The sequence below is a fragment of the Panthera tigris genome, chromosome E3, assembly GCF_018350195.1.
Source record: "Panthera tigris isolate Pti1 chromosome E3, P.tigris_Pti1_mat1.1, whole genome shotgun sequence".
In the NCBI taxonomy this organism is placed as follows: Eukaryota; Metazoa; Chordata; class Mammalia; order Carnivora; family Felidae; genus Panthera; species Panthera tigris.
Window position 1 is genome coordinate 21,716,008 of NC_056675.1, and position 142,316 is coordinate 21,858,323.

Below are 142,316 nucleotides of genomic sequence, written 5' to 3' on the forward strand. Positions count from 1 at the left end.
TAACCCACTAAGCCACCCAGGTACCCCAGGCTTTGGGTTTCTTATTGCTGGTCAGAAAATTTTATAACTGTGATTCACGCAGGGCGGGAGAGCTAGCAGGATGCTCAGCTTTGGGTCGAAGGGCAGAGAGTCCAGCTGCAGGAAACAAGTGTTCGTGTTGCAGTTAGTCGGGGCTCAGTCTCATTCGACAATTGAACAAATGTTCACCGAGTGCTGACTCTGCGCCAGGAGCTGTGCTAAGTAAGGGCTTTGCGCACATAATCGCCTTTCAAATGTGGAGGAAGGAACGTGTGGGGAAACTGGTACAATGGAAAACTATGTTGCAGTGTAAATGCACCAGAGCTGCCAGTTACAAGCATCACTGGCTGAATTTAAGGACATAATATTCAGTGAAAGAAGGGATGTAACACTTTTATAAAGTCCCAACCAAGCAAAACGGATGTTAAGAGATACACACATATATATGATAAAACACTCTACAGAAAAATAAAGGAATGGCGGGGGGAGGGAGGGAGACAGGAATCACCACACTTGTGACCTTTAGAGAGTGGAGAGGATACAACACTGGAAGGGAAGGGTTACTTAGGCCCTTCAATAATTTCTCAAGTTGGGGTGGTTCACCTGTGTTTCATTATTACACATAGCGAAGACATTCGTTACATATATTTTATACTGGCCTTCTAAAACATTTTCTAGGTAAGTAGTGTGTTTGTATGTTCCATTTCTGTATCTGTCAGGAGCACTGAACGGACATACTCAAACTGTAAGAACCATGGACCACGCAAACACACACACACGCGCGCGCGTGCGCGCAAAATAACAACAGAACCTCAGTGCACATATCTTGGGGCAAAATCATATATCAAAAGCTTGCTTAGTAGTCATTGGAGGGATAAGAGCTCATTGGTACCCAAGGTAGAAATGACAGTGGGGAAGGCCGAGGTTAGGAAGGCTTGCCAGGGGGAGTTATAATGAGATGGATTACACCACTTTCTCTGAGTCGTGCTCTGCCAAGAGGGTAAATGCAAAACACTGAATAAGCATAGTCTCCCAGCTTGGCCGTGTACACATTCCACGGGTGTCATAAGTAGAAAGTGTCATTGGCGAGTAGTACAAGGTGTCAATCCCGTAGGTGCGGACGGTAAGGCTCAGGGTAAGGGGAAGAGGGTGGAGACAGATATCCTGGTACACCTGTGTCGTTTGACAAGCAAAGAGTGTTCTTTGCTGAGCCTTTGATTCAGAAAAAGCTCGCGATTCAGAGGACTTTGTCATTTTTCACCGAGGACCTCCGCTGGGGTTCCTGCAGGCAGGGCCAGTTCATTTCATTCAAGTTCCCGGTTGAAGAGCTAGACCTTTACGACTGAGGAGTGGAGGCTAGAAGCGGCAAGCTTAGCCATCTCAGGCTGTGTGGTGCCTCCAAATATGAGGCTACACCGCGGTTGTCATGAACAACGTCATGGGACAATATCAGAGAAAGTTCACCACCTAGTCTGCATCTTCTGACAATGACGAACTGACATTTAAAACCCCTGTGGACATTAATATTGGGAGCAAAAAGCAGGCATTAATCATGAATCTTCCCCGAGAGAGGCTGAAGAAGACATTTGTGGTTGTGTCTCTCCAGTATTTTTTTCTTCTATAACAGCCTGAGTTTATTATGGGGAGTTTTCAGTCCACGGGGATCAGGTGAGGGGTGCCGGGGTGGCTCAGTCGGTTGAGCGTCTGACTCTTGATTTGGGCTCAGGTCATGATTCCAGGGTCCTGGGATTGAGCCCTGTGCTGAGGGTGGAGCCTGCTTAAGATTCAGTCTCCCTCCCTCTGCCCCCTTCCCCCGCTTGCACTCTCTCTTAGAAAAAAAAAATCAGTATAAACCCTGGTAGCCTTAAAACACCTGGGATCCCAACAAATTTAAAAACGGTAAATATTTTGCTCTTTCTTATAGATTTGGCTAATAGGTTCTGTTCAGCGCCCATTTCAATGTCCTCTCAGCCACCTTTCCCTTGACCTTGAAGGGGACATGTTTTACCTTGTTATGCACAGGGCACCCAAACCCTTCTGCTATCACGTGTCATCTTTGCAGGCGGGATGTTAACTTAACCCATCTTTCTCTGGGAGCACAGGTATGACATCGCATGTCTGACATCCTACCGTGAGGACATTTGTTGGACACGTTTGTTGAGGACATACAAGTCTCAAATCTTTCCGTATTTTTTGGGTTCTGGAGGCAACATATTCCTTGTTGATAAATTTTACTTCAGCCCATTTATGCTGTTACTTGTAAATCAGACCACATGGAGTGGGCCTCCACCCAAACAAAGCAGTTGGAGAATACTCTCCTCCCATGTAGACAAATATACGTATGTGTCTTCCTTTGGCCACAGCCTCCAAACCCACCAGTGTCTACCCTGGTCAGAAGTAACCACTGTTTTGGGGTGCCTCGGTGGCTCGGTCAGTGTAAGCATCTGACTTTGGCTCAGGTTGTGGTCTCGTGCCTTGTGATCTTGTGGCTCGTGACGTCTCAGCTCTGGAGTTCAAGTCCCGCCTGTGTCAGCGCAGAACCTGCTTCAGGTCCTCTTTCTCCCTCTCTCTCTCTCTCTCTCTCTGCCCGTCCCCCATTTTCACTCTCAAACAAGAAAAATAAACATAAAAAAATTATTGAAAAACAAAGAAGTAGCCACTGTTTTTTTAAATTAAAAAAATTTTTTTTTAATGTTTACTCATTTTTGAGAGACAGAGACAGAGCATGAGCGGGGAAGGGACAGAGAGAGAGAGGGAGACACAGGATCTGAAGCAGGCTCCAGGCTTCCAGCTGTCTGCACAGAGCCCGACGCGGGGCTCAAACTCACAAACTGCGAGGTCATGACCTGAGCCCAAGTTGGATGCTCAACCGACGGAGCCACCCAGGCGCCCCTAAATTTTTTTTTATGTTTATTCATTTTTGAAAGACAGAGAGAGAGCACAAGCAGGGGTGGGGTGGAGAGAGAGGGGGACACAGAATCCCAAGCACCTCCAGGCTCCGAGCCGTCAGCACAGAGCCCGCCGTGGGGCTCAAACTCACGGACCGCGAGATCATGACCTGAGCCGAAGCCGGATGCTCAACTGACTGAGCCACCCAGGTGGCCCATACGTAGCCACTGTTTTCAGTTTAGTGAATACCTCTGCAGTCATTAAAAGACAGTCTTTTCAAATATTAAGAAATTTTTATTTAACTTAAACCAAAACTATAAATATATTGCATTTCGCAAAAGGCCATTTTGTGATAAGGTACACACACATAGTGACTTGGTTTCTTTCAAGTAGTGTCTCCTCTCTGGCTTAAGAATCCTGTATTGCTTTGAAAGGTCTTTTGCCAGGTCAGTCCTCTTCCCAGGTGACAGTATTAATGGTGTTGTACGTGGGTAAAGTGTCAGTCACAGCATTTAGAAGATGATGCCCACACCCATCCGTTTCCGGTCCAGGTGGGTTAATAAGAGACACAGCAGTGGCCGTGGCTTGGGAAATCCCATCTGTTTTTCTGGGTGTGGATCCAAGGGTAGTTTTAAGACATGGTGGTACTTTTTGTAAAGCCAGTGCTTTCCTTCCTGCTGAATCTGGAGGCTTCATGTCATGAGCAGGGAGCTTGGGTGGTGGAAAAGCTAACTGAGGTTCGGTTTTTAGAAATTTTACAAAAAGTCCTGGAAAAGAATTATCGGGCATGGATTGGTGATTCGGTTTCACAGGTGTGTTGGGGGCACCTTTGGGTCCAAACCACCCAGTCATCCATCCGGTGACACCACCTTGTTCCTCATTTCTTCCTCTTTGATACCCAGGGTGCATCCCATCAGCCATAAAGCTTCACGACGTTCGTGTTCCTGTGCTTGAACATATCCAGTTAAGAGTTTCCTTATCAGGATTCTATCCACCTTTCGGCGTCAGTGAGTTCATTAATTTCTTCTGCGCATCATCCGGTATTTCCTGTTGGATCTCATTTTGCGTTTTGAATTCTTCAATTTGGTCTTCCTTCAGATCCAAGACAGCATCCACTTCGTTTAATCGTCCCTGCAATGACATCAGTTTTCCTTGTAGGGTGTCCGCTTTTTCCATCCATTGGGCTGCTTCCAGCTTTAGCTTAGCTAGTGCTCCAGCGTGCTGCTTTTCTTGTTCCTGGGAGGCAGAAAGCCAGAATACGCTTTCATCTTTTTGCCTGGTGACCCCGTGTAATTGCTCCTGCGGTGACGCTGTCTGCAGACTGGCTCGATGGCTCGCATCGTCCATTGCGTTGGAAGACAAAACTAGCTTCTCCTCCAATACCATGGTCTTCTTTCTTAGTTTAGCCGCTCTGTATTCTGCGGCCAAAGCACCACGCTTACAAGAATCTTCGGATCCCAAAGCGTGGCGCTGTGATCTCTCCAGCTCCTGCTTTAGGTGTCATTCTTTTTCACGTGGATGTTGGATCTCATTCTGGAGGGCACAGGTTTCCATTTCTTTGTTTCGGGGCCCACGTGACTTCATCTCTCTTCCCGCTGGAACGTCGCTGTCTTGTCCTGAATTGATGTAACTGCATTTACAAGCTGATGTAATTGCCCCGTCTTGCCCTGTTCTTTGTCTTTCAATAGCCCTTTCAAAGCAAGCACCTTCTCTTTCGTTGGAGCACGCTAGGATTCTTCCTCTCTCTGCACCATTAAAAGCTGCGTATTTGTCTCTGGTAGTGCTTGATTTTGTGTCTCCCGTTCTCTAGATGTTTCCACTCTTGTTTCATTGTCCTGTTTTCGTTTACACACGTCCGTTTCAAAATTTGATATTCTCTCTTTCAGATTGGTTACTGCCTGCCTCAAAAGTTCCTTTTCACCCACTTCGCCGGTGAAATTCTCGTTCAGGGGAAGCAATTCATCACTTTTTCTGCTTTGGGAAAACAGGAGCTGTTTTTCCTGAAGTAAGTTTGGTAAAACATCTCGCTTCTCCTTGAGCTGCTTGATCTCTGAATCGGGGTGTTCGTGTTGTTTTCTTTCCAGTTCTGAAGGGGCAGCTGTCGAATCGGACAATCTCTGGTTATCGTCCTGGAGGGTTCTCACTGTGGCATCTTTTTTCCTGCATTGATTTTCTTAGCTCTTCTCCCTCTTAATGGAGCAATGGAGAAGACTCACTCGATACGTCAGACTTAATTGCCTTAAGAGAGCCTGCCTGCTGACTCGGATGATTCGGTGGAGGGCTGGAACGAAATGATGGCGAATTTCCCTAAAAGCAGATCCTTGCCATTGCAAAGCTCTGCGATGCTAAGCTGAATTTGTGTCAGTCCTGTCTCTGAATTTTTTTAGTTTGATTTCGTTTCCTTCGTGACTCTGGACCAGCCCAATACAGGTCATCTGTAGTTTAGGATTATTGTCACTGTGAGTTAGAACCCTCGGCTGAAGTTGTTGAAGATGTTTCTGAAGCTGGGGTGACTCCCGCTTCGTATTTCGTACCGAAGTCATCAGGTGCTCTTTCCATTCTTCCATGATCTTAACCTGCTGTTTTAATCTGTCCCGTTCCTGTAGAAGCTCCTTGACCCCATCGATATTAACACCTGTAACCTCATCAGCAGTGCCGGATGTTTGCAAAATTGCCAATAAAGCCTGACATTTCTGCCTTAATGCATCCACTTCAGTGTCTTTTTCTTGAATAATGTGCGATAAATTCTGAATCGTTTCTCTAAACACGTCCTGGTCGCTAGACTCAATTCTAGTGAATCTTTTCATCTTACAGCTTCATGAGATATGCTTCTTTGGCAACAATTCTATCTGGCATTTTGTGATACTCTCTGTTCAGATTGCTGTTTTCCCTAGTTCTCCTGGAAGGCAGCTAATACTTGTTCTCTTTCCAAAGCATACCTTGCAATTGCTGCTGAAGGTTTGCCACATTCTGGTTGTAGGAAGCCACAGATGTCCTGCTGGGGCGGTCCTCTATCTCCAAATCTTTTTGCCGGATAATCTGAGTGAGTTTACCAGTCTCATCTTTGGATAGGTGATCAATCTGTTCAGTTAATGAGATGTTCTTTTCAGTGAGGAGTTTAATCTCCAATTCTTTTTTTGTTATGTTTTTTTTTTTTATTTTTAGTCTCCAATTCTTGTCCTTTTGTTCCTTTTACTTAATCTTTCAGTTTCAGCTTTAGATGAATCATGCTTTTCACTTCCGTGTTTCTACAGGAAGATGCTGAATCGTTGTTACTTGAAAAAAGTCAGAATGTTTTGTAGGAATGTGCTGGGTTTTTTAAGGATCTGGGTTTTCATTTCCTCTATTGTGTCCTGCAAAATCTTAATCTCCTCATCTTTCGCTGAAAGGAGCTGAGCGTGTTTAATGTTCATTTGCTCATGCTGGCGTGTGAGATCATCTACCTTCTGTTTCTGGTCTTGTAAAGCACGAAGCCGTTGCAGCTTACCCTGGCGTTGATCCTCAATGATCTTTTGTTGTTGTTTGATTTCGTCTTCCAGACGAACTCTTTCTGCTTTCAGCTCATACACCTCGCATTCCAGTTCCATGATACGGTCTTGCGTTTGCGGGTCGACCACAGGTACAGTTTGGCTGTCTTCTCGCAGACACTCCAGTTCGTCTTGCAGAAATTCATTCTCTTCTCTCGTGGATGCAAGACGAACGTCTTGCTCCTCCACGGTTTGCTGTAAAATTTCGTTTTCTCTTAAGACTTGGCCGTACTTCTCTAATAGCTCCTGGAGCTCTGGCCTTCTTTCAAGTTTTTCGATACAGATTTCTTTCTCTTTAATAAGTCGTGTCAATCGCTTATGCTCCTCCAGAGCAGAGGAGAGCATTTCCTTAGTTTCTCTATGGTCGGCATCCATCTGCTCAACACTCTTTTTGGGTTGTAGTATTTCATCGTCTTTCTCTTGACTGCGTTGAATTAAACACTCCTGCTCTAACTGGGAGGACGACTTAGACAAGTTATACGTGTTGGTCAGTTCTTTAATAGCTTGCTCGTACCTGGCTGTTTTCTCCAACAGCTTCTTTTCAGCCCGGCACAATTTTACTATTAACTGTCCTTTTTCTATTTTTAAGGCCCGCGTAATACATTTTTTTTCCAGAGAATTCTTACGGTTACAGACGGTAGTTTCTTCCAGCCGACGTCTTACGTCTTCAAGCTCCAAAACCAACTTTCCATTTTCCACCTTGAGGTTGCAAGCAGCTTTCTTTAAATTGCCATTCAGCTCTTCCATTTCTGAAAGGCTTTGCTGCAACTTTCTAACCGTCGTTTCCCTCCCCTTAAGTGAGTCATCTTCAACAGTATTGTCAGAGTCTTCTGGCTCCTTCTCAGCTCTAGCAGATTCCTCCTCCTCTTGTTTAATGTGTTCCTTAAGTTCAGCGTTCTCCTTCGGGATGTTTAAATTACGTATTTGTGACGGATCTGACCGATGCAAATCATTAACAGCCGATTGACTCTGAGGTGATTCTTCGTTTTGCGCATCTAACTCTTTAGCTGTGTCCATTTGCTCCTCTTCAAATGGACAAGCTCTCTTTTCGTCATTGAGATCGTGTTCCACTTTGCCGTTGATGCCGTTGCCTTCATTTTGTTGTTCTGATAGCTGGCCTCTCATCAAAACCCTGGGCCGTGTAGTTTGTTTCTGTCCGTCGAACTGCCCCAGCTCTGCTGTTGGGAGTTCCTTCTCGGTCCTACCCTGAGTGGATTTTTGTCCGTCGGCCTCCAAGTCACATCTGAAATGCTCTACTTCTGAATCCAAATTCACACCTCCTGGAGCCGTACCTTCAATCACTTCCGGCTCATGGCTCACTTTCCAAAGTGCCAGTTGAAGTGCTTCCCGTCCTTGACCTGATGAGTTTTCTTGTTCTAAAACGTAGACTCGCCCTTCAAGTTTCAGATCGTCTCCAATGAGATTGTCACCCTGGGTTAAGCTACACCGTGGCGTCATCTCCTTTTCCGCATCGGACAGCACTTGCCGCGGTCCAGACACTTCTTCCACTGCTGTACTCTCGGAAAGAACTCTTTCCTTTTCCGTCACTGTATCACTTGGCCTCAACGCGGAAGGCTGCGATTCACGTTCTTCAGTCCTTTCTTTCTTTTCCTCATTTACCCGGTCCCATTCTCTCCTTAAAGCGTCTCTCTCACTTTCTACCGAAGATAATTTGTTATTGATGTATTTTACGGTGTCCTCAAGTTCTTCAATTGTCCTGGTAGACTCCACTTTTTCAGTCTGTAGCACTTGAATGGTGTTTTGCATATCCTCAATGACAGACTCATCAGCTGCTCTGAGTCCAGAGTCGTCCTTCTCTAACAGATTTTCCAGTTCTTTGATTCTTTTTTCATAGCCTTTTGCCTTTTGATGGTACCTGCGATGTATTTCTGCCAGTGTCTGTTGATAGACGTTCTGCAGTACTGCCTTTTCAAGTTGATGGTCATCGATGGCCTCATTTCGATTCTGTTCAAGTTCCCTGATGGTAACCTGCAGTTTGTAGATTTCATTTTGCTCGTCGCTATTCGCTCCCGGTGCTGAAGTCTGGGAAAAATGCTTCCAGTGGCTAACTTCAGCCTCCAGTCTTAAGACTTCATTTGACAGTCTGCTTATTTCTTGTTATGACCAAATGAGGTCAGCAAACTCCAGGTCATCCCCCGGGGAAGCTGAAGCAAAGTAGTTGATACCGTAACCCAGGGAAGGGGACGCTGTGGTTGATCGAAGGGCTGATTGGAGCTTCAGCAACTGGTTCTTGAGCCCTATCTGTCTCGCTTTAAGAAGTTTCATTTCTGCCTCTTTCTGTTGTAGCTGATGTCGGTAGCTAAGAGTCTGCCGCTTTATTTGAAGCTCCGAGGCTTCATACTTCTCTTCCAGATGACTACAAAGACGTTTAAGTCTCTGATTCTCCCATCTTAAGGTTTCCCGACTCCCTTCACTCTCTTTTCGGTCAGAGTCAGGCCCTTCTCCCACCTTTTCGGTTCCCTCCATCCGCACATCTTTGATGACCTCAGAGATGCGGTCAGTGAAGGAAGCCACACTGCCACCCACTTGCTCTAGGGAATGGCCCAGGCCACCAAACGAAAAGGATATCGCTGCGGGTCACGGAACTGACCTGGTCCGCTCTGCAAAAAGCGTCCAGCGCAGTCGGACAATCCCACTAAGTTTCTCTCAAGGAAGGCCTGCGCCAGGCTAATAATCAAAACAGAATCAGGCATTTCTAGGCAACGCCACACCGCACACGGGGCTGCTAGGGTCCACATCAGCCCTCCCACGACCTCCCACCCCTTACCCTCCCCCCAATGCCCCAGGGGCCATCCCTGGCGGTCCCCAGGTGCCTGTGAGCACCTGCGGTCAGAAAATGAGCCTCGCCCTCGACTTTCCCACGAAGTCAGATCACAGTACACAGGGCTCTGTAGTTTGTGGTTTCCACGCAATGATTTCTTTTAATTGACATAAAACGTACACAGTGACAGGCACCCATCCACCTAGGGGCTTAGAGAAATGTCTACAGCCACGCCTAGGCACAACCTAAGGGGGGCATCCAGAGGCTCCTGCGTACCCCCACCTCCCTCCCGTCTTCCTCCCCCCTCCTCGTCCCCCCCCCTCCCGGAACGCCCTGGGCCAGCCCTGCGGGGACAGCGCGTCCCACGCCCTGGTGTGGCTGTTCCCTGCCTCCAAGACCGAGGGGTCACGCCGCTGGCGCCTGCCGCCCCCTCCCACCGGTGCGCGGCCTAGCCGGCCTGGGAGTCAAGAACGCGGGGGCACTGTGACGCGGGGCTCTGCACGCTCAGCGGGGCGCCGGGGGTGAGGGGCGCAGAGGGCCGGGCGGCGGGGGCCAGGCCGCGCGCCGCGCCCTAGCCTGGCGCTCGTCTGCCAGCCCGGCCCCGCGCGCCCCAGGCGGGCGGCGCCGCTGGAAGTGACGCGGCGAGGGCGGAGCTCCGGCCCAGAGCCGCCGCCGCCGCCGCCACCGCCGCCGCCGCCGCCGCCGCCGCCTCCTCCACCTCGGGGGGAAGCGATGTAGCCAGGCCAGGCCGTACCCCGAGCTGCCCGGCCGGAGCCCTGCAGGCCGTCGCTGTCGCCGCCATGAAGAAGCAGTTCAACCGCATGAAGCAGCTGGCCAACCAGACCGTCGGCAGGTGAGTGAGCCGCGCTGGGCCGGCCCTGAGCGCGCGGGCCAGGGACCAGGGGTCGGGGTCGTGGCCCGGGCCGGGACGGCCGGCTCCCCCGCGGGGCCCCGCGCTCCGGCCCAGCCGCCCGCCCGCTCGCTCCGCGCCGGGTCCGCTGCGGGCCAGGGACGAGGGCTGCGCCACGCCGCGGCCTGGCGCCCAGCTCGGGCCGCCGCCCGAGCCCCCGGGAACAGCGGGGCGGCCCGGCCTCCCGGGACGCCCCCCGCGCGGGTCCCCGCCGCCCATTGTCCCGGACCCGCTGAGCATCGTCCTCTGGGGTCTGGACCCAAGCTTTCCCCGGGCCTCCCCCCCTCTCCCGGGGCTTTGCCTTGGGCGAAAACTCGGTAACCGGTGTGCCCGAGGCCGGGCGGGCGCGGTGCTCTGGGGGGCGGCATTCTCAGCCTTTCCGGGTCGCCCGGCCGCTGCCGACCGAACGTCCACCTCCAAGTGCCTGAGGGCAGTCAATAAGTAAGGGGCGATCAGAGCCCATCGGAGCCGCTTAGTGAGACTCAGGACTCCCTTGGAGGGACTTTGGAGGGTGTGCCCTCTCCCAACCGTGGCCCCTATGGACCGGACTGCTCAAGTTCTTGACCTGTAGACATTCGGAACCGGGAGGAAAGAATTGTGGAAACGCCTTGGGCAAATGGAAAAACAAAAAGAGGGGGGGCTTTCAAAACAGCTTTTCTCACTTTGGATTGGGGAGCAAATCCTTCTCCAGGTTTGTCTGGTATCGCTTTAATGCTTGACAGGAAACGATCGACTATGAAATGACAGAAGAGACCAGAGTTTGTAGTGGTTTTGAGAGCCTCTGGAGGTTCATTATCGTGTGCTGTGTTATCTAGGGTAAGTTTTTCAAGGTCTTTCAGGGCAGTGAGCTGTCCTGTCCCCGCTGACTGTTTATTCTGAGAAGGGGTATGAAAGTGTGACTTTTACATCGCTTTTTCTTCTTCTTTGTTTTCAACAGTTGAGTAAAAGGGGGAGTTTGGTTTGGCCAAAGCACGTGGGGACACTTCTTTTCTGTGTGTGTCTGAAAATACTTTTACTTCCCCTTGAGCTTTCTATATTTGCTTTTTACAGTTTCATTTCCCCACCTAACCTTTTTGCTTAGTTTTGTTCAATTTCGTTGCTACTCCCACCCTATTATCTTCGTGTGCACTTATCCTGTTTCCAGAGTGGATCCCTGTCCCTAGAGCCTAGCAGTGCCTACTTTTCTGTCGTTTGTAGGAAAATGATAGAAATAACGAGTGCCAAGGGGAAGGCAGACGGAATAGTCATGGGGCCCAAAGCTTCAAGCAGGCATCTGTGAATGAGTTACAAGATAACTCCTTAGGAGTTTTGTCCCCCCCCCCTGCCCCCCCCCATTAGCATTCTCAGTAACATGCATTGTGAAATCAGTATTTAGTGACTATGAAGAGACATCTGTCACATTGTCGTTCTGGCCAGTTTGTACATCTCATGAGGAAAGGGGTGTTTGCTCTGTTTGCACAAAGTTCTGAGACTTTTCAAGCTATCAAGCCATTCAGGGTCTCTTTGGCTCCGGCTTCCTCTGTAGCAGGTTCTCCCTTCACGCTGCTGAATTACAGCCATATGTGCCTCCTTTCGGTTGCCAGAGGCCGCCGAGCCTTCTTCCCTGTTAGCCTCTACCTGGAATTCTCCAAAGCTCCTTTCACCTCACCTGCCCTAGACCTGCCTCCTACTCATTCTTTAGGTGTCCAGGCAAAGGTCACTGCCTCTAAAAGACCTTCTCTGATGCTCCATTGTGGATTGGAAGTCCCTCTCCTGGCCACTTACATACGTCCGCATAGCACCTGTTTTTCTATAATGCAAGGCCTGTTTACTTGTTAGTATTCTCCATTAGACTGAACGCCTTGAGAGTCCTTGCCGTCTTTCTGTTTCCTTGGCCAGCTCTGCTGTGGCTCCTGTCATAAGGTCGATTCTCCAGAAACATTTGTCAGTCTAGCACACATCTAGATCTTACCAGATCGCTCCGGTGGTGTGAGCCCAAGAATGGGAAAATGAAAGCTGGATAGAGTAAATGGTGATTCGTGCTAGCATTGTAATTCTGGCCCTGACCTTTGACTCTGTTTGAAAATCTTTATTGCTAGATGCCAGTGGAAGCAGCAGCTGTTACAGAGCTATTAGGGGTGTGGCCATTTCTGCTCCCAAAGCCAAACTGTTTACTGGGGAAGCTTTGGCTTTACTGCTGTTGATTCCCTCGACAAGTTTGTATTATTTCCACGTCAATAATTACGAAGGACTAGGGAGGAAAAAGGGAGGCGAGAGAGAGCCTAGAATTGTAATTGTGTGTTATTGGCGTAGGCATCGGGATTGGGATTTGAGGGGTATTGGGGTCCAGAGGAAAGCTAGAAAGCAGAGAAGTTACCTCCCACCCCCCCCCCCGCCCCCCGCCGCAGCCAGGAGTGATATTCTGTGTGTGAGTGGCTCGCCCATTGTGTCTGTTACGGATGCATAGAGTTCTGAATGGTGTCTTGCGAGGAAATATTCTCTTCCGAACAATGAGGACCTCGTGAGTCACCCCACAGTGAGGTTCTGTGGGATGGACGTGTGGGAGAATTCGTAATGGGTAGAAGTGAGTTCTCATGATGCAGTTTGTGGACAATGGGTGCATGAGTCTGTTTCGGAAGATGGTTTGTGTATCACAGGCGCAAGGACGATGCAGTGGTCTCTTGAGTGGGGTATCCCAAAGAAGAGAATTACGATGGTTGACTCATGCGTTCAAGAGACCCTTATCGAGCCCAAATTATGTGCCGTTGTGGAAAGTAGAAAAGAATCCAAGTGAATACAAACGCGGCTTCTGCCCTGAAGGGGCTCCACAGACTTGTGGAAGAGATAGGCAAGCAAAAATGATTATACACCATGAGGTAAGTCCTTACAGAGGGATGGCGAACGCACTAAGGGAAACTCTACTCTTACTGGAAGGAGAGAGGTAACACAACACAACAAAGCAAAAAAAACAGGAGAAAATTTGACCAGAGCCTTTCCCCTCTATCTTTCAACACTTCTTTCAAACTTCTGTTGTATTGAGTAGGTCCCTTTTTTTTTTATTAAAAAAAAATTTTTTTTTTTTAATATTTATTTTTGAGAGAAAGGGTAGACAGAACATGAGCGGGGGAGAGGCAGAGAGAGAGGGAAACACAGAATCCGAAGCAGGCTCCAGGCTCCGAGCTGTCAGCACAGAGCCTGACGCGGGCCTCAAACCCACGAACCGAGAGATCCTGACCTGAGCCGAAGTCAGACACCTGACCCAGTGAGCCACCCAGGTGCCCCGTAGGTCTCTTTTGATTGTCAGTAAACCCACCTCGAGGGGCGCCTGGGTGGCTCAGTTGGCTGAATATCCGGCTCTTGATTTCAGCTCAGGTCATGATCTCACAGTTCCTGGGATCAAGCCCCGCCCACGTCAAGCTCTGTGCCAATGGTGCGGAGCCTGCTTGGGATTTTCTCTCTCTGCCCCTTGCCCGCTCTCTGTCTCAATGACGAAAAAAGAAAAAAACACACAAAACCAAACCAACTGGCATTGTTATGAGCCAAGCTGCAAATTTGATTGGCTCCTATGTGAGGAAAAGAGTCCAAAAGCAATATAGTTGCAGCCAGGGCTGGATCCAGGGGTTCCACTCTTTAGGTAAGCTGTGTCTTTAAGCAGGAATCGCTCCCCCCATCCCTACCCCTCCACCCCCTGGCTTCCAACATCTTCAGTTCAAGTCCCAGAGGGACAAAGAATACCTTTCACTGTGGCCAGAGCCCCAGGATTGACTCTGAAGGTATCTGATGGGGTCAGTGGCCTTCGCCTGGACATGGAAATGGAGTCAGCCCCACCCAAGCCACAGGGGCCTAGAATGGGAGAGTGCTGAGCCCCCTCCCCCGCAAGATAACCGGGGTGTTCTTCCCAGCAGGAGGCAGGAAGTGTGGTCTTTTCTAGTCCTGCTAAAAGGAAAGAAAGAGCTTTTTGGAAATCCGTGACGCAGAGAATCCAGTAGCTGCGGATGGCAGTTGGCGTGGAGGGTGTGGAGGAAAGGGTGCACCGAGGTGAGGAACCTGAACGTTTGGTTGTGAGGTCGATGAGTCCAGGAGGACAGGAATCTGGGGGCCTAATAGCAGAGTCGAGTACACGGGTGAGGCTCTGGAAGGGAGTGTCTCTTTGGATGTGGGATTCTGCCAAGATCGAAGCTCTCCCTGGAGGCCTGAATGTTCTCCTAGATAGTAGCCTTTAGATAAGTCAGGGTTGCAAACTCCAAGCCTCAGGGGGCCAGGCTAATAATAATAAAAAAATAAGAGCGACTTAGACCAGGTGAGGGCCGTGGGGGACCCGACGGTGCCTGTCTTACCAAAGGGCCGCATGAGAATCTGGGCCCGCTGTCGGGCCCGACCTTTGGAGTTGTTGAGAAAGGCCCAAATCCTTCTGGATTTTCATGCAGATTAGGTGGCATTTAATGCCAATTGAAAACAACCACCAGGACCCTGAATGGGACTAAACAAAATACATCTGTGGCCAGAGTTGGTCTGTGGGTCACCAGTGGGCAGTTGCTTGTGTAAAAGGTTGGGGAGGTGGAGACTCCTGTGGTGATTTTTCTCTTTTTCCTCCTGCACCCCACCCTCCTTTTACTACCTTCTGAGTTCTTGGGTTTGTCGACGAGCTCGTCCTTTCCTTTACAGAAACGTTTCAGAGATCCGAGAGTAGCAATCATCACTACTTCTCTCCTGGTTTGGTTTACCAAGCGCTGTACCGAACCACCTGGCCTGGTCTCACCTACTGACGCTTGTTATCATTTCTGGTTTAGAGAGAAGAAAAATGACCTGCCGTTGTCTGCCTGGCCAGCGAGTGGCCGAGGCAGGACTTGGGGCCAGGGTGTGACTCTGGACCCTGTGTGTTTCCGACTGTAGACACTGGGCCAGCTGCCCGCCAGGGAAGGTTTCTTGTGGATGAAATGTCTTTGGTGCTTGCTGACTTGCTGGGCTAGATGCTTTTGAGTCAAGTCTCTCACTGCCTTCTCCACAGCAACTCCCAGAGGTGATGTTATTTATTCCTGGTTTAATGATGAGGAAGCGAGGACTCAGAGAGGTCATCGGGCTAGTTAATAAGAGTGCTGCTGTTCATCAGAAACCAGGGTTCTGCTTCCAAAGCAGATAGGAGTCCTTCCTTCACGCAGGCAACTCTTTGTTTCAGAAACCCCGTGTTAGAATTCTGTGTGACGACGTTTCCACAAAATCCTGGAAGCTAGGGGTTGGATGTTGCTCTTGTCCAGGGGCTCCTGCCAGGGATGGCCCCCTGGGGGACATTTGGCAATGGCCGGAGACATTTTTGTTTTTGTCATGACTTGGCTCGGGCGTGGGGTGCTCCTGGCATCTGGCGACACAGGCCGGGGATGCTGCTGACCAGCCTACACCGCCCAGGACAGCCTCGCTGCACAGAATTATCTGGTCCCAAATGTCAAGAGTGGTGAGGTTGGGAAAGCCTGGTGGAGTCCTTTGAGGTTCTGGATACGTGAATCGTGAAAACCAAAGGTCCGTGATGTTTGCCTGCAGGGTGAAGATGCGTTCTGTTTGGTCTATTTCTTATGTGTGGAAGTATTAATGACAATCATTGGCCCACATTGAACACTTGGGAGTTTTCATATGGAAACCTGGGCTTCCTGCTGCTTCTCAAATCTTGCAAGACCTAGTGAAGCCTGGCATCGCGCCCTTGTGCAAGGACACGTCGTCGTAGCTGCAGCTGCGTAGGTGCTGTCCCGTCCGGGTGGGGCATCGACCGTCCAGTGTGCCCGGGTCCCTACCTGGCTTGTCCTGCTGTGGTATGTTCCTTGTGGACCCCTCCCTGCTCACAGGTCTGTAACGACCTTCTCCAGGAGCAGCGGAGTCTCTGCCTCGCGAGGTAGCCCGTTGCGTTAGGGGCAACGCGAGTCAAAGGCATCTCTGCCCGTGAGTCCCAGGGGAGTCCTCTGGTGCCACGACGCCTGCGTCTCTCTTCCGCGAGACGGCCCTTTCTGTATTCGGCGTCGCAAACCGCACACCGTGTCCTCGCTCTATCAGCGGTAACATTCTCCACCCCTCACCTATTCTACACCCTGACTTCCTCCGCCTTTTCCAGGGGAGGTGGCTGTGCTTGGTTCGCTTCAGTCTGGGTGGATCCCGTCCAGCCTCTGCATAGAGCAGAGGAGGAGAGGAATGTGTTCTCCCCGCGACTTCTGAATCCGAGCTTCCGTGGCCTGGTCATCCACTTTACCTCCTGTGAAATCAAACAGGGTTGTTTATAGGTGCGTGAAGAAAGTGCATGGTTCACTGAACCAAAATGAACCCTAAACAGATGTGGTCATGTGTGGCCTTATGGCGTGGGTTTTACACGTGAAGGCAGCATGTTATTCTAATAGGAAATGATGTCTGTGGTCGTGGTTCCCAGTGTGTCCACGGCAGCCCCCTGCCCCTGAGATTGACATGGGTATATGGTATAGGGTCCCAGAGTCAGTATGCACACCACGCAGTCTTGTCGGACTGGCGATGTCTGGCCTTTATCATTCTGTTTCTTTTTCTCAAATGTAGGCAGGTGCCATCGTTATCAATCAAGTATAGATCCATGTACAAATATTGTTACACTCCTATCTGCTGTGTGTGTCTATTTTCTTAAACGTGGGTGTTAAAAGTACAACAGGCCCACGGTCCTTTTTCCAAAACCCTGGGAGCCAGATGAGTTTTGGAATTCAGACGTTTTCAGATTTTATTTTATTTAAAAAAAATATTTTTTTTTAACGTTTATTGATTTTTGAGACAGAGACAGAGCATGAACGGGGGAGGGTCAGAGAGAGGGAGACACAGAATCTGAAACAGGCTCCAGGCTCTGAGCTGTCACCACAGGGCCTGACACAGGGCTCGGACTCACGGACCGCGAGATCATGACCCGAGCCGAAGTCGGACGCTCAACTGACGGAGCCACCCAGGCGCCCCTTTTTCAGATTTTAGAAAAGTAAAAATGTACATATGCTGTTACTGTATAATCCATGGTGTGGGTCAGCAGCCCTTCGTTGAATATGTTAATATTTCTAGAGTGAAAATATAAAGGTACTTCATGCTAAATGGAACACTTAAAGATTGTAAATGGCTTCATATTAGTTCAGGTCAAGTTTTGTTACCAAATAAGTTACCAAAAAACCTTGTTTTTTAGATTTCAAAATGATGGATAAGGGGTTATGGAGCTGGTTTACTCAGTAGTAATGCTCCTATTGAGAGAGTCTGAGATGGTTTTTTGTTGTTTTGGTTTTTTGCCTTTTACTCTACGTAATGCCCCCTTACTCCAAAAAGTTAGAAACCTCACAATGATGTTCTGTAACTAGGAGTCACAGACTCAAGTGCCAGGCAGGTAAAATTAATAAGCGAAGGGAAGGTAGATGTAAGGCAGTAGAGAGAGGCGAGGAATAGCAAAACTAGCTCATTGCAGGGGCTTGCTTGCTCTTGGCAAGTCTAGCTACCTGTGGACATGGTGAATGTGGGTGCAGGAACACCCACCTTCCCACTTTTAAGGATACTCCAGAACGCTGATTTTTTCGTGAAGTTTATTGATACTTAAGTATCAGCAATGAAAAAGGAAAAGAAAAGAAACCGCTGGACGTAGGCCAGAGGAAATATATCTGCAAGCTTTATCTGGCCTTGGGCTGCCTGCTCTGACCTCTGGTTGCGAGACTGATTCTTACCGAATGAAAAGTTGGACCGTGGTGTTTTGGTAGTGAACGCTTTCTTGAGATGGGGATGGGACGTTTGCTTTATCATCATTCGTTGTGCTTTACGTATATGTCACATAATTTTGCAGTCAGATGCTCTACCCCTGAGCTATACCCCCTAGTATATAATTTTGGAGCGTAAAATATTTCAAAAGAAAAAAACACTGGAGCACTGCCTTATTTTCTAGCCACTGGGAAGTTTTCTTTCTCATCTATGAATTTGAAAGTTTAATGTTGTTTATTTTGGAAAAGGGAATGAGAACCCGAAGTTAAGATAGGGCCCTCTTTTTTAAAAAGTTTGAGTTAAGGGGGGTTAGATTATAATGTCCCTGCCTTTCCAGGGCCACAGTGATCTGAAGTGCCATTGCATGTCCGCCCCTGTATTTGGACTGGGAGGTGTGCCTCATCTTCTGTCCTCTCAGACCATATCCCTGGTCCTATCCCCATACCTACCGCCCCACGGCTGATGACTTTCAACTTGATGTCTTTTTTTTTTTTAAGTTTATTTATTTATTTTGGGAGAGAGAGAGAGAGCGAGAGAGAGAGGGAGCGCACACAAGCAGGGAAAGGGCAGAGAGAGAGGAAAAGAGAATCCCAAGCAGGCTCCATGCTGTGAGGGCAGAGCCTGACTCGAGGCTCAAACTCACGAACCGGGAGATCGTGACCTGAGCCGAGATCAAGAGTCTTGGCTTAAGATCAAGATGCTTGATCAAGACTGACCCCCCTCTGGGTGCTCCTTAATTTTATGTCTCTAGTCCTGGCATCTCTTCATCTCCAGATTGATCTTTGTCTTGAACTTCTCTATTTAAATGTCCTGCTGAAATTCAGCTCATGAACTGCATCCTCAAATTGGCCTTCTTTCCCTGTATTCCTTAGGCCGTGGGTCAGCAACCTCTGGCCTGTAGGCCAAATCCTGCCCACTGCCTGTTTTGTGAAAAAGGTTTATTGGATCACAGCCACGCACTGCAGCAGCACAGTCAAGCAGATCTCACGGTGACTGTATGGCCCACGGAGCCCATGCTATTTACCGCCTGGCCCTTTGCAGGAAGAGTTTGTGGACACCCGCCCTGGCGCACTGAATGCCGGAAACCGCATCTCCTCTGTCACCTGCGATCTCCCTCTTTCTCCTCCATCTTCTTTATACCCAGGCTCTCCCTGCCATCTGGCAGCTCTGCCTCTGGACCATCTCTGACTTGGTCTCTGCCTCTCGGTGGCCTTAGTTAGTTCAAGCTTGCAGGGTTTTTTCTTTCTTTCTTCTTTTTTTTTTTTAATGAAATGTACTGTCAAATTGGTTTCCATACAACACCCAGTGTTCATCCCAACAGGTGCCCTCCTCAAGGCCCATCACCCGCTTTCCTCTCCGCCCCCCCACCCCCCATCAACTCTCAGTTTGTTCTCCGTATTTAAGAGTCTCTTACGGTTTGAACTGTTTTTTGTTTTTTTTTTTAACCTGGACTCACAATTGTCTTCCAACCGGCTTAGCTAGCTTGAGCTGGATTTTATCCATACGTGGGACATCTGGGCCTCCACTTTGGTCTGACATGGCCAATCCAGATTTTAATGGTCACAGCTATTCCTCTCTAAATTATTTTCTTCTGATGAGATCATGACGTTCGTAGGACATTTTATGTCGTCCTAGTATTGCTAAATTGTCTTCGAAACGATAGTGTTATCATTGAGTTACGGTGCGGCAAATAATTTACACTGGATCGTATGTCACCGTGCGTGATATGACGAATGTCGTGTTTCACCATAAGGCTGGTAACATTAGATGCTGTCTTGTAAAAAATCTACCTATTTTAATGTTTTCTGCTAAGGCTGAAATGAATGTGTCCCATATTTGTATTTCTTGATGAGTTTTCTATATGTGTTATTGGTCATTTAATTGCCAGTTGTCAATTTCGTTTTTTAATCACCAGTTTTGGTTCAACACCTGTCTGCTGAGAACCTGTCAAATGCTGGGGTGAAAAAGATAACGGATTCCTAGGAATTTGAGTGGGGAGAGAGACCTACAAGCAGATAATTTGAATACAGCCGGTTGTACTTATTCTAGCAGGCCTTAGGAAGTATGAATGCCACATCTTGATTTATTTATACATGACAAGGTAAACAAGTTCACGTTCTTATCCTCAGGTACATTATGTAATGAGTGCAGGGACAGAATCTTGAGGGAACGCATTCACGACTAGGTACAGGTTTGATACAAGATTCAGAAAATAAAGCGGATTCTGTTGAAAATCCGACCGACCCTGTGGTTTATAGAAGAAACTGCTTTTGAATAGGAGGAGCCTCTTTGTAGCCAGTGACACGAAAACAACCTTAAGTTCATCTCAGCTCTCCAGGTTTCAAGACTCGTTCTGAAGTCTTGCTATTCCCTGTGAATTACAGCTTATTCATTACTTGCCTAGACTCCTTCCTTTTGATTGGTCCCAGCATGGTTCTCTCTGTCCTTTCTCACAGTTCTTTTTTTTAAAGTGTCTTCCTTATCAGAGATACTTCGGCCTGTTGTCCACTTGATCTCTCCATTCATGTTTCATTAGCAGTTTTTCTATCATTTCTGAATGGGTTCGTTAAATTTCTGCCTCCTAAAGAGTTTATAGTAGAAATGGTAGACTGAGTGACCAGGTACTCAAATGAAAATAAATGTTCAGAACTGCACAGAAATTCTTCTAAGCAATGACCAGCTCCCTGTCAGTGTGAACATTTAGAAGTCTACCAGCTTGGTACCTGCCACATGGTCGCTGGATACTTTGATGCATAGACAGGACTGGCCACTTGAACCCATGCCCGTCTGTACCTTGGGGAAATACACGAAAGTACTTCTACTTCACTAGGTACGGTGGGTGCAGGATAGATGTAGTGTGGGCGCTGGCATGGGGTCGCTGAGACATGCCCAGGGGTCCGTGAAGCCTTCTCGGACATGGGACACTTGAATAATCTTGAGAACAGGAAGGTAGGGGTGATGGGTGGTAGAGAATTCCCAGGGAGAATAAAAATTCTCGGGGGAAACCTAACCCACTGACCATTTTGTCCTTTAACTTCATGTTTTGTTTGTTTGCTTTAAATTGGAAAAAGGCAACACTATCTGATTGCTAGCAGTGGAAAAAGTCTGTCCAGCTCTTATTTTCCAATTAGGTAGTGAACTAATGGCTGTTTGTAGATCCATATGTTCTTAAGTCCAGAGCAGTTGTGGTGTTTAAATTCACAAGCCTCTGGATGCATTTCCATCCAATAGATAGAGTAAGTGGGTTCTTAAAAGCTTTGAAGCTCTAAAATCAGGGGGCTTAGGTGGCTCATAGTTAAGTAACCAGCTCTTGATTTCGGCTCAGGTCATGATCCCACGGTTCATGGGTTCGAGCCCCGTCCCGTGTCAGGCTCTGTGCTGATAGCTTGAAGCCTGCTTAGGATTCTCTCTCTCCCTCTCTCAACCCCTCCCCAACTTGTTCTCTCTCTCTTCGCTCAAAATAAATCAACATTAATAAGCAAGGTTTAAAACCAGTGTACCCTTATTTTCTTTGCTTAATAAAAACTGACAGCCATCTTTCCCCAAAATAGACAATTTTTAATTTTTTCTGCTAAGGTTGAAATGAATGTGTCCCATATTTGTATGGGAAAATCTGTGGAGGCATCATTTCTCACGGTGAAGCTTCTCATTTCCTTAATTTGCATCATGCTTGTTCATCTCCCCTTAGAACCTTTTCACTACTCTCACGGCTTTTACCTTCTTGGACACGCTAGGATGTGTAACGTTCCTCAGACAACCCCAAGATGGCAGGACTAAAACACACGAACACCTGTGGCCGTGGACGTCAACTCTTAGAGATGGGCAGTATCGATCGGCCTTTGTGCTCATCGGTGGAGGACCATTGTTCGAAAAGCTTCCGGGCCAGTTTTGGGGGATCGTGGTTTGAGGACCACTGCAGTAGAATTGGGGGAGCCCATATGTGCAGAAGGTTGAGGAAGCCAAGCTGGTGATTGAGGAGGTGTCCTGTGGTGGCAGGTGAGCCAGGACTGTGGAGGAAGGGGAAGGGACACGAGTGAAAGTCGAGTCAGGAAGCAGGAAGCGATGGCAGCAGCCTAAGGGAGAGGTGATGGCCCCCAGACCAGGACAATGGCATGGGACTGACGTGAGAAATTATTTAGCACCATGGCTTTAGGGGCGAAGAAGGGAGGGGTTGGCGTGATTCGGGTTACGTCTGGATGTTATTTACTGAAGTCGGTGACGCAGTGATTATTCGCTTTTCCATTCGTTTCAAATGCTTCTCTTTTTTGAACCATAGAATTCTCACACCTGCCTCGACTTTCTGTTGACTTTGTTTTCATTGACACGTGGCTTCGGGTGGGTGTGTTTGTGCGCACCGACACCACACTGTGCTAATAATAACTGTGGATGTGTAATGTGTTCTCAATCTGGCAGAGCTGGGCTCCTTTGGCTTTCCTTTTTCAGTTGCTGTCTCCCATTTCTGTGTAGAAGTGAATTTTGGTATCGTTTCTAGTTCCTAGAAAAATTCTATGATTGTGATTGGTCGAGAGCACATTAATCCATATATTTAGTGGGTCCCTGCTATGGGATGGGTCCTGAGAACACAAAAATAAGTAAATCCCAGGCATTGATGGCCTGGCATATCTGTGAACTAAACTTTGGGGAGGATTGATGTCCTTTCCCATGAGCCTGGCACGTCTCTTTCTACACACAAAGGTTTTCTGTGCTTCCTGAGGGCTTTGTTGTCGTTGGAAGAGTGCCTAATTAGTTCAGTTGGCAAACGTGAGTGATGTTAATGTCTGTTTATATCTTTATGTACTAAATAAAGATGTGCTAAATTAGTCACAGCTGATCATTTTTGTTACTTCTTTGAATTTCTACGTATGTATTATCTATGTTTTTATTTCTCCTTTTCCTTTTCTTTCAGCAATTTCTTTTTCATCCCTCATTTAATTGGTTGGACTCGAAAATAATGTGTAGCTGTATAATTGTTTCTAGCAATATTGTCTAAAGGGCGTGTGATTTCACCCTAATTAGGCGTTCCAGAAATGTGGTAAGGTGAAGTCGTGTTTAAGTGCGAATGTCCTAATCTGAGTGGTTCTCAGTGGAAATCTACAAGCATTTTCCCTCTCCTTTTGGAGCCACACACCTTGTAGTGTGTCTGATATTTGAGCCTTTGTTCCAAGGCTCAGTCATAAGATTGGCAGGCGTGTGGCTTAAAGGCAGAATACTGAATTGAGGTAGCCTAACCGTATGGAGAAAACAATCACAGTGCACTTGGACTGAGGAAGGAACTGGAAGAGAAATTTGAAATGGAGCCTATGTGGCAATAGGTTTTTATTTGTTTCGTTAGTTTTAATTTTTAAAAGGTTTTTATTTTTGAGAGAGAGAAGGGGAGAGAGAGAGAGAGAGAGAGAGAAAATGTGAGCAGGGGAGGGGCAGAGAGAGAGGGAGACACAGAATCCGAAGCAGGCTCCGGGCTCTGAGCTGTCAGCACAGAGCCCAACACGGAGCTCAAACCTACAGATCGCGAGATGGTGACAGGAGCTGACGTCGGATGCTTAAGTCACTGAGCCACCCGGGCGCCCCGGCAATATATGTTAACATAACTTCTAAAGAAGTGATCAGCAGGTCACAGGGCAGTGGACTTAACTGCAGCCTTTGACTCTTAGAACAGTCTTTAGGAATAGAAACCTTGCTCCCTGTAGATGTTACAGGGAGGTTCTGACGGCCTCTTCCCCCCCAAAAAATCATCCACACACACAAATTGGCAGAGAATTTCACGGACTCCACAGACCTCTTCAAGCCCATGGCCAAGAACCCCGGGCTAGTTCCTGGAGAGATGTGTAGTCACGGCCCCCACGCTAGAAACACATCTGTGGAGAAGCGCTGTTTACAGGTGTCTACCTCCCGTGTAGGTGGGTGGTGTTCCGCTGTTCTCCAGAACACACACTTGACGTCTGTGAGAGCCTTGCCCAGAAAAGCTGAGATGGGATATTCTCCATGATGAGCTCTGGCGATCCCATGAAATTACTTTCCCTGAATAATCGGCTTCTTTTGATAGTCAGTCCGTTCCATAATGTTTTCAAAGCTTTTAGGTGAGGGCTTAAGAAAACGAAGACTCCTGTGGGGCAGCTGGAGTCTAGTAAAGAGTAACTGGACTCGAGTCCGTGTGGTCCCCCAGCTCTCTGTCTGACCTTGGCCGCCCGAGCCTCCCGGCTGCGCTCCCACGCTGGTGAGACGGGGCTCCTGCTACCACCTGGGAACCGGCCCTGGGAGATTTAAGAAGGCGGCATGAGGTAAGGAGGCGTCAGAAGACAGGGAGGAAACGGTATGAAACAACAGGTTAGCACTGGAAAAAGCAGGCGGGTTAGATTTTCCCTCACCATTAGGGGCCAAAGTCGATTCCAAACGGATGAAGAGTTTCAAGTGAAAACCCAGAACCACAGAATGGAGGAAGAGATGGAAAGTTCTTCATGCTCTGGCATAAAAGTACAGAGAATGAACAATAAAAGATAACCACGCAAATAAAACCACCATTGTAAACTTAAGCACACAAGAATTAAACTTCTGTCTGCCTATCTCGTAATTAAAATCATGGCCAATGATTAGGTGGAAACAGGAGCAGCCACCACGGAGCATTAATATCTTCAATGTATAAAGCTGTGTTATCGATCAGTTGAAAGAAGTGCACGACAGGGGCACCCGGGTGGCTCAGTTGGTCGAGTGTCTGACTCTTGATTTCAGCTCAGGTCATGATCCCAAGGTCATGGGATCAAGTCCCATGTTGGGCCCCACACTGAGCTTGGAACCTGCTTAAGGTTTTCTCTCTCTCTCTCTCTCTCTCTCTCTCTCTCTCCCTCTCTCTCCCTCTCTCCCTCTCTCTCTCCCTCTCTCTCTCTCTCTCTCTCTCTCTCTTCATCCCTCCCTCCCTCCCTCCCTTCCTCTGTCCCTCCCTCCTTCCTGCTCTCTATCTCCTTCCCTCTGCCCCTCTCCTACACTAACCTGTCTCTCTCTCTCTCTGTCTCCCAAAAAAGCACACTATAGTGAGCAAATGCCATGAACAGAATGCTCACAGATGAAATACAGATGACCAGTAAGTACATAAAACTCATTTCAAAATTATAGCTAACCGAAGAAACCCAAAGCTCTGAGACTGCATTTTTCACTTACTAAACTGGCACAGCTCAAAATGATGATATGTTGCTGTCTTGGGAGCACTGACGAAGGCCGTCATACAGCCATGCACAGGTGGGAATGTAAACTGGCATTCCTTTCCAGAAAGAAATCTGCCTTGGCGTTTTAAGAACCACTTCTAAAATTGGAACCCAAATCGTCCACCTCATCCTCCAGTCTCTTGTCTTTCTGGATTCTTTTCCTGAACAGCCCCCCTCTGTGCTTTGCTGGGTCCCTTTCCTTCTCTGACCTCAGTCAGTCACAGAGGGTGTCTTTCACATCCTTTCCAGCCGTCTGTCCAGCCGGCCTCTTTCCTTCACCTGTTGCGCAGAGCCACAGCCAGGCTCGTTCATCTGGGGCTTCTTCGCGCCTGCGTGTTGTATGTTTGTAATAGCTCTCTGTCGCCTCCCCTCCTTATCCGCTGCTTTTGGGCGGCGGTGGGGGGGGGTGCTCCTTATTCTCACTTGGATCTCCCATTCTCCCTCCGGTCTCTTCATTCTCAAGTCCTCAGTTTCCCTGCGCACTGGTGTGTCTTCCCTCCCCAGCCCTCCACGCACCTTCCACACTGTTGCCAGAAAGATCCTTCCAAAGAAAATGATTGTAACACTGCTAGCTTACGTGTGTTTGGGTGCTTACCATCTGCCAGGCCTTTTCCCAAGTGCTAGTCTTGTGTTGACTCATTTAATACCAAAATCAGTGCTGTATTATCCCCTTTTACAGGTGAGAAAACAGAGGCCCAGAGAGCTTCAGTTAAGATGTCCCAGGTCACAGGACCAGCAAGTCTGTCTGCAGAGTCTACACTCTCAGCCACTTACGTCATCACAACAAAAACCACATTTTGAGCTTTCTAGGAATTAGCTCGTTGCGTATATCATCTCTTTTAATCCACTCAGTTCTGGAAGTTGGAAATTCTTAATATCTCCACTTTTCGGACGAGGAAACGGGCACAGAGACATGAAGTAACCCGCTCATACTCACACGGCTTTTAGGTGGTGGACGGGGCTTTGACCCGCAGCAGATGTGCTCTGGGCTGTCAGTCTTAGCCACCTCACCCGTCCACAAGGGGCCAGCACCTTCTGAACTCACACTTTCATGAGTATTTTTCTGTTCTTCTGGGTTGTGGGTGGCAAAGGAGGTATACTTGTGTGAGATGTTCATGCTGCTAAGAGTGTGATGAGAAAAGACCAGCGCCTGATCAAGTGATATCCAGATGGAATGGAACGCTTTGCCCAGTAATGCCATTGAATTTCCTGTGCCAGTTGAACATGCTTCATTCTGTTTTCCCTCCTGCCTTTGTAGGCGTTGATCGTATAATTGGGGATTTTTCATAAATCCTTAGGAGCACAACTACCATAGTAATATGTTATAGCACAACAGCTTGTCTCCACCAGTAGGTTCCTGAAATTATCCAGGGTAGGAAAATTCTCTCGTGAACTTAAGACGTTATGGGAGACATTTTCGTTTCAGGTGACCAGGTGAACACGTGTGTATTTCTTCTCTCTCATTACAGTCCACTGAAACGTTAGGTATTAAAAAAAAAAAAATCTGGGAATTAGAAAAGATGGTACTAAAAGCCATTCAGAAAAAGTCCCAGATGACTGATTAAGAAGCAGCTCTGGGGCTGTTTTATTTGTTCGCTCATTGTCCAAGGCAGGACAATAGGATGTAAGAAAATCCTCAGAAAGGCTAGTACATCCATTAAAAAAAAAAAAAAACAAAAAAAAACAAAACAAGCTACTGAGAAAAAGGTACAGAGTTCTTGGCAATTAAAAAATCTGTCACCAGTTCATAAAAAGTCTTAGGACACTAAGGAAAGAAACGGTCTTTGGAAAAGCAGTGAAGCAAGTTTCTGTGTTCTTTGATTTCTCAGGATGTAGGACTCCCCCAAAAGTACATCGTCAGGAATAGCACTCATAAAACAGGCCATTACACAGTCAGAGGAGCGTCCCTCCTCTTCCTGCAAGCCTCCCGTCCTATTAATGTGACTAAGTCACGTTGACATTCACACGAAAAGACTGCTGTCTTTTAGCCTTCCTGGCAGCCCTAAAGATTTTTTTTTTTTTAATCCCAGTGGTTCTTAACCAGAAGCAGTTTTGCCGTCCTCCTCACCCCCTGATCTGGCAGTGTCTCCAGATGGTTTTGCTTGTCCCTGCTGGGGAGAGGGGCACATGTTGCCACTGGCTTTTAACATTCTGCAGTGATCTGGACAGCCCACAGGAAGGAATTATTTAGACCAAAATGTCAAAAGTGCCAAGGCTGGGAAATAGTTAACTGTAAATTGCCAAGCCGACTTGCAACCAGAACTTTTCCTTAATCTCCCAAGATGTCAGAGACCTAAGAAGTTAAAAGCCGCAAGCTGAAAGTTGGCAGTCTTCTCTTTATGCTAAACTATCCTAATACTTTACTAGAAAGTAGATAAATCTCTAACAAACACTTCTTGTGCCTGATGTGCCCGCACAGTGAAGCTTAAGGCGTGACATCAAGAATAACATTTAGCCTGGGGGAAAAAAAAACATCCGTAGTTGGACGGTTTGGTACATCTTTCCGTCGTCACTGTCAGTCTGTCTGGTTCTCTTTCCCAGGGTGCCCGGGTGCAGTCTCACAGCCCTCCTTTGACCGGGACTGCAGACAGCCATGACAAGTCAGTGCTGGCATCATCCTTCCCTAAGAGCTGTCCCCACCCAGACTGGTCCGGTATAGATGGCAGATGCCTAAATTCTTTCCTTCTCCGCCTCCCTCTCCCTCCCCTCTGCACGACCGTGCCGTGGTGAGGTCTTCAGGAGATGAGATCTCTTTAACCTTTGTCTCTTTGATAAATGTCATTATTTTAGGGTTGCCTGGCTGGCTCAGTTGGCAGAGCACGCAACTCTTGATCTTGGGGTCGTGAGTTCGAGCCCCACATCGGGTGTAGAGATTACTTACAAAAACGTTACTAGTTTTGTCTTCATCTTTGAAATATTGGCATTTGGTGTGCAATTGCAGGTTGACTGGTTTGTTCGTTTTTTCTTCCTTTAGCACTTTAAAATGCCACTCTATTGTCCCTTGGTCCTAGTGTTTCTGATGATGAGTCAGCCGTCATTCCTGTGTCGCTCCCCTGCACGTTAAGTGCCTTTTTTTTTTTTTTTTTTTTTTCTGTCTGCCTTCAAGATTTTCTCTTTCTCTTTCTCAACACTTCAACCTTGATCCTTTTAGGTGTGTTGTTCTCTGTGTTTATCCTGCTTGGAGTTCTTGGAGTTCTGAATAAGTGGATTGGTATTGTTCATTAAATTTGGAGACTTCCCAGCCATTGTGTATTGAGTAGTTCTCTGCCCAACTGTTGTTGGATATTGTTCCAATTTTCTTCCTCTCTGTATTTTCATGTGGATCATTTTTAAAAATTTTTTTCATGTTTTTATTTTCGAGAGAGAGCACGAGTGGGGAAGCGGCAGAGAGAGACAGAGACAGAGACAGAGACAGAGAGACAGAGGGAAACACAGAATCCAAAGCAGGCTCCAGGCTCCGAGCTGTCAGCACAGAGCCCGATGCGGGGCTCAAACCCACAAAATGTGAGATCATGACCTGAGCCGAAGTCAGACGCTTAATGGACTTGAGACGCCCGGGTGCCCCTCGTTTGGATAATTTCTTTCAACTTCCAAACCTCCGATGAAACCCCTCATCTACTCATTCATTCGGTCCGCCTTTTCACTAGATGCTTTAAGGTACTTACTGTAATTAAGTTCCTGCAAAATAATTCCAACATCTTGGCCGTCTTTGGATCTAGTTCTGTTGACTGTGTGTCCTGATAACGCCTAGTTTCTATTTTTCTCCTGTGGTGAGTTTTGATAGGATGCCAGCCACGTGTAGACACTGAGAGTGCCACACCTCTGGTGTCAGGCTGTTCGCGCAGGCACTCAGCTCTGCTAGTCTGTTGTTGCAGGAGTCTGGGCTTTGCTGTGGCTCTGGGCGCATTCAGTTCGCCACAGGCTTCCGCTTATTTGAGGGTCGGATGAAAATGTCTCCTTTGGCAGCTCTTGTTTATCTCAGTTGTCCCGTCTTACCCCCTAACTTAGTAGGACCTGTGTGCCTGCCTCAGGAGAGCTAGAACTCTCCTCAGCTCTCGTGCCCTCCCTACGGTAGTGGACCAGTGCCCGATACTCATTTTGAGGTGCAGAGGCCGGCAGGGACCGCTCCTCCTCTCGGTCGTTCCCAGCGCTCTTCAGCAGGCTCTGCCTGTCTGAGCCTCGGATGGTCCCAGGGTCGGGGGTGTCGTCAGCTGTTCCTTGCCCTCCTTCAGTGGTGGGCGGCCATGACCTCCCGCTCCCCCTCAGACTCCAGCAGGCCCCACACACCCAAGCCTTAAGAGGGGTTCCGGGGCCCGGGTTCTCCCACCCCTGTCATCGCCTTGCGTGTGTTCTTCCCTCACTCTCTTTCCCACCTCCGTCCTCACTGCCTTCACGTACCCTTCCTCAGCACCCAAGCTTCTAAATCCAGCTCACGGAGTAGGTCTCAAGAGCCATCACCAGTTTCAGAAAACCTTCCTGCTCTCTCAGGCCTGCATCAGATGCCCTCCCATCACTTCTAACCTTTGGTAAGTTATCATCATCTCTGCGTCTAGGTTTCTCATCTCCAGAATGGGTATGGTGATAGCATCGATGGCTTAGTTATCTTGAGGATTCAGTGAGTCCACACACGCAAAGCACTCGGAACACAGAGGCGAAGAGAGGGATCTCGGGAGCAAAATTGCCCAGACTCAGCGCCCTCCCGTGAAACCTGGAGCAGGTCACATCACTTTTCAGTGCCTCCGTTTCCTCCTACCTAACGTGGAGGTAACGATACTTACCCCCTGGATGTTACCGCCAGTGTCAAGGGGATTAACTCTTACGAAGCACCTGGACCAGTGCCAAGCACGTAGTATGAGCTCAGTAAACGTTAGTTAGCTGTGATGGTGGTGACGACAGCCCTCTCCTCTCGGAGGCCCTGTGCCTCACTCACTGTGCTGGAGCATGATCGCTTACTTTCCTTGACAGCCCTTGCGCCCAGTCAGCGCAGGGGCCGTGACTCTTACTCGCGATGGCTCATGGAAGGGACTCCAACAGATATTTGCTCAGTGACTCACTGAGTGAAAAGGTTAGTGGCCAAGTATGCATGACACCCTGTGGGGTCGAATGCAGCGATGGGCCATACTGTTCCACTCAGGGACCATTTCATCATTCTGAATATCCTTTGGAGGAAAAGCCTCTTTTTAAGGGTAAAAGAAAAAATTCACGTTCTGTTTTGAGTCATCAATAGCGTCCTTCCCTCCGTCAAGCCACGGTGTTGGAACGCTCTTTTCTTTGACCTTTAAAAAAGGGCAAGTGAAGATTTATGGTGTTCTCCACCCAGAATCTCGCCGTCATCCAGCAAAAGAGCCTCACCCCAGTTTTCCAGGTGAACATTTTTTCCCTTCATTTTCTGCACCATGCTGATCATGGAACTTTCTGGGCTACATCTGCAATGTGTTCTCCTCCTAGACACTTAGAGGATCCACAGTTACTGCAAATTCTCTGCCTTGCATGCCTTGAAAAATATGTAGCATTTATTGTTGTTTATAGAGATACGACCGTACATTTGCAAAGCACAGCTTCGAAGGTTTCAAATATTCTCTTTTCTCACAAATATTCTGTTTTGTTGCAATCTCTTAAAAGTTGCATGAGATGGTTGATGCAAATGTAAATAAAGTGAGGCACAGGAATGTCACCAGTTGTATTTTTAGAGCATAAGGTTAGTTTGTGGTGGAGCTGGGACCAGAATCTGGTGTGAAAACAAATGAGGAGAGAGTCCGCTTTGGTCAGGGACCTTAAAACTGCTCTTCCTGAGGGTCCGAAGGCTTCGGTTCCCATGTCATTTATTTAACGGGTGGCTGCCCCAGTTTCCACACCCATGAGATAGGGATAAAAATTGCCCCATACGGGTACGTGTAAGAGAATAAAATGAAATAATTATGCAAAAGTGCTTTCATAACAGAGAGGAATGTACGAATGCAAGCTTAATCTAGTATTGGAAAGCTGGTTGATTACCTGAGTTATGGTCCATGAATTCTAGTTTCTATTCTGATTTATTTCCTGATCAGAGAGACCTCCACATTTTATAGGTTTTTCTTGAACTTTTTAAAGCGTTTTTCAAGCTGATGGTTTATAGTCAGTGAGTCAGTCCTACCATTTCTTTTAAAATAGCATGGCATCGGCCCAGATCGGACTGGGAGGGCTTCCTGCCTGTGTTCTTGTTCACTCCCTGAATAACTGCAGAGGCCCTCAAATGCTCTCCTACCTTTGGCCTGTCCTCCAGTGTCAGAATGTTCATTCTGAAACTCAAATCTGATGCCACTCCAGGACAGAGAAACCATCAATGGCTCCCTGTTGCCCCTTAGTTCCTGGTTCTTGGTTCTTTTCAGCCAGGCCCCCCTCTCCTCTTCTTCTGTGCCCTAGTATAGGACCCTTTGCGCATTCCCTCTCCCGTACTGTTGGGGTCTGCTTAGGCTGCTTCCCTGTAAAGCCTTTCCTGGCCACACAATCCATTCTGCTTCTCTCTCTGCTCCCAGAAACTCAGCACAAAGTTGGTTCTTTACATTTCTGTCTTTCCTTTTAGCTCCCAAGGGTGGGGACTGCGGCTCATTTCTCTCCTTTTAGCCTCCCCAGTTCTTGACATTTAGAGAGGGCTCCACGAATACCGGCTGAATGAATGAAGATCTACACATCTCCTAGCAAGGTCATCCTAAGATGGTTTCTGTCCAGAGAGTTCTTTGGCCCTCTGGGAAGGCACACCTGAGAACCACCAGGGCTGGCGTTTTTATAGCCTCATTCCCAGCGGCGTCGGGCACAGAGGACTGAGACGTTGATCCTTTGATGAAGGGTGTTTGCTAACTCACCACATACTAGGTCTCTGAGTTTCTGTGCGTTACGTGCCTGTGATTCTCTTTGGGGGCCTCCAGCCCACGCAGTGTGTCCACAACCACCTCTTTGTTGTAGTTGAACGGGCTGCCCGCTTCTGTTGTAGTTTTATCTTTGTGTGGCCTGCACTCGGCTGTAACTTCTGGGAGAAGCTAGAACGCTTGGTCACTGCAGAAGCCTTCCACAGATAAGACTTCGCTTGGGAGTTATCTGAAGGTGGCGGTCATCTGTCGTACTGCTCCGGACAGCTGACTCTCCGTGAACCCTCACCCGGGACCACATTAATGAGCTGAAGGAGATGAGTGGCGTCGCTAAACGATCACTGTGGTGGTGGCATTATTATGACCATAATTCCCATTTGACTGTGGAAGGCATGGGCACTCATATTTGCAGCGACCAAGCAACAGCACTGGGACTCTCAAGTCAGATCTGTCTGACCCCAGAGCCCTGACTCAGCTCGTACCGCATTCCGTCTCCTTCTTTGCCTGCGGTGAACCTTAGAGTCCGCCAGCCCTCGGGTTCTTATCATTCAGCCTGCAAAGGCAGGAGCGTGAGCTCGGTTGTGAGTCACACACATCAGACCCCGTTCCAGGCAGTACTGACCCAGCAAGGGTGCGGCCGCGGCCCGTTCTATGGGAGCACCTCTGTTTTTGCTACTGCCAGCCATTTACTGCTGGACCTTCTTTCTGTCGTGTCCTGGTGGTTACCGCGCCACCTGCCAGCTTCGGTCCTCTGACCCTCCTCCCTCAGAGGTTCTCAACCCTCGCTGTACTTTGGAATGGCCGGGGAAGCTTTACAACAGAATGCCCGGCCCTACCCCCAGAGGTTCCATTCGGTCATTCCGGCTTGGGGTCCGGGTATTAATCTTTCTGAAACCACCTTGGTATGTCATAGAATTCGCACGTTTTAAGTGCAACACTCGGTGATTTCTTTCTTTCTTTTCCTTTTTTAATGTTTATGTTTATTTTTGAGAGAGAGAGAGAGACAGACAGACAGACAGACAGCGTGCAAGCAGGGGAGGAACAGAGAGAGAGGAAGACACAGAATCCGAAGCAGGCTCCAGGCTCTGAGCTGTCGGCATGGAGCCTGATGTGGGGCTTGGGCTCACGAACTGCAAGATCATGACCTGAGCCGAACGCAGTCAGACCTTTAACTGACTGAGCCACCCAGGAGCCCCCAAAACTCAGTGATTTCTTAGCAAACCGACAGCATCGTGTGACCGTCACCACAGTCTGATTTTACAAAAGTTCTCTCACCCCGATGAGATCCCTTAGGCCATTTTAGAGTCAGTGCTCAGTTCCACCCCTGCCCTCGGTTAACACGAATCTGCTTTCTGCCTCTGTAGATTTGCTTTTTCTGGCCATTTCATAAAAATGGAATCATCTGGGGGTGGCTGGTGGCTCAGTCAGTTAAACTCCAACTTTGGCTCGGGTCACACTCTCACCGTTAGTGAGATCGAGCCCCACGTCGGGCTCTGTGCTGACAGATCGGAGCCTGGAGCCTGCGTCGGATCCTGTGTCTCCCTCTCTCTCTGCCCCTCCCCTGCTCGTGTTCTGTCTCTCTGTCTCTCAAAAATAAATATTAAAAAAAAAAAAATGGAATCACCTGTAGTATTTTTAAAGCCCCCAGGATTATAATGTGTAGCTATGGTTGAGAATCGCTGTTACCTCTTGGGTTTTTCTTTTTTTTTTTTTTTACTACTGTTGCCTAGATTCACAGTGGCTCAGAGAAATCAATAGGCGCCTACAAGGGCTGCCTTTTAGATAAGCTGTAAGCTTAATGGGCACTTCAGATAAGCCGTAAGCACAATGGGTCCTGGACTGAGAACTTAATGATCATTTATAACCCGCTTTTTATGGGAACGTGCTTTTCAAAGTCCAAATGTGCTGACTTAGGGAGAAACATTTGGAAAAGAGCTTGCACAACCTGTCTTAAGATGCGGAGTGCCTCCCTGCCGGTGGCCACGGCACTGAGTCAGAGCCGAGCCCTGAATTTGTGTGGCCTTGCCTTTGGCACTTCTGCTCTACATTTTTTTGTGTATGGCCTTTCGCCTCCGCCTGACTTCTTGCCCGGCTGTGGCAGTAAACTGAATCCCCCATCCCAGAACCCCCCCCTCACCGATAGGATTTAACTCCACATGCTTTGTCCGCATTGAGATCCTTTACAAAATATTTCTCACATATTTCTGCCTGCTTCAGTACATTTTGAAATCTCAAACTGAGCTGCCCTCAGGCCCAAGCAGGTTTACTATAAATGACTCGCCTGGGGAGACCACTGCAGGGACTTGCACAGCGAGCTTCCTTCCGACTTTGCCACGAGCAGAAATTGTTGGTGGAGAACATGGTTACAGCAGGGACAGCAAATAGATTCCATTTCGTGTGCCAGAGGGGAAAAAGGCCAACTGACCAAACAAAAAGCTGTGGGTGAAGCTTCCGTGCCTAGGAAGACAATAAAACTCAATTCCGTTTATCTGAGAATATAACCTTTCATCTTATTGACTGGAATTCAAATAATAGTATAGAGATTCAGTTAAGAGCCATCAGGGTTTTGTTATTGTTGTTTAAGGTAAAAAGTAAACGGTATTAATCTTAGAAAAGCTATAAATATGAAGGCAAATATGTACGTAGGTATATGTATTAGGTATATACAAATAGGTATTAGGTATATTTCACCCATCCTATTACCAAAATACTTTGATCATTTTCCCTCTGAAAAATACCCTTTTCCTTTTCAGTGTTATGCGGGGGGCCGGGGGGGGGGGTCTTCTGTTTTTCTTTTCCCATACTTTCCCTTTAGAAGTCTATAAACCCTCTTTTAAGTCTTTTAAAAGTACTTTTGGAATGTGTAACAAATTGTTTCATTTAAATAAAGTGTCATAGGTTTCCTTTACTTTTAAAATCCAGTTAGGTAGACTTCAGATCACTGCCCAGAAATTTAAGAAGACAGCTAATCTAATGAGACAGAACAGGAAAAAGTCACCCAGTAGTTCCCTGGCACACTGTGAAATCAGATGAGTGTGTCCAGACTGGGCACAGAGGCTCAAGTGGGTTTTGTAAAGCCTTGTACCAGGAGAGGACAGCGTTGCTCAAAATCTGGTTCCTGGCAGAATGCATCTGGCCACTGTAATTTCCCTGCAAATATAAATTTCATTGCAGTCGCTGACCATGTATGTCTTTGCCCTGTAGACCGTATTGAGACGCCTCAATTGATTGGTCATAGTTTATATTCTTTCTCAAACATGCACTTAAATATTTGCAGGTAACCAGCATTTCAAATCAGTTTATTAAAAATTCTCTCCATGTCTCACTTTTTTTTTTTTTTTTTTTTTTTTTTTGATACACCCAAGTGATGGTTGAAGTGAAAAACCAACAGAATTACGAACTCTCGTGTGGCTTGGTCAACCAAAGCCGTCAACACCACAATCTTGGGGCAGTGGGAAGGCACTGATGTTTGAAGTTAGTGTTGGCTCTCGGGCTGTGTGTTTGCCATCCCTGGGGAGAGAGGGACTGAGTGGTAAAAGGTGAGCTTTTGCTCGCGGGCTGAGAGTGGCTCAGAGCTGGTGAAATCCCGAAAAGCTAGCGGCGCCGCTTGCCTTCAGAAGAGCAAGTTGGGAACGCGCAGACATCCCCCTTCAAAGTAAGAAGAATTGGAAGTGATTAGAAAAGATCGAAGCTTCTTGGGAAACCACACTGAACCGCTACACAGATCAGAGGTCGGCAAACTATGCAGTTTTAAATGTTTGGGAAAAAAATCAGGAGAATATTTTGTGACATAGGAAAGTTATGTGAACTCACATTTCAGCGGCCAGAAGTCACGGTTATTGGAACATGGCCAGGTCCATTCGTCTGTATGTTGTCTGTGACAACCTCTGTGTCTTGGCGGCAGAGCGGAGTAGTTGCGGCAGCAATGGTGTGGCCTGCAAGCCCGAAATATTTACGATCTGGCCTTTCTGGAAAAAGTTTGCCGACGCCTGACCCAGGCAGTTGTATTTATTTAGAACTTGTCCTGGCATTGGTGTATCGGTAAGGATCGGGAAGAGAACAATAGTTACAATATTTCAGTGGGTTTTGGGGAGGGGAGTGGGCGGAGGTGGGTAGGGGGAGGAGAGACATCATTTCTGATTTCTGCCTGTCACCAACGTCACCAGCATCGGGCTGTGCCTCACATTTGGACTGTATCATCAGAGTCAGCCGCCCCCGTTCATTTTAGCAGCAGCTTCTCAAACATGAGGCGGAACTTCGGAGAAGGCCGGCTACACGCCTCCAGACCGGCTTCACGTACCAGTCCTCAAAGTGACTCCAGAAAGCCTCCTTGCGAGGTTTGCACCACACCCCGTGAGGATCACTGGTGTGCAGCCGGGGTTGGCAGCCTGGTTGGTAGGCAGCCAGACAGTAAATATTTTGAGCTCCACAGGCCGTCTGGTCTCTGTCGCAGTTAACGCCACCCTGCCGTTGTGGTGTGAAAGCAGCCATAGATGATGCATAAACGTATCAGCCTGGCTGTGCTCCAATCACACTTGATTTGTGCACACCGAAACTTGAATTTCGTATCATTCTTGCGCATCGTACGTATGTTCCTCTTTTGAGTTTCTTTCCCCCGCCCCAACCATTTTAAAGTAAAAACCATTAGCTTGCCATACAAAAATAGGCAGTGAGCTAGATTGGATCTGTAGGCCCCAGTTTGCTGACCCCTGGTAATATGGGTAGTTTACTTGCTGTATTTTTTTCATTAAAAAAACAACAACATTAGCTTTGGAAGGCACTATCATGTTTTAATTTTAGTCGCTGTGGATTTTACTGTGGAAGGCAATTCTATGCACACGTCTGCTTTTCTGCCTACTGCCATTGAATTTTTTTCTTGCTACCTCTATTGAAATCTAGAAAGACCTTTTTTTCAAACCATTCTCTATTGTTGGGACAGCCATTTGCTTTTTCATTAATGCATTCAGTGTGTATTTACGAAACACCCACAATGGTGTGGCAGGCAGGTGGCAAGCTGGGTGCTCCAGGGAAGGGGGCAGTGATGGCCGAGATAGCCTTGGTCTCTGCCCCCGTGGATCTCTCTGGCTCGCAGGGAAGAGGTCAGTCATGCACAGTGCTTGGCAGATCACAGCATGCATTGAAGGTGTGGACTTGAGCATTCATTGCCACGGTCCCGTAATACGTGCGTTATGCAGGTGGACGCGGCCCACGTGCAGTAGTCTGTATCCTGGGAAACAAGGTGGTGTTTCACATTAGTGGCATTGGGCATTTGAGTCTACTGATGGCAGAAACTTCTCCAGAAATCAGTCCACAATTAGAGCTGGAAATTGTCACGCCAGTTGGAGATTTTCCTTTGACCCTGTGTCCTAGTGTAAGCATCTGTGTCTTTCCGGGTAAGTTGAACTGCTTCAGGTTGGGGGCATTTCCATTTTCTTCTGGCCCAGTAAGAGTGAGACTCCTGTTAGGCACGACTGAAAGGCTGGCCATTACCACAACCAGTCAAGGGAACCGGGGAAGACAGCAAGGCCTGCACAGCCCTGCCGCTTGTTAGGTTTTGGGGATTACAAGGGAAAAAGTTAATGCTTTACCAAAAAGTCATAAATTTAAAAATCCTGCCATATGTAAGTAAGCCTTGTTGGAATGACTAGTGAGATTGCACAGTGGCTTGCATAGGAAAAAACAAACCCCAGAGTAAAATGGTGAGCCGGAAGTGCTTTCCTGCTTTGTATTGTTTTCCCAGTTACAGACAGGAAACATTCAAGTGTGTTTTCAAGCACAGAACATTGGACACAAAGAAGGCTCTGATGAAGCAGAAAAAAGACCCGTATACAAAAAGTTTAGGTCTGTGGAGCAAAATGTCTGATTGAAAACAATCTGATTTAGCAAGTATTATTTTTAATTGTTGGCTTGCGTTGTCTCTAGGTGCCTTGGTAAGCTTAACATATTGCTCTCCCTCTTTGCTTTATTAATGAATTTTTTAAATCTGATCAAAAATGACATCTCAGGGGCGCCGGGGTGGCTCAGTCGGTTGAGTGTCCAACTCTTGATTTCGGCTCAGGTCATGATCTCGCGGTTCAGATTGTGAGATTGAGCCCTGCATCAGATTCTGTGCACTGATCTCGAGGAGCCTGCTTGGGATTCTCCCTCTCTCTCTGCCCCTCCCCTACTCACACTCTCCCTGTCTCTCTCAAAATAAATAAGTAAACTTAAAAAAAAATCACATCTCAGTAAAAACCAAGTTTCTGTGGCTGATATACTCTTTGAATGGGCACCTTGGCCAGTATTCTGAATAACTGCTAGACTTTCCCTGGGTAAAAGTTCTACTGGCACATTCACTGGTAAAGATGAACACTCCCAAACAGTTCAGCATAGAAAGGGCTGAGCCTTGGACCAGACACAATGATGAGAAAGATCGAGTCATTTGGAGCACATATTGGGGGAGGTAGGGACCATGGTGGTTCCCTAAAATTAAGGTGGGGATAGCATAGACCAATGGGGGTATCTGTGTGAAGGAGCCACCCCAATTTGTATGTTACATTCCAGACTCATGATTTGTCACGAAAAGTAATCTTCCCAGATAGCCTGTATTCATGGTTTAGACGACTTAATAGTATTAAAACCTCCATACTACCCAAAGCTGTCTACAGTTTCAGTACAGTTCCCATCACAATTCTAATGGCATTCTTCACAGAAAAAAGAAAAATAATTGTAAAATCCACATGGAACCACAAACGACTGAAACAGCAAAAGCAATCCTGAGCTAGAAGAACAAGGCTGGAGGCGTCACACTTCCCGATTTCAAACTCCTTGATCCTTGAACAACATGGGTTTGAATTGCATGGGTCCACGTATATGCAGATTTTTTTTTACAGTACAATACTGTAGATGTATTTTCTCTTCCATACAATTTGCTTAATAACATTTTCTTTCTTGGGGTGCCTGGCTGGCTCAGTCGGTTAAGCGTCCAACTTCGACTCAGGTCATGGTCTTGCAGTTCGTGAGTCAGAGCTCTGCATTGGCTCTGTGCTAACAGCTCAGAGTCTGAAGCCTGGTTTGGATTCTGTCTCCCTCTCTCTGTCCCTCACCTGCGCGCGCACGCACACACATACACACACACACTCTCTCTCTCGAAAGTAAATAAACATTAAAAAAAATTTAAAAGTAATTACATTTTTTAACTTTCTTTATTGTAAGAATACATTAAACAATGCACATAACATATAGTACATGTTAACCAACTATTTATGTTATCACTGATGCTTCTGGTCAACAGTAGCTACTAGTAGTTAAGTTTTCAGGGAGTTAAAAGTTACGTGCCAATTTTTCACTGCACAGGGTCAACACCCCTAACTCCTATGTTGGTCAAGGGTCGGCTGTATATTACAAAGCAGTAGTCATCAAAATAGGATGGTATTGGCATAAAAAAGATACATGAATGGAACAGACTAGAAAGCCCAGAAATAAATCTGATTAAGAAGAGATATTGGATCTCTTTCTAAAATTAATTTTATCAATGTAATATATGGCTGAGTGTCCGTAAAGGCAGGAAACATAGTGTCAACTTATTTTTAAGCAGTATGTTAACATTTTCGCATAATATGTTCCACATATATTTCAGTCTCCAGATACCTTATTAGGTAAAGTACCTCTAAATCAAAAGCAAAGGGTCTAGTTGGTAAAATGAAAAAAAGGATAATAAATATATTGATTTGCTTTGTAGTTTTTACACTTTTGTATTCTTGTATAGTTTTGTGCAGACTGGCAGTTGGACTCGTCGTTTTCAGTTAGAGTTATGCTTCACTTGAAACCATGTCAAGCATGTCACTAAAAAATGTAACTAACGTACTATTTTTTAAACTTTGAAACTAAGTATGCATACAGTCTAAAAAGTCAAATATAATAGTAAAAGGCTTATTACAGTGGATCCTATCTCTAGTAATCCCACTCTCCCACTTGAGATTCTCCAACCCCAGAGGAAGCTGTTTTCAAATTTCTGTTTATTTTGGCATTTACTCATGTCTACATGTGTAGATAATACATAAACAGCTATCCTTCAAGTCATCAAGTTTTAGTTATTACCTATTGGCCCCCTGTCATGAAAAATGAGGGCTTAGTGCTCATGTGTGTGATTAGTGTGTGATCACACACGCTTTAGTGTGTGATTTCCCTCTTTGCTTCTGCTCCCTTATCCTTGCAATGCACTTAGAGTACAATTTTTGGATATATTACTGTTTGGTATTTACATTATTATATCCAATCAATTATTTGCAGCTAAGCATAGTAATGCACTTTGATTCTTTCTGATGGGCTTTTTGTTTTTCCCAAAGTTAACACTTGCTTTGTTTTTACATTTGCTTTATTATTTTTGTGGCTGTTGCAGTGCTGTGCTTGCTCATAAGTGTTTGACAGCCCCCCCCACACACACACACAAAGCCCCAGTTTGTATTGTTTGCATTTCTTTGTGTTGTATTCGAGTTTTCATTTCAAATGACCAGTGTGAGGTCATTGAACAAGTTGCTGAGAAAAGATGTACACAGTTGGTTTTCCTATACCATTGAGTTGTTACTTTCTCGTACCTGCTAACGGCCCACGTTCGGGTTTTGAAATTAAGTTTTTCTCTTCTGTTACATTTTTAAAAAATTCCGTTTTGTAAAAGGACTTATTTGCTCTGAATCTCTTCTTTTGAACTTTGAGTGTTTTAAGAGGCCTTGAGGGCTTTTCTCTGTGTATACTTCTACTTACAGAAGGCAGAGATTTCAGAGCTCTGGCCAGAGAAGATGAGGCAGAAGTTACACAATCTCGTGGTGGCATTTTGCTAGAGGAGGGACAAGGCTATTGGCGAATAGGAGTTAGGGTGAAGCTGTGGCGGTCTGCGAGGCTGACTGTCGGAGTTCTTTCTGAGGCTGGTTGCTTGAGCTGCTGGTCAGCTGGGGCCCTGCTCCACTTCCCTAACTGGCATGACTACATATGTTTGGCGCTTCAGCAGTGCCTGGCACCATGTATGCCAAGCAAGGGCTGGGATGGCAGCTTTTGGCCCGCCACTTGCAGGACTTGTCATGGAATTGAAAGGCGGCCTCCTCTGAAAGCTGGGGCCTCGACCTCATCTCCAGGCCCTGCTCCTGCGCACCAGGGAGGTATCTGAGTGAGGTCAGAGTTCTGATTTCCTGCAGAAACTGATGAGTGAGCCATTCCCATTGGCATCTCTGAGTTACACAGGGCACCGCGGCGACAACTGGTGTTGGAATCCCCTGTGGCAATGCCGGCTTTTACTTGACATGCCATGGCCCGAGCGTGGGCTGGAAGCGTGCACCACCGTGCCTCATGCAGCTGGTGCTGCTCTGAGCTTAGCAGCGTTTGAAGGTCCTTCTCGGGGGTCCTATCAACTTGCCCGCCAAACGGCTTTTCCTTCTCGTGCATTAGATTCACTCAGAGGCAAGATCATGCAGCCTTCCATTCTGTGATATGTCTTATTAAAAGGCTTTACAATTCTGGTTCATTGATGGTCTGCCTTTCTCCCCAGCTCCCCCAATGTTCAGGGCTGAAAAAGACTTTTTTCTTGTCCCTTTAAAAGTTTCCTTGTTCGAGGGCACCTGGGTGGCTCAGTCGGTTGGGCGTCCGACTCTGGATTTTGGCTCAGGTCATAATCTTGCAGTTTGTGGGACTGAGCCCCACGTCGGGCTCTGTGCCGTCGGCATGGAGCCTGTTTGGTATTCTTTCTCTTCCTCTCTCTGTCTGCCCTTTCCCTGCTTGCATGCTCTCTCTCTCTCTCTCAAAATAAATAAATAAACACTCAAAAATAATAAGTTTCCTTGTTCGTTTCAATGGGAATTGGGCAGGGGTGTCAAATGACTCGACTTAAATCACTGTTTGAACCATAAGTCCCACTATGGCACCTCGATTGCCATCATTCTGGGTATTACGTACAGCAACAGCGCTGCCCCTTTGGACTGCAGAGGAGTCCTCGGAAAGTACCGTGATCTGACAACTGAGGCTCGAGCAACTCAGGATGTTCCTCTGCCGATTGATGGCCGCCAGGTCGGCTTTCTGGAAAGGTCTACATATTTAATGATAATTGGAAAGCATGAGTGGGAGAAAGCTGTGAAAATACTTTGTTTCTTTTTAAAGTAAAGATGAGATGTCTGAAGGAAGGAGTACTCAGTTGTTACTATTTGTGTGTGTAGTATTGAATCACGTTCCTGGATTTGTGACAAACTTGTTTCAATAAGGCTGTGAAGTTCAGAAATGATCATTTTAGGAACTGAAGGTTCAGCTTCTCTACAGCGGTCTTTTTTTATTTTTATTTTTTAATTTATTTTAAGTAGGCTCCATGCCCATTGTGGGGCTCAAACTCATGACCCCCAGATCTAGAGTTGCACATTCTACCGACTGAGCCAGCGAGGCGACTCTAGAGCAGTCTTTTCTCCAAGGGTGGCCTGTGGGTCTCGGCCATGGAATTCTGGGAGGAAAGGGCCTCTTAAAGAAGCAGGATCTTGTTCCAGACCTGCTTGTGAACAGAGGTGAGGCCTGGAAACTGGCATTTTAAATCAGCACACTCCCCACCCTCCGTGATTCTATACACACCCAGGTCTGGGAGCCACTGGTCTTGAGGCTTTGTTCTTGTTTGGGGTTGCTATTCTTTGCAGACTTTTGTTTGCTGGTTTTTTTCTTTGGTTTTGCTCAAGGAGCCCTCTGATGTCAACATTGGTGGAATTTCTCCCCATGTTATCATTCATTTCTGCCTGTTTTGTTTATTTTTTATTTTTTTATTTTAGAGAGCGAGAGCGTGCATACACAAGCGGGGAACGGGGGGAGACAGGGGCCGAGGGAGACGGAGAGAACCCCAAGCAGGCGCCACCCTCCACACAGAGCCCGACGTGGGGTTTGATCCCACGACCCTGGATCATGACCTGAGCTGAAGTCAAGAGTTGAACGCTCAACCCACCGAGCCACCCAGGCGTCCGTCCCTAGCTGTTTTGTTTTAAACTCTGGGATACTCTCTCTCTGCCCCTCCCCCGTTCATGCTCTGTCTCTCTCTGTCCCAAAAATAAATAAATAAATTAAAAAAAAATAAATAAATAAACTCTGGGATAGTAATTATTACATTTCACGAGTTCCTTTGCATTTCTGGATTTCTGACTCTGAGCTTTTCATTTTTTCCCACAGAGCTGAGAAAACAGAAGTCCTCAGTGAAGATCTGTTACAGGTAACAAAATAAAATCTTCTTAAAGTGCTTTGCTTAAAGAGGAAAACAAAACAAAGCCTCATTGCCGAAAACTGAAGCAGATCTGTGGACATACGTCTGTATGTATGATCTGAGACACGATGAGACTGATCAGCATGGTTCCGAGCAGGAAAGAAAAGCAGTTGGGTTGCATGGTGATAAAAAGGGGATCTGAAACTTCGGTGTCATGTTGTGAAGTTCAAATGGGGCTGTCCTGCTTTCAAGTGCCAGGTGTCGGGGTGGGGTGTGGGAGGCGCTGGCTGGCCTGGCCGGTCCACTGGCACTGCAGCCTAGTCACAGGTCCCAGGCAGGCTGCGGGCCTTCGCTCGCTGCTATGACGGTGTCCTTGATGGGACAGGCCCTGCCAGCAACAGCCTAGAGTTTCCACTTCTTGCCTCTCATGCTATCATCCTCCACTTCTGGGCTGAGTTGGCTCCTGAAGGACTTAGAGTCTCAGTGACGGTGACCAGACCTGTCAGAACCACCCTGAGGCCCTGAGGTGGCCTGTGATCAGCCTGGACTTTTCTGCCCTGCAGGAGGGATATTTCCTGCAGGGACCTCGGCCGGGGCCACTGCACTTCGTCTCTCACAGGCTTCCCTAACTTTGGGGCTGGGGGTTTCTTCCAGAAGGCCTGGGACCCTTTGTACACATCCCTTCACTCGGCCTCAACCCCGTTCCGTCTCCGCCCACCCCAGAGCACGCCGGGAAAGACAGAACCCTTCTGCACTGAGGTTTCTCTTAAGCCTCCTTGCTTGTGTCCTTGCTTCTCATTCCATGACCTTCGGCAGGTCTTTTCGCCTGAGCCCCTGAAGACCAGCAATCTGCTCCCGGGTGACTTTCTGTCTCTTCCCACAGAGAGGAGCTGGCATAGCTTAGAAAACTGGTGCCATGCCAGCCCATGTCAGAATATCCTTCTAAATTATGACAGCCACCTGCAGGTAGAAGATTCTAAGAGCACGTTTTTTTGTTGTTGTTGTTGTTGTTGTTTTTTAAGGACCAGAAGTTTTTATTAAGAGTAGGAGGGTTTTTTTTTTTTAAAGAATTATTAGATAATCATATTCTTTTTTTTAATTTTTCTTTTTAATGTTTATTTTATTTTTGAGAGAGAGAGCGAGAGCGAGAGCGAGAGAGAGAGAGAGAGAGAGAGAGAATGTGAGCAGGGGAGGGGCAGAGAGAGAGGGAGACACAGAATCTGAAGCAGGCTCCAGGCTCTGAGCTGTCAGCACACAGCCCAATATGGGGCTTGAACTCCTGAACCGTGAATTCATGAGCTGAGCCAAAATTGGACACTTAACCAACTGAGCCACCCGGGAGCCCTGACAATCTTATTCTTAGTAATATTTCCTCATTGGCTTTTATCGTATATTTCAGCTTCACTTTCAGACTTTCAGAAATGTTGCTTGGGCTCGATAACCTTTAACTAGACTAGGTTTCACATCGGTGTTCTCTCTCCCACATCCCACGTTAGTAATAAATATGCACAATCTCCTTGAACCCTTAAAGCCCCAAACCTTGCAGGCAGTTTGAGGACTGCAGAATTCCCACAGGAGGCAGGTGGCAACTGTCTGCTCCTGTCCCTTTCTTAGAACATCCACGGGGGCCTCAAGAGTTTGCCAGTTTCAAGGAACGCCTTGTTTCATCATGCAGATGCTTACCCCCCCACCCCACCTCACCCCACCCCCACCCCACCCCCATCTGCCATCATTGCCACAGGTGTTTCCCCCTTCTTTGACTAAAAAGAAGAGAGTCCTGTTTGAAAGTGTGGAGGCTGGTGCCTGCCTACCCAGGTCTTTCCCTGACTGGCTCTGTGGCCTCAGGGGATTACTTAACTTTCTGTGTCTCAGTTTCCACTTCTCTAAAATGAGGATAATGGCGGTATCCACTCCATCAGATCATTAGCAGGAATTAACAGGTTAAGCGGGAGAACACTAGGGATGGATCCCGGGCCACAGAAATTTTCTTTTTTGTTTCTGGTGTGAGATTTCCCTTCACTTAGTCTGTGTGCTCCCTGTTTGATCTGTGAGAGCAGTTCAAATGGCTCTATTTTGCCCCTTATTTTTTGCTCATAAGTTTGTTGTGCTTGTGTGGAGTTTCCCCGGGAGGCTGTGAATCCCAGGAGGATGAGAACTACAGCTTATTTACCGTTGTTTTTCTGATACCTTACACAGGGACTTAATACATGTTCTTGACCTTTCAGCAAATATTTTTTTTTTTTTTTTTTTTAATTTTTTTTAACGTTTATTTATTTTTGAGACAGAGAGAGACAGAGCATGAATGGGGGAGGGTCACAGAGAGAGGGAGACACAGAATCTGAAACAGGCTCCAGACTCTGAGCTGTCAGCACAGAGCCCGATGCGGGGCTCGAACCCACAGACCGTGAGATCATGACCTGAGCCGAAGTCAGACGCTTAACCGACTGAGCCACCCAGGCGCCCCTCAGCAAATATTAAATGAACACCTTGCATTCGTGTTCCAGACAGTGTTCCGGGTACCTGGGATAAATCCGTGCACAGAACAGACCAAGGTCCCTGTCCCCCAGTGGACTTTATAATTTTCTAGTAGAAATTAGAATCAAAGCGAAATGGAGTTTTGTGGGGTTTTGTTTTTGTTTGATTTTGCCTGTTTTTTGTGGCCAGTAAAGAAGTGCATATTAGTTTTCCAGTGTGTTACAATGTGGTCATTATAAGATGAGGGGTCAGTGATGTGGCCTCTGCTCCTTACATAAATGTGCCTGCTCGATCAGGGCCCTGGTAGTCAGGCCTTGGCTCTGAAGAAAAGCTGGGGGGGGGGGGGGGAGCGCGGTGCAGACCTTCAGGAGAGAAGCATAGAACCATGTCATTGGGTAAAATGTTGTGGGGTAAAAACGCATTCTGCTTTGAATTTGTTGATTTTTCTTTAAAATAGAAAGCATCCCTGAGGGCCTGCACTCATTCTTAATGAGTCATCAGAATACGCATTTTTGGCATTCCTTCCTGTGAAAAGCAGCTCTCTTTGCCATAAACAGCCATATCCCAGCAATAATATTTTGGGAAACTAAATCTTGATGCGTGGGTCCCCCAAGTCAGTGTTTCTTGCAGTCCATTGTGCTTTAGGGGTTTAGTTAAAACCAAAGCAAAAACAAAGACAAAAACCCACCCTAACCCCAATAAAGAATAATTTTGAAAACAACTGACCTTGAATGGAAACTGTGGAGCCTTGATTTGGACTCTTCTGTCTGATGTCCCATGTGTGGAAGGCTCTGCCACTATCCACAGGGCATGGCTTCTGACAGTCCCGTGGTTTTTCCACTTGGCTGTGGGTCTGGGCCTGAGGTGTTGTTCATCTGCGGTTCTGCAGGCTGGCGCCGGGCCTTTGCAGGGAGCGCATAGCCCGACTGCCGCCACCCTTCCTGATAGGAGTTGGGGCCGTGACCGCGCTCCCTCCCTGCACACACACTTAGCCTTTAGGAGATGTAAACCCCTCGGTGTAGGAGAGGTCGGCGGTTCTGAACCAGGGGCCGTTTCGCCCACTGGGAGGATATTCATCAGTGTGTGGAGACACTTCCGGTTGTCACAACTCGGAATGGGGTGCACCTGGCATCTACTGGGTAGAGGCCAGAGGGATGAGGCTAAACGTACCATATGCACAGAGCAGCCCCCCTCGCCCCCCGACACACACACCCAGAATTATCTGGCCTCAAATGTCAGTAGAAAGAAACCCTGCTCTAGGGGAATGGGGACCATGTGCGTTTACACCGAGAGCTAAAAAATTAGACCCCCGCGTGCTGCTTCTACCTACATGCCAATGCCACGTAGGAAGAGATGTGTTCTGAAGCCTTGCTGATGGCTCGTTTGTCTCATTTGTCAGATCGAGCGGCGCCTGGACACGGTTCGGTCAATATGCCACCACTCCCACAAGCGCCTGGCAGCATGCTTCCAGGGCCACGGCCCCGACGTGGAGAAGAGATACGTGAGTATCGGATGTGACATGGGGCCACGGCTGTTGGGTCTTTCTTGTGTCTCCGTGAGGCTCTTCACCCTTCGCTCGCTTGGTTTTTCCCAAGCAGCGTCAGCACATTTGCCTGCAGATTTGTACCTCGTGCTGCCATTTACTCTCCCGACACCTGCCGGACCAGAACATTTTTTTGTGCTTAAGACGTGGCTGTGCTGAAGGCACTGCTCACACTGCATTTTCCCCAGGTGCTTTTAAAGACTCGATAAGCCATTTGTCATTGTTGAGAGAATAGAGATGTCTGTTAGGAATGCTTTGATGGCAAAAAGCTGAAAGCCTGTCTTAAATGGACTTAGAAAATGACGCAATTTATCGGTCTTCTAACTGAAAAGTCCAGAAGCTGGGATGGACTTGAGGAGAGGCCTGGGCTAGCAGGTCAGTGGTGTAAGCAAAATGTCACTCTTTTTCCTTCTGCCCGCTCTGCCTTCCTCAGTGTCTGCTTTGCCCCTAAATGGGCACCTCCCATGGCTGTGGGTTGGTACCAGCAGCTTCCACCGGCTACTTGCTTCCTTGTGCCTGTCCAGCAGAAGCAGAAAGCACGCTTTCCAGTGGGTTTCTTTAAGGGAGTGAGAGAACTTCTTTTTCCAAGTCCTTGGCAGGTAGAAATGGCCTTCCATTGCATTGGTCTGTATTGAGTCATCTTCCCCATTCCTGAACATTCCCATTCCACCCTGGCTACCTTGGGTAGGGGTGAGGTTGGGAGGAGGCAGGATGTGCTGGTTGGCTTAAGCTAATCAGGGCCTGCCCTTAGAGCGTGGGCTGTGGAGCTGCCTCTGTAGCTCACAGGCTTTATTTAGACTGGGGTGGACCCGAATGAGAAGTCAGGACACTGTCCTAAGAGGGAGAGGGATGGCCTCGAGGAGAACCACCGAACATCTGCTCCAGGATACATTTGTCTGAAGCAGCCGGGTCCTCTTGTGCCACCAGCAGAGCACAGCCACTCTCAGTCGCCAGGCAGCTCCATCCTTGGGTTTACAGGTTCCCAGCTTACGAGCACATGCTAGCACTCGGAAGCCCATACAGCATTACGGTGGTGGCTGCAGTGGCGTACAGGGAAGCTATGATTTGCCGTGGTGTGTTGTGGGACACCGATGTCGCAAGAGGAAGAACTGGTATGCACGTGACCTGTGTCACCCTTCTCTCAGATTTCCTACCCACATCTGAGAAGGACGTCCCAACACCAGGATATTCCTCTCTCGTGCAATACTTGGTTTGCTGCAGTAATAGGTATCAGAGAGCGGACGTTTGCCCACACCTACGACTCCAGGAATGCTTGCCGCACGTCCTGTCCGGCAGAACCGGACCCAAGCCACCGGTCCTGTCCCCACGGCTCCTTCTTGTTCTCTCGCTGTTCTGCCTCCCCTTTCAACATTGTTTCCTAAGGCTCTGTCCTCCTCCTCGTTGCTCCCGTCACATTCCTTGGGCCACCTCTTCTGTCCTCGTGGCTTCTGACTGATGTGTTGATGCCAGGGACGTCTCAAGCATTTCAACCAAGCAAAACACTTCCTTCCCTAGATGTCTGTTTTGGCACGCGTCACCAGTTCTTCGTTGTGCGTGGACTCTTGAATTCCACCCACCCTGTTATGCAAGCTAGAAACCGTCGGCTTACCTTATGTTCCCTTTTATTGTATCCTCACCCTGCCATGGCTGCTTGATTAGCAAGGCCTGTGATTCTCTGTGACTGTCTTTGGAATTCCTCACCCCCGCCTCATCTCTGCCACCTTTGCCTTAAAGCAAAACCTGATCCCTTTCACAAAGGCGATGATCGCAAAACCTGGATGGTGCAGTCACCTCCTGATCTTTGTTTCCTGCCTTTGATTTCCTTCTCGTCCAGCCTGGCTCCAGCCTGATCACCAGAATTGTTTTTCTGAAATACAGATAGATACTGACATCTTCCTGCCGAAAAAACATCGTAGCTTAGCGGTTCTCAACAGGGGCCAGGATTACACTCCCGGGGATACTTGGAAGTACATAGAGACATTTTGTGTTGCCATAGGGACCGGGGGACACTACTGGCATGTAGAGGGTGGGGACCGAGATGCTGAACATTCTGCAGTGCCTAGGGGCATAGTTCCACACCGGAAGTGGCCCCTAACACCAGTGGTGCCTCTTTTGAGGGGCGCTGGCTGGCTCCCATTGCCAGGATTGAAAGTCTGAGCTCTTCATTAGCACGAGGAACCTTTCATAATCCCATCCTGTTTCCTTTCCCCTTATCCAGTCCCATTGTCTCCCACTTCCTCCTGCCATACGTCTCTGTCCTTCACATCGTTGTGTCCTGTCCATTCCTTTGACTGCCTTTTAAGCAGGTGTTTATCAAACACCTACTGTGTACAAGTGCTGGAGATAATAAAATGAACAAGATGTGGCCTCCGCCTTAAAGGTGCTCAAGGCCTGGCAGGGGGAGATACACACAGATGCATAATCCTAAAATGACATGCCAAACAAAGTGTGCACAGGGTATTACAGGAGGACTGAGAATAGGCCTCACAGGAGGAGAGACGTAGTCAGGGGGGGCTTCCCAGAGGAGGTGGTAGCCCAGCCATAAACGAGGGCAGTGAGTGGCAAGTGACCGGCATATTCTAGGCAGCAGGATGCAAAGGTCATTTCTAAAACCTGATGCCTCGGGCTTCCTTTTCCAACCTCGAACAAAAAGTGCCAAAGGCAGGCCTCTGAGGCTGTCTACACTGTGCATGTGGGAGAGAGTAGACACCATGGAAACGATAGAAGATGGATGGGTGACCACGGCGGTCAATATTGTGGAAGAAATGACAGCAGTCTCTAGCACTCTAGAATACACAGGAGGAGCCTCCCAAAGGTCCCACGAGAGACCCCCCACGCATGTGAGGAGGCAAGAATCGTGTGGGATCTGGAGCGGCTGCCTTTTGGGCAGTGGGCATGCATTTCGTAAATTATGGCTTTAGATCTTTTTAAATGAATCCCTGGTGATTAAAAAAAAAAAGCTGTTCATGCCTAGGAAGTGCTTAGCTGTGTTTGTGGAGGAGTATGTTGTTGGTGGATAGCATCCTCATCGAAGAGCATGGGGTTAAATAAGCGGGACATCCTTTTTTATGTACATCAAGATGCAGGACTGTTGTGGCTTGGGGTCAGGGCATGGAAACCACAAGGCTGTTTATAGCCGAGAACTTGAATGATTTTGTCAAAGTAGACTCTGCTCTTTATGATTTTGGTTCCGAGCTCCAGAGTTGCACAAAGTGTATTTCTCCAGATTATTGCACTTATCCTAGATTTAATTTCCCTTATAAAGGCAGCATGACTAACATGTATGAATTACCCTCATTATGACAAGGCACATTGCCCGTTTTCTCCTATCTTCTTGATCTGAAAGTGCAGAAGCTGGCAATGTCCCCTTGTGGGGCAGGGGATGCCTGATATTTACTTACGTGATAATAACTTGGGAGGATGAGAGGTGGGTAAATAGAATTGTTATTTATTTTTATTTTTTATTTTAAAGTTTATTTTTGAGATTGAGAGAGAGCGAGAGCAAGAGCATGAGTCGGGGAGGGGCAGAGAGAGAGGGAGACACAGAATCTGAAGTAGGCTCCAGGCTCCGAGCTGTCAGCACAGAGTCCGACGTGGGGCTCGAACTCATGAACTGTGAGAACATGACCTGAGCTGAAGTCGGACACTTAAACGACTGAGCCCCCCGGGTGCCCCAGTTGTTGTTTATTTTTAAATTTCAATATACTGTTTTAAGTAGGCTGCATATTTACATGGTCAAAATCCAGAAGATACAGAAGAACACAAAGTGAGATCTCTCAGCATCCTGTCCCCAGGCACCCTGCTGCCCTCTCCAGAGTGACCAGCATTAGTAGCTTCTTGTATAGCTTTCAAGAGATATTCTCTACAATACAAGCAAATACGGTGTAAGTGTATCACATGGAGCCCTTTAAAGCAGGAAAGGGGGCGCCTGGGTGGCGCAGTCGGTTAAGTGTCCGACTTCAGCCAGGTCACGATCTCGCGGTCTGTGAGTTCGAGCCCCGCGTCGGGCTCTTGGCTGATGGCTCGGACCCTGGAGCCTGTTTCCGATTCTGTGTCTCCCTCTCTCTCTGCCCCTCCCCCGTTCATGCTCTGTCTCTCTCTGTCCCAAAAATAAAAAAAAAAATAAAGCAGGAAAGGCAGGTGATATGCTAGAGGTCAAGGCACAACAATGCCACAGCAAGGTGGACCCTGTGTCTTTGACATAACAGCCCTTTCTACTGGGGAGGCAAAATCATGGGGAGCATTGCCACATTGGATGCATTTTGAAAAAATGTTTATTCATTTTTGAGAAGGGGAAGGGAGGTGCAGAGATGGAGGGGGAACAAAGGATCCAAAGCAGGCTCTGTGCGGACAGCAGAGAGACCAATACAGGGATCGAACTCATGAACCGTAGGATCGTGACCTGAGCCAAAGTTGGACGCTTAACCGACTGAGCCACCAGGAGCCCTGAATGCATATTTTTGTTTGCACGTTATGTGCTATAACCAACCCACTTGTACTTGACAGGCCCTTTCTACCCTTATGAGATGAGCCATCAAGCAGTGGTGGAAAGAAACTGAACTGGGGCTCAGGCCCGTGGACACAAAGGTCCGGCTCTGCTGCCCCTCACTGGGGTGCCCAGCCAGCCCACCTGACCACCCTGGGCTTCAGGTCCCTTGACTGTACAATTAGAACATAAATCAGATGATCCTTATGGTCATTTCCAGCTGCAAAACAAATCTCTGATAGGAAAATCGCTTTGTGATTAAATACCTTAAAAATTTTTCAGATATTTAGCCAGACGTTTTTAGATATTAACTAGAGCTGGGCCCTTATGATTACAGCTAGGTTAAGAGCCTGTTTAAGAATGAGTATTCTAGCAAAAGTTCTTGAAATTGAGCATTTTCTTGCATTTATTTGTTAGGATAATCAGAGTAAGATCTGTGTCTTATGTTCCCAGGACTTCAGACACAGTATGTACTTGATTAGTTAATAAGAACAGTTAACAGCTACCCCAACAATAAAACTAGCAGCCAACACCTACTAAATACGTAGCACACGCTAGGTACTTGACGTTGAAGATCTCCTTAGATGGGCAGACAGCCCTAGGACACCCTTGCTGTCATCATGCCTCGGTATCATCCAGGCATGAGGACGTGGACATAGAGGTTAAGTCACACAGCGCACATGTTTGAGACTGGATCCTGAACCCAGACAGTCTACCTCTTACCTGTGCAGTGTGCCTGGAGGACAAATCACTGAGTGATGATCTGCGGCTGGTCATTGAGAACGGGTATCAGTAATAATGAAAATAACACATTGTCTTCTGCCTTCCAGAAAAAACTCCCTCTGACCGCTCTTGCTCAGAACATGCAAGAAGCATCGACTCAGCTGGAAGACTCCCTGCTGGGGTAAGAGTGGGCTGCTTTCAGAGAGCGAGCCCGCTAGCCTGCGCGTCAGCGGGAGCGGGTGGGCGGGTGCTGTGCGCGGCAGGCATCTGCGTGACAGAGGGGCCGTGAGCGTGACGGTGTGGCTCATGCTCCAGGAGGAGAATGGCGCAGTCTCCATGGGAAGAAGTGGGGTCTGGGCCCCCGGGATGGCAGGCAATCTTCCCTTTAGCAGGAGCAACGCTGGCTTCCGATGATTGAAAGGGCCACTAGCGAAAGTGATTGATAGGGTCATTCTTTATTCCCCTGAGCCTCGGTATAAAGAACATGTCCCTTCCCTGAGCAGTCCCGTCCAGTCCTCAAGAGCCACCTCCTTTGAGGGTGGCCACTGTAATGTCAATGGTGGTTGTCTCAAAATCTTGTGTTTTCTGAATTATTTGGATTTTTTTTTTTTTTTTGCAGTAGGCATGTGTTCTATAAATAATTTTTAAAAATCTAATCATGAAGTTGTCTTTACTGTAAGAGGGAAGGTTAACCCTTCCTTCCACCTGCTTCTACATGAAGCTGGGGGCCTTTGAGCCAATCTGCTGTCTCTGCTATACCGCTCACTGTGCTTCCCAGCTGCCCTGGGCTTTGGACTCCACAGCCCCCTTTCCAGGGGCCTGTTATACTCCATGCCCTACAACACTACCTGTGTTCTTTTTTATTTTGCAGTTTGTTTATTTATTTATTTTGATGGGAGGAGGGGTGGAGAGAGAGAGTGAGAAAATCCCAAGCGTGTTCCACACTATCAGTGTAGAGCCCGACACAGGGCTCGAACTCAGGAACCGCGCAGTCATGACCTGAGCCAAAACCAAGAGTCAGATGCTTAACTGACTGAGCCACCCAGGCACCCCGTAACTTTGTCCGTTCCAGGATGATAGTTTCCCCCCACTCTTCACCCTTCCTCCGTCCTGTCCATGCTCCCATATTTGGGAGTAATGGTCCTGGGAAGAGGGTGGCTGGTGTGTGCATGCTGGCACTCCTGGTCTTCCCGGCTGATGAAGGGAGTCCTTGCTCTGCATTAGCACTGCTCTACGTGTTTTCCATGTACTCACTCGTTCAGTCCTCGAGACAACCTACATTCTACCTCCCATTGAAGAAATTGACAGAGAAGGTGAGTCAGTTGCCCAAGACCCCACAGCTGGTGAATAGCAAAGCCCGTATTCAAACCCAGGCAGCGTGGTATCGGAGATCGTGTTCTTAATGACAGCACCATGGCCACCTCATGCCAGTGCCACACACGTTGGTCATTTTAAAAGGACCCCATGGGGATCTCGAGGGGCAGGGCGAGAAGGAGAGGGGTAGGAGGAAAGAGGGAAGGACAGAGTCAGAGCAGCCGTATCATTCGCACGCGTCCTCGGTGTGACATCAACTGCGTGCTCCCAGGAAAACAAAAGCAAACATGGTTTTCATGCAACATGTCCCTCGAGCTTAGCCCACCATCCCCAGTAGAAAACCAGCACTTGCATTAACTCCGGAGCAAACCCTGCCTCGGCTGGCCTCACTGACAGACATAAAACAGCACATAACGAAAACAAAAGCAAACATGGTTTTCATGCAACATGTCCCTCGAGCTTAGCCCACCATCCCCAGTAGAAAACCAGCACTTGCATTAACTCCGGAGCAAACCCTGCCTCGGCTGGCCTCACTGACAGACATAAAACAGCACATAACGAACGTAAGGTTCTAAAGCACATAAGGTTCTAAAGAATTCCAGGGTTATTTGGAGAACATTTGGTCTTCCCCTGAAGCTAATCCTGGACTCATCACCTCACTGTTCACACACATCCCACACACGTACTCACAAAGTGTATCTGAGAGTGCCTTTTTCATGTTAGAGCACAAACCCGTGGGCTTGCATTTTAGGCGATGCCCCAGACTTAACCACGTTTTTAAGGTTCTACCGTGTAGCACCCTAAGGTGTCCCCATCGTGTAGAGAGCTGGCCGAGTATGGTAATCGGGCACCTGGTTTAACGAGCGGATGCTTGTTGTGGGGGTATCTTGTGTTTTTAAAGGAAGATTCTGGAGACGTGTGGCAATGCTGAGAACCAGCTGGCTCTAGAACTTTCTCAGCACGAGGTCTTTGTTGAGGGAGAGATTGTGGATCCTCTCTGCAGCATCGCAGAGGTGAGTGCTTCTGCCAGGCCGCATAGAAGAGCCAAGACCGGTGTGGGCTGCGCGGTGAATGGTTCGCTTGGGTCTGCAAGTTTCACGACAATCGGTGACTTTGACATATGCTTCCTTTTGGAAATGAGGGAAATCAGTTGAGGGTACAAAATCCTATGCCTCAGGGGGAAAAATGTAAATAAATACTGCCTTTTCAGATGTTAAGGTAAAAACCCCAAAGCTTATCGCATTCGGTCTGTGGTATGTTCTTCTTTCTAGTTGGAGATTCCCAACATCCAAAAACAGAGGAAGCAGCTCGCTAAATTGGTGTTAGACTGGGATTCGGTCAGAGCCAGGTAAGGTACGGACGAGAGGAAGACCACTCAGTGGACAGCATGCGGGTTTCCAGATTCACGCACTTGACCCACAGACCAAGTCGCACCCACTTACACCTGCCTCGAGGGCCCATTCTCCCAAGTGTGGCAGTGGGAATGATGTTAGAACATCCTGTTCCAGGATAGTGGAGTGTAGGAATAAATAGATCTGTGATCTTAGCAGTTCCTGAGGGTCCTGCCACGTCCAAACCCTGTGTGGTTATGATACTTTCATGATCGAATGCTGCGCCCAAAGGGAGAAAACTCCCTGTTAAAGTAAGTAAGCATCCCAGAGGGCTGCCGACTTGTCGCCTGCTGCCAGATGACTGTCTGTGGTGCTTCATGGCAGGACTCCAGCCCAGCTCTGTCCTTGAGGGCATGTGTATCCGTGACTTCTGCGGCTTTCTCCGTGGATGAGAATAGGGAATATCTATGGAGGCAGCTGCCGCCTGCCCCGACCTTTCTCATGCTTTACCACAAGAGTTGGCAAACATTCCATAAAGGGCCGGATAGTAAATATTTTCAGCTTTGCAACCCAGATGGTCCCTTTTGCAACTTTTCAACTCTGCTATTGTAGTGTAAAAACAACCCTGGACCGTAAGTAAATGAAAGCCTGACTGTGTTCCAATAAAACTTTATTTAAACAAAAAAAAAAGGTGGCTTTGTTGATCGACCCCTGTTTTGTTAGCTCCCACTTTTTCTTCTTTTAATTTTTTTAAATTACTGCAGTGTAACTGACACATGACGTATTAATTTTAGGTGCACAGCACTGATTCGACAATTCTGTACGTTACTCAGTGCTCATCACGATAAGTGTGGTCACCATCTGTCACCATGCAGTGTCCTTACAATATTATTGACTATATTCCCTTTGCTGTACTTTTCATCTCCGTGACTTGTTTATTGTGTAACTTAATTCTCACTGCAGTCCTGTGAAGCAGAGATGACCATTTCTCTTTGGCAAATGGATGGAGATATAACTGTCATTTACTAAGCTTCTACCTGTCAGATGCTTTTTTTTTTTAACAGATTTAGAACATCTGTAGCAATGCAACATGCAGCATTTCCTCGTTCCTGAGATGCCGGTGACTATCCGTGCACCACTGACTAGATATCTCCTTGGGGGAGGGGTGAAGAAACGCCACTCCATTAAGTGTACGGGTCACTCGTTAAGACATGTCGTGATGTAGGACATACTGAGATGATAGAGGGTGCGGTAAAAATAATTGCCACCGCTTACCGGACGCTTGCCGCGTGCCAGGTATGGAGCGATGGACATGACGTGTCACCTCCTCTGATTCCTCCGCCAGTTCCTGTTCATTCGCTCATTCATGTTTTCGACAGATCTCGATCGGGTGCGTCCTGTGTGCCCGACTCTGTGCTGGGGACTAAATTCAGAGGCCCCCTCAGTGAGGACTGGAGAGGGAACAGGGGTTCTGTTCTCTCGGGAAGAGACTCCTTTTCTAGATGAGAGAGGAACCTGCACAGATTCTCTACATGGCTTGCTTCACGCTTTGTCATGTGTACATCTGTAAGGAGAATCCCCGAGCCAGGACCAGGAGTGGGGCCACCCTGAGGTAGACTTTTGCTCAGGATAAGGAAGAATGTTCTAATGGTTCGTTAAACAAGGCCGTGAATGCTCCCTCCCCGGAGCTGGTTGAGCGACATTACAGGTGCTTGTGCCCCAGGAATTTTACGTCTACAATACAGGTATCCCAGAGGGGATTTCAACACTGATTCTTGATCTGCGTTCAGGATCTTGTTCACTTTTAACCAATCAAAGCAGGTATCAGAGAAACACACAGTTGAATATTTCACCTTTACTTATTCCTGTGGCTTTTCCCTGGGGGAAAATGATAGTATCTAATGACTAATTACTACCTAATTCCTAAGGAGGAATCCCTAATGGGGCAGATATCATATGCACACACGTGCACACGCATATCGATTTGTTCTCGATTCCTTATGACGGTTCTGCAAAGTGTTTGTTATCTTAGCTTTACAGATGAGATTACTGAGGCACAGAGAGGTTAAGTCATTGCCCAAGGTCACACAGCTAGTGTGGGAGAGCCAGGCTTCAAACCTGAGCTTGTCAGCCTCCCAGGTCCGTGCTCTGGCCACTCCATGGCATCGCCAGTCTTGCTTAGGCAGACTTGCCGAAGGCCGGCTTTGGAGGAGAGCCTCATCAGGAACTGGGAAGAAGGTAGAGCCTACTGTTTTTGGGGCAGTGCAGCAGCTGGGAAGCTTGAGCAGTTGCTCGCACGGGTTTTCGTGCTGCATCTCTGTAATATCCATGTTTACATTTAAATTGCTTCCACAATAGCAGACATAATTCATATTCGAACAGAAGGTCAAAGCACACCTGAAAACCAAATAGAAATTGTTTTAGATTATTACCCCTCCCCACCCATGCACTCCCCTACTCTTGCTGTGGTATAATTCTTTCCTTTTTTTTCTCAGTCCTTTTGACTTAATGTAAATTTTGCACATTATGCTTTAGACTTTCTGTAAACTTCATCTTTAGAATATTAATTCTTAACAGATGTTTTTAGTTCTACATGTGTTTTCCTCGCTATGGATTGTTAGCTGCATGACCAAAGCTCGGTCTTTACTTGCTGGAGGTAATCACAGATGAGGATGGCAGCAGGAAGGGTCCCAGGGGTCCAGGAGCAGGACTGACTCCCAGGGGCACAGGAACATTCCAGATCAGAGCAGGAAGCACAGGGGTGTTTCATGGCAAGGGTGCCATGATCAGACACTACAGGAAAGAGGGTTCATGGCATGGTTTCCAGCAGTGGGGCGTGTATGAGACAGGATTATACTCAGAGCAGACAGCTACTCCCAGCACTGCCAGAGTCCCATCACAGTGGGGATGTAATGTCTCTTTTTGCTTGCTTCCATTCCTAGAGGATAAACTCAAGAGGAGCTGGCATCCTAGGTACTCATACCGATCCCGGGTAGAATCGGCTTTGGGGAAAGAGTCTGTTTCCCTCAGGGCCTTGATTCCGCAAGGTTGAGTGTGTGCAGCCAGCTCTCAGATGCTGATTGCCCCCATGTTTTACAGGTGGAACCAAGCTCACAAATCTTCAGGAACCAACTTCCAGGGGCTTCCATCAAAAATAGATACCCTAAAGGAAGAGATGGATGAAGCTGGAAATAAAGTGGAGCAGTGCAAGGTACAAGACTTCCCTGATACATACGCACTTGCATCAGTCTGCTTTTTACAAATGATGGATGAAAGGCCAAATATTGCAGATTATTTAGTGTTTGGCACAAATACTCTGAGTGATATGAAAAATGCGTTCTAGTTTCTTCTGCCTTCTTTCTTTATTTTCCAAGACTGTATTACTTTATACTAAGAATAGCATAGCCTTTAAAAAAAATTTAAGTAGGGGGTGCCTGGGTGGTTCAGTCATTAAGGGTCCGACTTCGGCTCAGGTCATGATCTCACGGTGCATGTGTTCAAGCCCCACGTTGGGCACTGTGCTAATAGCTCAGAGCCTGGAGCCTGCTTCCGATTCTGTGTCTCCCTCTTTCTCTGACCCTGCCCTGCTTGCTCTCTGTCTCTCTCTCTCAAAAAATAAACAAATATTAAAAAAAAATTTTTTTTAAATTTTTTAAATGACAGAAATGTCTGAGCTTATTTAAAATAAGGAATAGATGGGGGAAAAAAGAAAACCATAACAAACCATATAAAGTTACAACTGTTACAACAACGTACATAGGGGTGCCTGGCTGGTTCAGTTGGTGGAGTGTGCAACTCTTGATCTCAGGGTTGTGAGTTCAAGCCCCATGTTGGGTGTAGAGATTACTTAAACAAATCTTTAACAAAAATGCACAATAGGCACAAAAATAGATCTGTGGAATAGCATAGTTTTTCTAGAATCAATGCTATTACTTTATTTAAAAATTTTTTTTGTTTATTTATTTTTGAGAGAGAGAGAGACAGAATGCGAGTAGGGGAGGGCAGAGAGAGAGGAAGACACAGAATCCGAATCAGGCTCTAGGCTCTGAGCTGTCAGCACAGAGCCTGACACGGGGCTGGCACTTGTGAACTTGAAGATCGTGACCTGAGCCAAAGTCGGACGGACGCTCAACTGACTGAGCCATCCAGGCGCCCCTCAATGCTATTACTTTAAACAATGGAATATACAGTAAAGAGGTCATCATATATCCGTAGAGAAGGGAAGAATTATTTTTTAAATGTTGCTGGGACAATTGGTTTGTAATTTGGGAGAAATACTATTTTTTATGTCATTAAATAAATTACAGATTAGATGGTTAAGTGATCTCAGTCTCTGTACATCTATCTGTGAAGATAGATCTTTATTCTAAATGTTATTTGAGGTGTTAAAGAAACAGGTCTTTGCTGAGTCTTAGGGTCATTGACCTAAGCTTTTCTTCCTCTTACTATTCAGCATTTTTCCAAAAGTGGTCTCTATTCTATTAGATAGTGTTGGGACTGTTATATTTTAGTTTGTGTAAGTCACGCTATAATTCATTCTTCAAGATAATGAATTTTAGGATCAATTAACTGCAGTAAAATGAGTTGTTTAAAACTGAACTCACAAAGTCATGCCATAGCCTTTGCATTTGAAAAGATGACCTTCAGATAAATGCTTCTGATAAAATGGTCTCATAGTGGCTTATTCCTGTTCAGAAGAGTTACAGAGGTCTTGGGACTCTGGACTGGTGCATTATGGGCTGATGTGTCTTCTCTCGACTTCCACCCCAGAGCTTCTCAATTCAGATGGTGAAAACTTGTGAAAATATCTTCTGTCTCTGTATGCTAACTTCTGGGTAATTTCCCAACATCTAAGTTCTGTTTCACTGATTTTCTCTTTAGCTAAGTCTCATCTGCTGTATAATTAATCAACATTGAGTTTGGAATTTCATTTACTGCATTTTTCCATTCAAATTTCTTCAGGTCAGCCTTTTTTGATACTATGATATTGTTCTCTAGTGCCTGTTTTTTTTTTTAATGTCTTTAACCATTTTATGTATACTTACTGTAACAATCTTTGGTAATTCTGTTTCCTCAGTGAGAGTGGTGGGAGTTTACTTCATGGTGGATTGTTTCTTCCTGTGTTTTGCAATTTTGTATTGTGAGTTCATTTTAAGAGAGACTTTATCTGTGGGACTCTTAAGGATTGGGAGTGATTTTCCCTACAGAGTATTACCAGTTCAAGGCCATTTTTAACTAACTTAAACTTTCTCAGTTAGGAGAAAAGATGAGGATTCCTGAACCACACGTATTATAAACATAGACTTCAGACCTTCATGAAATCAGGCTGTATTTGTAAAATCCAGGAAAATATTTTTACTTTCCCAATGCAAAACACATATACTCTATTCTTTCCATATACTACTGAGCGAATATTTTCTGATCCACCCTTCTGCTGAGGATGTAGTTTCTCAGGGATCTTTGTGTGTGATGTGAGCATACTTGTCAGTTACAGTTCCTCACCTTGCCGGGCCCAAGGCTTCATTTTCTGTCCTCTGACTCCACGTGACTGCCAGACTCCAACACCTTGGCCATCAAGAGTGGCATAGACCCACCCAGGTCATCCCCAGCTTCCACTTGTCAGGCCTTTTCCTTTAAAAAAAAATTTAATGCTTCAAGTTTTTATTTAAATTCTAGTTAGTTAACATACAGTGTAATATTGGTTTCAGGAGTAGAATTTAGTGGTTCATCACTTACATACAACACCCAGTGCTCATGCCAACAAGTACCCTCCATAATGCCCATCACTCATTTAGTCTAACCCCTGCCCACCTCCCACCAGCAACGCTCAGTTTTTTCTCTGTCATTAAGAGTCTCTGGGGCCCCTGGTTGGCTCAGTTGGCAGAGCATGTGACCCTTGATCTTGGCGTCGTGAGTTCAAGCCCCATGTTGGGTGTGGAGCTTACTTTTAAAAAAGTTGCTTTTATCGTTTACCTCCCTCTCTTTTTCTTTCTCCTATGTTCATCTGTTTTGTTTCTTAAATTCCACTTATGAGTGAAAGCCCTTCTCTCTTCCTTTGTTTTCTTTCTCCTCTGCCCTGCCCTCTTTCTCTTTTCTTTCTCTCCCTTTCTTTTTTGGAGATGTGTGGTGGATCTCCATGAATTTACTCCATTGCTTTCCCAGTTATTCTAAACGAATGTTTGTTGCTCCCAACTAGCATTTCTAAGTTTTTTCATAAATGAGAAGGGCCTTCATGTTAATTTGTGCACCTTGATGCTAAAAACAGAAGGCAGTACATTTTATAAATATATACATATGTAATTCAAATACAATCTAATTCAAATATAATATAAGAAACATATATGTATATATACATACACCCACACACACACATATATATATATATACACAATTGCCTAATCTATCACTTTTAAGCAAATTATTTAATTTTTATAAGCAATTCATCTACATTAGTTCAAGTATCAAAAGCATAAAGCAATATACAGTAAGTCTTTCTTCCACCCTTGTCCTGCTTCTACCGAATTTCCTCTGCTCCCAAAAGGTAACCTCGATTGCCAATTTCTTGTTTTTTCTTCCGGAGGTATTTTTATGCTAATGTGGCAGCAAAAATATAACATTTTTTTCTCTTCTATTTTTACACAGGTGGTAACATAGCATAACTAATGCTCTATACTTGTTTTTTTTTTTTAATGTTTATTTATTTATTTTGAGAGAGAGAGTGGGGCAGGGGCAGAGGGAGACAGAGAGAGAGAGAGAATCCCAAGCAGGCTCTGCACTGTCAGCACAGAGCCCAATGCAGGGCTCAGTCTCATGAACCATGAGATCAGGACCTGAGCCAAAATCAAGAGTCTGGATGCTAAACCGACTGAACGACCCAGGCACCCCTATATTTCACTTCTTTTTGTTCTTTTTCTTTTTCTTTTTTTTTTTTTTTTTTTTTTTAATGCTTATTTATTTATTTTGAGAGAGAGAACCAGCCAGCATGGGGAGAGGCAGAGAGAGGACAGAGAGAAAGGATCCCAACCAGGCTCCAAACTGTCAGCGCAGAGCCCAACGTCAGGCTCAATTTCACCAACTGTGAGATCATGACCTGAGCTGGAACTAAGAGTTGGACACTTAACAGATTGAGCCACCCAGGTGGCTGTATATACTTCACTTCTTAATAAGGAATATTAACCGTGTATCTTGGAGATCTTCCCACATCATTCCCCTAATAAGCTTCCTTTTTTGTTGTTGCTGTTGTCCCAATGTATGGTTATACCAGGCAATTGATGGATGTTTATTCTGTGGCTCTTTCCATGACGTTTTGCTCTAAGAGCTCATGGATATTAATTCTCAGATGCCATTTTCTTCAGTGACTTCTCTTCTCTTCCACTCACCAGGACCAGCTTGCAGCGGACATGTACAACTTTATGGCCAAAGAAGGGGAGTATGGCAAATTCTTCATTACGGTAAGCACCTGGCCTTGACAAAGTATGAAAACATTGTAAAAATGGAGTCATTTTAGTTTTTTTGTTTTGTTTTGTTTTGCAAAAGATTTCATTTTTGGTTTTGCTCAGCCATTGTGTGTGTGTCCATCCGATGCTAACGTTGCTTTTGTTTTTGAATGTGGGTCTGTTCTCAGTTATTAGAAGCCCAAGCAGATTACCATAGAAAAGCATTAGCAGTCTTAGAAAAGGCCCTTCCCGAAATGCGAGCCCATCAAGGTAATGTAACCTGCGTGCTGGCTGATGCCTCCTTTTTGCCTCTGCCACTTGCGCTCTATTCTTCTTCACCCTGACTCCTTTGCATGCATTTCCTTTGGATAACGCCTTTCTCCTCGGAGAGTACTGTTTCCCAGCATAATCTCATCTTTCCTCGCCGCATTCTCTAATTTCTTCCAAACCCAAATTAACATACTAATGGGACATGTGCAATTCTGACATGTTCAGTTGCTGGACCCTTTGGGGGAGTACCTGTATGTGTTTTCGTGTCTTCTCCTTTTCCGGGTCAGTTATTTGTTCCCTTGGGTTTAACTCTGACCCTGCGACTCCAAGAGCATACATTCTGGGGAAAATATTGGACTTCGCGAAAGGGATTTTAGAAGCCAGTACTTGATAGCCCCTCATCAGGCACTCAGTTGGTGGGAATGAACCATGAGGCCATAGACAACTTCCTTCCCCCTCTTCCTTGCCTGCATACAAGGCTCTTGTTCTCAGCACTCACGTTCTGCCCGCCATACTCAAGCTTTCAGCAGACTTTACCCACAAGTCATGAGTGGACTGAACTTCCTTCTGATGTTTAGTTTTAGCCCAACATTAGAGCTTTTGATTCTCATTTTCTCATTTGCCATCAGAGCATCTGCCAGCAGAGATCCGAAAACCTGGTTGAGGCAGAAGTTATTCTGTCTTCTTTGGACCTATTGTACTCTTTGGTTGTGTAGACCCCGCATTTGGAGCCTTGGTTCCCCCTGCAGAACCTTTGGTCTCAAGCCAGGTGCTGAGCTCAGTGACTCTGTGATTGCGAAAGAGAGCGAGCGTGTGTGGGTGTGCACGCACACCAGCACCCTCAACAACGCCACTTCTCTAAATTTGAGGAGGCCCCGATCTGCATAGGCAGATCTTCACCCAGCTCGAGTGCATGCATCTGATGAGCTCTTCCTAGGGCAAGCTGCTCTTGCTTTCCTACGTGATCCGGTTTCCTCGTTTGTGGATGACGAGGTCAAGTCCCCGTGCGAGGGAATGAAGCTGCTGGTGTACATCCAGCCTTGCAAGGGGCAGGCTCTTGCCGGGCAAGTTCCGAGCTCCAGGCGTGTGTATTTATGGGATACCTACCGTGTGCCTGGCCCCGTGTAGGACAAGATGGTAACCGTCATCATCTTAGCCTTTGAATGAATTAAAATCTGGTTTGGAGCTGACGAACAAGCACAGCAAAAGGGAAGATTGGGTTTTGTGAGCAGAACTTTAAAAAAAAAAAACCCAAAACAACCTCTTTTTTTCCCAAGGCTGTTTTCCCTGGAGAAGTAGGTCAGCCAGTGACAGGGAACAGGAAAGTTCATCGTTAGGGCTGTGCTCTTCCCCCTCCTGCCCTCCTTGTCCCCAGAGCCCCTTCCTGGTGACAGTTCCCATCTCACCAGCGTCTTCAGCCTCACAGCCTTCTCAGTGCTGGTTCCCTCTGAGGGCCTGCTGTGCCCTGAAACTCCACACATCCCAGAAAGCAAGCCGATTCTTCCCCTCACGCCAGCTGTCCCTTCGTCCTCTGGCTCTCCCGGGTGCCGCCTTCCTCCAAACCATCCGGGCTTGAACTTGGAGCCACCTGTTGCCGGCGTCTGCCCTTCCTGCCTTCTGCTAGGCCTTCTCCTCCTCTCATGCCGTCTCCCCGCCCCGGGCCTGTGTCACTTCACGTGTGAACTGTGGAATCAGATATCACTTCTGAGACTCAAGGTCCCTGGACTTTTCTCAGCTGGTCTTCCTTGGTCTGTTTCATTCATCTAAGCCCCCCTCCTTTGAGAAGCCTTCTCTGAAGCCAACAGCACACACCTTGTCTCCTGAGTCACTCTAGCATCTGTGGTCTATGCCAGAAGTCGCAAACAGCCACATCTCATTAAAAAAAAAATGTTGCCATCATTGAAACACCAGACACCTTCATGTAGCAATCTGGTTTCTGGCTTCTCCTGGAAGTTGTGGGAGTCTGGCAACCCTGGATCTGTTTTCCTACATGGCAGCATGGGTGGGCGCCAGGCGCAGGGCTGGTATGTCCCTGGCCCCTGTGGGCAACTGCATTTGTGACCCTCATCTATACCATTTTTTGGCCATGACTTAGCACACATGCGTTGTCTTGTGAATGAGTGTTGTACGTTTACATGTGTGTCTTATATTTATTTGGGGGGAGGGGGGTGTTGTGAACTGTGGGTGCCGCTGTGGCAGCCAGCACTTGACTGGTCTGTTGTGTGAGAGGCCGGCATCCTCAGGGCGGTTTGGCTCAGGAGTCGTCTAGGTCACTGGTTCTCACGTCCACCCTCGGCCAACATTACACCGCGGTGGGGGGCAGGGCACACCGTAGAGTGTTTACTAGAAAGTTCCAGCAGGTGTTTGGAGAACACCCAGCCCTTGCCGCCACGGGGTCAGGCATGTGGGGTGGCCGTGATGGCAGGTGCCATTTGCAGAACTCCCCCGGGGCACTCTGATGTATCTCCCAGGGGAGGGGTCACGTGGCCGTTTTCTGCCTGATTGAGAATCCTCGTTTTAGATGAAAGGGACAAAGTATGCGGGGGAAGGTCTGGCCTCTGAGAGGGCTGTCACGGAGAAGGGCCAGGCCTCTGGATGCTCTTGCTGCTAGGAATTATGCTGACCATGGCTGGGGCCGGGGCCGGGGCCAGGGCCAGGGCCAGAGATGAGGAGGGCGCCTGCCTCTCTTGCTCTCACCTCTCTTCAACCAGGACCTCACTCGCTCTTCCCATCGATTCTAGCCTTGCACAAGCTCTCAGGCCCAGGGGCCTGGGGATTCCATTCTTCTTCCTCCCGCTACGTGCAGGTCACACGATGGGGCCTGTCCCTGCTTTTTCATGTAGTGGAGTCTAAGAGGACACACCAGGGTGATCGTGCCTGCTTTGAACTCGTGGTTCGAACAGCAGAGCGGCTGAAGGATAATTGTCCATTGGTGGTGCGGAGGAGGACGGGAACCTTTCCCGTCACCGGAAGGAACTAAGTGTTCCTCAGCTGAGCATTTTTCTTGGGCCGGTTTCCCCTCTTCTGCATCCGTGTGCTTCTTGGGCAGCGGTAGATGTGCACAGGACCCGCAGGCGGGCCAGACCCAACCGAGTGCTTCTCATCCCAATGGGACACATCCATTCGCTAAACTCTTGTTTCTGTTTTGCTGCTTTATTGTATGTATTTCTGCTCAGCTGCCTCAAATCTCTTATGGAGTGGAGCAGAGTATCTGACCCCAAAATAATATAAATGATCGCTTTACTGCTGGCACAGGCTTCAGCCTCAGCTGCTTTGGGGCTGCGGATCCCGCGTTGTTCCCTACGCAGAATGTTTGGGGCCTGTCTGGGGCTCCGGCATTCGGAAGCACTGCATGTCACGGAGACGTTGCATTTGCTACGAGTTCCCATCGGCCATCTTCCGGTCTTGTGTGATGATGCTTGGCTTGTGTTTAAAATCTTAAGAAGTTATTTCCTCTTGCACTGAGGGAGTCCCCTAGATGGAAGGCCAGTGCTGCTTTGCGTGGCTGGAATCAGTTTCCTTCCAGTGAAATCAGGGTGCCTAGACGCATCCTCGGTATAGGGCCAGGCAGCCCACCAGTCCCATGCAGGAGCACCCTCGTGACTTCAGCTGGGCCGCTCTCACGGGGTGCCACAGAGGGTGTTCAGGGCTTCTGCTCCGCAAGTAACCTCCCAGCCCCATGCCTATTTTTGCTCTAGTAAATGGTAAACAGCAAAAGCAAACAGAACAGATGTTTCCCCTTTTCCCAAAGCCTCAACCACCAGTCCGCTTAAAAAAAAAAGATCCCCTTTGGTAATTTGGGGGAGGAAAAAGACCCCCCATTGATGCCGTGACGTTGTTGGGTGTCTCACTGGATGCTTTGCTGCTCTAGATAAGTGGGCGGAAAAGCCAGCCTTTGGGACTCCTTTGCAAGAGCACCTGAAGCGGAGCGGGCGTGAGATTGCACTGCCCATCGAGGCCTGTGTCATGCTGCTTCTGGAGACAGGCATGAAGGAGGAGGTAAGGGCGCCGAGTGGGCCTGCTTGCCGCCATCTGTACTGTGTAGACCCGTTGGTGGTTTTCCCACATTTTGAGACCCTGCACATTGGACACTGTGAATAAAACCAAATTCATAGGAAAACAATACTTACCCTTTCTGCCTGCAGTACACTCTGACTTTCTTTTGTCCCCTGGATTGTTTCACGTTAGACTCTGGCTGTGATTTGTGGCATTGACTTTCATGATGCATTAAATGGACCAGAGCTTCCGTGAACTTTGTTCGTAGCGAGAATCTTACCCTCGTGTGGTACTGTGCAGTTTTGGTGGAGGTTTATTTCATGGGTATGGTATCCTTACTGCAGAAAAACCCAGGAGCCGAGCAGGTCTTGTTACTTACTCCCTGTGTAGATAAGGAATTCGGCACACAGTGAGCTCATGGTGGGGGGATGAAAATCCAATGCCGAGTCTTTTTTTTTTTTTTTTCCTTTTAAGAACCGTATTGAGGGGCACCTGGGTGGCTCAGTCGGTTAAGCATCCGACTTCGGCTCAGGTCATGATCTCGCAGTCCGTGAGTTCGAGCCCCACGTCAGGCTCTGTGCTGACAGCTCAGAGCCTGGAGCCTGTTTCAGATTCTGTGTCTCCCTCTCTCTCTGACCCTCCCCCATTCATGCTGTCTCTCCCTGTCTCAAAAATAAATAAACGTTAAAAAAAAAAAAAAAAAGAACCGTATTGAAGTATAATGTAGATAGAAAAATGTATGTATCATAAGTGATGCATTGATAAATGTTAACAAACTGAGCCTACCTGTGTGATCAGCATCCAGATCAAGGAACGCTCTAGAAGCCCTCTTGTGTTTGCTTCCAGGCACTGCCCCATCCCCCACTGACATGACCCCAACTTCTAGTAGCCGAGATCAGAGCTTCTCAGCCGGGGCTAAATTTTGTCCCCTTTTGGGAGCGATTTGGCGAAGTCTGGACACATTTTTGATTGTCACGATTTTGGAGGGGGGTTGCTCCTGGCCTCTAGTGGGCAGAGACCAGGGCTGCTGCTAATAAGCAGCCTGCAACGCACAGGACAGGACCATGATGAGGAATTACCGCTCCTGAAATGTCAGTACTGCTGAGACTGAGGAACCCTGCCTAGATTTATTTTGCTTAAAACCCGAATCTCATAACTCCTGGACCAGTGTCTTCACAGTCCTGCCTTTCTTGGGCGACCTTCACGTGTTTTTCTCCAAGTAACTTTTAGAGCAGTGAAAATGACTAAGGGGCCTAGTCTAACAATTTCTCATGAGATGTCCATTAGAAAAAAAACAAAAGAATCCTAAATTTAGAAAATCTGTAGCAATCAGCCTTGTGGAAGTATAAAATAGCGCATTTAGCAGATTTCTAATAGAGACAGGTATTTTAGCAGCGGGGCAGGGCACGAGCGCTCGCTGATCGGGAATGCGCTGCTCTCTGCCTGCGCTTGTCCTCGCCACCCTTCCTGGCAACCCTACAAGGCAGGCAGCGTTCCCGCCCTCGGAGAGGGGTCTGCAGGGCCGGGGCAGAAGGCTCTTCCATCGGATTTGTACTGCCGCCCCCAACTTGAACGTGACACTGATGGCTTTTTGTTGTCTTCAGGGCCTTTTCCGAATTGGAGCTGGGGCCTCCAAGTTAAAGAAACTGAAAGCTGCTTTAGACTGCTCCACTTCTCATCTGGATGAGTTCTACTCAGACCCCCACGCTGTAGCAGGTGAGCCACAAGGAGTCGCCCTCAGGGTGGGTGGCAGGTCGCATCTCAGACAGAGCATCAGTCAAAAATCCAGTTCTGGGGGCGCCTGGGTGGCTCAGTCAGTTAAGCATCCGACTCGATCTCAGCTCAGGTCATGATCCCAGGGTCAGACGTTCAAGCCCTGCGTTGGGTTCTGTGCTGAGTGTGGAGCCTACTTAAAAAAATTTTTTTTTCATTTTAGGTTTAAGTGACAGATAAAATTGAAATGGTCTCCCTATATAAGTTTAATTGGAAAAAACTGAAAGGACAAATAGAACAGTGTGCAACTCTTGATCTTAGGGTCATGGGTTCGAACCCCACATGGGGTGTAGAGATTACTTAAATGAATAAAACTTTTTTAAAAAGCTGAGTGTACACACACACACACACACACGTCTTTTCTGTTCTGGAGGGTTTATTTGTTTCTTTGTTTTCCTGATTATTACGTAAAAGGTGAAGGTGGTTTATAATCCAGATATTTGGAGACATGCTTGTATTTCCTTCCCTTCTTTTTTTTTTCAATAAAAAAAATTTTTTTTAATGTCTATTTTTGAGTGAGAGAGCACAAGCAGGAGAGGGGCAGAGAGAGAGGGAGACAGAGTCTGAAGCAGGCTCCAGGCTCTGAGCTGTCAGCACAGAGCCTGACAAGGGACTCGAACCCATGAACCGTAAGATCATGACCTGAGCTGAAGTCAGATGTTCAACTGACTGAGACCCCAAGTGCCCCTTTCCTTCCCTTCTTTCACCTTCAGACTTGAGATCTTCCTGGGGAAGTGATGTCTATTAGAAGGTGACTTTGAAGCTAATTTTGTTTCCATTGATCCCTCTCTATATTATGCAAGAGACAGAATTTGTTTTAGGAGCACCTAATTCTCTAGCCACTCCCGCTGGTTAGTGGCTTGTTCTAGATACTCTCGGAAGGTGGTAACTGAGATCATTTCAGCTTGCAAAGTAACACGCCCCAGATTCCCATGCTTACCCCTGGACATACTCAAAGTGAGTGTTAATAATTCCAGGTGCTTTAAAGTCCTATTTACGGGAATTACCTGAACCTTTGATGACCTTCAGTCTGTATGAAGAATGGACCCAAGTGGCAAGGTAAGTTTAAAGAACACGGAGTTTTATAAGTTAAAGGAATATTATGGAATATTATGTTCCCTTTGTGAATTATCTTACTCTTGGATATGGAATAACATTAAAATAGCACATTCGTTATTTAGCATGCTCTTAAGTTGAGGGTGAAAATATTGAGTGTGAGTATGATTATTAGTATAGGAAAGTCACCCCTAGTGCATTGGCTTCAATATGTGTGATGTATATCGATGAAGACATATAGTGGAACCCACACTAATAGATCAGCTGATCCCAAGCCCCTTTTATATTGAAGACAGCCCTATAACGGGGACAGGTGTCGTAGTGATCGGTGGCGATGTGCCCGGTGAACTGTGGAAACTCAGCAGGGCAATAATACAATGTTGATGGCACCAGTCATGACAGTTTACACTTGCTGAGCATTTACTGTGTCCTAAGTACCTACTAAGCTTTGTACCCATTACCTCCTGTAATCCACAATCAATGACCTAAAGGGAAGATGCCGTTATCCTTATTTTACAGACGTGGAAACTGAGACTTGGGGAGGAACAGGGCCAAGGTAACAGCAAGTAATTGGCAGAGTGGGAATTTAGACCCAGACCTGTTGGACCCAAAGACTGGGCCTCTATCTTTGTCCCTTCCCCTCCACCCCCAGCTTCAGTCTGTCCAGGAGCTGCTGGCAGCTTTGTCCAAAAAGTCCCAGGGGCTTCGATCTGGCCCACCAGCCTGCCTCCCTGTTAGCTTGTGCCTCACGGCTCTGACTCACCTCCTCCGGCAGGTCCCTAATTCCTCACCCCTAAGGGAAGAGGAACAAATCTCCCTTCCCCTCCACCCCTTCCCCTGTCTTTAGCCACTGTCACCCATTCCCAGCAGATGGGCCGCTGGGTCTGATCGGCTCGGTTGCAGCAGGAGGTGGGCTGCCCCGTCGTTTTAACCGCATTTGCGCCAGAACCTTTGTGGCCACAGAATGCGAAACGCGTCCTGGGTAGGTGATGAGGTTTTTAAAGTCAGAATAAGTTCTTAGTTGTGGTCATATCCTTGGAACCTGCGTGTGGCCCAGCCTGTTGTAAGCGTCCATGTTTGTGGGGCTGAATAAATGGAACCCAACATCAGTGTCAGGTAGGGGAACTTTCTGGGGTCTCTTTTCTTAGGTAGCCTCTACTCCTCCTGAACTTGATTCTTCTCTCAGTTCTGAGACTCTCAAACTCATCCCTGTGAGGAAATACACTTTTCAAAGAAGGTATCTGTTTATTGGTGTATTGATTCCATATACTTGAGAAATGTCAGCATGGGCCACCATCCCATCCCGGTGACACATCGACTGGCCTTTAAAGTATCATTGTGTTTGGGGCGCCTGGGTGGCTCAGTACGTTAAGCATCCTACTCTTGATCTTAGCTCAGGTCTTGATCTCAGGGTCGTGAGCTCAAGCCCTGTGTTGGGCTGCACATGGGGCGTGAAGCTTACTTAAAGTATAATTACGTTTGACCCCTTCTTGTAACTCCAGATTGCTTCAGTTGTGGAGGATGTTTTAGATCCAAAGGTGTATTGTGTGGGCAACTTCTAACGTGCTCTCCTCCTGGCGGGCAGGGGTGACTGATCTCATCTGGCCCTTTTTTGTGTCTGTGAAAGTTTGTGTGTTGGAACTGTAGAGCAGAAGAGCTCCTGCAAATGCTTCAGCACAGAAAAGGGCTTCTTGGCCTGGAGACTTGGAGTGGCACGAAGGGCAGGGAAAGACACTGGTACCTGGGTGCCTGGGAGCTTGGCTGCCTCATGTGTGGCTGGGCCGACAAGAGATCTGGGCTCCATGAAACCACACACAGAGATGCGCATTTTCTAGACAGAATTTTCGGTAGGGTCTTGTCTCAGGAATGCCGGGCATTGGCACGGGCAGTTTGCACGGCGATGCTTCTGGAAACTCACAGTCACTCGGTAGAATCAACACTCTCATCCCCTGTTGGGCACGTCAGGAGATTGAGTCTCAGTGAGGCTAACCAACTGCCCAGAGTTAAATATTTAGTTGGTATCTGACTCCAAATTTATTTATTTCCAAATCTACCCTGTGTCACAACTGTGCTTTCTCTGTCAACGAAGACATTGCTGTTAATGTAGCCTGTTGACAGAGGTGTTACTAATAGGTGTTTTGATAAAGAGTTATGAATACCGGGTTTTTTTTTTTCCTCAGTGTGCAGGATCAAGACAAAAAACTTCAAGATTTATGGAGAACGTGTCAGAAGTTGCCACCACAAAATTTTGTTAACTTCAGGTACGAATGACCGGCATTCTGCAAATTAAGCTACCAAGCCACAGCGACTCTGGAGTGAAGAAAGGTTCCATCTGCAGCAGAGGCCACTTAATTCAAGCGCACTACAGAAGTGCTTTGGGGGGTGCCTGGGGGGCGCAGGGCATAGGATTTGATGTGTGTTATCGTGCTGCACCTGAAGCACCTGATTGCGTCCACACGAACACGTGAGTCGCCTGGTCAGTTTACCACTGCAGCTACAGGGAAGAAGGTTCTCGTGGAAAGTTGGCTTGACTGCACGTTGGATTCAGAGTCAAAGTTGCTCAGTATAGGGGCACGCTGGGCTGGCTTAGTTGGTGGAGCATGTGACTCCTGATCTTGGGGTTGGGGTTGTGAGTCAAGCCCCACATTGGGGATAGAGATAGATGGATGGGTGGATGGATGGGTAAATAAGTAAGTAAATAAGCAAGCAAATAAGTAAGTAAATAAATAAGATTTTCCATCATGTAAAAGGCAAAAATTAATAATTCTATTTTCTGCAATAGTGCTTTTATACGCTACATAAATTTATCTTTAATAGAGCATAAATCATCCCATTGAATGAAAGGTCAAGAACTGAAGATGATGTATTGCTTTATGGAATAGCTAGGTTTCTAAGAAAATTTACCACAGAATAAATTTCTAGAATTTAACCTCTATTTTCCTTTTGACTTAAAATGTGACTCTGAAGAAGCATAGAGAGAAGGATAAAAGGTAGCCCTAAGTCATTGAAAACCAAAGAGAATTCTGTACAGGGGACTTGGCCCAAAATGACAAATACTCTACTGGTGAAATTTCTAGTATGTTACCTGACCTTTAATTTCAGTCCTGGATTCGACCACTAAACTAAGCTAAATATTCCCTTTTAATACCTTAAGTATCAACTTTGCCTTAGGAATATGTTAATATTTTTAGTAACCTTCATTGCTTCATTTAGCACACCCAGCCTGGGATTACAGATAGTCTTGGTTAGAACTATGGTGGAACTTTAGGATTTGGCTTCTTCTTTTGTTTATTTTACTCTTTATAATTTTTACTAATTGTATTTGTAATAGGGAGTATGTTCCCATAGTTCAAAATTCAAAAGCTGTACAGAGAAGAATCTCTCGCATATATACACATACATACATTTCTTTCTCTCACATGCTTCCCTTTTTGTAAAAAACCAAATGGTAGTATATATTGTATACATCATTCTCTTTAACTTCTTTGCTGGATATACATCCTAAAGATTTTTCCATAACAGTACATAACAATTTTTTATGGCTGCATAGTAGTCTACTGTATGGATATATTATAATTTATGTATTTAAAATTTTTTTTTAGGTTTTTTTTATTTGTTTTGAAAGAGAGAGCAAGTGGGGTGGAGGCAAAGAGAGACACGGGAGACAGAGAGAGTCCCAAACAGGCTCCGCACCACAGTGTAGAGCCCTGCTCATGAACTGTGAGATCATGACCCGAGCTGAAATCAACAGTCAGATGCTTAACCAACTAAGCCACCCACGCGCACCCCCCCGCCCCGGCTTTTTTTTTTTTTAATTATTTTTAAGTTTGTTTATTTATTTTGAAAGAGAGAACAAGCAGGGTAGAGGCAGAGAGAATTTTTTTTAAGTTTATTTATTTATCTTGAGAGAGGGGGAGGGGCCCAGAGAGAGGATTCCAAGCAGGCTCTGCACTGACATCACGGAGCCCAATGCAGGGCTTGAACTCACAAACCTCGAAATCATAGCCTGAGCCACCCAGGCGCCCCTGAGGTACTGTGCTTATATAGAAGAGAGTATATCTATATGATAAATTGGAGATTTTCATAATTACCACATAAAGCATTTTCAAATACGATTTCCTTTAAGCAGTGTACCTATACTTGTATTTTTTTATGTTTGTATTAAAATATATTGAGCCCACAGCTAATCCTATTGTAATTGAGGGGTACATAGGTAGGGCATAAAGGAGAAATGGATTAGAAATATACAGTAAATAGGGATTGAATCATTGAGGTTTACACGTGAGCTCTTTTCCTCTTCCAAGCCCTAACGTGGGGCTTTCTGTTCTCTGAAGCAAAGAACACAGGACTTTGTAAAATACTGAACCTGAGCCAGATTCTGATTTAGCGGCACTCTGCAGTTAGCACCTGAGCCATCTGGAACTGAGCGCGTGGGCAGGAGGATGCTATAAGTGCAAAGGTTTCAGAGTACGTGCTTTCTCTCTTCTCGTTTCTTCCATAGGTATTTAATCAAGTTCCTTGCAAAGCTTGCCCAGACCAGTGACATTAATAAAATGACTCCCAGCAACATTGCAATTGTGTTAGGCCCTAACTTACTATGGGCCAAAAACGAAGGGTAAGTCTTCCCCGTGTGCCTGGATTCATCTCTTCTCTCCACCTGGTGGGAATAGACACATTCCGGTGTAAGATGCACTTCAGAGTTGCGCTTCTGAACTTGGGTCTTTCCATTTAGCCAACATTCTTGGAACACTGAACTGGGTCCTGTCCCTGGTGCTGGTCACATGCACAGTCCTCAGAGGGTCCCACTCTTGGGCAGTCAGGCAGATGAACAGCTGTGGCACAGTGATGAGCTCTGCACATAGTCTGTGCCCATGGGGATGCTGTCACAGATGTTATAAAGTCGGATGACCATGGTACTTACTGAAGGAACACAGCTCAGGCTGAGAGTTCAGGGAGAGCCTCGCACGGCACTTGGGCTGTACTTGGATGAATGAATACCTTCCTGCAGGTGCGACCAGATAAGCAAAGTCATTGCAGGCATGAAAGGGTCTGGTTGCTAATTTGGGGCTGGGAGTGCTGTCATATGGTCTTGTATAATCAGGGGCCAGGAGACTGTGACTGGGGATTATGCAGCCAGAGCCAGGTTCTGAAGAGCCTCATGTATCTTGCTGAGGTTTAGAGCGAATTTAAGGGATCAGGTCAGGGAGGCATCAGGGTTTCTAAGCAGAAGAATGACTTCATCCAACCATATTTGGAAAGATAATTTGCTGGCACTGAGAAATGTGGATTGGAGGAGAAGGCTCAGGGAGACCAGCTAGAAAGCTCCTGGGAAATCACTGACACTGACATTTATTCTGTCCAGGGGCATAATAATTAACCTCATTTCAATCCTCACAAATAACCTTTCGAATAGGTGCTTCTGTCCTCATTTTTACAGGGGAGGACCAGTAACTTGCCTAAGTTTGCACAGCAGGGAAGTCATGGGACCCCCAGGCCACATCCCGAACCTTCCCCACCGCCCCGGGACTCCCTCCATGTTTCTTCATATTGGAAAATCAGGGGCGGTCCTCATCTCCATTAAAAAAATTGCAGTGACTTTCTGAATTAAAACCTTTCTTTTTTTTTTCATTTATTTATTCACTCATGCCCGCCCAACCATTATGTATACGATTACTTAAAAAGATCCAATATCATAAGGCAAAACTAACACTATGTTGATATACAAAGTTAACTACATACATCATATCTTACAGTCAATAAATTCCAGGTAGACCAAAGGATTAATTATATAAAAAGTGATTCCATAAACATGGCAGGTAGATACTTACTACCGTTTGGGATAGAGAGGTCTTTTCGAAACATAAAATTGGTGTAAACAATTTAAAAATGAATAGATTTGGCTCAACAGCTACAAACTTCTAAGTGTCAGAAAGCACCTTAAACAAATGGTAATTCACGAACTATGAAGGAGTTCCTCCAGAAGTGTCCAGAATATATTGAAAGGTCTTGCAAACCAATCAGCAGACAGTATCTCCTCAAAAAGAAAACTTGGCCGAGATCATGAGTGAAGAGTCGCTCCCTAGTCCAGCAGGGTTCTAAGGCACAAGGGCAATCAGAATCCAGGACGGAAGGGAGGACTGAGTGGGCAGCGGGGAAAATGTGCAACCGCGCTTGCATTTTAAGCTGGAATTTGAAAGGAGCTAGAACGTTTGCTTGATTGGTAATGGGGGTGAAGATGTTCTTCCCGGTGGGAAGAGAGGTCAGAGGGGTATAGAGGGAGGAGGGAGGTTTGGGGCAGTCAGGCAAGGGCTCCAGCCTCTTGGGGGTTCAGTGTCCTCATTTATGACCCAGACCTTGTAACAGTCCGTGTTGTAAACATTGAGTTCAGTGAGGTGAAGAACCTGACACACTGAAGCACGTGGGGGCTCCCTGGGTGTCAGGCCTTCGCAGCTTCTTGGCTTCTGTGGTGTTCTGACTCTGAACTGGAACGTGAGCTCCTTGACAGTGGGGATAGTGATTCTTACTTATTTTCTTCTTTTTGAGCCCTGACATTCACACTGTCAACTTCTGAACACGCATCTTGGGGCCAGATATGACAGCCTTAATACTGTGGGTTGTTTGTTTTTTTTTTAAGTTTATTTATTCATTTTGAGAGAGTGAGAGCAGAGGAGAGGCAGAGAGAGAGAGGGAGAGAGAGAGTCCCAAGCAGGCCCTGAACTGTCAGCACAGAGCCTGACGCAGGGCTCGAACCCACGAACCGTGAGATCATGACCTGAGCCGAAAGCAAGAGTCAGATGCTTAACCGACTGAGCCACCCAGGTGCCACCTTAATACTATGTTTACTGTGGGGGCTCAGGCTTTCTGATACGAGGGGCACAGCAAAACAATACATACTTTCTGCTGTATTATGGGCAAAACTGGTGGCGGTATCTTGGGTCTTACAAGATAACTACCACGGGCAACACTGTGGGAACACGGGGGGAAAATGCCTGGTTGACATCCTGCTCCGAACCAACTTAAAATCAGCATTTGGACTGAACACTGTTGTTCACTGGCTCACTCGCTGTTAACACGGTGCACGCAGACCAAGGAGCGATAATCAAGTGGGGGTAGTTTTTCCTCCTGGGGCGTCACCGCCACACTCCTAGGTCAGAGCCCCGTGCATCTAATTTTTGCACTTGTGCTTGAAGATTTTACCGTTTTAAAGTAATTACACTGCCGTGACACAACCTGCCTGGGGGAAGCACTTTGACTTTGTGAATGTCCTTTGCAGGTCGCTAGCTGAAATGGCAGCGGCCACATCTGTCCACGTGGTTGCGGTCATTGAGCCCATCATTCAGCACGCCGACTGGTTCTTCCCTGAAGGTAATTCACCTTTCCAACTTCACTGACCGCCCAGGCAACACAATAACAGTATAAGAAATTCTTCCGAGAAGAAAATGCATCAGTAATCCCTTCACCATTACCTAACCGGTTTCCCTTTTTCACGTTTCTTTTTAAAATAGACCGCTTACGTTCATCTTTGACGTATTGGCCACCACGTTATTTTGTGTTTCGCTTTGTCTCACTTAACGCTGGAGCTGTTCGCTCTAGCCAGCGTATACTGGAATACCCACTAGGCACCACATGCTGGTGGTGACGTGCTGTCCCCTGGAGGAACTTGGCCCTTGGAGAGGACACATAAACAGATATTGTAACACATGGCGAGTGAGAAGGAGAGGCGGATAGTTTGACAAAGTCAGATGCTGGGCACAAAGAACCAGGGACTGCTTTGTGGAAGAGGTGACACTGAATATGCAGTTTTCCATTGGGAAGACCTCTTTTTGTTTCTCTCGGCAGAGAGCTGGTTTTTTCGTAAAGGTGGAAGGTAACACAGGACAGGTGGATTGGAGCCATTTTCTGAAGGTCGGAGTTGGCCTGTCAGAGAAGTAGGATTTCAGTCTACAGGCCGTAGATTTTCAAACTGCGTCTGTTGTAGTCCTGGGATCCTCAGAGGTTCCACGACCCTCTTTGGGGCCACTGGTTGGCATGTTTTGGGAGTCCAGGCCCCCGCCCCTTATTCCGTGAGCCCCGTGAGTGACCCCAGGCCACGCTCACCTCTGCTTTACCACGGTCTCCACACCATCGAGAATCCCGCCTCCCTCATGCAGGCTGCTCAACAAACACGTGATGTCTCAGTGAATCCTGGCATTCTGCCCAAGATTTCTTTGGGAAGACGAGTCTTGGAAAAACTGCTGTAGGCAGTACAGAGTTGGTGTTGCTTTTATTTGTATTTTATAATCAGAATGTAAATACTTTTCATTTTTTTATCCAAAGAAGTAATCCATGCTTATTGCCCTTGTCCATATTCCATGATTTTTTTTTTTTTTTAAACAAAGAAGAAAGCAGAGGGATTGTGTAAGTTATATTCTGAATCACACCCCTTCCTTATTTCTAGTTCCTTCATTTTACCTCCCCTGGCTTGGGAAACCATTCTTTTTTTTTTTTTTTTTAAATTACTAGAAAGAGAGAGAGAACCAGCACAAATGAGGGAGGGCCAGAGAGAGAGAGAGAGAGAGAGAGAGAGAGAGAGAGAGAGAATCCCAAGCAGGCTCCACACCCAGCACCAAGCCCAACGTGGGGCTCAATCTCACGAACCACCAGCTCATGACCTGAGCCAAAATCGAGAGTGGGACACTAAACCGACAGAGCCACCCAGGTACCCCTTGGCAAACCATTCTTAAGAGGAGAGTGCAGGGGTTCCACTTGTGAAGCAATGAGGGCTGAGGGGCTGAAGAATGAGGCTCTCGTTGCAGAGGGAGTTTTAAAGCTCTGTGCCCCCATATGCTCTCTTGTCACACATGGGCAAACCTCATTTTATGGCGCTTTGCTTTATATATTTGCAGTCTCGATACTGCATTATTTTACAGACAAGGCTTGTGGTAACCCTGCATTGGGCATGTCTGTCGGTGCCGTTTTTCTGACAGCATTTGCTCATCTCGTGTCTCTGTCACATTATGGTAATTCTTGTGGTTTCAAATTTTCTCATTATATTTGTTGTAGTGATCTGTGATCAGTGATTACGACTCACTGAGAGCTCAGATGATGGTTAGCATTTCTTAAGAATAAAATCGTTTTAAAAGACAAGTGAATTTATTTTGAGAGAAAGAGAAAGAAAGCAAGGTTGGGGGAGGGGCAGAGAGAGAGGGAGAAAGAGAGAATCCCAAGCAGGCTCCGTGCCGTCAGTGCAGAGCCCAATGCAGGACTTGAACCCGTGAACTGTGAGATCATGACCTGAGCTGAGATCAAGGGTTGGTCGCTTAACCGACTGAGCCACCCAAGCACCCTAACAATAAAGCACTTTCTATTTCAAGTACATACATTGTGTTTTTAGACATAATGCTATTACATGCTGAATAGATGACAGTATGGAGTAAACCTAACATTCATATGCTCTGGGAAACCAAAAAAGTCACTTGACTTGCTTCATTACGATACTCGCTTTATTGGGGTATTCACTTTATCGTGATACTTGCTTTATCGCGATATTCGCCTTGTTGCAGTGGTCGGACGGCGCACCTGCAGCGTCTCCGAGGTGTGCCTGTACACTTGTTTCTTTCTCTTGTTGCAGAGGTGGAATTTAACGTCTCAGAAGCATTCGTGCCTCTCGTCACCCCAAATTCCAATCACTCATCTCACACTGGAAATGACTCTGACTCAGGGACCCTCGAGAGGAAACGACCTGCCAGCATGGCAGTAATGGAAGGGGACTTGGTGAAGAAGGAGAGGTGTGTGTTCAGAGCTGTTCACTCGCATCCAGCAGCAGATGTCATGTAGAAGGATGGTTGAACCCTCGGTATCTGGTCCGGCCTCAGCCGACCTGTCATGAGAGTGGCCCACTAACCACCCGTGATTGTTAGGTCCAGATATTTAAGGAATTTTGCTCTAGTTCATTCCAAACATTAATATGACTTACGTAAGACAGATGGGTAGCTTGTCTGCTAACATCCAGACCGTGTGCGTCCAGGCTTTCCTTGGTGGTCTGTGGGATGGCATCATACACGTGACAGAGCCACCCGAACGCACTCGGGGAAAAGAGAGAGGGCGGGGGAGAAAAGTTAAATATTGTGGACAGATGTCCAGGAGCGAGTGTGAGAATAACCCACCTCTCACAGTAAGTTGTGTGACTTGGTGTTTAAAGAGACCTATTTTGGATAGAACGTGGCCCTTCAGTGGAAGCCAACCACTGAATCTGATGTTCAGCTGGAGAAACTTGAGTATTTCCAATTCTGGAAGAAAAAAAAGATGGTGGGTGGTATCAGATCTAGTGAGAGACCGTAGGTCTCCGTGCTGTGCTCCATGGGCGATTTTAGTGGGATTTTCAAAGGTTAGTAAGGCTCTTTGTGATTTGTGTCTTCAGAGGCCAGCTTGCTCAGTGTGTGTGATGAAATAGCTCCATACTCACCAGTAAGGCCAAGTTAGGCCTGTTTGAGTAGCGTGCTGTTCTTGCACACGCGTAAGTAATAACATCACGGACGTGGTGTTACATTACAGCTAAACAGCAGGCTCCTATTTCGATCACCCGATCTTGTAGCGACCTATGATCTTTTTTTGTTTGATTTTGCTTGGTAGTGATTGTTTTTAATCCACGGTGAAGGCTCTCCTTCCCTACTCGGTCCCCCCGAAGCCCGTGTTTATTACGTGCCGAGACCTTACTTCTCTGCAGTCCCATTCACACACTTGGTCCTGCTGCACGATGACAAACTGTCCACCACGAAATGAGCCTTCATGGACTTTAGGTTACAAAATGCAGTGTTACGGGTCTGACTGGCATATAGTAAACGATTCTTGGTTACCCCCCGGGGTGGATTCTCCCCACCAGCTGACCCAGTAAACATGAGCTCAAGAAGCCATGCGCCTCGATTTTTCAAACTGAAGAGTTTGAAAGTTCACGCATCAAGTAAATCTTAAGCGAAAAGTGAATCTTCCTCCTCCCCACCCTCCAACTGCCATCTGCTTCCCAAAAGCAACTGTTTTTCCCAAGGTTACGGACCCTTTCAGATCTATTCTTTGCACACTCATGTACTAGTGTTTCTACATCTCGGCTCAAGAAGCAGGGTGGCGTCACAACCTTCCCACTCAGCTCCCACCTCATCCCCCAAACACACAGACTCGAGGTGGCCGTTGGGTGGCACGCAGATAGGCAGGCTAACATGATGCCACTCACTCGAGACGAGGCCCGCCCGTTGGCTTGCAGCTGTTCACCCCCAGACTGAGAAAGGACACTGATTGGGACCGGGTCTGTCGGCTCGCTCAGGTTTAAAGTCCGGGTGAGCTGCTTGCCTTGGTAATAGGGATGGCCGCGAACCTGGTCCGCGCCGCTTCACTGCATGCTGGGCAACCGGGGGGCTGTCCACGCGTGTGGGTTTCAACATGCGTGGACCGATGGGCTTCTGTCTCAGTAGTCAGCTTGCATGGTGTGTTGACTGTTTCTTCTTTCTGTGTAGCTTTGGTGTGAAGCTTATGGACTTCCAGGCCCACCGGCGAGGTGGCACTCTAAATAGAAAGCACATAGCCCCAGCTTTCCAGCCGCCACTCCCGCCCACAGATGGCGGCACCTTGGCTCCTGCGGGCCCGGAGCCCCCTCCCCAGAGCTCTAGGGCTGAAAGCAGCACAGGGGGTGGGGCTGTCCCCTCCTCTGCGGGCATACTGGAGCAGGGGCCAAGCCTGGGCGACAGGTAAGGAGGCCGGCTTCTGCTGGGTGCCCGGTGCCCCAGCCTTCTCGCAGGGGCTGGCCTGTGGGCACAGCATCCAGGCCCACAGAATCACTCGGCAGAGAGTGAACCGGATTCGCCTTCACTCTTCTGGTTGGCAAAGGATGGGGAAAAAAAGACTGCAAATTGCTTGCTTCCTTTCCTGTTTTCCAAAAGAAGCAACATTTGTTTGCATTTTTTACCGTACTGCTTCGGTGCTGGAAGCCAATAGGTGGCTAGCAGTATTGTAAACCTCTTCTAGCTGTTGGATGTGCACTCGATGTCCATTGACCACTCGCTTGTTGCTATCTGGTGTGCTAACTGGTTAACACTTGAATGTAGCAAGTTACTTATAGTATCCTTAGCATTCATTCATTCATTCATTCACTCACCCACTCACCCACCCATCCTTCCACCCACCCGTCCACCCACCCGTCCGTCCGTCCATCCATCCATCCATCCATCCATCCATCCATCCAGACTTATTGAATAACTAACTGAGTACCGGACGCTGTACTAGATGCAGTTGGTGACTGAGACCCTCCCAACCCCTAGCGTTCAGTCTCGTAGGCAAATTGATAATGTGAGTACAAGGTAAAAAATATGATAAATTTTCTTAAAAGGCTCTTTTGTTGATTCCTTTAGATTAACCATCTGGAGTGGGGTACAAGTATACAGCAGCTTGAAAAAAGAGGACCTTTGAACTTGAGATTTCTGTTTAATGTGCATGAATTCACTTCTCTACACTGACCCAGGCAGATGACCACCAGAGGCCACTTCAAGTGGTATCTCAGGTGGTTCAGGACCAGAAGCTGCTGTAAAAGATGAGCCCCTCTGCAGAGCACGTGCTCAAATGTTTATCGCGGCCTTCTATAAAGCACTAAATAATCACATATTGAGTAAAACAGATGCACAGAACAAGGATAACCTGTTTCTGCATACATTGTGCGCAGAGACGAAGCTGCCTCGGGAGAGCTCCCTCACTTCCTGTCCTCTGCATGGGGAGAGAGTGCCTTGGGTGTGAAGCCAGCTGCTTACGAGAGCGGAATCTTGTTCGGTCATCACACCTGAACTCTGACTCTCTGCGTCTTCCCGAATTCCTTTTTAGTCCATAATTTGCGCAAGTTCACGTTTTGGTGAAAAATAACTGAGGCTCCGTGTTATCTCGTTAACCGCTGCTCCACACGTCTTTGTTTTGGCTTAAATTTTTTTCTTTGGGAAAAAAGTACTCGCAAACCCTCACATTTTCATGTACCTGTTGGCATTCAACCCACTCAATCAAGGCTTAAATACATTATTTAAGATAATAATCAGAATTCACTGCAGATGGACAAATAGAATGTCAGTCCTCGGTTTGCCTTTGTTTTCTATGCTGTGTAGACATTTTTGTGTGCACTTGGCTAGTGGCATTCACTGGTGACCCTGACAAAATGTAGCTGTCAGGTTTAGTGTAAGAGAGTCTGACCCGGGAACTAGCCCGAGTTCCAATCTCCGTCTCCCCTGCTACTAACCAGCTCCGGACTTTGAGCGATCAAAGGGTTTCTCTTTCCTCAAGTCCAAACTATTGATAATAACCGAGTACTTTGTAATTTACAGCACTAATATTTTGCCACAGCTTTTGCTTTGTTTTATACACTGTATGTGTCAAAATCTCATTAGTTTGAAGTCCAAAAGCCCTTTTGTGTTTCTCAGTATTGCCCAATCTTAAGTACAGGCAAACTAGAAATTTCTTGTTGGTTGCTATGAAATGGTCTCTATCATGATGTTCAAGGGGCAGAAGAGTGGAAAGACAGTCTGATGCAATGAATCTCATGAAATATTTAGTCCTGTGTGGCCCCAAACAAATACTAGCTTTGTAGACCCAGTGTGAACTGTTTCAAATTCCAGATCACCTCCTTGCCTGTGGAGGTGAGAACTCTGGTTGGGATCTGGCATTTTTAGCTTGCTTATTAGCTTTCTAGCTGGGACCATCCGACATCTAACTTGACTTTGCTCCCCTTAGTCCGCCGAAACCCAAGGACTCTGCCCCTGCCCCCGCACCCACCCCGGGGAGAAGCAACAGTCAGATGGCCGCTGGCCCGAACCAGGCCCAGACAGCGGCTGGCTCCCATCAGCTCTCGGTCGGCCCAGGGCACAATTCCGCCGGCCCCAGCCCGCACACTCTGCGCCGAGGTAAGTAGCCACCTTTACTCCTTCCCCTTAGGGACGGATGTGCAGACATCCTTGGGTTAGCGTGGGGATTCACTTGGCAAGGCTTTCCGACAGATCATGGCCATGTCTGTTTATAAAAGGGCAAGCAGAAAAATCCGTCGTTTTAAGAGCAAAGTCAGTGAAGAGAAATGAAATAATGGAGAGCAGAGAAACAGGCACTGCTGAGTATGTTTAAGCCACAAAGTCCAACAAACGAAGGTTGCTTCTCAGAAGCAGTGCTCTCAGTTTTCCAGGAATCTGGCATGCCAAGCCCTCCCTCCGTTTTGAAAGCACCACAGCCTCCGTAGTAGCCAAGCTTTACGGGTCTGCAACCCTCAAGATGGTGGTCAGGGCTTTCTGGGTCCTGACACTGACATGTGATCCAAATCATCCCCACCTATACCCCTGCAAGCCCTCCACCCGGCAGTTAGGGGGACCGTTTGAAAACACAGCAGGTTGTGTCATCTCTCGGTTGAAAGGCTCCAGCGGCTTCTGTGTAAACCTCCCCCGTGGGCCCTGTGTGGTCGGGCCTACCTTTGGGCCCCTCTCTTAACCACTGCTCTCTCTCACCAAGCTGCCAGCAGCGCTGGTCTGCTCTCTGTTCCTCGCCTGCACTGAGCTCATTCCCTCTTTAGACATCCACATTCCATGTCTTCTCTTCCGGAACATTCTGACCCACATCTTCTCGTGGCTCTTTTGAAATTTTATTGGGATAAGAAGACCTACCATGAGGTCTCCACTCTTAAACTTCTAAGAGTACTACAGGCACACTGTGGTACGGCAGACCTCTGGAACTTACTCATCTGGTGTAACTGGAACTCTGTGTCTGTTAGTTAGCAGCCCTCCATTACCCCTTCTGCAGCGCTCTCTCTCCAGCCCTTGGCAGCTGCCATTCCACTCTCCGATTCTGTGGGCTTGACTCTTCTAGATACTTCGTGCAGTCCTGTCTTTCTGTGACCGGCTTATTTCACCCAGGGTAATGTCCTCCAGGTTCATCCATGTTGTTGTGTATGGCAGGATTTCCTTCTTTTTTAAGGCTAAATAATATTCCAGTGCATGTATAGCCCACATTTTTGATCCAGTCATCCATCGATGGACATTTAGGCTGTTTCTACATCTTGACTATTGTGAATAGTGCTGCGGTGAACACAGGAGTGCGAGTATCTTTCTGAGACCCCGACTTCAGTTCTTTTGGCTAAGTACCCAGAGGTGGGTTTGCTGGATCATATGGTAATTCTATTTTTAGTATTTTGAGGAGTCTGCTCACTTTTCCATAATGACGGTACCACTTGTATTCCCACCAACAGTGTATAAGGGTTCGATTTTCTCTACATCTTTGCCAGCACTTCTTTTGTGTTTTTATTTTTTGTTTTTTGTTTTTTGTTTTTTTTTTTTTTAATAATAGCCACTCTGACAGATATGAGGTGCCTCATTATGGTTTGGATTTCTGTTTCCCTGATGATGAATTTTATTCTTTTGCCTGTGGATGTCCACTTTTCCCCACACCGTCTGTTGAAGAGACCGTCCTTTCCCCTCTGTGTGTTTTTGGTGTCCTGTCAAAGACCAACTGTCTGTGCGTGGACTTATCTCTGGGCTCTCTGTTCTGTTCCACACGTGGTTCCTTTTTACCACTCAGGTCACAGCTCAGAAATCACCTCCTCCATGAGCCCTCCGCAATTACCCGCTCTGAACTGATGACCCCTCTCGTCCCTACCACTCACCAAGTCTTCCTCTGTCATAACACTGTCTTTCTTTCCAGGCATTTTTTTTCTTGATCTGAAATTTTTAAATTTGTCTTTTAACTTGTTGCCAGTTTCCCCTAGTACCTCTTAGAAAGCTGGGATCTCACCCGCCCAGGGGGTGGCAGAGGCCTCAGGGACAGCCGGCTTCAGGAGAGTCAGCTACTCTCAGGTGGCCTGGTCAATGCTGGTCATGGGAGGGGCAATTGTGATAAATAATAAAAGGCCTCAGACTCAAAAGTTGAGCTGTAGCTATGCCTAAAGTCACACAGCTGGTTGGATCAAAGGCTGCTAGTTTAACCTTTCCTAACTGAATCCCTACAAATATAAAGTAGAAATTAAAATGCCTTCTTAAGGGGTATATTGTGGGAACGCCCATGAAAGCACCATCTTTATAAAGCGTAACATAAATGTTAGGTGGAATTTTTATAAATTACAGGCAAGGAGGGGCTCCTGGATGGCTCAGTCCATTAAGTGTCCGACTTTGGCTCAGGTCACGATCTCACGGTTCCTGAGTTTGAGCCCCGCATCAGGATCCTTGCTGACAGCTCAGAGGCTGGAGCCTGTTTCAGATCTGCGTCTCCCTCTCTCTTTGTCTGCCTCTCCCTGGCTCGCACTCTCTCTCTCCAAAAAAACTAAATAAGCATTAAAAAAAATTTTTTTAAATAAAAATAAATTACAGGCAGGGAGGCAAAGTCAGGTATATGCTGCCTGGTTACAGACCCACGTGGTCCTTTTTAGGGTGCTCCTCTCCCCTGAGGATCTTCATCTGTACCCCAGCTTATCCTGGAGCGTAATTAGGTCTTCTCTTCCTGGATTCTGGGTGTAATCCTGCTTTTGGGTTGAGGCTCTCCTTATGGCCACATTAGGAGTCTTTCCTGCTTCCGTAAACCACAGACCTCCGGCTTCCTCACAGGATTAGTCTGAACCTTCTGCCCCTGCCTCAGCCTCCCCAAACCTTCATAGGTTTGTCCTATGGAAAGTCTACCTTTCTCCCATCTCCCCGGCACCCAGCTCTCCTGCTTCCTCTTCTGATTCCCTCTACACCCTTTCCTGTCTGGAGTGGTCTTTTTTTTTTTTTTTTTTTTTTTTTTAATTTATTTATTTAAAGTTTATTTATTGTGAGAGAGACAGAACAAGTGGGGTTGGGGCAGAGAGAGAGAGGGAAGAGAGAGAATCCCAAGCAGGCTTCACACTGTCAGTGTGGAGCCCAATGCTGGGCTTGAACCCATGAACTGTGAGATCATGACCTGAGCCGAAATCAAGAGTCTGACACAACCGGCTGAGCCACCCAGGCGCCACAGGAATAGTCTTTTATTTGATGTGAATTCATAATTAATATTGCTCAGAACAAAAAACTAGAACTTTTTCTTTTTTAAATGTTTATTTTTGAGAGAGAGCTAGTGGGGGAGGGGCAGAGAGAGAGGGAAACAGGATCCAAATAGGATCTGACAGGAGAGAGCCCAATGCATGGCTCGAACTCACAAGCCTCACGGCTCATGACCTGAGCTGAAGTTGGACACTTAACCAACCGAGCCACCCAGTCGCCCCAGAACTTTTTTTTTTAAGTTGTTTATGGTAGCCAGAGTACAGCTAATATTCCAAAGGTTCCTTCCTTTGTCTGCTGGTTAGTTGTTTCTTTGGGAAAAGGTCTTCCAAGGTCTGGGGTCAAAAGTTCTAGGCCAGCAGAGCAAAGGAGACTTTATACCCTTTTCATTCCTTAATTCTGGGCCCTGTGAGCAGACAGCCAGGCTGTACAGGGAGAAGGAAAGGGATGAAGAGAGTCCAAGGAGTCCACAGAACATGGTTGTGAGGCTGTTCTGCCAGTTGCTAGCTGTGTGAGCTTTTGCAAATACTTGACCTCTCTGAGCCTCAGTTTTCTCCACCATGAAATGGGTGTAACAATGTCCATCTTGCAATGTGAGCTTATGAGACTCAACCGAGACAGTTTATGTAAGGGGCCGGCCTTGGTGCTGGTGATGTGTTTGGCAAATGAAACATTTCCTTAATTTCCCTATCCCTTTTTGGGAAGATGAGTAGAATCTTGGTACAATTTGAAAAATACTGGGGAGCGTGGATGGCTCAGTTGGTTAAGTATCTGACTCTTGATTTCAGCTCAAGTCATGATCTCACAGTTCATGGGTTCAAGCCCCGAGTCGGGCTCTGTGCTGATGGTTCAGAGCCTGCTTGGGATTCTCTCTCTCTGTCTCTGTCTCTCTCTCTCTCTGCCCCTCCCCCACTTGCACTTGTGCACGTGCTCTCTCTCAAAATAAATAAATAAACTTTAGAAAAAAGAAAAATACTAAAGCCTCTCCACCCACCTCTCCCAGCCCAAAGCCCGGTCTCCAGACCCACTGTTGGTAGCAAATTCTACTCCCATGGCCCCTTAGTGACGCTGATCTCAGCTGATACTGGGAAGGTAGTGAAGTGCTTCAACTCTCCGTAGATATACCTAAGGCAGTTCCTCCAGATTTATTTATATTTATATCCAGAATATGTCTGTTCATTCAAGTGATTCTGGAACTGGTAGAATTTCTGTCATTAAAAAAAAATCAAGCCGTCTTGAAGAAACTGGCTTAGGGCAAGGGGCCATGGTATGTTGTGTAGGCAGATCAGTCATGCTTGGCTGTTGCCCCCTCAGCTGTTCTTGCTTCTCCCCTTTTCTTACTGGGCCATCAGGCAACCAGGGAAGGGTACTGACATGAGGGCAGCTCGGTGAGCTAAGAGCAGCGACTCTGTGTAGGGGGGCGGCCCCTTGACTGAGTTCTTTTCTTACTGGACTTTAAACTTTTTTTTTTTAACACTTACTTATTTTTGAGAGAGAGACAGTGGTGGGGAGGGGAGAGAGAGGGAGACTCAGAATCCCAAGCAGGCTCCACACGGTCAGCACAGAGCCCAACACAGGGCTCGAACCCATGAACTATGAGATCATGTCCTGAGCCGAAGTCAGAAGCTCAACTGACTCTGCCACCAGGGGCCCCTATTCTTTTTTTTTAATTTTTTTTTAATGTTTATTTATTTTTGGGACAGAGAGAGACAGAGCATGAACTGGGGAGGGGCAGAGAGAGAGGGAGACACAGAATCGGAAGCAGGCTCCAGGCTCTGAGCCATCAGCCCAGAGCCCGACGCGGGGCTCGAACTCACGGACCGTGAGATCGTGACCTGAGCTGAAGTCGGGTGCTCAACCGACTGAGCCACCCAGGCGCCCCAGGGGCCCCTATTCTTACTGAACTTTTAAAACAACAGGTCACGGGGGGCCTAGCTGGCTCAGAGGAGCATGCGACTCTTGGTTGTGAGTTCAAGCCCCACATCGGGTGTAGAGATTACTAAAAAATCTTAAAAAATGCAAAATAAAACAACAGGTCTTTAAGGGTCTGTGTGTGTGTGTGTGAGGTGCTTTTTTTTTTTTTTTTTAATAGAAACTTATTGTTTGGGAACAGTTTTGGATCTGCAGGGAAGCTGGAGACAGTACTGGTTGCTCCCTTGTACCCGCACCCGCTTTCCCCCGCTGCTGACCTCTTAGGTCCCCGGGGTGCCCTCTCACAGCCGGGCAAGCAGCACCTGCAGCGTCACTGCTAAACAACTAGCCGCTCCCCTGGCGTTCACTCCCCGCCGCGGGGCCACGGCGCCCAGGAGACCGCGTCACACTGCGTCATCTCGTCTCCCGAGTCTCCCCTGGGCCGAGACGGTTTCTGACCTCCCGTGCGTTTCCCTGGCCTTGACCGCGTGGGGGAGTGCGGGTCAGGCATTTTGAAGGACGTCCTCCATCTGTGCGGGCAGCTGGTTTTCTCTTGGTTGGACGGGGCCGGGGGCTTTGGGGGAGGACGACCGCCGAGGCGAAGTGTCCCCCCGACGGCGTCCTTCCGCGGGGGCGCACGGTACCCACGCGGGTTCGCCCGCGGAAGGTGGCGTTGGCTCTCGCCGCCGTGCCCTTCTCACTGAAAGGCGTTCTCCTCCTTTGTGCAGCTGTTAAAAAACCTGCTCCTGCACCCCCGAAACCAGGAAACCCGCCTCCCGGCCACCCCGGGGGCCAGAGTTCTCCGGGAACGTCTCAGCATCCGCCCAGTCTGTCGCCAAAGCCAGCCGCCCGAAGCCCTTCTCCTCCCACTCAGCAGGCGGGCCAGGCCCCGGGCCAGCCGTGCGCCGCCCCGCAGCCCTCGGCGCCCCGGAGGTACTCCAGCAGCCTGCCTCCCATACAAGCCCCCAGCCACCCGCCGCCGCAGCCCCCCACGCAGGCCGCGCCGCCCCCGGGGCACACCAAACCCGGTGGCGGCCAGGGCCCGCCCGCCCCCACGGCACCGACCGGCGAGCAGGGACTGGAGCAGCCACCTCACACCCCTCCCCAGACTCCGACGCCCCCCAGTACTCCGCCTTTAGGAAAACAGAACCCCGGCCCGCCCGCTTCGCAGACCGCGGCGGGGACTAACCCTGAGACTGCGCAGCCACACGCCGGAACCTTACCGAGACCGCGACCAGTACCAAAGCCCAGGAACCGGCCCAGCATGCCTCCGCCCCCACACCCCCCTGGCGCCCACTCCGCAGGGGACGGCACCCTCAGCAACGCAGCTCCCACTGCCTCCAAAATAGTAACGGGTAAGTGAGAAACTGCTCCCCGCCCGCGCTCCGTCGTCTCTGTCCCCTCCCTTTTAGGCCTGGGTTTACAGCAGGGGGCAGCCAGCCTTACCCGCTGGCCACATCTGGCCCATAGCCAGCCCGTTTTTGTAAATGAAGTTTTACTGGGACACAGCGGGTCTCATTTGTCTACATATCATCTTGGGCCGCTTTTGTGCTAACATAGCAGAGTTGTATAGTCAGAGATTATTAGGCTCGCAGAACCTAAAAATATTTAGTGCCTGGCCCTTGAAGTTAGCTGGCCACTGACTTATAGTTTCATTATGTGTCTAAGACCTCCTACATTGACATTTTTCTAAGTGTAATGACCTAATCCATGTGGAAGGTACTGGACCACACGAGCATGAAATTCATTTCTTCCTCATTAGGATACTTATTTTCCTTCTAAAGGTAAAAATGTTAATAGTGAAGCATTTCAGGTATAACTTTAAAAAACAGGGTCTGTGCCACTTCGGATGCCCCAGGAAGGGAGATCTTGGGGGGGCGATCACATCAGAGTGCCTCCGGGGCAGGGGGAGGGAAGGATTGACATTTTCCCATAATCCCCATGGAAACCTGTTTCCGGTGGTGGTGATGATGGTACAGATTTCAGCAGGCCACCTGACGGGGTGTTTTTAATAGGCAGTCGAAAACACGAGCATTTATTTAATTGTGATTTCTTTCCAAAATTCCACCCTAAGTGTTCTAATACACTATTTGATTTAACGGTGGGGTAGATGGGGGTTTTTTAAATGTGTTTTTTTAAAATGGCAGTTAGGAGCTTTGAATCACAACAGTTTAATTTTCCATTTTCTACGTGGGGCTAGTTTTAGAGACGAGGTGGAATATACCTCTGGGCTGTCCAGCTCTACTGCGTGACTTCTCTGCTGAAAATGAGCCAATGGTGTACCCCAAACTGGGGGTACTCCAGATGATGAGGGTTAACCCACTAGCCTTCTGATAACCTTTTTTCTCCCCCAGGAACATACTGCATAACTTGCACGTATTGTAAATGGTTAATAACGTATGATGACACTCCAGCTTTTATTTTTAAAAAACAAAGCCACATTGGTGTGTTTGTTTGTTTGTTTCCCAATAGATGCCCTTCCTAGTGCCCTCACAGGTGGGGAAGGTTCCCAGGACTAAGGTCTGTAACCCCCCCAGCAGCTCGCACCAAGCTCCATACGCTCCTGCTTAGCCGTGTTTTGCAAATGTGCTTTTGACCACGTGCTCAGGAGCAGCTACCGGACCCCCCTGCCGTCCATTCTGTAGCATGTGGACGTTACTTTTGTTCTTACCAAAAGCATTTTGAGCTGCAGTGCTCCAAATTCGAGGTAGCTGTCAGTAGATTGAGAACCCGATTTCAAGCCGCTCACCTAAGATGCTAGGATGCCTTCTTTCTTGTTGGTAAGCCTTTTGTAAGTGTCCTGCTCTTCTCGGTGACTTCCCTGTCGTTGGTTGGCTCATCACATCCAACCGAAGAGGACTCGGGTGCAGTCAGCACAGAACATTGTGTTCCTTGTGTCTTGAGCTTCAATTTGTAATTGTATATCTTAAGTGCAAGTTAACTGCATGGAGCTTCTTAATTTGATGTTTGAAATTCTCAGGACCAAACCAAACGAACAAACCGATCTTCTTCCAAAGATCCCACACTAAATTCCTTTGCGTTCTAGCACGCCTACATTTTGCTTTCTTAAACCATACGAGCTTTTCAAAAGGCACCGTTAGCCTCATCTGAGCCGGGTCCACATTTGGACGCCTTAGGGCTCTCGTCGTGCGTACCATTGCTCTAATCGGCTGATCTGAGCCTTAAACCCTTGGTGAGCTACTTCGCCAGCGTTCGCAGCCTTGGTCTGAGTAAGACTTTCTGTAGAAGCCAGAAAAGGAAATGAGTGAGGCCTTAAAGGCGTGGAGGAAGGCACGGGTATGATTCCACATCCTGACTCCTTATAACCCAGCAGTCTGGGGTTGCCCCACTGGGTATGGAAGTCGTGCACCAGAGTGACACGACTAAACCCTAATTAAGGCTGAGCCTTTTAACCCTTCATGACACCAGCATTTCACCCGCAGATCTTTCCTTTTACGTAGATAGGAAAACTACGAACCGGAATCACGTCTGTTCTTTAAAACCGTTCCCACCTCACATGTGTTTATTCCAGAAAACTATCTTATTGATCCGGTACAACACTGTAATGCTCTGTACTTTATCAGATCAGGGAAATTTTATATGAAAGTACTTTGCCTTAAGATATTACCTAAGTATTTAAAAATCTATGTTATGAATTCTCCTAAACTCAAGAACACCCAGGCCACCACAATTATTTTTGTATTGCGGAAGTAACTTTTAATTGCCTAAAATCGCCTGGACTGCCATTGGGAGCACACAGAAAGCCCCGTTTAGGATTCATGCATCCACTAGTATTGAGCAAGCTGCTATGATGAACCATTCTTGGGTATTTCAAGAAGAAAAACAATGTAACTTCCTTGGAAGGCCATCCTTTATTATGACATTATGTTTTCATGTGGAAACCCGTAGACAGTTTCCTAAAAACAGGTTATTTGCTTAGAGCATTTAATCCTAAAAAGTTGAATTACAGCCTGGGGATTAGGATAAACCCTTGGGGGAGATCGATGCCGCCAAGCAGATTTGACCGCCACCGTCTAGCGGCTCAGCACCAGCACAGGAGAACGGAGGGATTCTGATGTCCTCCGAAGCTCCTCTTTATTGTTACTGTAGAAAGCGCGCAAGCCTTTCAGCTTTGAAAGTTAAAGCGTTTGCATCTTGCTGTTTTTAAAGGAACAGATTTTAGCCAAGAGTGTTCTAATTGAAACATTTTATTAAATAATTTAGATGTATGACCTGCCATATTCAGTAAGAACTCAAATTGGAATATTTAATGGTAAGGAAAAGGCACCTGATTGGCCAAAGCTTTTGTGCTCCTTGATGATCGTTACTCATGCGCTAACGCCTGTTACTAACCGGGCACCCTAACCCTGCCTGCTTGCATCCCTACTAACAGTGCATGTACTAAACAATGCTGGCTTCGTTCATGCTTGCTCTCGATCACTCTGAGTACTAAGTGTGTTCACAGACGTGTGTGACAGGTGGTCACAGGGCCGGCCTTGTGCCTTCTCTAATTTCTGTCCTTTTCTGTACCAGGCAGGCTTGAGGTGTAGTAGGAGGACTTTGTGGACTTGGGCCCGAATTCGAATTTCAGCTCTCTGTGTAACGTCAGGCAAAGGCACGGCCTGGCTGATCAGTTAGAGGGTGACATTTGTGAGAATTTTTGTTGAAGGGATTGAATCAGATAAAATAAGACGTCTTACAGTTCTCAGCATACACTGGGTCCTAAGTGAATGCTAGCGATCTAGCATGATCATGTTTATCTTGGAAAAAACAGATAATCAGAGTTATGTCCTACACTCATAGGTCAGCGCTTTAAGAATGCATATGCCCAGGGGCACCTGGGTGGCTCCGTAGGTGAAGCGTCCAACTTAGGCTCAGGTCGTGAGCTTGCAGTTTGTGAGTTCGAGCCCCACATCAGGCTTGCTGCGGTCAGAGCAGAGGCCGCTTCAGATCCTCCGTCCCCGTCTCTCTCTGCCCTCCCCGACTTGTGCTCTCTCAAAAAAATAAGTAAATAAAAATAAAGATAAAAAAACCCAGCCACAGGAGGGCACCCATATTTAGATTCTAATGCACCATTTGATTTTCCCAATAGCAGTTCTTTTGTGGGTTAAAAAGTGCTCAGGAGTAGAAGATATTTCTTACTATTTCATGATATTTCGGGAGCCTGAGAATACGTATCCCCAGGGCTGCCGTCCGCTGTGCGATGGTACGTCCTCTTGCTCTCGGGGCCGCCACTCAAAACTCAGCACTTTGCTGGTTCTCACAGTGTTGTTGTTTTTTTTTTTTTTTTTTTAACTAACCTCTTTTTACATCCTGAAAGTAACACATTTTTAAAAATTAACCATAGGTATTAAAGAAAATTTGGAAGCTAGAAATGATAAGCCACGCTGCTACAATTGAAGTAGTTCACTACTCATATTCTGAGTTTTTCTCTATTTTTTCTTTCCTAAAAGTCCAGGGTGTGTATGATCATGGCTTTTGATCCTGCATTTTTCATTTTACCTTACATCATATGCCCCTTCCCATGTTATGATGTTTTTACAACCCATCTTCTCAATGACTGCATAATATGAAGCGGGTTTATTTTTGCTCATAGTTGGACATTTTTAAGTGGCTCCTGCTTCTCTTTGCAGGTTATTTTTAACAAATAGATACCAGAATCGTGTCAAGGTGAATATCCTAGTGAGACTTGAGCAGAATCTCTCCTTTGTAAAAATAATAAAAAGTTGACGCAGAGTCTCTGACAGACCGGAAAGTCTCCGACAGCCCTAGCGAGCCGCTGCGGGGCAGAAGGGAGTCATTCTCTCAGACAGATGGGTCAGGAGGCGGGGTAGGTCACCCCACAGTTGTGTCTGCAAAGTGTAATTCCAAGGCTGTGTTTGGAGTGGCCGGGAGAATACCCTTGGACTGTCTGGAGGGTCAACTGACAACCTAAAGCACGTGTTCACAATTGTTGACGTGATAAACCTTTAGGACCGTATCCTCAATCACAGGGTGCCCGTTCTGGCCCCCCGGGAGCCCACATCCTTGATACAGATACTCAAAACAGGAAGGAACTCACTTAGATTTGTCCAAACCCCACATCAGGGGTGATGTTCTGCCTGAGTGGAAGGAGCATCCTGGGCTTCTCTTTTTGTTTTTTGCTTTTTAATAAGACATCAGTCCTGTGAACTTAGCTCTGAGCTGTATGCTCAAAGACCAGCCCTTCTTAGAACGTATCTAATGAAAAATGATGCCTTATGTAAATTCGCAGCCAGAAAGTTTCAGAGGCATTTTTTTTTTTTTTAAAAACAGAAAAGAGTTCCTGCGGGAATCTTTCTAAAATAACCCTTTCCTCATTTTTACTACAGTGAACCAGAGTGTTTAAGACTCACGCATTATCTCCTCAGATACCGTCTTCTCTGTCAGGACCCTCACCCGAGGACACGCAGACTCCTGTCGGGAGGAGGGAAGCGCTGTGTCAGTTAGACCCCACAGTCCAACTGGTGTGGCTCCGATCCTCTGAGGGGTTGAGTCTCTCCGAGTCCCCGTTTCTTACCTCCACGGTGGCATTGCTGCTGCCGTGGAGTTACCTCGTGTGGAGGTGTCAGCGAGTGCCATGATGACGTGTGTGCAACGCTTAGCACCGTATCTGGGAAACGGCACCCTCTCCATGGTGGCAGCCGTTGTGACAAAGAGGAGTCTCCTTCTGGAAGCTGGCTCTGCCCCCGTGCCTCTTTGTTGCATGTAAACGTTACCTGTTGCGTGTGAACGGATCTGCTGTCTTCTTTTTAAAAAATGGTTCATGTAAGAGAGAGAAGGGGGGCTGAGAAAGGGGGTACCAACCCGCCAACCTCAGGCAAACCAGGCGCAGCAGGCAGGAGGCAGAGGGAACTTCCCTTAGGCTCCCCCACACGTTTTTTCCCTGGGTGTGGAGGTCGTGCGTGCTCATCAAAAATAGAGGAATTCTGGGAAGTACAAATCCAGGAATTCTTTATATGTGATGTAAAAAAAGAAAAAGAAAGGTAGTAAGTTTGTCCTCTGAGAAGGATCTGCGGCCCATCGGTGTTGGTTTGCACATGCACCCACCTGTTAACAAGTAGGAACCTACCCAGTGCGTACGGTGCCCGTGCATCACGCACCCCCACCGGGCGTGGCGGTTCGGCAGTCTCTGGTAGACTCTTTGAGCTAAAAAGAGACGCTGACTGGTTGCACCATCTGTCTTGTCGGGTTAGGACAATGGTAAGGGGATTGAATTTGCAATGCATTTCTGGTACGAGTCTTGTCTCTGAGACACGACTGCTCTGCCTGAGGCAGTAGGAGGGGAGGATTGGGAAGATGGCCGGGCTGGATGACTCTTCACCATCCATCCCTGCAGCTGGCCAGCCGTAAAACTGATGGAGCGTCAGCCATCATCCAGTCACTGTTCTAAGCATCAGGGAGGCACTGAACAAGACAAGTACAGGAAAAGCATCTCTTAAGCATAACGGGAAAACTCCCCAGCACACCCACCCCAGCCCGGCAGCGTGAAACCACAGCAGATCCGAACATCTCCCTTCTCTCCTGCAGCAGCCCTGACACCTCTCAGCAGGCTCTCACAATTCTCTAGAACACACACCTACTAGAGAGACAAAGGATTCTGTCTTGACGAGGGGCTGTCTCCCCCAGTCAACTGCCGGCTTCATTAAAGCCGTGTCTGGCTTGTCCACTGTTGTGCCCTCACGGGTGGGTGCTCAGTGAGCACTTGTTCCTGAGTGAGTGCATCTGAGACTCCCCGGCCTCATTAGGAGGAGGGCTGTGGTAGGTGACGATGTCTTTTGTGAGTTTAGGAGTGAGGGACCGACGGCTCGAGGATTGTGCGTTGCCCTCTTGCTAACGGAATTCTAGCCAACATAATAAGACAAGAAAAAGGAACTGGAGTATAAGTTAGGAAGACAAGAGAAAATACTTGTGGGATGTTGGCGATCCACCTCAGTGATTGGCAAGCAGCGGTTGTTGCCAGGGGACATTTGGAAGTGTCTGGAGACATCTTTGTCACCCTGGGGGAAAGGGGGCCGTTTGCCACGGCATCTAGGGCATCAAGGGCAGGGCTGCTGCCGTGCACCCTGCAGACAGCCCCACAAGCCAGAACGATCCAGCCCCGAATGTCACTGGTGGGAGGCTGGCATAGCATTGCTAAGAGGAATAACCCCTCGGCCCCGGAGGAGGGGGCTGTCTCCAGTGAAGCACACCTGTCCCCACGGCCCAGATGTCATGAGGGGAGTTCCGTTAGTGCGTCAGAGGGCTTGGCGAGAATGAGGTTTCCTCTCCTCGGTCAGAGCGAGCACGCGCTGCAAGGCTGCATCCGAGAGCTGCCCTGGGGTCTTGGAGGCTTGACCCCCGCTCCCAAGGGCTCATGGCGGCTCTAGCACGAGAAGGCGTGTGTGCATGGGCTGACTCGGACTTTCCGGCTCCCCTTCCTCTCGGAGCGCCCCCGGGCCGCTTCGGCATTACCACGCGCTGATCCCGTGTCTCCTGTTTTTGTCCAGACACCAGTTCTAGAGTTTCAGAACCGCTTCGCAGCACCTTTCCTGACACGCATTCAGACTCCGCAAGCAGAGACGTGCCCGGGCGCATTCTGTTGGACATAGACAACGACACGGAAAGCACCGCCCTGTGAAGAAAGCCTCCCCCAGCCCGGCCCCCTCCACCCTGGCGCGTGGAGCAGGGGCAGGTGCGCAGTTACCCTTGCAGACCCAACAGCGAAGAGCTTCCAGTGAAGGGAAACGAAGGCCTGACGTGCAGGGCCTCGCCTCCCGCAGCCCGAGGACAAGGTGGGGGCTGACACTTGAAGCCGAATGACCTGTGTCTTGAGGACGCTGGCTTTCTTTACCTGGGAAGGAAATCATGCCCAGAAACATTTCTAAAAGAAGGAAAAACGGAAAAAGACAGAAGAAAACGAAGTAGCTAGAATGGAAGGAGTATGCTCGCCGAGACGTGGGGAGGAAGCTTTGTCGCTGCGCGGTTAGTGCAGGCCGTTCGGAATGAAGAAGCACCGCTTAACTATTTAATAAAATGCGTTCATTATGCAGATCACCCACTTCCTGCTCCTTGGACTTTGATTCTCACACCTTAAGAGGGAGGTGCCTCTCCTTCAGAATCGCTGCAGAATCATTTTGTATGAAGTATGGTCTGTGCCTCCCCGAGCCCCCGAAAACCACGCGCATCGATGGTGACTGCTGGATCCGTCACCTCAGCAAACTGGATGTGACCTGTGCCTTGCCGGATTGCAGAATGTAGAAAGAAATGTACTGTTCTTTTTTTTTTTTTTTTAAACAATGTAATTGCTACTTGATAAGGACCGAACAATATTCTAGTTTCATGTTTAATTTGAATTAAATGTATTCTGTGGTTTATATGAAAACTTTATCATTCTTGGAAGCAAGACCGTGGACTGTGTGTATGCGTGCGTGTGCGTGCTGTCTCTCACCCAAATAGAATTCGGATGAGACGTCGGGGGGTCTGACTGTGACCATAGAAGCCTGAAGGAATGGAGAGCAAAGTCGCGGCGGTGACGCCAGCCCCCAGGTGCCCCAGAGACCTCCCGGACTGGCTGTCCCCCAGTGAGTGTTCCATGGTCGGGCTCTTCCTGTGCACTTACCGGTCCTGACTCCCTTCCCTGTCCAGCCAGAGACACAGAACAGTCGGCCCCGCAGACCCAGTGCGGGAGTCCCGAAGCCGCCCTTTTCCGGTGGCGGGAAGGCACTGCCCACCCAGGGTTGAAAAGACTCGGGAGGAGCAGGTGGGGAAATGGAGCAGAGCGGGGCCCACAGGCTGGATGCCTGTTCTGATGACAGCCGCTCCCGGTGGCCCAGACGTGGCGGGCTCCTCGGGGGACCAGGCAGGGACACACGCTGCCAGCGTCGGCTGCCTTGAACCATTCCGTTGGTGGAGTTGGTTGCCAGGCACGTCAGCGACCTGTGCCTTGCCCGGAGGACCCCGGCCCTGTGTTCCGCTTCAGCAGCACACGCAGTACTGGTGGCACGATACAGAAGTGAGGCTGCGAAGTTTAACAGCCGTAACTCGCAAAGGGCAATCCCTTTTTCCTCCCAACTCAAAATTCCCTGTGCCCCCAAAGTGCTTCCTACACTAATTACTAACTACATTGAAAATAGGTACCTATTGAAGTGCCTGGGGGCTCAGTCGGCTGAGTGTCTGACTCACGACTCGTGAGCGTCGGGCTCGCTGCTGTCAGCACAGAGGCTGCTTCAGATCCTCTGTTCCCCCCTCTCTCTGCCCCTCCCTTTGTCGCATTCTCTTTCTCTCAAAAATAAACATTGAAAAAAAAAAAAAAGAAACACTGACACATCAAAACTAAGCACTGGACAAACAGAAAATAAGAAAGTATTTTTGAAAAAATAGGTACCTATAAACCCATGTCCCCCTGTATCTTAAATTTATATTCACTTAAGGCTCCCTCTCCCCCATCCCCCCTTTGCTGTAGACCAAGCTCCTTGCAGAAAGCAAGAGGCTCAGTGTTGGTTGCCCATCAGCATCGAGCCCCTTCCCCGGGGAGCCCACTGTCCATAATCCGGCATCTGTGCAGCACCTCGGAGATGCCGCGGAGCCTGAGCTGGCACTCAGGGGGAAGCTGGGACACCGTGCTTGCCGAGGAGATGGCGTTGGTGCCTGGGGACCGGGAAGGTCCACGGTGGACAGTTCTCTCCAGAGCGGCACATGCCTTTTATTATTGCTGGCTCCAAAATACAACACAGACCCTCTTTATTTTAAGAATGTTTTGGTTTTTACTCTCCTTTGTTGGTAATGATCTCCCAACCCAACAGCTCCAATCTAAAGAAAAATGATGGTTATGCGTGTCAAAGGTGAATACCAGACCAAGGCCAGTGCGCATCTTCCTGAATGGGGGAGGACCAGAGTGGGGTGTGGGCGGCTTGGCTTGGATTCGGAGCTGTAACCACATCATGGTGGAAGCATCTCCAAGGTCCCACAGAGACGTGATTACTCCTGCTGGGAGAGTCGCCACCTTGCCGTCCCCTTCTCCTGGCACTAACACCGCCAGAGAGCAGGAGAGGTCTTGTGATTTAAACTCACGGTAGCCATCCTGCTCATCCAGGAAGGTGCTGGTGTCTAGGAAGATGGTGCCGGTCATCTGCCCCTTCAGATGGTTTCCTTCCCTTCTCTACGGAATGCTTTCTCATAGAATGTTCTAGCCCTGTGTGCTCAGGCCTTCTCTTCCTGCTCCCCTGCCCACAGCGACACCGGGGTCATGGCCCTATTCCTGACTGACACACGTTGCATTCAGGACCCATCTGTCCTGTTCTTAATCCAGCATTTGGAGACCACGGGGGGTCAGCGCAGGCCTCTGGCGGCCTGACTCTGCTTGGTCCTACTCTGTGAATCCCCAGGAGTTTAGATGCAGCTGGACCAAGGAAATCCCTGGGGGCTCCACGGATGGACCCTTGTCCCTCTCTTGGGACTGTAGCTCCCAGTGAGTCTCACACATGCTCATAGTTGAAGGTCTGAAGGCGATCCTTCTCTGGCTTCTCTACCTGACGTCTGTTCCCACCATTTCCCCACCAGCGCCGTGGCCCTGGTGGTCTGCAACCGAACTTCAGAGACTCCACCCTGTCTCACAGACTGTTCTGCCGTCTCTTGGCTCCAGGGCCCCAGGTGACATCAGTGACTCACAGTCTAGAGTCTTACATCCCATTGGGTAGCAGCAGCTCACTGACGGATGTTTCTAAACCAGTGGCCCCCACTGATATCATGGTGGCGGAGCTAGGGACGGGGAAAGATCCGGCACAGCAAAGCCAAAGGCAGAAAGTGGCCTGAGCTACCTCAGCTGCCAGCTAAGGGGAGCCAGGCAAAAAATGGGGTGGTGTCGGGGCACCTCTCTCTGGAAGCCATTTCTGGGGGTGTCTCTGTAGTCCCCTTGCCACCCACAGCCCATCTGGGTCCTGAGGCCATTCTGCACTTCCTGCCCTCAGCCACACAATAAATTCCTTTTGTGTTTTTTGCATCAGCTTTCTTGGGTTCGTTTCTGTTACTGACAACCAAATGGCCCCTACTTGATGCACTTCCTAAAAGAAGCTGTCCCCCTCTGCTCACTCAGGGACACAGCTGTACAGACCCCTTGTGGCTCCACGGGCGAACTTTCCTTTCCATACTCCCTGCCAACTCCCCCTTTGCGTCTCCCACACGTTGACGAGCCATACACAGTGTGTCAGTTCTCCATTGCTACGCGACAGACGCCCACAGACTTGGCAACCTAAAACGACACACACGTATCACCTCCCAGCTTCTGTGGGTCAGGAGTCCAGGCACAGCTCAGCGGGGCCTCCACATAGGGTCTCACAGGCCGCTGTCAAGGTGCTGGCCAGGGTCAGGGTCTCATCTGGAGGTTCAACTGGGGAGGGATCCACACCTAAGCTCCCTTGTGGTTGTAGGACCACAAGGTCTGAGAGCCCTGGCTTCTTGCTGGCCCACACCTGGAGGTCCCCCTCAGCTCTTAGAGGCTTCCTACAGCCCCTCGACCCATTGGCTTCCCCAGTGTGGCCGCTAGTGCATCAGACCAGCAAAGACAGTCTCCAGGATGCATCTGCTGGCAAGACGGTCTTACGTGATGTGATGTAACCACCGACTGATATCCCGTCACCTCCGCCATGTTCAACTGGTCAGTAGACGGTTGTGGGTCTGTCCACCATCAAGGGGAGAGGACTATACAAGGACACGAAAACCAGGAGGTGGGGATCGTCGAGGGTCACCTTAGGGTCTACACCACACACATGAGAATGTCATCACAAATGACACATGTGGGGCAACATTCGAACCAAATATTCTTTTGAGAGAACCAAAAAAGTCATCAGCGTTCTGTTTTCACCCTCTCTACTTGTATCTGAATGGAGTCTTTATGCACATCAATAAATTAGATTTGAACGACCAAAAAATTGTTTGCATGTCGGTTCATGATAGGGACCCCGCATTTGTATGTTTACGCGAGGACCCTCAGAATTGAAGCCTGGTCTTCTAGATAATTGCTGGGTGTCCTCCAAGTAAATACTGAGGGCTCGCTCTTCCATGTGCTGGCCCAGACCCTGGGGACCCAACCTGAGCCACACAAGCATGGCCCTGGCTGCCGGGGAAACTGGCAGACGAACCCAGGACACACACCAGGGTGCGGAGAGGGAGGAGCCACGGGCAGGTGGAGGCGGGCCCTGCAGGCGGAAGACAAATGGTGAAGTAGATGCCTCAGAGGCAGGGAGCCGGGCTGAGAGGTGAGGAGGAGCTGGAGCACCAAGGGCCTCGTCCAGTTGTCCAGGGCAGTTGGGAGCCGCTGAGGGAGCCATGGTGGGGGCGAAGGGGGGTGGCAGTCCCCGTGGTTTGTAGTTTAGACCCCTGCGGCTGTGACCGCAGGGAATGGACTAGAGCAGGGGCAAGACTGCTTGGCAGGGGACCCCAGGAGAAGAGCTGATTCAGGCCCAGATTTAGGTGGAGGTGGCGGGAAGGGGGGCCAGCGGACAGAGGAACACATCCTTAGGGAGGCAGAGGTGGCCCCGTTTGCCGACCGACTGTCCCGAAGGTGAGCGCCAATGCAAAGGGCGGCCCTGCAGACCCTTCGTTGTCTGTGGTCGAGGTTGCACTGACTGGACTGGCCATTTGGTCCCCTGCACAAGCTCAGACCTCGGGGGCTGAATCTGTGCAGGGCTAGTGGGTATTCCTTCCTGGTCCCCGGGCAGGGGTGGGCAGTCAGGCCGGGGCAGGGCTGCGGCCGGTGGACGTGAGACCAGGAGCCGGATGACATCTGCGTCCTGGAGGCCCTCCACCTGTGCATTCGCCAGGCGCAGTGCTAGGTGTCCGTGTGACAGACTTTACCCTTGTGGAACTTTCACTCCAGTTGGGAAGACAGTTAAGGAACCGATGATGATGTGTGATACCTGCTTTGAAGGCACATGCCCTAATGGGCCTGAGTGGGATGATCCCAGAAGGCTTCCCGGAGGAAGTGGTGTTTAAGCAGACGCTAGGAGTTAGGCAGAAGAAGAAGGAGGGGTAGGTTAGGTGGAGGGAAGAGCAGACAGATATAACCGGACTTCCGGGACCCACCGTGCACCAGCCCTGTGCTTGGCCCAGCGGTGGGGAACCCCGAGAGTGACGTGGACTTAGCCTGTGAGGGGAGAGGGTCAGAGTCGAAGCCGCAGAGAGGCCTGGCCATCAGGGGTTATTCCCATCAGGGAACGTGGACTTCATCCTGCGAGCCTGGGAAAGTCACCGAAGGGACCTACGCAGAACAGTGGCTTGATCAGATCCGCTCTCTCTGCCTGTGGGTGGACAGTGAGCGAGACGAGAGGCAGGAAGGCCAGTGGGGAGGCTGTGGCAGTGATCCGGGGGAGATGGCCGTGGCCTGCTCGAAACGCAGCTCCGACCCCGACCAGCAGCAGCAGAGATCTCTGGAGCCTGGCGGAGGGGCAGCGCTGGGGAGCTCAGGACCCCAGCAGGGCCTGCCGGGCCTCCCCTCCCCACCTTTGGCCCCTGGAGAAGGATGTTCGGCCCCCCTGGAGCCCACTCGCCTCAGATGCCGTCTCAGGCTCTTGCCAGCAACACGCTGGGGAGGGGCTCCCCGCAAAGTTTGGGGTGTGCCTCCGTCCACGGATCAGCGTGGCAAGGCCCGGCCTCCGACAAGGCTGCCCCCAGGTACCGAGGGCAACGACACACTGAGTGAGCCGATGGCTCCTCGGCCCCCGGTTTCCTGTCCATGTTCCTCTCAAGTGTGGAAACCGGGGTCCCCTGTGAGACTCCTGTTCCCCAGCCCTGTCACGCCAGCAAGTGGTTCCCATCCACCCCGCCAGCCCCCTCTGTCCCGGGACTGGAATCCTCGCTCATGGCGCCGGGCCACCCCAGAGGTGGGCTCCCGGCTAGCTCTGGCGGTCTGCCCTCCCTCTAAGCCGTTCGTGGGGCCAACAGCCCGGACCGGAGATCCCATCAGACCCCACGAGGGCCCAGAACACAGACGTGAGGATGGCCGACCCAGCCCGGGACACGGTGGCTTTGCCCCTGGGCCAGCAGAGATTCGCTGTGGACAGACTTGTCCATCCTTCCGGCCGCTTGTTTGAGGGGAAGCAGCACGTGGACGACGAAGCAGAGAAAAGGCTCCACCAGTGCTTGGAAAGGGCGCGCAGTTCCCAGATTTTCTTCAAGCACAAGATTGCAGGGCGTCGCCTGGCCCACTTCCCGGGGATCTCAGGGAGGAGCAGCCCCGCAGTGAGAAAGCGCTGGGGACCGGCCGCTGCTTCCCCCAAAGCCCGCCAGCGTGGAAGGCAAGCGGTGGGACGCAGGTCCCGGTCCCCGCACGTCGAAGGGAGCGGGAGAAGGTTAAGGGCTAGCGCTCGGCCGGGCCGGCGTGGCAGCTGCTGGGCTGGGAGGCCTTGGGGGTGTCTTAGCTTCTTTATCCCTCTGAATGTCGTTCTTGGTGTTCCACGACAGGTAAGAAGAGTGAACAGCCCTTTGAGAAAAGGAACCGTTTACACTTCTTTTTCCCCCAGATTCGAACCGCCATTGCTTTTTTATGTTTTTAAGTTTGTTTGTTTGTTTTTGAGAGAGAGCAAGAAAGGGAGGGGCAGAGAGCTGGAGAGAGAGAATTCCAAGCAGGCTCCACACTGTCAGCAATAGCCCAATGCCCACTGCGGGGCTCGAACCCACAAAGCCATGGGATTGTGACCTGAGCCGAAATCAACAGACACTTAACCGAGGCGCTTAACCGACAGCAACCCAGCAATCCATTGCCTTTGAAGAAGGTGCCTCACCCTGGATTTCAGCTCGGGCACCATCTCCCCAGCTTCGTGGGTTCGAGCCCTGCATCTGGCTCATGCTGACAGTGTGGAGCCTGCTTGGGATTCTCTCTCTCTCCCTCTCTCTCTCTCTGCCCCTCCCTTGCTTGGTCTCTCTCAAAAATGAATACATGAAGAAGAAAGGAGAAGGAGGAGGAGGAGGAGGAGGAGGAGGAGAAGAAGAAGAAGAAGAAGAAGAAGAAAAGAGCTCGGTGTCATGTTGGAAATGCCCCGGAGGAACTCCCATGAAGCCTCGTGGTAAACAAACAAAGCTTTATTACTTGTCTTCTCTCATTACAAAAACAGGGCACGGAAAATAAACCGAGAGCTCGGACCCCTGGGTTCACCCCACGTTAAGCAAAGTAGCCCCAGACAAAGACGGCACAGGTAACGCACACGATGAGGTTGATGTCCAGAAGGGTTTTCACGGGGGGGTTTTCTTCCAAGGAGACGATGACGGGTTCCACTTTGCTGGGGGGCTCCTCCTTGCCCCGGCTCTCCATCCCACAGAGCCACAGGATGGCTCGTACCACTCTGGACTGCTCTGGGGTCGTGTCACCTAGAAGAACCCAAAGGAAGGTCATAAGGATGGGCTGTGCGTCCGGGAGAAGACACCAAGGGGACCAACCAGATGTGTTCCGCACATAGTAACAAATACTTGGTGTATCTCTCGTGTCTCTTGAAATGCACGGCCTCCTGGATCTATACTTGAGTTTCCCCTGTTAGGCTGATGTGGACACATAGCCACAGTGTGTATGCATGTGTGTGCATGTATGTGTGTGTATATATATATATATACAGGGCCACGCGTGATGATGAACAACAGCCCACAGCCTCAGGGTCATGGAGGCAATAGGGGCTGGTGGGGACTTTGGCTAATTGAAGGGCACATCCCAGGTCTTAAGGCGCCCGCTTTACGAGCTCCAGACGTCAGTCGTGCAGACACGTGGGCCCAGTGTTGTTACAATCTCCCCATTTTCCAAGAGAAGACAGATATCTGGAATTTTACATGCAATCTCCCAATTTTTAAATGCTAAGTCACATTTCATTACAATGGTAGGTGGGCTAAACCACAGTATGTCTGCAAGCTGCCAGTTTGGAACGAGTGTAATTTAGAGAATGCCAGTAGTATTCCAGCCTACCTTGTGGGATTTCGAGAGGATTAGGTGAGCCATGTTCTAGCAGGCGCTCAGCAAGTGTTTGCTGCTATTGCTTCCCAGCGAGGTATCTGATGAAAGCTACTGAGGGGCGCCTGGGGAGCTCAGTGGGTTAAGTGTTTGACTTTTGATTTCAGCTCAGGACACAATCTCGTGGTGTGTGAGTTCGAGCCCTGCATCAGGCTCCATGCTGATGGTGCAGAGGCTGCCTGGGATTCCTTCTCTCTCTCTGAGCCTCCCCCCATTCATTCTCTCTCTCTCTCTCTCTCAAAATAAATAAACTTAGGGGCGCCTGGGTGGCTCAGTCGGCTAAGCGTCCAACTTCAGCTCAGGTCATGATCTCACGGTTCGTGGGTTCAAGCTTTGCATTGGGCTCTGTGCTGACAGCTCAGAGCCTAGAGCCTGCTTCAGATTCTGTGTGTGTGTCTCCCTCTCTCTCTGCCCCTCCCCCACTCACACTGTCTCTCTCTCTCCTTCAAAAATAAACATTAAAAAAAATTTTTTTTAAAAAACACTAACTAAAGGAAAGAAAGAAAGTTACTGAAGAACCCGCTTGCAAGGCTGGACATTAGGAGTCAGGCGGTGCTAAAATTTCAATTCTGCCCCTTCTCTGGCTTATGATTTGGTAGAAAAATTCCCCCCTGAAACAGAGAATTCTTCCTGGGCTTCTTCAACTGTAACCGAGGAAAGAACACTCACAGCTGTGGGGTTTGGATATGTTTTCTTGAATCATCTCCAACTGGATGGTGGTGATGCTGGTCTCGGGGGTCCCATTCTGAGAGACGGGAAGAGGCAGGGGAGTTGCTGGTGGGAGTGGCTGTTCCTTCTGGACCTTGGGGTCATGACGAGTAAACCAGGTCAGGCGGCTTACCTAAGGAACAGTGATGGATTAGAAGATTGGGGTCCCCTGCTCGACCCCGCGTTCAGCTTCATGTCTGAGAATGTCCCCGGCCTGGCCCTGTCACTGCACCTACCACGAGCTCCACTCCCTGCACTCTTCAGAAGCAGTGGGCATTCCCCCCACGATGCCCCCAGGTTATTTCAGCAGCCTCAGTTCTGTTGGGACCTCCCCCCACCCCTCCCTCATTCCAGCCCCCAGGGCTTAACCCCAGCCCGGGAATCTGGGGGGACCCGCCCGTGAGCCACTCAGCACATATATTTCTCTAGCTACAGGGACTGAATTGGGTCGCAGATACATGTGTCGAGCCGACTCCATCGATGGGAATCGGGAGCTTTGCCAGAAATGCTGGGATGAACATGTTTCTGCTATTGCTTAATGAATATAAGAGAAGATAAAAGCCTTAGAAGCTGGCAGGCCCCTGTGGTGCCTACAAATAGAGGCAGAAATAAGGATGGATTCTGATGATCCTCAGTCCTGAACCAGGTTGTCCCTCAAGCCTAACCCTGGATGTCCCAGCTTTTTGAACAGTCGAACCCTCTTTGTTAAGGCCAGCGTGGGTGCGTCTGCTCACGGCACAGGGTCTCCGTGGTTACACAGTACCAAACCCAAATGTACCATTTCCTTGGAGGGTGGCTCCGTGAACCAGCTCACAACGGACACCGTGATCAGAGTAACCGCGGACAGAATCATGGAGAAGTAGAGGTAGTGGACATGCTTCACCACGGCGGGGCGGTCATCTGGCTGGTCACACCGAGGCTGCGTGTAAACGAAGTCCAAGGCCAGCCGAATCAAGCCTAGGAGAAGGCCCAAGATCAGACCTGAGAAAGCACCCTGTAAATCAGAGCAAGGCCATCTTAGAGACGTCCAAGGTTAAGGGGCGGCCGGCCTGGGCCTCTGCGGACCTCGACCTCGACCTCGACAAGCCGTCCTCAAGAGCTTGGCTCTCTAGGGACGGTCGATGCACACGTCAGTGATTTGAAAGGACTGCAAGTTACTCAGCTGTTTATCTTTCACACGCGACTAATCATTTATGCATAATTCACTCCTTGTTAACTCGGCTCCCCCGTTTAGTGACGGAATGCATCAACACAGAACCCCCATCGCTGCTTTGCAAAGGCCCGGTGGCACCCTCCCCACGCCTCCCTCCACAGAAACGCATCCCCGGAAACGCCACCCACGCCCTCACGGGGCGGCGCTAGCTTCTCGCGTGGCGGGGACTCGTCCAGAGCTACCTTTTCATTGGTCCGCTTCCAGAAACATCCCATGATGAAGACCACAGCCACAGGCGGCTGCAGGTAGGAGCTGATTGACTGGATGTAAATGAAGAGCTGGCCCCCCTGGCTGGCCTGAACCACGGGGATCCAGAGGATGGAGATCAGCACCAACAACAACACAAACACCCTGACAGCAGGCCGAGAGAGACCCTGGTTAGTATGCCTCCCCGGATGCTTACTGCTGTCTCTTGTTAACAGCTCTATTGGGGTAGAATTTTCACACCATAAGATTCCCCCATCGCAAGTGTACAATCCCAGAACTTCGGGTAACACAATCAAGATTCAGAGCATCCATTGCTGGGGCGCCCGGGTGGCTCAGTCGTTCGAACGTCCCACTTCGGCTCAGGTCATGATCTCATAGCTCGTGAATTCGAGCCCCACCTCGGGTTTTCTGCTGTCAGCACTGAGCCCACTTCAGAGCCTCTGTTCCCCTCTCTCTCTCTGCGCCTCCTCTGCTCACACTGTCTCCCTCAAAAATAAACTAACATTAAAAAAAAAAACCCGCCAAACTGTTTTAAACAGTTGGACCGTTTTACATTCCTACCTGTAGTGCTATGAAAGTTGCTATTTCTCTACCTCCGTGTCTGTCTCTCTTTTTTTAATGTTTATTTATTTTTGAGACGTGCACAAGTGGAAGAGGGGCAGAGAGGGAGACAGAGGATCTGAAGCGGGCTTTGCACTGACAGCAGAGAGCCCGATGTGGGCCTCACCCACAGATCACGACCTGAGCTGAAGTCGGACGCTCGACCAACTGAGCCTCCTTGCCTTTTTGATTACAGCCATTCTAGGGGGTGTGTAGCTTTCTAGGGGTACAGTCTCATTTTGTAGATTGATCTAGATCGCAGATCCTTTGTCAGCTACATGGCTTGCAAATATTTTCTCCTCATCTGTGGCGTCTCCTCTCATTGCCTTGATGGTGTCCTTTGAAGTGAAAAACTTTTAGCTTTTGATGAAGTCTGATGTATTACGATTATTTTTTCTTTTCTGGGTTATGCTGTCTGTGTCTGACCTAAGAATGCTTTCACTAACCCAAGACTGAGACAGCCCTCCGGGCTCCAAGATGCCTTATTAGCATGTATTTTACATAAAATTTGCGTACCATTCATTTTGGCCACTTTCATTCCCCCCACTAGACTTTAGCACCTTGCAAAAAGCCTTGATAGAAAAGCCTTCCCTGAGGGGGTGCCTGGGTAGCTCAGTGGGTAGAGTGTCTGACTTCGGCTCAGATCATGATCTCACAGTTTGTGAGCCTGAGCCCCGCGTCGGGCTCCATGCTGACAGCACAGAGCCTGGAACCTGCTTCGGATTCTGTGTCTCCCTCTCTCTGCTCCTCCCCTGCTCACATTCTGTCTCTCTCTGCCTCTCTCTCTCTCAAAAATAAATAAACATTAAAAAAAATTTTTTTTTAAGGAAAGCCTTCCTGAGTCCCCAGAACCCCATCCCCTTTTTACCAGGCTTTGGGGTCCCACCCAGTCCAGGCTGGGGACTCCTCCTCTGAATGTTTACATCTCCTGGCTCCTGATCATAGCACTCATTGGGGTTGTAATTTCCTTTTATTTTTTTAATTAAAAAAAAAAAAAACGTTTATTCATTTATTTTGAGAGAGAGCACATGAGCAGGGGAGGGGCAGAGACAAGAGGGAGAGAGAGAATCCCAAGCAGGCTCCATGCCATCAGCACAGAACCCAATGTGGGGGTCGATCCCACGAACCATGAGATCGTGACCTGAGCCAAAATCAAGAGTTGGACACTTAACCATCTGAGCCACTCAGGCACTCTGTAATTTGCTTTTTAATTATCCTTTCTCTGTAATTCTCTTCTCTTTAGTTTTGTGAAAGCAAGAACTAAATCTTTGCTTTGCACTGCTGTGCGCCCGGCCACCTGGCACATAGTAGGTGCTCAGGGAACGTCTCTTGGATGAGTGACTTCTCTGCACGCAGAGTCCTAAGGAACCTCCCCTTTGCCATCAGAGGAGGCTGAGCCTCCAGGATGAGTGGCTGGTGGGGCGTGGCCTCTGGGTGGGCTCAGCTTTCTCCTCCCTGGGTGTGTGTGGGACTTTTCACTCCCCTCCCCGGGCCCTGCTCAGTATGGCCTTACCTGCCGACAATCATGAGCTCCCTCTCGGACGCCCGGGGCCGGATGCAATTCCAGAGGTCCATGGTGAAGATGGTGCTGGCACTGTTAAAGATGGAGGTGAGGGAGGACATGAGCGCCGCCACCATCACGGCCATCATGAGCCCACGGAGCCCTGGGGGCAAAAGGGAGGTCTATGGGCCTCAGGTTTCTCCTGCTACCGGCTGTTACCTCCACTCATGACCCCAGGACCCCAGGCCTGTAGCACCAGCTGATCCCAGTCGGTGCCCCTAGGAGGGGGCAGAACTCAGGGGACCATGAGGAGGGACTGGGGTTGCTTGTGGGGAGTCAGGCGGAGACCCCTGCAGAGCCAGGGCCTGGGTTTTATTCGGGGGCTCTGTGGCTCGGTCCCTCCCACGGCCCTCCCATCTTGTCCCTCCTTCAGGTCAGGGCTCAGCCGAGGCCCTCCTTTCTGGACGCTCCAGGGGACTGCACTCAGGGGAGAGGGGACATTACCTGTGGGCAGGAGCTCCAGCACAAGTTTGGGGTACGCGATGTCTGAGCAGCCAGAGGGATTGCTGCAGACCTTCAGGCAGGTGTCTGGGTCCGCACAAGCCACTTGATCTGTGGAAGAAACGAGGCCCAGAGTGAGCAGAGCCTCTGAGCCCAGGCCTTGCCAAAACACGGCCCGACTGACGCAGGCCGGCACCAGGAGCCAGGGTTTTTGCATATACCAGCATAGCTCAATGAAATAAAGGAGCCTGGACTCTACACCACGACCTTCTTGTTTAACCTTGCCATCGCTGCAAAACTGGGACGGTCACATAACGATCGTAGCGGGGGTCGGCCGAGATGACATACGTCATGCGCTTAACACAGTCCGATACAGAGGAAGGGCTGGATGCATTGCAGCTGTTATTACTGTGACCCAAATAAAGCTGACATACACCTAGCGGCCACTCTCTCCACAGTGTCCTACATCAGGCTGCATCCCCGGATCCCCCAAAAGGGGCCGCAAGCATTTCACATCTTGCCTGCCGTTTGTCGGAGGTGCAAAGGCGAATGCCATTGACTGGCACGTGGCGAGTTATTTTCTAAATCCCTCTTTACCCATCTCCTCAATAGCTTTTTTCATTGTAGGCTCATAACAACGCGACCACGCTGGCTGAGTGTCTCTCCTCCTCTCCCTGTAATTCTGTATCAGGTCTTTTCCCTCCTGGACAGCATTCTAGTTTTCTAGTGTAAATCCATCATGGCTTCCTGGCATCTGTAGTTCTTTCTTTTTTATTTTTAATTTTTTTAATGTTTGTTCATTTTTGAAAGAGAGAGACAGAGCACAAGCAGCGGTGGGACGGAGAGAGAGAGGAGGACACAGAATCTGAAGCAGGCTCCAGGCCCTGAGCTGTCAGCACCGAGCCTGAGGCGGGGCTCGAACTCACGAACTGTGAGATCATGACCTGAGCCGAAGTCAGACACTCAACCGACTGAGCCACCCAGGTGCCCCCTGGCATCTGTAGTTCTTTATGTCTTCCTAGCTTAAGGATGAACACAATCCCAGAAGATGAGCCTAGGTCTCCGGCTCGGAGGACAGAGTGTGTGGCATTGAGTAGGTGCTCAATAAATTTTTATGGGGCCGAGGCTAGCTATCACAGAACTGCTGTTTACTTTTTCATAACCATATGAGGAAGGCAGAGATTACTTTAACCATTTCACAGATAAGGAACCAGGGCGAGGGACCTGATTATAAACACCTATGTCATGTCAGAGGCAGAGCTGAAACCCAGGTCTCCTGACTCCCAATCCAATTTTTCAGAGGAGGAAGACCAAGAGAGTGTATGTTTTCCATCTTTAATGAGTCAGCCAGTCACTTCATCTGAGGCTCAATTGTGACCACTGGGACCTTCAGAACTCTGTATGGTCTCAATGGTTCGGCACCTGCATCTGAGTGACCTCTTTCCTGTCACCTTGTCACCTTCTGCCTTCCTCAACTCCTGATATCTGAGCCGACCAATGCTCCTCACCACCGTGCCAACGTCTACCCAACACCTGTCACCTTGGCTGGGCCACTTGTGATCTCTCAAGTCTCCTCTGCCAGATGGACTGAAAACTAACTCCCATGAATCACTCCTGGCCCCCTATTCTCAATCCAAAGGCTTCAGTCCTTTTTCCTCATTTTGAGGGGTGACACTGCTTTTCAGCCCATCTCGAACCTCAGTTTACAAGTGAACATGGAGCCCTCCACTGCCTGTGCTGACTTCCCCCCCACCCCCCGCCCACTCCAATGCAGTTCCAATGTCATGATAACCATTTAGGTGAGGCCTCAAAAGCAGATGTTGGACAGTATACCAGATGAGCTTATATATTCTATATTCTTACCTGCATTAAAACTGCTAATTTAATAAATGTCAAAGGAGACCACGATTTTAAAATGCAAAATGGGGCACCTGGGTGGCTCAACTGGTTAAGCTTCCAACCTCGGCTGAGGTCATGATCTCGCGGTTCGTGGGTTCAAGCCCCGTGTCGGGCTCTGTGCTGACAGCTCTGTTTCAGATTCTGTGCCTCCCTCTCTCTCTGCCCCTCCCCTGCTCACACTCTGTCTCTGTCTCTCTCAAAAATGAATAAAAAAATTTTTTTAAATGCAATATTGTTGCATCTTCCTTTTTGTAACATCAGACCTCAGAAATGGAAATACTCTTGGCCCTTTCATCCACTGGGAAGTCCAAAGTCATACTGGTCTCTATAAAACTTCTCCACACGCTGTCATTTGTCTTCTCAAGGACGGGACCCTTTGCTCCACTAACATCCACCAATGGGTGTTGTGGCCACAACTGATCATACAATTGCTGCGGAATAGAAGTAGATGCCCCCAAAACTCTGGTTCAATCCTTACATAAAATTAAAACTGTAGACCAAAAGTGATATTTGATGAGAAGTCTTGAGCTGAAAACATCTTAAGAAAAATTATTTTGAGAGTTCAAAGTTCTTGGCTTTTTATGACTCCTCTGAGAAGTCTTAAAAGATAAGGAAGTACTGTCATTCCCATGCCCAGAACATGGTAAGGAGCCTCCCAGTCGGGCAAAGGTCTTGTTCACCTTCAAATCCTATGGGCTTTGCTTCTTTTTGTCCAAAAGCCCCTCTCTTCAAGGTACATCTAGAAGGAGAAAGACTCTCCCCGAGATATTTAATTAACTACACAGTTTAACCTTTGGTTGTTAACTTCATGTTGTTTACCCTTCTCGACATGCAACCTTCAACCATGAAATGTGACAGACACAGTTTACAAGGCCATTGTCCTTGTCTGTTCAGCTTAAAGAATCCATAAGGATATTAGTTGGCTCAGCTAAGTTACATGTGGAACCAGCGGCCTGGCAGATCATTAACCCACCATTCAGTAACAACCACCCACATGCCTTAGGTTAATTAATCAACCATTCAGATCTGGGGCAGGTTCTTCTGTCAGAACCTCTGATGTCTGACAGGAAGGATGCTTCTGGCAATGTCAGATCCGAATAACACAAAACCTGTTTCTGAATGCCAACATTCACCGGAGGTTCACTATGGCTCAGGTGCTACAGAGAAAGACAGTACATATACCTTCTCTATATTCTTCACAACTCCATGGGGAAGATGTGGTTATTACCCCTATTTTAAAGGCAAGTAAATTGAGGCCCAGAGAGGTGAAAAGGCTTCCTCAAATCATACAGCTATAAGTATCATGGGTGGGTCTCATTCCCCTAGCGTATTTCCAGGGCTCAGGTGGGACCATTGGCTTTGAAAATGGGCACATTTCTAGACTCATGTTTTATTGGTTTTGAGGGTGGTTTTGCTTCTCTCTTAGTTTCCACTAGGGTTCATTTCAAAGTCTGCACCATTTCTCACTTGGATAAGCGGAAGAGAGTGTTGTCCAGACTCATGATAGCTCAGGACTGCAGCATCCTTTTAGGTGGTTTCTGGACCCAATTGAGGATTCAGGGGGCACCTGGCAGAGCAGACATGGGGGAAGACACAGGAACAGGTAAGTAGAGTGGCCGGGGTTTCTCAGTCTTCTGGAGGGCTTGTTAAAAACAGATTGCCGGGCTTCAACTCCAAGGGATTCTGATTCAGTAGGTCTTGGATGGGGCCTGAAAATTTGCATTGTTTTTAAAGAGAGAGAGCACAGGTTGGGGAGAGAGGCAGACTGAGACAGGGAGAGAGAGAGAGAATTAAACAGGCTTGACACTGAGTGTGGAGGGGGCTCGATCCCACAACTCTGGGATCATGACCTGAGCCGAAATCAAGAGTCAGATGCTCAACAGACTGAGCCACCCAGGCGCCCCTGAAAGCCTGCATTTCTAACAAGTTCCAAGGTGACACTGATGCTGCTAGACTGGGGACCACACTTGGAGAAGCACTTGTCTAGGCCTTCAAACACACTACGACCACCTCACCCTGTCCACCCTACTTCACTCTCCCTTCACACTTACTGCTGGTACCACATGCTAGAGTGTTTTGATTTATATTTTAGCTTGCTTTTTCCTGAGTACCAGACTCATCCATTACATTACAAAGTCCTTAGGGGCAAAGAACATGGCATCGTGATTGCTGATTGGCTGGCTGTTAACAGTGATGGTCAGGGTCTTGTGATTGGTCTTCCAGACACCGACCCAAAGCTTAAAGTGTAATTTGCTGCAAGATACAGTAACATGAGGGGCACCTGGCTGGCTCGGTCAGTTGAGCATCCAATTCTTGGTTTCTGCTCAGGTCAAAACCTCATGATTCATTAGTTCGAGCCCCGCCATCGGGCTCTGCGCTGACAATGCGGGGTCTGCTTGAGATCCTCTCTTTCCCTATCCCTCTGCCCCTTCCCTGCCATGCGTGCTCTCTCTCTCAAAATAAACAAACTTAAAAAAAAATCCTAAGATACGTGATTAAGAGTCGGGCTTTGGAGGCCGATGCACCTAGGTTCAAATCCCATCACCCAGCACTAGCCAGGTAACTTCTGGCAAGTCACGTAGCCTAGGAGGGGTCTAGGTTGCTCTTCCTTAACCCCCACATCCAACCCATCATTAATCTTATTAGCTCGGGGCGCCTGGGTGGCTCAGTCGTTAAATGCTGGACTCTTGATTTCAGCTCTGGTTACGATCTCACAGTTGGTGAGTCTGAGCCTCGCATCAGGCTCTGTGCTGACAGCGCAGGACCTGCTTGGGATTCTCTCTCTCTCTCTCTCTCTCTCAAAATAAATGAATAAACTTAAAAAAAATCTTATTGGCTCCACTCTGAAATGTATTTTGAAAACATCCGTATGGATCAACTTTTTTTTTTTTTAATGTTTAGTTTTGAGAGACAGAGTATGAACAGGGGAGGGGCAGAGAGAGAGGGAGACACAGAATCCGAAGTAGGCTCCAGGTCTGAGCTGTCAGTACAGAGCCCGACGTGGGGCTCGAACTCACAAGCCGCGAGATCATGACCTGAGATAAAGTTGGACACTTAACCAACTGAGCCACCCAGGCGCCCCTTTGTGGATCAACGGCTGCCTTGTCACAGAGGACATCCCTGGAAAGCTTGTCAGAAGAAACCACTGCCCAGAATTCCCTGCAACATCTCCCTGTGCCTGTCACTCACAGCTGTCGGCACAATCAATGGATATTTATAATCTTTTTCTCCTCTACCACTAGAATGTGAGCCCTACAACAGCAGAGATACTGTTTGTCTTATTCACTAATGGATCCCCAGCATCTTCTAGAATAAGGCCTGGCAGATCATTGGCTCTCAGGATCTTTGGTGGATACACAGAAGAATAAATAAATGAGCAGATTAACTGACTTCTCTGAGCTTCAATATCCTCATCTGTAAATGAAAACAGCCCTAACAGTACCTATCTCTTAAGGCTGTTTTGAGGAGTAAATGAGATAATACATTAAAAAAAAAAAAAAAAAAAAGAGCAAACACTTCTACAGTGCTTACTTGTGCCAGAACTGCTTTACGTCTCATGAAGTAATATCCCCATTTTATGAGTGAGGAAACAGAGGCAAGTGGCTTTCCAAGGTCACACAGCTAGTATGTGGCAGAGCCAGGATTCTGGCTGCACCGTTCAAATCAGAGTCCATATTCATAACCACTGCACTCTCGGTAAGACTCGGCGTGATGAACGTAGGTTGTTTAAAGCTGCTTTCTTGTGCACATGTTAAGCCTACCCGAGAGCTGTGTACTTTCCATCAAGTCACTCCAGCTGTTAGTCTCAGGAGGGTTTTTCCAAGCCCTGTGCGCTTTCCCTGGACACCGGCCCAGTGACTCTGGGTTCTCCATGCCATCTGGACTGCAGGAGCATGAGCCCAGCGTCTAGCACCACGGACAGCTCCCCACACTTTCCTCCTAATGCTTACTGTCCTAAATTATTCTGACAAAATTTCTGGGCCATCCTACCCTTTCTTTACCAGGTGGCACTGTTTAGGATAAAGCACAAAGGAGGAAGCACTCTAGGTTACACTCCCCTTTGAGTTAACAACAGCCTTGGTGGGCATGAGAGAAGGCTCACCGATATGGAAGAAGAGGAACTTTCCTCCATACAGATCAGCAGTTCCTGACATCACAGTGACTCCCGATTACACCCTCCCCCCAGTCCTGTTTATCCACACAGTGCAAATGTCATCACTTTACCAGACTGAAAAAACTTTTCTAAGACAAATATTCTAGAGGCTATGATATCCCTGATTTTTGTTAAATACCCCCAAAGTTATTTGGCCACTGGGCCAAAATGACCAAATGGAGCTGAAACACTAAAGCATTAAGAGGAACTCTCACATTAGTCTTTAGGAAACTGACATCTGGAACCACAAGGTTTGAGCTCAGTTTGTGGCTTCAAAAAAATACACACGGGTCACCCCTCGATTGGACATATACTAGACGTTCCTGTTGAACCCCTGTTGGGAAACAGTATAGAGTCAAATGTCCGGATGGAGATACCTGAGTCAAAATGACTCTGCAGGGACTCCAATCACATTCTATGATGGCAGTCATACATTTAGAACATGTATGAAACTCAAAGGGCCTGAAACTCAAAGACAGATGGCCTCTACTCCCCACTGTCTTCTCACCTGGGAAGAGGACACGACTGACCATTCCAGGGAATACCATCATGAAGAGAGGAAGCACCTTCAGGTAGGCAGCCATCAGAGAGCCTCCTTTGGCATGGGACAGGTTCTTGGCAGCCAGAGACCGCTGAACAATCACCTGGAAAACAGTGGGGTGGTTGGGAGCTGAGGTGGCTCTCTGTAACGGCAAACTAAGTGTGCACAGCTCCTGAGTACGTGTCAAGGACTTAGGATCTTGGTTTGCCTGGCTTCCCTCAGAGGAAACATTGCTTCCCTATCTCCAATACCCATGGTACAGTTCGGGAAGCCAGGAATCCCATTCTGTTCCCTCCCCACTCCTTTATCCTGGGATTGCCGCTGGCCAATTAGATTTCTCCACAGAGTTACTCTGTTTCTCTGGCTACCATTTTCAGTTAAGGACAAGTACAAATCCAAGGTGGGCCAGTTACAACTTCCCATGGAACTTCTCTAAGTATCCGACTTCAGCTCAGGTCATGATCTCATGGTTTGTGGTTCAAGCCCCGTGTCGGGTCTGTGCTGACAGCTCAGAGCCTGGAGCCTACTTCGCATTCAGTGTCTCCCCCTCTCTCTCTGCCCCTCCCCTACTCATGCTCTGCCTCTCCCTCTCTCAAAAATAAATAAACATTAAAATATTTTTGAGAGACAGGTGCCTGGGTAGCTCAGTCGGTTAAGTGTCTGACTTCAGCACAGGTCATGATCTCATGGTTTGTGAGTTCAAGCCCTGTGTCGGGCTCTGTGCGGACAGCTCGGAGCCTGGAGCCCACTTCCGATTCTGTGTCTCCTGTCTCCTTCTCTCTCTGCCCCTCTCCCACTCTTGCTTTGTCTCTCTGTCTCTCAACAATGAATAAACGCTAAAAAAAATTTTTTTTTAATTTAAAAAAATTTTTTTTAAGAGAGAGACAGAGCACACCCCCAGGCCCAAGTCATGGAACCACAGTTCATAGGACTGGTATGAAAAGGAATTAATTCACCGAATGGTTAGATCAGGGCCTGGATCAGCATCAGGAAATGTTTAAATGCCATTATAATTGTCCACTGTTACTTACCTTCTCAGTCTCTACCCAGGAAGATCTGGAACATTCTTTGTGAATTGTGAATGCTGCTTTGCCCGTGTCCTGTTCTAAAAGTAGCCTAGACAGAGGGCTGTGCGTTCCCTAGGGCAGCACCAGCACAGTGAACCAAGTCAGAAGACCCTACAGAATCTAGGTCAGCAGCTACACTGTGTGGTCAAAACCAGCACAGCGTCAAGGAGGGCTTGGGTTTCTAGGCCCTCTTGCCCTGCCTGGCATTTGGAAGGAGACAGAGTCTTCTGTGACTACGTCCCCAGGCTCCTGAACCATGCAAGGTGGGTTGGAGGTGGCTTTCAAAGGGTGCGTGCTGGGATCCCAACTAAGAAGGGCGTGAGGAATCTCAAGGAAATATTTGCACAAATTCATACTGTGTCAAGAGCAGTTAACAGGGGCGTCTGGCTGGCTCAGTGGGTAGAACATGTGATTCTTTTTTTTTTTTTTTAATTTTTAAAAAACGTTTGTTTGAGGGAGAGAGACAGAGCGTGAGTAGGGGAGGGGCAGAGAGAGGCGCAGAGAGAATCCAAAGCAGGCTCCAGGTTCTGAGCCATCCGCACAGAGCCCGACATGGGGTTTGAACCCACAAGCTGTGAGATCACGACCTGAGCTGAATCCAGACACTTAACCAACTGAGCCACACAAGGCTCCCCTTTGCGATTCTCCATCTCAACATTATGAGTTTAAGCCCCACATTGGGCGTGGAGCCTACTTAAAAAAAAAAATAGCAGTAACATAAACCATAGCAAACCTATAAATGTTTTTAATGATGTATTAGCTGTCTCTGCAACAAAAGGACTATGACCGAATTCCTCATGCTTCCCTCTTCTGTAACCATTAGTAACCCCACTTAACAGATGAGGAAACAAGATGTTAGGATGCCAAGGTTACGCCCCCTGAACTTAACTCCAGGCCTGGTAAGTTTGCTTTTTTTCATGTTTATCTTTGAGGTGGGGGAGGGGCAGAGAGGGAGGGGGATGGGGGATCCAAGCGGGCTCCGCGCTGTCAGTGCAGAGCCTGATGCGAGGCTGAAACTCACACCCCGAGCCGAAACCGGATGCTCAACCGACTGAGCCACCCAGGTGCTCCCAGGCCTGTGAAGTTCAAAGCTCATGCTGTTAACCTAGATCTGCGCTGTGTCCCAAGGTCTCCTCTACCTGAGATGGGCTGAGGGGGAGAAGATTTGCCAAGGACGGGCTCCCTCTTAGAGGGGCGGTTCATGTGTGCTGCGCCCACCACTGCCCCGGGCGCAGAGGAGTCGCGGCCCGTGGGGGGACCTGGCCTCCTTTTCCTTCAGTGTTGACCGGCATACATTCCATGGCCCCACTCCATGATCGTTACTTCAGTTAAACTTCCATCAGCCCTGACTCTGCAATACGGCTGCCAAGATGGCACACAGATCTCTGGTCTTCGACAGGACAGGCATTTTGATTCACGGGGCTTAAATCTTGACAAAGTACGAACAGGTGCACAGGAGGAAACAACTTCCATCCAACCTGGCGCGTCTGCCCTGTATCCCTGCCCATGAGCCCTCTTCTTTCTTTTACCTACATGCATCCGGCTCCTTTGTGCAAATGTAAGAAATGTGAACGTTGATTCTATCCACGCTCTGTCAACACAAGGGCTAATTATGCATCCTGTGCTGCCTTGTACCTTATTGCTTTCTCCTTTGCACAGGCTGTTCCCTCTGCTGCACACTCTGTTCCCCACCTATCGCTGGGAGCCCTGCTCCTCTCCTTCGAAGCCTGTGCTTCCAAGGGTCACTTCTTGGTCCTACCTCCCCTTGCCACCCTATTTTATTTATTTTTTAGTATATATTTTTAATCTCTACACCCAGTGTGGGGCGTCAACTCAACCCTGAGATTAAGAGTTGCACGTTCCACCACTGCCCTTTTTAAAAAAATTTTAATTTATTTTTATGGGGCGCCTGAAGCCTGCTTTGGATTCTGTGTCTCCCTCTCTCTCTGCCCCTTCCCCAATCACGGTCTCTCTCTCTCTCTCTCAAAAATAAATACACATTTAAAAAATAAATTTTCAGGGGCGCCTGGGTGACTCAGTCGGTTGAGTATCCGACTTTGGTTCAGGTCATGATCTCGTGGTTTGTGAGTTCAGGCCCCATGTCGGGCTCTGTGCTGACAGCTCAGAGCCTGGAGCCTGTTTCAGATTCTGTGTCTCCCTCTCTCTCTCTGACCCTCCCCCATTCATGCTCTGTCTCAAAAATAAATAAAAAAAATTTTTTTTTAAATAAATAAAATTTTAATTTATTTTTAATTTTTTAAATGTGTATTTATTTGAGAGAGTATGAGTGGGGGAAGGTCAGAGAGAGGGGACAGAGGATTGGAAGCAGGCTCTGTGCTGACAGTAGAGAGCCCAATGTGAGGCTTGAACCCACGAACCGTGACATCATGACCTGAACCAAAGTTGGATGCTTAACCAACTCAGCCACCCAGGAACCCATACCACCACCCTATTTTAAACTGCACTCCCACACTCAACCCCTGTTTCCCTACCCTGCTTTAAAAAAAAAAAAATGATATATATCACCTTTAAATATTCCACACAATTTGCTTAAATAGATATATTGTCTGTCTACCCCCCCACTAGAAGAAGGTGAGCTCCGAGAGAGGCGAGAGCCCTGTCTGATTTGTTCGCTCATGATTTCCAAGTGCCTGGTGCACAGAGGACACCCAGTGAGTATTTGTTGAGCAAATGAGGCCCACTATCAGTTTTAACCTCCTTTTGAAATATATCACCTGTTTTGCTTAGTGGATCTTTCCTGACATTAGCAGGATGTATTAAGAGTTTCCCTTCGTGGGCGCCTGGGTGGCTCAGTCAGTTGAGTGACCAACTCTCAGTTTCAGCTCAGGTCATGATCTCGTGGTTCATGGTTTTGAGTCCCACATCAGGCTCTGCACTGATGGTGCAGAGCCTGCTTGGGATTCTCTCTCTCTCTCTTTCTCTCTCTCTCTCTCTGCCCCACCCCTGCTCCTGCTCTCTCTCTCTCAAAATAAATAAATAAACTTAAAAAAAAAAAAAAAGAGAGGCACCTGGGTGGCTCAGTCGTTAAGCATCTGACTTTGGCTCAGGTCATGATCTCACGGTTTGTGAGTTCAAGTCCCACATTGGGTAAGCTTGTGCCCTGCTTCGGGGGAACCCCACTTCTCTCTTTCTCCCTCTGCCCCTCATGTGATTTTCTCTCCTCTCTCTCTCTCTGCCCCTTGCGCACTTGCACCCTCTTTTTCTCTCTCTCAAAAAGAAAAGAGTTCCCCTTTGCAAATATTAGTAGCTTTGGATTTGCCCCTACATGAGCAAGCTCAAGAGGTAAAACAACACACAGATGTAAAAAGGAAGTAGTCGAGCTTGGGGGCAAGGGGGGCGGGGAATGCAAACAAGAGCAGATGGAGGGAAGAAAAACCAGAGTCTCCAGCCCCCCCAAGGAAAGAAGCCTCCCGGAGGGCGCTCGCTCAGCCAGCTGGTCTGTACCTGATCCGTGCACCAGTACCAGAGCGACGGGATGGACATTCCAAATAGGATCCCGGGCCACGGGAGGTCGGATGTCAGTGGGTCTCTGAAAATATGGAAGGCGTCACCTCGGGGCAGTCCGCAGCTGCTGTTCTCACTCCGGTTGCTAGCCAGGGCCAAGAAGTACTTCTCCTTTAGGCCTTCCATCCCTCCGACTGCAGCAAAACCTAGAATTCAGAGGAATAGCAAATTGTCCAGAAACTCAGAGCAATCCACACCAAGTGGTTAAGGGGATGGTAGGAGATGGGTGAAATCCTACTTAGAGCAGAGCTACTCAGGAAGGTTAGTCGCCTTCAAGGTTCTTAACTTTTTTTATATGCCTTCGGTAGTGATTATGTATTGCTTCTCAAAATATTAATAATCAGGGGCGCCTGGGTGGCTCAGTCAGTAAAGCATCTGACCTCAGCTCAGGTCATGATCTCACCCTGCGTCGGCTCTGTGCTGACAGCTAAGAGCCCGGAGCCTGCTTTGGATTCTGTGTCTCCCTCTCTGCCTGCCCCTCCCCTCCTGGTGCTCTCTCTCTCTCTCTCAAAAATGAATAAACATTAAACAATATTAATAACATAATACAAAATACATAGGACTGTAAAGGAAACAGATATACTGAAGACAATCATTGAAACATAAAAATTGTGACTCAATAATTTACATATTTGCTCCATTAAACAGTAAGAACAGCAGTGAGCGTAATAACAATTTATTTATTTTTAAGATTTTATTTTTAAGTAATGTCTACACCCAACATGGGGTTAGTTAAAATGAAGGTTAATATAAATGGCTTTAAAAAAAAAAAAGGCTTTTTCTTCTTTTTAATCACTCTAAAAGACAAATGACTGTCTAAAGCAAAACTTGTAGCGTTGTATTGGGGTTTAAAACATCTGTAAATGTATGGCAACAATAAAAGAAGAGAGGATTTGGGAGTGTAATATTGTAAGGTTCTTTTTTCTTCTTTTTTTTTTTTTTTGAGAGAGAGACTTGTGCTGTCTCTCTCTGAAAAATAAACATCTAAAAAAATTTTTTTTAATGAATTCAGTAAAGTTGCAGATACAAAAACCAACATACAAAAATCAGTTGTGTTTCTATACGCTAACAAACGATTGAAAGGAGAAATTAGGAAAACCCCGTTTACAATTGCATCACAGAGGATAAAAAAAAAAAAAAAATAGGAACAATTGTAACCAAGAAGATGAAGTGTCTGTGCACTGAAAACTATAACACACTGATGAAAGAAATTAAGGAAAACACAAATAAATGGGCAGATATTGTGTTCATGGATTAGAAGAATTAATATTATCAGGGGCGCCTGGGTGGCTCAGTCGGTTAAGCGTCCGACTTCGGCTCAGGTCACGATCTCACAGTTCATGGGTTCAAGCCCCACATCGGGCTCTGTGCTGACAGCTCGGAGCCTGGAGCTGCTTCGGATTCTGTGTCTCCCTCTCTCTCTGCCCCTCCCCCGTTCATGCTCTGTCTCTCTCTGTCTCAAAAGTAAAAATAAACATTAAAAAAAAAGAATTAATATTATCAGCACGTCCACACCCCCCAATGAGATCTAGAGATTCTTTTTCTTTTCTTAATAAGCTCTATGCCCAACGTGAAGCTTGAACCCACGAGCCTGAGATCAACAGTCGCATTCTCTGACAACTGAGCCAGCCAGGTGCCCTGCAATCTACAAAATCAGTGGAATCCCCATCAAAATTTCAATGGCTTTCCTCACAGAAATAGAAAAAAAAAAAATCACCCTAAAATTCATATGGAGCCACGAAAGACCCAGATACCCAAAGCAACATCGAGAAAGGAGAACAAGGTGGGAGGCATCATGCTTCCTGATTTCAAGCTTATTATAAAGCTGCAGAAACCAAAACCATATGGTGTTGGCATAAAAAGACTCACAGACCAATGGGATACACAGACCAATGGGACAGAATTGAGGGCACGGAAATTAACCCACACGTATATGGCCAGTTAGTTTTCAACATGTGAATATCTGCAGATCCCTTGGGAGAACATCTAATAAAGCAGATTGATGAAGATTACAGAGGGCTGATCTGTAATCTCTTTCCTGCCCGACTGTAATGGATTAAGTAATGGAACTTCCCCACTGAGAACCCATACTTTTGTGGGGAAAGATCTAGAGGTGTTGCTAAGAATGACAGAACTTGGGAAGATCTGTATTTTGGGTCTCTTTGCATCTAAAACCTGTCATAAGCAGCTCGTGAAGCCCTGGGAGGTTCAAAGGTTTGGTATTTATGACAGTGACCACACCGAGCATTTTTCTAATAAAGCTGACAATTGTCCTTCATGTATTTGTTACTCATTTGTATTTCCTCTTTTAAAAAAAAAAAAATGTTTATTTTTGAGAGAGACCGAGAGTTGGGGAGAGACAGAGAGGTAAGGAGACACAGAATGCCAAGCAGGTTCCAGGCTCTGAGCTGTCAGTCCAGAGCCTGACTCAGGGCTCAAACCCACGAACTGTGAGATCATGACCTGAGCTGAAGCCAGACGCTTAACTGGCTGAGCCACCCAGGCCCCCCTGTATTTCCTCTTCACATACGACATATCAGTGAAGTTTTCTTCTTCATGAGGGTCCAAAACATTTGTTAAAGTTAATGAGCAATTTTTGTTCATGTTGCGCAACAATTATTCCATAATTACTTCCTTAAAGTTTTGTTTAAAAGACGAAAGCCGCACATAAACACAATTTAAAGTGTGCAGAAAGGCACAATGCTATGATAAAACTCGTATCTCCTCGACCCCTGTTCCTAGACAATTCCCGAGTCCTTATTTCTTTTGGCTTTGACACTCTTGAGGAACTGATTAGGAATCTTGTAAAATGATTCTCCATCGGATGTCTGATGTTTATTCCTGAATAATTATGTGTTTTTGGTAAGCGTGGCACAGAGGCTCCGTTATGTCCCTCTCACCCTATGAGCAGCTACATATCAGTATGTCCTATTCCTGGCGACATTGACCGCGATCACTTAGCTACAATGGTGCATGCCAGGTTGCCCCACGGTAAAGCGACTATTTTCCCCTTTGTGATTAGTGAATATCTTGGACATGGTAACTGAGATCATGCAAAAATCCCTGCTATCTTGAGCATTTACCGTTGAATCTTGCCTCCAATTATCACGGTGGTGCCCTCATGTTGATTTTCTATTTCTCTCCCTCTGTCTGCATTTATTAATTGGAATTCTTCTGTAAGAAGAATTTTGTCCCTGTGCCCCTTTTATTTATTAATCATTTTTCCCTCTCAATATAGGAGGAACTATTCATTTTTACCTAAAAATCAGTAAACTTCCGGGGCGCCTGGGTGGCTCAGTTGGTTAAGCGTCCGACTTCAGCTCAGGTCATGATGTCCCGGTTCGTGAGTCGGAGCCCCGCGTCGGCTCTGTGCTAACAGTGCAGAGCCTGCTTGCGATTCTCTCTCTCCCTCTCTCTCTCTGCCCTTTCCCACCCCCACCCCCCGGTGCTTTCTCTCTTTCTCAAAATAAATGGATAAACTTGGGAAAAAAAACAGTAAATTTCTGTAAGTTCAGTTCTCTTCCAGCTAAAACAACCATGTCTCAAGGAAATCATTCGTGATGGAATGCCCCAGGGGTATGCTTTTGGCAGCTGGGTTTGCTGATCCCCATGATGAGAGCAGATGTCCCTTCCTGAGAGAGGGCCTGTCACCCACCCAAGTGACCCTGGGGCCCCACTTACTGTAGCCCATCAGGATGAGTGCTCCTATAAGCATGATCAGAGTCTGCAGGGCATCCGTGTAGATCACAGCAGCCAGGCCACCTGGGGGTGGGGGTGGGAATAAGCATGGAGATGAGGGTCGGACACCCTGGGTAACAACAGAGAGAATCTGGAAGCTCAAGACCTGAGATTTCTTAGTGTTGTTTACAAAGATGGCCACAAGACCTCCTTCCTGGGCACAGGCCCATGTTGCCTTGTGGCTTTCCTGCTCCTTTTCATGTTGTTGTTTTGTTTTTTTTTTAATTTTTAAATGTTTGTTTTTGAGAGACAGAGAAAGAGAGAGACAGCATGAATTGGAGAGGGGCAGAGAGAGAGAGAGACACAGAATCCGAAGCAGGCTCCAGGCCCTGAGCTGTCAGCACAGAGCCTGACGCGGGGCTCGAACTCATGGACTGTGATTTCATGACCTGAGCCAAAGCTGAATGTTTAACCAACTGAGCCACCCAGGTTCTCCTGCTTTTCATGTTGATGTAAATAAAGCTGATTTCTCTATGTCTTAACTATGGGCTTGGCCAAACTACTTGCTTCGACCAACAGAATATGGGGGAGTGCTACTGTGCAGGCCTAAGCCTAGCCCTCAAGGGCCCTGAAGCTTCTGCTCTTAAGACCATTGTTTTACATCCTTATATCTGTGGGTGGTTCGTTACACAGTAATTTCTAACTGATTCAGGAAGTGATGCATGGGCTGTAGTCCCCAAGCTCTGAACAGCTTTATTTTTAACCCTGGAAAAAGGATATGAGTACTAGGTATTCAGAGCCCTAACAGGCTTCCTGAGCAGGCTCCTGTGGTTGGCCTCAGTGAATTCTTCTTACTTTTGCCACCTAGCATAGTCTTGGTAATGACAATAATGGCAGCAAATCTATCTGGCCAAGGCCATCTTTCTAGTCTCTTCCTTATACTATACCTCCTTCTTCCCAAAGGGAAAGGGATGTTTATCTGATCTGAGCATGTTTTACGAGTGGGCAAAGTCAGCGTGCAATAAAAAACATGGGCAGAGGTGTGGGGTTCTCTACCACGCCTCCTCCTTCCTGGCCAGCAGGAATAGGGCCCTGTCACAAATGGGCAGACACCCAGCCTAGACTCTTGTCCCAACTCTCTGCTGCCTGAGTGCAGTGATCCTGAAGCCGGGTGCCACTGAAACCCGCCGTCGTTTCTATACTGATGTTCACTGAACAATTTATCATGTGCCATGCACTCTGTTTAGTATTGTATTCAATTGTTCACCAAATATCTGGTGAGTGCCCTACCTAGCTCTCCATGGTAGGGATAGAGAAGCAAGCAAAACAGCATGTTCCCTGTCCTCATGGAGATTACAGTCTAATGGGACACGCAGACCAGGAAACAAAGGTAAATTGGCTACTGGGACTAGCCCTTCCCTTTCCCTGGGCTCCAGGCACACAGCTTCCATTAGTGTGGAACGCTCTGAGAGATCCTTCAGGGGCCTCTGCACAGCTTTGTTTTGACCGCTTTTGAGCTTAGAGCCTCCCGTGGTGTTCCACAGCCCTCGGAGCAAAATCCAGGCTCATTCATCTTTCATTTCCCTCAAGGCACTGGTTGCTGGCCTTTCCCTCATCCGCTGCTGAGCCACACGGGGGTGGGGGGTGGGGGTGGCAATCCATCTCTGGCTGGTGGAAGTGGCCCCCCTGGAGGTTAGCGGGTCGCAGCTTGAGCCATCTGCTCATTCAGCGTCAGCCACATTGACCGCCTTTCTGTTCCCCAAACAAAGCATGAGTCTTTACATGTGCCCTTCTCCTGGCCTGGTCTTCTCTTCCTCTGTCCTTGTCTTTAAAGTTTCCTTCCTTTCATTTAAATGTGGTTCAGATGTCACCTTAGAAAGGCCTTCTCTGAACATGCTATGTAAAAAAAAATAATAATAAAAAACCCCTCCTTACCCATCACTCCCCACCTCACCCTGCGTGGAACTTCCTTCACAGCACTTATCAGATTATAACAATACATCCTGATATAATTTATTGGTTTCCTTGTTCATTGTCTGTCTCCCCATCCCTATTAGAAGTTCTTTTGGGGTCAAGATTTTGCCTGTTTTGTCTATTGCTGCTCTACCTCATTTCCTAGCACGATGTCTAGCACATGTAGGTGATATCCAGACAGATTTGTGGAATGAGTTATATTATACGAAGAGGAAGCAGAGAAGGGTGAGCTGGAGCAGAAGATGAAGATTAAAAGGTGAATATTCCAACACAGATATTTGTCCAGGCCATACTCTATGCCAGTCACTCTCCTGGAGTGTGGTTCCGACGGGGAAAAACGATGCTGCCGCACGTTATTCTCCGAGATTACAGTTGCTTACCATCTCGCTTTGCAGAGTGCACGTGAATAGACACGCGCCTCACTCAGTTTTCAATAAATAATTCTGCAGTAAATAAATGGAAAATAGCTTGATGCAATTGTGGTGCATTTTTCAATCCTCCCTCTAATCGGGAAGCCCTCTTCCCTTAGACAATGGCCAAGAGGCACCATATTATCTGGGGTCATTGACCGAGGTGTAATGAATGGATGGTTTTAACACACTAGAACATCAGAAGATGGGCCAGGAAAAGATGGGGGCGGGGGTGGCCCACGGCCTCTCAGGCATCACCTCTCGTTCAGACACACCTGCAACGGTGTACAGAGCTGTGATGGCCAACAGCCCGACTATGGCCAGGTAGAGATCCAGGTGCAGAGACTGCTGAATAAAGATGGCACCCGCATACATGTCCACCTGTAGAGACATGAAGTTCACGGATGAATGAATGGATGGACATTTTCAGCGCAAGTTCCCCTAAGACTGGATTCCAGCAAACAGAAGAGTCCTACGTTGTGCTTTCTTCAGCCACCTCTTCCTGTATCAGAGGTCTCAAACTGGGACCCTTGGGCAAGTACATTTGAGACCCATTCACTGGGCTAATACGACAACCTCCTCAGTGGCCCTCCTGCTGCTACTCCCGGTCTTTCTAGCCTCCATTCTCCACTTTGCAACCTTTATCAAATACCGCCATGAGCATATCATCCTTCTCCTGCCCATTAAAATTCTTCCGTGGCCCCCTACTGCCCCCAAGATAACGTCTATGTAAATAAGTTAGAGTTGCATGCCAGGCTTCATGGTCTGCTTGACCCTTGGCCTCATTTCCCTCACTCACTGCTTCCCTGCTTCCCTAACAAGCTATGCCCATCCAGGTCGCCAATGTTTTGCTTGCTCTAGTCCATCCATCGGGAACACCAGACCCCTTTCTCTAGTTCGTAATCCTCCTTGGTCATAACTTCCCTGGTGACGGCTTCCCCACATCTGTAGCTTTCCACCAGACCCAGAGGCAGAATTCTGAAAGGATGCTGTCATCAAACGTCTGTCTTTCAAGCCTGCAGCTGGCATGGACTCAGTTATTGTTGTTTGGATTGAATGGAATTCCTCTGCACCCCCTGCACTCTCCTCACAAGAGACAGGCTCTCCTCAGCCCCAATTGGAAGTGGAGACAGCATCAGCTGAGTCACAGGCAGGCCTGGAGGCTGCAAGGCATCTGCTCTTGGCCTCTTTCTAGAGATTGGCCCATCCAACCAAAGTTCAAGGTGGAGCAGGCTCAATGGCCGCAGCCCATCTGATTAATAGCTGATCACTGTCTAATCCCAGGAGGAATATGACCGCTCCACCCAAGGGGTGACCTGCACCGTCTAGAGATGTTGCCAGAGAACCTTTGGCAGAACCTTCTCCCAACTTCTGCCCATGCTTGTCCTCTCCCTCCCACCCCTCCTACCCTCTGCTAACCTCCCGGAAGCCTGCCCAACAGAAGGAGGAAGTGCACAGGGAGGACACACTCCCAAGCAGTGGCTGTCGTTGATCTTCTCACCATGCCACAGGTACACGGCTGGGCTATGTCCCCACCTTACCGAGATCTTGGTGAAGATGTAGATAAACAGGTAGAGCACAGCCAAGGTGATGGGGATCCTGTTGCCACCAAAGCGTTTCCTCAGGTATTCTGGCATCGTGGTGACCTAGGGGCCAGAGCTCAGTGGTCACCACATACCTGACTTTGGGCACATGGTCTCAGGGCACTGGCCCTTCCCTCCTCCCCAAACTCAGCAGCACCAATGGCCTTCTTGATCATAGGCCTAAGAAAGGAGGAGAAAATGGGGGCAGAGGGGTGGGGTGTGGAGGAATTGGGGTTCTGTGCAGGGGGATGTACCCAACTACCAATCCCATCCCAAAGTTTGCTATCTCTTATTAGTTACTTAATGTTTTCCTTTCAACCAGCTCACCTAAACAGTTAAATACATTTACCTAAACTTCAAATCACCATCATAAATGGAAAATCAACCCTAAATTTAAGAGAACCAGCAAAAATAAACAACGGGTAGTAAAATAAACACCGGGTAGTAAAACAATTCATTATTTTCTATTCCTTTCTGGCAACACCAAAGACTCTGGACCCTGAGCCTACTCATTTAAAAAAGAAAAAGAATGCTGGAGAAGTGTTGGATTGGTCTTGAAGACAGGCTAGGACCAATGTAAGCCTTCCCCCTTGAGCTCATCAAACAAGTGAAAGACAACAGAAAAGGAAATAACTCCACCACGTGACTCAGTGTGGCGGGTCCCATGTCTGACACCTAAAAGCATCTCAAGAATCTCCATTCGTCCAGGTTCCAAACTTTGGGGAATTGCTCTATTCTAATCCTTTGGTCAGGGGGCACCTGGGTGGCTCACTCGGTGAACTGTCCTACTCCAGATCAGGTCATGATCCCATGTTGTGAGGTTGAGCCCCGCGTCGGGCTCTGTGCTGACAGCTCAGAGCCTGGAGCCTGCTTCAGATTCTGTGTCTCCCCCCGCCTCTCTCTCTCTCTCTGTGTCTCCGTGTCCCTCCCCATTTCATGCTCTGTATCTCTCTCTCAAAAATAAACATTAAGGGGCGCCTGGGTGGCGCAGTCGGTTGAGCGTCCGACTTCAGCCAGGTCACGATCTCGCGGTCCGTGAGTTCGAGCCCCGCGTCAGGCTCTGGGCTGATGGCTCGGAGCCTGGAGCCTGTTTCCGATTCTGTGTCTCCCTCTCTCTCTGCCCCTCCCCCGTTCATGCTCTGTCTCTCTCTCTGTCCCAAAAATAAAAATAAAAAACGTTGAAAAAAAAAAATTAAAAAAAAAAAATAAATAAACATTAAAACAAAATTTAAACCTTGGGGCAGGTTACCAGCAAAAGCAGGGGATTCTAATAGCAGGCTCCAGGATTGGCAGAAAGATGAGGGGGGGCACTGAATCATGGCGGCTCCCTATGCCCCAGGCTGGGTGGTCCAAAGTCAGATGTCATTACCATATGGGCACCCAAGTGACTGGGGTGTGCTGCTGAAAACCACTGTTGAGGGTTTGGCATGTTCTTTCCCAATCTCCTCACCCTCACTGTACTCTAGCCCCAGACTTGCAGCTGAGACACTGCGACATCAAACCAATGGCTCTTCCGTGAGGTACTAGATCTTGGATGGGGAAGGACCCAGTTATAAAGATATTTGCAGAAATGTTTGCAGCCTCTCCTCCAGGCTGTTGCTGCTTGGGTATCCCCAAGTCTAACCCAGGGAGGAGAAAACTAACAGGTCCCCCACCACAAGCTCATGAATGGCAAACCATCCATTTCGAGGTCAGATTGTGAAGGGATACTGGGAAAGACTAGATGGCTAGACTCGGTTCAAGAATAGTAAATAGTTGGGGCACCTGGGTGGCTCAGTCGGTTAAGCATCCGACTTCTGCTCAGGTCATGATCTCACCTCTTGGGTTCGAGCCCCGCGTCAGGCTCTGTGCTGACAGCTCAGAGCCTGGAGCCTGCTTCCGATTCTGTGTCTCTCTGTCTCTGCCCCTCCCCACTCACGTTCTGTCTCTTTCTGTCTCTCAAAAATGAATAAACATTAAAAAAAATTTTTAATAAATAAATAAGAATTGTAAATGGCTAATGGTAATCTGGGTATTCAAGAACCCAAGGGTGTATGGTGCAAAATTATTTCCACTTCGATGTATGCTTGAACGTCTTCTCACAATAAAATATTGGCCAAACAAACAAACAAAAAAGAACTCCAGGAATAAATGGGCATTTTCAAATAGGAAAAAAGAAAAAAAGCTTCTCTCTCCTGCCCATCTCCCCCAAAGAGCAATCTGGAACTCTGACTCTCATGTCTTCCCCTGGTTTTGCAGCAAGGTACCCACAACAGAGATTTTCCAGAAGCACATGCACTGACACTCTATCAAGGAATAACGCATAGGGACATTCAACCAGTACTGAACGGATGTGCCCGTGGTGATGGTGTGACAGCTGATTAGAGAGGACACGAAGAGCCTCAGTCCGTTCAGGTGAGAGGAACGGGCTTCCCTGGCAGATTTACTGTCTGTGACCACAGCTGTTAAGCTGTCAAGGAGCTAAAAAGGCAATCTGCCAGCAAGCAAGGTTGAGAAAGACAGACAGACAGACAGAGCCGAAGAGGTGAGGGACGGCCCACAGGCAGCACAGGAACCACCCTCTGGTTGTAGCTGGGTGAATGTTAAAAAGAAGTAAATGCAGGGGCGCCTGGCTGGCTCAGTTGGTAGAGCATGCGACTCTTGATCTCAGGGTCATGAGTTCGAGCCCACGTTGGACGTGGAGCCTACTAAAAAAAAAAAAAAAAAAAAAAAAGAATAAGAAATAAATGCAGTAAATGACTGCTGCCCTGGGGGGATGAGTACCCTGGTTCCTGAGGCCTCGCTGCTTGTGGGGCCCCTCCCTCCCAGACCCCCCATTTCCTGGGGCAGAGGACGGCAAGGGGCTTCCGGGACCTGCATACTGTCTCCCCCACCCCATCCCATCCAGACTGCCATACTTCCTCCTCATGTAAATCCCCTCCCTCTTCCTCCAAAACCCCCGCCCTTTACCTCCAGCCTTCCCCAGGGCCCTGCCCAGGACTCAAGGGGATTCCAGCTCCTTCAAGGTCTTCCTTTTCTTGGAGACCCTTCCCCAGTGTGGAAGCAGCCACAGGGACAATGCAGAGAACCCACATGGGACACCTTGCATGGTGTCTCAGTCTGCTCAGCCCCGGCAAGAATGGGGCATTTCTGTTCCAGCCCCCACTTCCCTGACCCACACCTGGGCCTTGTCAGCCCCAGGACCCCATTCACCTCCGACGCCCCAAATGTTCATCAGTACAGCCCTCTCACTTGCTAACTCTGGTGATGCTTTGGGATCTGACCAAGACTTCTGGTCCTTAACCAGTGCCTCTTCTCTTGGGTGTTAGCTCATTCCTCATGTTCTTCCTTCTGAATCCATCAAAGACCCTGCTGCTGAGTTATTTCAACAATATTTAATTGCACATCTCCTGTGTACCAGGCACAACTCTAGAAGAGAACAGAAATGGTTCCCACTCTCCTAGAGCTTACAATCTAATGGGAGACGCACACAGTCTAGGAAAGTGGTTCTCAACCAAGGATGATTTTGTATCTCCCTAGGGAACGTTTGGCAACGCCTGGAGACGACTTGGCTGTCACAATTTGGGGTGTGGGGTGCTGCGAGCATCTACTTGGTAGAGACCAGGCATGCTGCGAACACCCTATAATGCAGAGTACCCCCTGAGACTGAAAAAGCTTGGTTTACTAGAAGAGGCACACAGTCTATTGGGAGACATCTGAGTTTCATAGCCACATGAGCTAATGCAAAGCAGCAAAGGCCACGATATGATGAAGAAGGAAATTTAACCTCATCAGGGAGGTCAGAGGGGCTTTTTGGAGGAACTATTGCTTAAAGTAGGATTTGAAAGATGAACAGGAGGTAACCTCCCTGTGAATGAAAAAGAAATTTCCAGCAAGAAGGGAAAGCATTGTAATGGTCCATCACGAGGTGAGGATGGGGAACCGATGGGACCTGGCATGCAGCTGACATTTGGCTCAATAAACGCATCTTCAATCAATGAATGAATGAACTAGTCTGTAAGCTTCCTGATGGGTGGCGTTAGCATTATCCCATTCTCAAACCACGGTGGACAAAAATCAGTATTACATGGATAATTGACTTAAATGTGAAAAGTTCTAAAAGACAACATAGGAAAATATCTTTATGACCTTGGAATAGGAAAATATTTTTTAAACAGAACATGAAAGACAGGAAAAAGTGATAAATGTGACTACATTGCAGTTGAGAACTGCGTATCAAAAACATCATTAAGAGACTGGAAAGGCAAACCACAGAGTAGAAAAAGATAGATATATACATTTGCAGCACATAAAACCACCCCAAGGGCTTGTTTCCAGAATATATAAAGAACCTCTACAAATCAATAAGAAGCTCTATAACCTAATAATAATTTTATTTATTTATTTTAATGTTTATTTATTTTTGACAGAGAGAGACAGAGCAAGAGTGGGGGAGGGGCAGAGAGAGAGAGGAGACCCAGAATCTGAAACAGGCTCCAGGCTCTGAGCTGACAGCTCAGAGCCCGACGCGGGGCTCGAACTCACAGACCGCGAGATCATGACCTGAGCCGAAGTTGGCCACCCAACCGACTGAGCCACCCAGGCGCCCCTCACCTAATAATAATTTTAAAAAAGGTTGGCAAAAGCCCCAGACAAGCGACTTCCCCAAAGAGGAAATCCAAAGGGCCAAAAAAAAAAAAAAAATAGAATTGTCAGTCGAAAGCACATTGAGATTAGCAAGAATTTTAAAGTTGGAAAATACCAAGTGTTGGCAAGGATGTGAAGCAATGGAGCCAAGGGGATTTGCAGACACTGCTGGTGGGACTCTAAGCTGATAGAAATACTCTGGGGGATATTGGGGGAGTATGTAGCAAAGCCAGACAAACATACCCAATAGCCCAGACACTCATAGGTAGACACTCTCCATAAACACCTGTTTACGTGCCTCAGGACACTTGTATAAACGCTCACGGGAGCATTAGTCATCACAGCCTAACACTGGGAACAACCTAAATGCTCATGAACAAAAGAATGGACAAACACATGGACACATGGGCTGTAGTCATACTACAGAGAACTACACGGCAAAAAAAAAAAAAAAAAAAAAAAAAAAAAAATTAACACATCAACTAATGAAAGAATATGTTACCCTGATCCCGTATACGTTTTTTCAAAAATAAATTAAACCAACTGTCTACTTATGCATAATGAAAGCTGCAAAGAGAAGCAAAGGAGTTAACTAGATGAACTTCAAGGAGAAAGGAAGGCATGGTCACGTGCTAAAGGCACACGGGGGAGGTTAGGTCTTATGTCTTGATCTGGGTGTTTATTTTACGATAGTTTATTAAGCTGTGCATCTGTGTTTTATCACGTTTTCAATGTATTTATTTCCCAATAAAAATGGAGTGGGTAGATTTTTTCTTTTAAGTTTCTTTAAATATTTTTCTAAGTTTATTTATTTATTTTAAGAGAGAGTGAGAGAGCAGGGGAAGGCAGAGAGAGAGAATCCGAAGCAGGCTCCACACGGTCAGCACAGAGCCTGATGCAAGGGTTGAACTCACAAACTGTGAGATCATGACCTGAGCCAGTATCAAGAGTTGGATGCTTAACCGACTGAGCCACCCAGGCGCCCCTACTTTGTGTAGTTTTTAATTGCCATAATCAAAAGTTAAAACCAGTTCTTGCCTTATGAATGGTCCTGAGTATGATCTTGCCCCATGTGGTAGAACCTTTGGAGCAGAATTAAATCTAGACAGTATGAGTGACATAAAGCTGTCAGATCAGAAACAATTTTTTAAACTACTTTTTCAAAATAGTCTAAAGCAGGGGTGCCTGGTGGTTCAGTCAGTTAAACGTCCGATTCTTTTTTGCTTTTAATTTTAATGTTTCATCTTTGAGAGAAAGAGAGAGAGAGAGAGAGAAAGCAAGAGCAGGGGAGGGGCAGAGAGAGAAGGAGACACAGAATCCGAAGCAGGCTCCAGGCTCCGAGCTGTCAGCACAGAGCCCGACGCAGGGCTCAAATAACCTGAGCCAAAGTTGGACGCTTAACCGACTAAGCCACCCAGGCGCCCCATAAATGTCCGACTCTTGATTTCAGCTGTCATGATCTCACATTTGGTGAGTTCGAGCTCTGTATTGGGCTCTACACGGACAGCATGACAGCATGAAGTCTGCTTGATTCTCTCTCTCCCTCTCTTTCAAAATAAATAAACTTAAAAATATATACACATATGTATGTATGTATGTATATATACATATATAGATAGATAGATATAGAGATATAGATAGATAGATATTTTAAGTCTAAAGCAGCATTGTTATTTGGGAACAAACATTTTGACCCTTCGCATCTGCCAGAAAGAACTGTTTTTACAGCTCTGTGTGCAAAGGAAGAAAAACAGTAATATGTTACCGCCTACACACGTCAAAGACACCACGAGCCTCACACCGATGTGTTCGCATTGAAAAGAGATGCTTCTGGGCTCCCATCTCCTCCAGCCCATGTGCATCTTGATCATCGGTCACCAGGTGGGAGCCGCCAAGGGCGGGGCTCCCCTGGTCTCACCTGTGCGGCGTCCCTCGCCATGCAAGGACCGACCTCCCGGGGACTAAGGGAGGTCGTCAGGGGGGAAGAAGGGAATGCAGGGGTGACCCTCCCAAAGGGTTTCTCAGCCCACGGCACCCCGACTCCCCCACACTCACCTGACCAGCGATGTAGATGGGCAGGAAGATCCAGGCCAACATCAGCACGGAGAACAAGCCCTGCCCGGGGAAAAGAGAGTCAGGACTCGGCTCCCGCCAACCTCAAGGCGCTCATCTGGATCTCCCTCTGCCCCTGGAGGTAGCCAGGCCTGGCTCCACCTCTGGTTCAGTCTGCGTACCTCACCCTCCCTGGGCCATCATATTTCCACGTTTAAGTGGCAGAAGGGGACGAAGGAGGGAAGAGTGGAAATAGAAGCTTTTCCGTCACTCCTCATCCGGTGTCACCCTAAACCTCACGTCCTCCCCCTTCCTCCAGGCGTATCCCCTCCCTCGTTGAGCCAGGCTGGGCTTTGTAAGGGATCCCGCCATACGGTAACGCGTGTAGTGTAGGCCGCAGGGTAGAATGAGCACTTTAAAAATATTAGTCACAGGGCGCCCGGGTGGCTCAGTAGGTTAAGTGTCCAACTCTTGCTTTCGGCTCAGGTCAGAGTTCACGAGTTCAAGACCTGCAGTGGGTTCTACACCGATGGTGCAGAGTCTGCTTGGGATTCTCTCTCTCTTTCTCTGCCCCTCCCCTGCTCACATTCTCTCTCTCTCTCTCTCTCTCTCTCAAAATAAATAAACTGGCTGGCTCAGTCAGTGGAGCATATGACTCTTGATCTAGGAGTTGTAAGGTCACGCCCCATGTTGGGCATAGAGCTTATCTATAAATTAAATAAATAAATAAATAAATAAATAAATAAATAAATAAGTGAATCGTTTGTTTCAAAGAAAGTTAGTCACTATGAAGATGAAAACCACCACTAACAGTGCGAGCCCTCCTCCTCAGTGAAAATCATATCCTTCACGAGCCCTGCCCCATAGGACAGCGTGTCCTCCCTCTTGGGCATCCGGGCAAGATAGGTCAAAGCACCACACCACAGATGTCACCTGCTTTTTGTGATACACAGAAAATCCCTCTGGTCCCGGGACACCTTCTGGCTTCTGCCTCCACAGGGAAGGGATTCGGAGCCCTCTTCTCCCACACAGTGGTTTATTAGGGTCCTGACCTTACCGGCCAGCACCGAGCACATCCACGCAAGCCAGAAGCCTGCGGGTCAAACTAGTTTTAGCTGGCGAGGGGCACCCTTGATGCTTCCTGCTTGTCTCCTCGTGAAGTACTGCTCCATTTTTACAAGTACGGGGCATTCACACTGTCCCCCAGGGTCACCTACTGGGCAAAGGGTGAGCTGTCGACACCCCCGGTAAGATACTTACATTCAACTCGTAAGCAGTTACGGAAAGGCCCGCAGCAGCACCTGACCCTGCCAGGCCTACAAAATGCCCACTTCCGACATTGCTGGCAAACAAGGACGCACCCACCTGTAGGGAGACAGACAAGTCAGATCCTGGAGCCAAGGTCTACAGTATCTTCTCCCCACCCTCAGTTCTTCCCGTGATCCAAAGGGACCAAGACAGAAGGAGAAATAGAGAAGGCAGGGCCATCCCTAGCGCATCTGGCATCTTCCTTTTTTTCAAATTAGAAAGACTCGTCTTCCCCCAAACTCTCTTACTTCCATCTATCAGTTATTGGCACAGTAAGTATGCATCTTTATGATGCCTAAAATGTGAATCATACCCCATAGGGTAGTGCAGTGCACAACACGAACAACTGTATGCATCGTCCCTGGGGGAAAGGATGACAGGTATTGGGGAAGGTGCTTCATGAGGAGAATCAGGAAGCCTTTGTTATATATCCCAGTTCTGTTTCTACGTTGGCAAAGGAAATAGTTCTCCTTCTGGTAGAACATTAAGTGGCCAAGCCTATACTCAATGGCCCCAATCCCTGGTCTCAACAGATTGAACCAGACACCCCAGTTACTTGGCCCAAAGTAGGTAAATTACATTTTCTCTCCTAAGAATCTGGAACTGGGACACCATCTCCGTTACTAAATCCTAGCTAGTTTCTCTCACTGAGGCCTATAGTCTCTTGATTAAACATAGAGCTTGGTCAGCGATGAAAGACTCATAAAGGTATATTAGCACCAAACTGTGACTTTTTCTTTTATGCAGTCAGGAGGAGTGACGTAGAATAGGAAAGGGATGATGTTCACACTATGCGATCTGAAGTTATTTAATGCTATGTCAGTGTGCAGCTGGAAAATCTTAGAGCGACTGTTACTCATACTTCGGGAAACACTCGAATACAAGCTCCTTGAGGGTGAAGACCAGCTTACTGATGTGTTGGACACAGTGCCAGACATCCTCCTCGGTGAATATATATTTTTAGGGAATTTGTTGAACATATAACGCAAAGCATATCGTTGGTACCTTTTGAGAACAGTATGGTCATTGTCTCTACACATTTCACTGATCAGGGGCTCAGATACCACCTGTCTGTCTGCACCTTAAACCCTACATCTTTTGGAGTCAGTGCAAATGGGAGCGGTCCTTCCTCTTCTTAGTTCAAAGATTCCACTCTTATTTGAGGAGATTCTAAGTAAACTATTATCCCTGACCATCCATGACGTAGGCAGGCCCATAGACACCTGGGTGCGTGTGTGTGTGTGTGTGTGTATGTGTGTGTGTGTGTGCACGTGCATGCTGTATTTGGCAATGCCCTGAGGTCCACTCGAAAAGAAAACACCAATTGGACTGCTGTGTTTGTTATTTGTGTTTTCAACATCCATTCCGCCTTGTCCCAGTAACGCTTTCTAGCCCCTTCCCATCTCATCGCATATGCTTGAGGACAGGTTCCAAGCTCCACCCCCCCCCCCCCCCCCCCCCCCGCCCCAGCTCAGGCATTGAGTGTGTGACCCAGGCTTGAGCCAATTAGCACATCAAACTACCCTGGTCACAGTGACTGGCACAGAGGTGGGCATGGGACACCGTCAGAGATGAGATATTTTCCATGCTCTTCTGTGCACTGGGACTTGAGAGGATGAGAAGCCTAGAGCAAACTCTGCCATCCTGTTGCCATGAAGTTGACTCTGTTTGGGGAATAGCGCTCATCCAGAAGAAGAGAAATTGATACGGAGGAAAGGAAGGAAGGGAGGGAGGGAGGGAGGAAGGGAGGAAGGGAGGAAAGAAGGGAGGGAGGGAGGGAGGGAGGGAGGGAGGAAGGAAGGAAGGTAGGAAGGAAGGAAGGAAAGAAGGGAGAGAGGGAGGGAAAGAGGGAGGGAGGAAGGGAGGAAGGAAGGAAGGAAAGAAGGGAGAGAGGGAGGGAAAGAGGGAGGGAGGAAGGAAAGGTTAAAGAGCAGAAGAGAGGGAGGGATGGAAACCAGGTCCTAATGATATCACTTGAGCCCTTGCACTCAACCATACCTGAAACCAGCCTAACTGATTGAGTTGGAGCTAAGCCTTCTCTAGACCGTGACTTCACACAACGTGCAACCCGGGTCCTGAGAGACCAAAGGCTAAACAGACCATCAGCATGTGAAGAAGTGACTTCAATTGAACCAAAGACCACTTACTGGCCACCACACCATGTCCCCTCCAGCTAGGAAGTAGCCTTTCACTGTGTCTCTTTTGGTCTTCACTGTGGACTGAAACAAAGAAGAAGGGTGGGTAACAGTCAGAGGCATCCCGAAGTGCCAAAGCCATGGAAACCCAACCGGGAGTCCAGCAGGCCAGATCTGGACAGCAAATATAGGGTGCTTTGGACCCACGGTTTTTAAGATTTTAATTTGAATGCTTTAGAGGAGACAAATTCTTCAGGTCAATACAACCCCTGCTTATGGCTCCCTTACATGTCTGAGTTTTCAACCCATGCTCATCGCTAGGATGGCTCATAAGGGGCACCATTTATTGAGTGTTAGTGCTACATAGTGTCACAGGAGCACAGCCATCAGACGCCCCTAAGCATCTCTGCGCTTTAGCTCATATTAATCCTTACAAACTCCTATGAAGTTAGTATCATGAGGCCCATCTAACAGATGAAGAAAATGAGACGCAGAAGTAAAGTCACTCTAGTGCCTTTGTTTCCTGAGAGCGGAAGTGCCGGGAATTCAGGTCCAGGTCAGCCTTGGGAGCCCATGTCCTTAGCCGGCCAACAAAACCGTCTTTAGAAGGAGTGAGCTTCTAAGCATCGAAGGTGTTCGAATAGACACATTTCGGCTGCTAAGTGGCTTGTCTGATCTTGGCAAGCAGTTGCACGTCTCTGAGCCTGGGTGCGAACGCCGGTGAGGGGATTCTTACTGGATAGGACATGGCAGGAAATGGTACCTTTTCATCCCTGCAAATGACCTTGCTATAGAAAACCGAACCTGAGGCTCATTCCGGCTCATTCCTGACACAGGAAGTATTTTTTTAAAATAAAGAACTCCAGGGGCGCCTGGGTGGCTCAGTCGGTTAAGCGTCCAATTTCGCTCAGGTCATGATCTCACGGTCCGTGAGCTCGAGCCCCGCGTCGGGCTCTGTGCTGACCGCTCAGAGCCTGGAGCCTCCTTCGGATTCTGTGTCTCCCTCTCTCTGACCCTCCCCCGTTCATGCTCTGTCTCTCTCTGTCTCAAAAATAAATAAACATTAAAAAAAAAATTTTTTTTAATAAAAATAAATAAATAAATAAATAATAAAATAAAATAAAATAAAGAACTCCCAGGGCACCTTGGTGGCTCAGCAGGTTAAGTGTCCTCCAGCTCAGATCATGATCTCACGGTTCATGAGTTCGAGCCCCACATTGGGCTCTGTGCTGACAGCGTGGAGCCTGCTTGGGATTCTCTGTCTCTCTCTCTCTCTCTCTCAAAATAAATAAATAAACTTAATTTTTTTTTTTTAAATAAAGAACTCCTTGAAAGGGATTATCTAAATCCAGGGCTCCCAAACTAGTAATATATCAGAGACTCCTGGTCCTCTTGTGAAAATACCGATTCCCAGCCTCCAACCTCACCCTAACTTAACCCTGACCCCAAGGCTGTCTGACACGAAAACTCTTACTCTCAACAATGTCTCCTCCGTCTCACTATGTCCTGCTAAGAGCGGAGGGCAGGGGAGTGTGCAGAGAAAGGTCTTTGGAACGTCCAGCACTTGCATCCCCTTGTTGACTTGGAGGAGGAAAAGCTAAGGGGTAGGAGTAGAAAAATGATGTATAAATAGTTGGAGCAAAGTGGGGACACCTTGGGGCTCAGCTTTCAAGTCTTTTGTACCAAATGGCCTAAAACCCAGATAGCAGTATCTTCTCTTCAGCATCCTTATCCCAAAATTACTCATGTTCTGAGCATGGAAGGAGTTCCTAGGGGCACCTGGCTGGCTCAGTCAGAGGAGGGGCATGTCATTCTTGATCTTGGGGTCACGAGTCTGAGCCCCATGCCAGGTGTAGAGACTACTTAAACAAATAAGAACTTTAAAAGAATAAAGAATTCCTAGAAGTTGGTAAGTAAAAGAACAAGAACCTAATGAAAATGGGAAAAATATATGAAACCGTGCATCACAGAAAGGAACGAAGTGGTCTTTAAACATATGTAAGGGTGTCCAGCCTCATTTATTATAAGATAAATGCAATTTTTTTAGAGAGAGGGAGCGTGAGTGGGGGAGAGGGGCAGAGGGAGAGAGAATCCCAAGCAGGCTCCGTGCTGTCAGCACAGAGCCCAACACAGGGCTTGAACTCTCAGACCGTAACATCATGACCTGTGCGAAAGTTCTATGCTCAACCAACGGAGCCACCCAGGCACCCCAATCCTGTGCAACTTTTAAAAAGACAAGGAAGCTTCTATGCACTGATATGAAAAGATATCCCAGAGATCATGATAGGTGAAAAACAGCAAGGTAAAAAAACAACAGTATAATAACCTACTTCCTATTTAAGAAAGAGGTAAATATACATGATAATATTTGCTTGGATTTCCATAAGGAAACTCAAATTAATGTACAAACAAGGTTACAACAGTGGTTACTCGTGAAGGGAAGGGTAGTAGTGAAATTTTCACTATGTTTTTTTTAATGTTTATTTATTTCTTTTCTTTTTTTTTTTTTAGTGTTTATTCATTTTGAGAGAGAGAGAGTGGGGGAAGGGCAGAGAGAAAGGGAGAGAGAGAACCCAAAGCAGGCTCCGGGCTATCAGTGCAGAATCTGACTCAGGGCTCGAACTCACAAACCTTGAGATCATGACTCCTGAGCCAAGAACAAAAGTCGGGACACTCAACCAACTGAGCCACCCAGACCCCCCTAAGTTGCTTTTATTTGAACCTGGTGACTGTATTGCCTTAAAAAAAAAACAAACAAAAAACTGGGGCGCGTGGGTGGCTCAGTCGGCTAAGCGTCCGACTTCAGCTCAGGTCATGATCTCAACAGTTTGTGGGTTCAAGCCCCGTGTTGGGCTCTGTGCTGACGGCATGGAGCCTGGAGCCCACTTTGAGTTCTGTGTCTCTCCGTGTCTCTTTGTCCCTCCCCTGTCCTTGCTCACACACTCTCTCTCTCTCAAAAATAAAAAACATTAAAAAAATTGTTTTAAAAAGCTGGCTTTAAAAAAGAAAAAAGAATATGGGCTTCAAAGTGAAGGAGATATGGATTCTAACCCAGCTGTGCTAACTTACTAACATACAAGGAGTTTCCATTTTTGAGCCTCAGTGTCCTTATCTATAAAATGGGTACAGCAGTAGCGTCTTCTTCATAGACATCTGTGCAAATTACATGACATAGCATGAGATGAAAGTGCCTAAGATAGCACCTGACCCATGGTCAACTCTGTATTTTTACAAGTTTAAAGTTCTAATTACTTTACGACCTTGGGCGAGTTTCTTCCTCTGCC

At 48.0% G+C, this 142,316-nt stretch overlaps 2 protein-coding genes across 6 annotated transcripts in view; one reads left to right on the top strand and one right to left on the bottom strand.

Moving 5' to 3' along the window:
* The first annotated feature begins 9,897 nt into the window (after positions 1-9,897).
* ARHGAP17 (Rho GTPase activating protein 17) lies at positions 9,898-97,740 on the top strand. 4 transcript variants are annotated; one of them, XM_042971500.1, is made up of 20 exons: positions 9,898-10,069; positions 43,032-43,071; positions 46,937-47,038; positions 52,397-52,470; positions 54,505-54,616; positions 54,875-54,951; positions 58,034-58,145; positions 62,317-62,385; positions 62,559-62,640; positions 66,512-66,639; positions 68,241-68,352; positions 69,387-69,468; positions 71,646-71,726; positions 73,967-74,080; positions 76,739-76,830; positions 79,076-79,232; positions 80,952-81,182; positions 83,200-83,369; positions 89,093-89,719; positions 96,872-97,740. In XM_042971500.1, exons 1-20 carry the CDS (start codon positions 10,017-10,019, stop codon positions 97,000-97,002), a joined length of 2,646 nt encoding a protein of 881 aa, XP_042827434.1. In that variant the 5' UTR covers positions 9,898-10,016; the 3' UTR covers positions 97,003-97,740. The 4 variants fall into 4 exon arrangements, with proteins under 4 accessions (XP_042827434.1, XP_042827437.1, XP_042827436.1 ...); XM_042971503.1 differs by lacking the exon at positions 80,952-81,182; XM_042971502.1 differs by lacking the exon at positions 9,898-10,069 and having other exon boundaries at positions 54,509-54,616.
* A 6,719-nt stretch (positions 97,741-104,459) lies between these two features.
* Positions 104,460-142,316, bottom strand: part of SLC5A11 (solute carrier family 5 member 11) — a 38,010-nt gene continuing 153 nt past the window's right edge. Inside the window, exons 2-15 of one of the 2 annotated variants that reach the window (XM_007084087.3) lie at positions 139,045-139,116; positions 136,850-136,954; positions 135,593-135,652; positions 128,870-128,974; positions 127,604-127,709; positions 124,948-125,028; positions 121,207-121,412; positions 116,642-116,777; positions 110,085-110,192; positions 109,593-109,743; positions 107,455-107,623; positions 106,838-107,053; positions 106,021-106,192; positions 104,460-104,723 (exon numbers count right to left, since the gene is read on the bottom strand). In XM_007084087.3, the coding sequence (XP_007084149.2) occupies positions 104,518-104,723; positions 106,021-106,192; positions 106,838-107,053; positions 107,455-107,623; positions 109,593-109,743; positions 110,085-110,192; positions 116,642-116,777; positions 121,207-121,412; positions 124,948-125,028; positions 127,604-127,709; positions 128,870-128,974; positions 135,593-135,652; positions 136,850-136,954; positions 139,045-139,116 (1,893 nt within the window). In that variant the 3' untranslated portion in view covers positions 104,460-104,517. The remainder of the gene's footprint in view (positions 104,724-106,020; positions 106,193-106,837; positions 107,054-107,454; positions 107,624-109,592; positions 109,744-110,084; positions 110,193-116,641; positions 116,778-121,206; positions 121,413-124,947; positions 125,029-127,603; positions 127,710-128,869; positions 128,975-135,592; positions 135,653-136,849; positions 136,955-139,044; positions 139,117-142,316) is intronic. The other variant, XM_042971354.1, reaches the window with a different exon arrangement.

Excerpts from the sequence above, each read along its gene's own strand:
- ARHGAP17 (XM_042971500.1), top strand. The coding sequence starts at position 10,017 with ATGAAGAAGCAGTTCAACCGCATGAAGCAGCTGGCCAACCAGACCGTC. Across the intron at positions 54,617-54,874 it reads CTCTCTGCAGCATCGCAGAG|TTGGAGATTCCCAACATCCA; the intron begins GTGAGTGCTTCT and ends TCTTCTTTCTAG. Across the intron at positions 58,146-62,316 it reads ATAAAGTGGAGCAGTGCAAG|GACCAGCTTGCAGCGGACAT; the intron begins GTACAAGACTTC and ends TCCACTCACCAG.